This window comes from Battus philenor, unplaced genomic scaffold (assembly GCF_028537555.1).
Source record: "Battus philenor isolate CCGP_79_NKW_IND1 unplaced genomic scaffold, ilBatPhil1.0.hap1 SCAF_15, whole genome shotgun sequence".
NCBI classification, from domain to species: Eukaryota; Metazoa; Arthropoda; class Insecta; order Lepidoptera; family Papilionidae; genus Battus; species Battus philenor.
In genome coordinates, this window is record NW_027181677.1 from 11,360,918 (window position 1) to 11,505,096 (window position 144,179).

At 32.8% G+C, this 144,179-nt stretch overlaps 4 protein-coding genes across 4 annotated transcripts; 2 read left to right on the top strand and 2 right to left on the bottom strand.

Annotated features, from left to right (window-relative positions):
- The first annotated feature begins 48,770 nt into the window (after nucleotides 1-48,770).
- On the top strand, nucleotides 48,771-52,292 carry Tfb5 (transcription factor B5). Its single transcript, XM_068761670.1, has 2 exons — nucleotides 48,771-48,934; nucleotides 52,106-52,292. The coding sequence occupies exons 1-2, from the start codon at nucleotides 48,900-48,902 to the stop codon at nucleotides 52,290-52,292; spliced, it is 222 nt and encodes a 73-aa protein (XP_068617771.1). The 5' UTR covers nucleotides 48,771-48,899.
- On the bottom strand, nucleotides 49,516-52,176 carry LOC137918770 (meiotic nuclear division protein 1 homolog). Its single transcript, XM_068761667.1, has 5 exons — nucleotides 51,998-52,176; nucleotides 51,302-51,438; nucleotides 51,122-51,227; nucleotides 50,401-50,547; nucleotides 49,516-49,653 (listed from the first exon to the last, which is right to left on the bottom strand). Exons 1-5 carry the CDS (start codon nucleotides 52,085-52,087, stop codon nucleotides 49,516-49,518), a joined length of 618 nt encoding a protein of 205 aa, XP_068617768.1. The 5' UTR covers nucleotides 52,088-52,176.
- A 9-nt stretch (nucleotides 52,293-52,301) lies between the features above and the next one.
- LOC137918771 (zinc finger HIT domain-containing protein 1) lies at nucleotides 52,302-53,415 on the top strand. The gene is made up of 2 exons (XM_068761669.1): nucleotides 52,302-52,627; nucleotides 53,236-53,415. The coding sequence occupies exons 1-2, from the start codon at nucleotides 52,302-52,304 to the stop codon at nucleotides 53,369-53,371; spliced, it is 462 nt and encodes a 153-aa protein (XP_068617770.1). The 3' UTR covers nucleotides 53,372-53,415.
- A 9,029-nt stretch (nucleotides 53,416-62,444) lies between these two features.
- net lies at nucleotides 62,445-90,044 on the bottom strand. The gene is made up of 2 exons (XM_068761698.1): nucleotides 89,781-90,044; nucleotides 62,445-64,693 (listed from the first exon to the last, which is right to left on the bottom strand). Exons 1-2 carry the CDS (start codon nucleotides 89,830-89,832, stop codon nucleotides 63,978-63,980), a joined length of 768 nt encoding a protein of 255 aa, XP_068617799.1. The 5' UTR covers nucleotides 89,833-90,044; the 3' UTR covers nucleotides 62,445-63,977.
- Nucleotides 90,045-144,179: the final 54,135 nt, after the last annotated feature.

The following is a 144,179-nucleotide window of genomic DNA, read 5'->3' on the forward strand; positions in this document are numbered from 1 at the left end:
AATAAAAAAGCACGTAAACGATTTTAACAAAATAAATAGAAATATATGACAAGTTATGTATAGAATTGTTATGTATTAATAATGAAAAAATAAAATGTTAGAACAAAATAAATAAATAAAAAAATAAAATGTACCTAGCCACCTTAGAATAAGAAGATGATGGAAGAAAGGCGAGGAAAGAAGGAAGGTATAAAAAAGCAAAACGAAAGATATTGTAAAGGACGAAAGTAAAGAATGGAATATATTGTGACTTAGGTAGTTGCGACTATTGACGGTTGACTGATGGAAGGGAGCGGCCGATACTTCTCCTTCCACTCCCGTCTTTTGTGCGTAACTTTACAAATTTGACAGCTGCGAACTATCGCCGTTTGGCAATTCATACGCTGCACCAATAGGGGAGCTAAACTGTTATTGTATAGTACCGTTTAACTACTGCATATGCCAGTATTCGCCGATCACTAAATTAAATTATTTTATATTTATTATTTAATATTTTGTCAATAAAGTTTCTCGTTGCCGGTTTCGCGCCGGCGCGAGACGCGTGGTGTACCATAGGGGCCGGTCTCGCGCCGGCGCGAGATACTGGCCAATCAACTTTTATGAGCCAGTACGATGTTGGCATCGCGCAAAGTAACATGCTAAGATGCTGGCAGTAAAGTGGTCAGTCGTCGGAAGGCCCCTTCCGTCTCGTCCTATAGGAAGCCTATACTAGTGACCTATATCCAGCAGTAGACGGCCTAAAGCTTAAATGATATTTATGAAAAATCAATAAATAAAGTGATCACTCTGAAATATGTTATTAACAGCTACAGGCCAATAACTTCTAGAAATAAAATTTCTGTCTAGATTATTAAAAGAAATTGTATCCATAGCACAGTCCATAATGGAAACAATAAACCAATACTAATCTTTTTGTTCGATCTTTAAAAATAAACGTTTATTTAAATAAACAATTTAAAGCCGTTTTACAATGGGTAACTTTTTCTTTCATTTCCTTCCAATCAATTTTAATACAAATATTTGATCGTTTCGTTATTCAGGCTCGAATTGATTACTGAACTTTCAAGAGATTTATTTCGAATTATTAATTTCCCGATTACTTAATATAGTACACCGTCTTGTTATTATTCGGATAGATTTAAATGAAAGAATGATTTAACGAAGCAGATCAAAAGTTTATAAGTATTGTTATTTCATCCCCATATCTTTTTATTGGTTGGTTACTTTTTTTGGATGATTTTTTTATCTATGACTTATAGATTAAAAGATTAAACCACATAGCGTGTAGAATAGTTGGCTGCTTGGGCCATAATATTCTGAAGTGAAGACAACGTAATAGAAAGTCATACCTTTCTAGTACGTTGTCTTGTTGTCTATTCATAAGTAGGAGAGAGACAACCTGTCAAAGACGTCAGGAAAAGCTTGATATTTCCGACCGCTAATTATGAAAATTTCAGTTGGGCCAAATCCCACGTACTATGGCTGAAATTATGTTGATGATTTACAGGTTTAATTTAAGATTAATCTATGACATAACTTTCAATAATTAAGTAATTTTAAAACGAATATTTAATAATGTTTGTACACGTACTAAACTTTCAGACTTCATAGACTTTACACAGAGATAGACCAGTTTATATGAGGCCCGCAAAGATTTTCCAACTCAAATTTTTCTGTTAGATGAAAAGTATGAAAAACTACATCCGCAGAATAAAGTGTAACAAATCCTTTTAGAAAGAAACTTTTGCAATCCGTATAAAGATTAAAGTTTTCGTTTCCCTAAGCAGAGAGTTTATTTGAGTGAGTGTATTTAAGTGCGAAGTACTTATGAAAGAGCACTTTGAAAGAAACAGTCGAGTTTCATCAACTTTTCTTTGGATCAATATATTTTCTTATATTATTTAATATATGTGTGTAATATGTTTTTTTTATTTACGACTAGATGCCCCAACAAAGTTAGTATGGTTGTAGTACAATAAATATCATTTCAACCCATATACGCCCACTGCAAAGCTTAGATCTCTCACATAGATAAGCAAGATCCTAAGGCAAGTAAATTAAGTAAATTCTTTCCTATAATGTTTACTATATTGAAAGGAAGAAAAATAAAAATGGTAAATAAATCACTTGTAGCCCAGTGGTTGAGGACTGTGACGTGCGATCTACGATCGCGAGTTTTATTCCCAGGAAACGATATCATATAATTCTCACTTTATGCATTAATTATATTGGATTTCCACTTCTTACAATTAAGTTTCCATTGGATTGTTTGCTGCGTTCTCTGCATATCATACCACACTGCGATCGCCAACCCGCCTGCCAAGCGTAGCGATTATGGTGTATCATCCATAGATATCTTTGGAGAGGCCTACACCTTGCAGAGAACATCTATGGACTAAACCGACTATTAAACATTTAAGTAAGAAAAGGACCAATATTTAGCCACTTCCGCACATGCAGTGGTAGTCATGCAATAAAATGCTCCGCCCTCTAGCCCGCTGATAAATGCGTATGCGGCAAACAATGCGAATCACACAACTGCCACTACCAAATCACTCAACACATGTTCCATTAAATAAAATATTAAACATTTATTTGCTTGTCACAGTCCTCCTAGGTTACATACGTAATATCTGAGTAATAAAGATTCCTTATAAATATAAGTTTTCTATTTTATAGACTACACGAATTTGCAATGAAATTATTCTAAAAACTATTAGTGTATATACTAATATTTCTCTTTTATTGATGCCAAACGTTTGCCATTATACTAATATATATACATATACCAGCGTAAATTGAGACACCATTTACATTTAAAAGAAGATGTTTTTTTTTCACTATTTTTCTTAGATTCCTTGTGGGAAAAAATGGATTCATCGGAGAATCATATTTTTCTTTCATACTTCGAGTTGACTTCGAGTTTTGCTCTAAGCATCACATTTTCCATTTATGTTAACTTACGAGTATACAGGTGATTGTGACAACTTGTATAAAGTGATCACTGAAATATGTTACATGAATATATTTTTAAATAAGAATTCGTTAAATCTTTAGAGACATTCACCTTTCTGAAGCTTTTTCAACTCATATAGACTATCACACATTTCGCTTCTATAGAATCATTGATTATAGGTGTAAAGGCTTTAAATGGATGAATATACACCTCATTTCTCAGCTAAAGGCTTTTAAGTTTTAACACCAGTAGTCTTGAATAAAATGATTACTTTGATATATATCTAATAGATTCAGGCGTTACTTTGCGGAAGTCCATCCTAAGTAATAAAGGGACTAATATAGCTACTTCCGCTATGCCGCGTAGCGGAAGTAGCTATATATTAGTCCCTTTCTTACTTTGAAATATGTTTGGACAATTTATTTTTTTCCTTTGAATTGCGACATGCCAATAATTTCTGGCGATACAAATTCTACAGGTACAGTCAGTAAAAATTAATTAATTTCAATATGGAGTGATTCAAATTTTGATTATCATTACTTTACTTATTGTTTCTAAAACCTTTAATATTTGGGAAGGATGTACGAAACATTAATTGAAAATAATTGTACATTGATCCATTAAGAAATCTTTAACATCTATAATCAATTACACTGAATAGAAACTTTATTTAAATAACCTTTAAAAGATTTTATTACGATCAAATAAGTTAAATCTAGTTTTATTATTATCACTTAAAATTAGCGATCTTTTAATAAGCATCTTTTGTTTAAATAGAAAAATTTTAAATATCTTAATCAAGAATTGTTTTGCCCGAGGACAACATGTTGACACGATCCAATTCTTCGGATTGTTTTAAATAGAAAAGAAAGTTTATGATTATCAAAGACCTTTTTCTTTATACAGTTACACGAATCTGTTATGGATAGAAGCAATAATTCTTTGTCCATCATGAATAACACGATTTGTTAAATATAAAGTATAATATCAAAGAAAAATATTTTTTGATAAAAAAAACATGAAATGTTTTTAAGTAATAATTAATATTAAGCTTGAAGCGTTTTTCGTAATTAATATATATTTTTGGTGAAAGCAGAATTCTGTAATTTCAAGACTTGACCTTAAGTTTCTCCTTGATACTACAAACTAAATAAAACGTTTTCATATAAAATTATAAAGGAACAATCTAGAAATTTATAAATTGATAATCAACCGGTAAGCGCAGCGCTAGACGGGGAAGACCGATCTAAGGAACTGCTCTTATTTGAAATCTATGGAAGAACCCCTTGTCCAGCGAAAAACATGCTATAGCTGATATAATAATGACGATGACGTAACTCCACCTTCCGTTAAAAACGCGGTACCAATCGTTTTGAAATTTAAGACAGTACCGCGTTCTGAAAAAAAGAGTCGAGGTTCCGACGTAGCCCAGTAGTGGAAATCGGAACAAAACAGAGGTTGGATAAAAAAAAAACAAAATACAGGCGAAAACAACTGTGATAGGTATATTAAGGAAAGATTTTAACTGTTGCTGGCTTTCTATTAAAAAAGTTTTTAAACAATGTAAAATTTAATGAATAAAAATATAAAAACTAAAAATTAAAACTGTAAATGTACAATATATAGTTGCGGAAAGTATGGCGAAGGATGAAATATGAAGCGTTAATATAAATGAAATGTGAAGATATGCCGTGAAAGTGAAAGATAGTATGAAGAACGAAAGACGATAAAATGAAAGAAATTGTGAAGGGTGAAGGAGAAAAGGCTAAAAAATTTAAAAAAAAATGGAAAATATTCCTATCCCAAAAATGAGATAGGAGAGCTAAAGGTCCCATAACGTGGCCCAGCGGATTGGCAGGTTAAAGTGGCAGTATGCAGGGCACGTAGCGCAGAACAGATGGCCGCTGGGACCTTAAGGTTCTGAAATGGACACCACAAAATGGCACGCGCAGCGACGCACAAGGTCGACAGATAACCAAATTGAAGTCATCGTAATACGCCGGATGCCAGCCACTTCCATCCGGTCTAATTAGACATTCATAAGATACACTATAAACGTATATACCTTGTCTTTCCACTTGTTAAATTGACAACAAAAGTTCTCGACTAACTATGCGAGATTTCCAAATCGAACTGTCCTTCACCTAGCCTCAATGTCAATATTCAAAGGCTGTTAAAGCATTCCAAGTTGCCTGCGCCTTCGACCTTTACGGGACCTCGTCTTGTTAGTCTTAAACTCAATTTAGTTTCGACCGAAACAAACATAGACGTCCGTGTCACCTGAAGTTGTAGTGGATTCTCCAAACACACGTAGACTCAAACTTGATGTAAGATGAAACTTTTTTACGTTACTGTAAGGGAGGGAGACTGGAAAGTAACGTCGCTTTCTTAAGTTATATTCACAAGACTACATTTTTAACAAGTTTTTATTTCTAATCTACAATATATTCACCTTCGTTATAAACAACCTTTTGCCATCTAGTTTACAAATATTCAATGCCGGAGCAGTAAAAATCAATCGGTTTTTCTGTAAAATATGTCGACTGAAACAACATTACTTACTGGTTCTCCTAATATTATAACTTGCAAGCATAAAAATATTAATAGTAGATTTATCTTCTTCCTTTATTTAGTCACTTTAAGGTGATATATACCAAAGATAGGCAAGAATATGTGGTACAGCATCATGTAGACGATGATAACTCAACGTCCAGGAAATTACGACTCAAATAACGATGCATAGAGGTATCTTTATAGTACCGTACACCAGTTACGACAGACAAAACTAACGTTTCACAGCAAACACTCTTGTTTCCTCCGATGTGCCAAATCAGATGCCCGGTAAGCTATATCATTTTCATTCTCTCTATTTAACTTATCAGAAAAATCATGTGAAAATGAGACTCACATTTTCGTCAGATATTCATATGACGTACACGTAAAATGCAAAGAAGCTCATGCATATATTTACATGTTACACAGCTTATCAGATCGTAATATTAGGCGGCAAAACACGTGAACTAATTCCATAAGACACGATCGATTAACACAAATTGTTTTCGGTATCTTTGCGCAAACATTCCAAGTTTGAACCGATTCTTTTTTTGAATAAATTAATATTTACTTCGACAGGGGTTCCGGCGTTAATGGCAACTGTAAATTATGTATGACCTTCGAGTAATTAACATTGTCTACTGTTGGTTATTTAGTTTAAGAAAAAAAAAGTAATTTGTATTACTTTTTGCTGCTGTATTTAAAAAAAAAAACTGGTAAATAAACCCTCAAATATTGTGTCGATATTTCTCATCATTGTTATTTCAGACGTAGAAATGTTAGACGTCTGCCTCCCCCATAGATTTGCAATAGTACTGATGAAAGTTCGTGGATGTTTTTGCCTTAAAAAAACATTTAAAAAAATTTAAGAGTTTCTATTTATTAAAAATTTAGTTATGAATATTATATAATATTCTTACACCTTTTCTTACACAGAATTCAATAAAGATTTATAAAGAACAAAAATTTGTATAAAGCAAATAAACAATTTCCTCGATAGTGTGAGCCATTTTTAATAAAATTTGAAAATTTTCGGGAGTCGCTAATAAATACGTATTTAAAAATTACACATAAATATTGTTATCAAAAATTATAATATAAAAAACATAAATAAAGGAAACAAAATTTGTGTTTTGAATTCATAAAAGAGCACATTTGTTTTAATGATATTAACGTTCCTTTCAAATTTGGTGAATAATTATCTCTTGTCAATAATTTATTACACAAGAGATAATTATTCACCAAATTTTATAGATATATAGACAATATGCAACATACGATAATATTTTTAACTTTTTAAAACCAAAATTCTTAAGAACCTCATACATCATATGTATACAAGTATGTGTAAATAATGTATATACAATATTATACCCTTCTATTTGGGTATCTAATAGTAATGTAATATAATATAATATAATATAATATAATATAATATAATATAATATAATATAATATAATATAATGTAATATAATATAATATAATATAATATAATATAATATAATATAATATAATATAATATAATATAATATAATATAATATAATATAATATAATGTAATATAATATAATATAATATAATATAATATAATATAATATAATATAATATAATATAATATAATATAATATAATATAATATAATATAATATAATATAATATAATATAATATAATATAATATAATATAATATAATATAATATAATATAATATAATATAATATAATATAATATAATACAATATAATATAATGTGTAATAATACTTGTATTGTTCTATTACTAACCGTATAATACGTGTTATAAGAACAAGTTCTAGAAAAAAAAGGTTAAAGGTAAAGAGCGTGACAAAGACAAGGGTTAGACGCGTTATCAAAAAAATCGATCCTTTATTGCTTTTGTGATGTTACTCCAATAGTATAAATATACTGTTTTAGTACGGTTGGTTTGAAAAGTTTGCTACGTAGTTTTTATTAAAGTAAAAAATAATGTACTTGATCGTTACGGTTAAATATTTTAATATGAATTTGTTTTATTATTAGTACGAAACTAATTACTATAAAGTAAACGACATAGTGCCACGGATGGCCAAGTGGCAGCTGGCAGTATGTGTCTTAGGGCGCAGCGCCAAGGCCTTAAGGTTCTGGAATGGATACCACGATCCGGCAAGTACAGCGTGAAAATACGAACTTGTTAAGGTCAATGAATTACGTCAGATGGTATAAAAGCTTTAAAGAAGCAAATGTATACCTCATTTGCTGTCTCAATTAATGTATGGTAAACCCTATCCAATAATATTTTCAGAAATAATAAATAATCTTATGATACTATAGTAAGCAAAATCTTTTTTAAAATTCACATTAATCCTTGCAGACTTCTTACTGTCAGAAGTGATTTATCTGTCTCATTTCAATAAAAATAATTTAACTTATTTCAGAGAGCCCGCTTTATACGGTATGATCAGAAACAGATATAAAAGCTTAATAACCTTTTGAGAACAAAATGAGCTATACATTCACCCCTTTCAAGATTTTACAACTTTCAACAATCTTCTGTATAATAGAAGAGGAAAGATTTTTTTCTTGTCACAATAATTATAGCTAAAATAAGTAAATAATTTACATATAACATTAAGTTTCTTATATTGAGATGGATAAACAGTGTAATGTATTAGACCCATGTTTAACCACACGGGACCCGTGCGAATGGCATTAAATCGTTCAAGTAATTAATTTATTGAGAGGTTGGCAATAAAGACGAGTGGCGTCGGTCATGGAAACGTGCCAGGAACATACCTGTACCGGTTTAGTAAGGCAAGAGCTCTAAGTGATAGGTTTTAAACATATTCTATGTTTAAATACAGGAGGATATAAGAGAAACAAATCATCTATGTTTTATTACTTTCGGAGTGTTCTGAGACACGACAAGACTACGTAAAGAAAAGAAAGTCGCGAATACTTAAATAACAATTCATTTAACGGCTTTTAAGACATTACAAATTTAAAACTGCTATTTTCAACTAATTCAACTTACAAAAAGCTTTTTGTTATCTAATCTTCTATCAATGATAAATAACCTAAATAACTGATATAGACCAGAAGGTTGCTAGGTTGAAGTAACCGTAGGCAGGTTACATATCGCGCAAAAATAGATCAAACACAAATCAAAGACCGAGAAACAATCTCATCGGTCTTTGGGGGAGGCCTATGGTTTGTAGTGAACGTCTATCAGCAAGATGATGATGAAGACCGGAACATAACCCACTTGTGTCCACGGTGTCTACGGTGTATATGGTTTGTTTTTTCTTTTGTCCCATTTTTGGGGCCTCTCGTGCCTTCTCTGTCACGGGTGGATCAGAAACATTATTTTCTTAATCATTTATTCACATAATCATTTTCATTTTCTCGCTCTTCTTTTGTCCGTCTCAATATTTTTCACTAGTTCTACTATTCTAAGTAAGAAAAGGACCAATATATAGCGACTTCCGCCATGCAGCAGCAGTCGTGCAATAAAGTGCACCGCCCGCCAGCCCGCTGATAAATTCACATGCGGCAAACAATGCAGTTTTCATAAGCCTTATTTAAAATCTGGAGTTCTTTGCTCAACCTTGGATGTTCTACGGCAAAAATAATGATGATAATAGTTAACTATACCTTAATTTTTAACCTATTAAATACGTACTACTTTTATAATAAAACAAAAACTAATCTCGCTATTCTTTAGTATTACTAAGTAATCTGCAGCAAGATATTAATAACAAGTAATCGATCCGGAATCAAACGTAACCAAAAATATTCAAATTATTATTATCGATATCAACCGTGGTTCGTTAAATAAATTATCAATAATTATATTTTTGCAATCACTACAAAAGAAATTGTAGTTCGCAGTCATTAAAGTTACTGGACAGATATTGACATCTGTTTTACTGAAAATAATAATGTTTCTGCCCAAATATAATCTAATAAACCTCTGTAAGTATTGAAGAGATAATAAGGGAAATATCTGCCAACCACACTGATTACTTCTCGCTCATGACATGGGTATCTATTTTTGGTACAAACTACAAGCGGCAACGTTTTTAAATTTGGCCTGTATAAAAATATAATTGTACTGTATTTCGTTCGGCAATTAATCGCCTCGTTATAAAATTTAGACTATTATATTTTTAGATAACAAGTAAATAAAATCAAAAATAGATAATGATATTTTTTAAAAAGATTGGCTCATTTTTCAAATGAGACGTTGTTTCCATCTGAGAATCCAATAATGTTTCAAGAATTAAGAGCAAACCAATAATTTGAGCGATTTCTTGACTTATGACATATTAAATTCATAGCCAAACACATGAAAAAACAATTCGTTCCTCGATCAATCGTCTACTTAGATGTCAACCCCATAGTATCAACTTTACTCACTTTATATATTTATAGCTTGGTGTTTGACGGAGTTAAAGTATTCATTTATTGAGTCTTTAGTGCAGTTTTATTGACTTCACCTGCCTTCCTCCACTTTGCCTTGCACCACCAGACGTTCCATTGAGTCCTCATTACGATTGAAATGTCCAACCAAGTTACATAACTGTTAATGCTTATTACTAACTTAAAAATATTTAAGTTCTTGCGTATTTAAATAATAGGTACATTCAACGTACAACGTTGTTCAGAGTTTAAGTTTTTTTTAATATCACTGTATTGAAATTTATACCATTAATTATATTATTTAAAAATTAATAAATTAGTTTTAATTACACATATTTATATATTTAAAGAAAAAAACTTTCAGTATTTTAGGAAATTAATTACATAACCCATATAATTTCAATCATCATCAACACAGCCTACAGACGTCCACTGTAAGGCCTTCCCCAAATATTGCCACGATGACCGGGCACGAAAAAATTATATTTCAAAAACAAAAGAAGTGATCAAAGCCTTTATGACAGCCTGCGTAATGATTTATCAAAATGCGTTTTCCTTACATATAATACAAAAATACATATATATATATATAATTACAAAAAAGAAAAAGGCTTTGTAAATATTTCGTTTAAAAAATTTTCAGAGAAAAAATCATAAATTTTTCATTCGTAAACAATACGATGATAAAATATTAATTTAATATAGTAGACTGTTTGAACTAGAGTGGAGAAATTGAAACAATATTTAATTAAAGGTTTAGTGTTGATAATTGAAAAAGTTTTTATTGACCCAACTCTCACTGCTGCCGAAATGGTATTTGTAGATTTTAATTTTTATTTGATACTACTCGATCGCCCCTATTTAGGGAGGTACAGGGTCTTTTCATGGTGTTAAATAATTTTTTTTCGGATTCCCACTTTGATCTTCTTTCTCTCCTCACATTCTTTACAATTTCTTTTATTCGTCATTTATTTTTCGTCACAATATCTTACACTCTTCTGCCTTACTTGTCTCTTTATACACTCCACCTTCCTTCCTCCTCTTCTTCCGCTCCTAAAATACTACAGTAAATTACTTTTATTTTTTTCCTTCTTTTTATCTATCTTAACTGTTCTAATTATGTACTATTCATTTTTTTTTGTTTTTCATTATTTAGTATTTACAGATTACTCGGGTTCGAGGTGGCAGGCTGCATAAGAAGCCTATCCTAAGACCTCTTTAAAATAAGCGAAGCCCGAGGGTTACCGGGGGAGCCTCGGCTGGTGCCGCTACAAACTACTATTTTACCTGATTGGGGCTGAAAAAGTCTTACTTAAAAAAAAGATTATAATTTATCGCAGCTAGAAGATTGTGATATTACGTAATAAGCGTTTAACTTATGTTAGAAGAAGTAATCAAAAGAAGCTTTACATAGATATTATGGAATCCTTGTAAAAACTTCTGACAAATGTTAATAAAAAAAATTATCTCAAAGCTTCGACTTAACTTACGTTACGTGATATATCACATAAATACTGTATTAATAATAACTTATAGTATCGAAATTTATTAAACCGTCAACCACGAGTTGTATAAAAAAATCTAGACGTAAGTTTTCCGAAGATAATAAAATGTAATAAATAAGGTGTTTTAGATTATAGGTTCTCAAGGGTCGACTATGAGATGATAGAGGCAGCGTGGGTGGACCATGTGGACTGACGATATAGTCAAGGTGGCGGAAAATCACCTGGACACGAGCAGCTTGACACCGGTCATCGTGACGACCTTTGGACAAGTCCTTGCAGTAGACGTGTATGGGGTGAAAATATGTTTCAGTACCTTCAGGTATATAAGAGCGTAATATGATATCCTGTGGGTTAAATTTGTATATTATTGGCTTATAATGAAATCTTCACTAGCAATTACAGGATTCCAGTCAGTTTTAAAGAAACACATATATCTATATTTTAATTTGTAATGCTTTTCCCTATGTAACAGCAGTTAAAAACAGCCACTTCTTTCATTGTAAAATTGTAGCAGCGATTTTATCAAAAAAGGCTAAAAAATGTAATTGAATTCGAGTAACGAATTCAATAAAGTTTCAATTATATAGGATTTGAAGTTATAAAAAAACATTTCATCAAAATGATACTGACGAAGATCCTTTTTACTATAACACACGATAGTTTAATAATGACGGTAAAAAATATTTAAATGAAATTTGAATTTAGAACAAATGTATTTAAATTATCTAATTTATTTAAATTATCAATTTTTCATAAATCTCCGGCTATCCATATTCCATATTTTTACGCAAAACTTTCTGGTTTGCCTTTTAAATTATTTTACTTTCAGTTACGCGTCACAAACGAGTAAGTCGGAAACAAAACAAGTGAAAGAGTTTTGTGTCCGTAAAGAACATTTTGTCATTTGGACGGCGCCACGTCTTTGACTGTTATTTTCCCCTTTTCGACTTCGAAAACGTCATGCATATTTATGGCCGAAGCTTGAAGAGAAAATAATATAACCTCATTTCTCAAGACCTAGTTAATTCTTTTTTATGCCTCTGTTTAGTTCCTACTTATTTCAATTTCATATATAACAATATAGTGGCACATTCGTCGTTTAATAACTATCAGTTTTTATCGTAAACACAAGATATGAAGGTCATTTATTTATTAAGGATTATGACTTGCCCATAACAAAGCAATGTAATACATAATATTGTCTATATAAATTAAAATGAATCGCCCAATGGGTCACTAAGCGCAAACCCAAAAACGGCTTAACCTATACCGCTATTTTTCTTTATATCGTTAAGACACAAGGAGGTTTGATGAAAATAGAGTTAAAACAACCTTTTTTTCTTTTCCCTTACAAATCACAGGGAAATTTAAAACACAAACCTATAGTTATTTAACCAAAATCACAATTAAAATAGATATTTTATGGAATCAGGCGTTACCTTGCAGAAGTCCATCCTAAGTAATAAACCACACGAAACCAAAATGCGACAAAGTTAACGGTGGCAGTTGTGTTATGTGTTGTGTGTTTGCCGCATACGCATTTATCAGCGGGCTGGCGGGCGGTGCACTTTGTTGCACGACTACCACTGCATGTGCAGAAGTGTCTATATATATATATATATATATATATATATATATTGGTCCTTTTCTTAATTAAAATAGATGTTTTAGAATGTATTAAAAATTTTACATACCAAAAAGCATTAAATTAAAAATTCAATCACATTATTAGTAACTTCTTGCAGAATACGAAATACACAACTAATTTACTTTTTATGCTATCGTTGTTTATAATTTAGAGCTTAAATAAACTTTTGTTATTGGATAGACAAAAATTTTTCACACTACGAATTCTGGCCGGATAGTTAATATTGTAAAAAAAAGCAACGGATATCCACACCGGCACAATATCTTGGTATTTGGGGTATGCCAGTTTAACTAAGTATATGTAAGCTACAAGTCATGTAAAACAAAGGTCAGTATTGTTTACACACTATTCTAATAAAAGATGACCTAGATGTAAACTATTAGAAGATATTCATCACCAGCTTTTTTTTTACGGGTATGATGTTTGGTGCTGACCCGCGTATCAGGTTCAGGGACGCCTCCTTGCAATGCATCAGTGTTCATCTTCACCGACCAGATCCCTTCCGTACCTAACCAAATTTCAATTAGTTCTACCAATGCTGCTATGTAAGCCCGTTCCAGAGAACTGATGTTCGCATATAAATTAACAATAAATTTATTTCTAGTTACTTCGTAGACTAGTTCATGGTTCTTATTGATAATGAGCAGTGGTAACCCAGTTGTGGGTATGGGACTTACGATCGTAGGTCGTAGTTCGAAACCCGTGATATATATAGCATTGCTACTGCTCACAAAAAAATTTCCAGATGAACAACAGAGTTCACTGCGTACCATAATAACACACTGTGATCGCTAACCTTCCTGCCAAGCTTGGCGATCAGCGCAATACCTTGCAGTGGGCGTTTATGAGCTGAAACGACAACGAAACTAATAATACTAAGCGTATTATTCATCAACGTTCATAAAAAGTGGAATAAATCCGGTTGAAAAAACGTTGCCTTCAACCCTATATATACACATAAGTGTAAGAAACATTTCCACCGTTTAATTTCTCGACAAAAAAATTGAGCACATATTCATTTTCTTTTATTATTACACAATTCCATTATATAATAAAATATTCATTACGACTATTCATTCTTTGCAGTTAACAAATGACAATAAAATCTTTATATGAGAAACAAAATTTTTATCCGGAAAAATTTAATTATGACAGTTCCGTATTTCCAATGTGTCCCCGTACAAAAAATCACGTCGATCAAATGAAGCGTTAATCAAGTCTCGTAAGGTTTTATTCAAATATTCTGATAAATATCCAATTTCTGTATAATTTTCTTTTCACTGCTGGTGTAATATTTAATACTCTTGAAGATATCGACTTGTACGAATACTTGGGGCAAACTGACAAACTACTTAAGTCCAACTTCGAGAAAGAGTTTAGCTTAGGACATAGGCCATCCTTATAGATTAGTACACAATCAGAAAGCGGCATTCAGCAAGTACCGATGACATCTGGCCAAGGACGTCTGTCCACCGGTCCACAGTCTATCGTCTTCTGGAAAATGAAGCCGTAAAACCTACGAAACCATATGTTCTACACGCTATGTGGCCCAATACCACTTCAACTTGCTAACTTACTGACCTTTATTGGATACTTTCATTCGCCTATGGCTCTCCTGCGAGCATAGTCCTCTCCATGGATCAACTGTGAGACCAATAAGACTTGAAATGCGGGACCACATTTTAATACCATAAGTCTTAACGCAAAATAATAGACCATCAAGCACTGAAGAATATTGGAGAAGATATTTCGCAGTTTCCCACATGCACGCGAGCCGAGTAAGTTCGAAAAATTAAACGAATAAATGATTTAAGTAGTAAGCAATAAAAAAATCCGTTATTAAGGTTTATACATTAATCACAATAACTTAACAAAAAAAAATAATTAAAGAATTTTATTATACTTAAGTGACGAAATAATTACTGAACAAATTATTAGTAACTTAAAATCTTAATAATAAGTAATTTATAATAATTGCTTACAACGCTAAGTACACGTAAGTGTTCTTTGAAAGTTATTGCAAAAAATATATATATTACTTCTATTTAACTTTGACAAACCCGTCTAGAACCTTTTATACCTCACTTAACATAAAATTGAAATTGAAATCTTAAATGAAACGAGATTTTTAATTAATTCAGGGTCAAGGTCAACGATATTATTTCACTTGACACCAAAAGTACTTTGGTACAGATTCAGCCACTATGCATTAGTAACGTCCACTTTAATTTGCATATAAAACAAATTTTATTACAGAACGCTTGAAGTTAAATCTAATTCAAATCGACGCTCGACTAAAATTGTTCACTAGAGATGTAAGTGAAAAGGTTACTTGTAATTGACGACATGTACAACTTTTGAACCAAAACTTCTTCTTCTTCTTCTTGAAGTGCCTCTCCAACTAGTGGAGGTTGGCTATCAGCTTCCTGCTCTCTTCCTTATTTTTGGTTCTGCGTAATAGCTCAGCAGCGCTGGCGATTCCGGTCCACTCTCTAATGTTACGAAGCCACGACTTCTTTCTCCTACCAACCTTCCTTTTATAAAAACTATTAGCATCAAATTATTACAATTTTTAGTATTTAATTAATAAAGTTTGACAATCATAACAACGTATAAGGTTGATTTTTATAACAATTTTCAATCACTAACTTAAGAAATCAGCACGTCTATTAGTTTTGTATTACTATAAACGAAGTTTTTTAGGCATATTGTTCGCTGTCGTCTTTTTTTATATTTTGTACGATTTGTTTTTAAACATTGCTCTGATATGTGAAATCTATCGCATACGATACATATTTATGGATTGAAGAAAATCCAGAAAAGGTTCAGCGGTAAAAGCGATCGCGTGTCGGATCCGTAAGTCATCACCGGCAACACAGGCTGAACAAAGAACTTTGCAAGTAATGCGGTATTTTGGTGAAGATGTTTCGGAGCTTCCCAAACTATTCGCAATCTAAACAACGGTGATCGATGATTTCGTAATGTAAGACAGAACTATCTATGACTTTACGTGGAATATTTAAGTGAAATAATTGAAATGAAAAATTTAAAATTTAAACTTATAATGTTTTATGATTTGTGATTTTAGCTAGGCTATAGCGATAGGTCAAATCGAGGTTCAGGGCTCTCGGGCGCTAATGAATCGGAATACTAAGTGCTGATTGACAGTGCCTAGCTGAATTCCTCTCTCGCGTGTGACCTGGCTAGCTCTGGAACGTTCACCTAAGTTATCTTAGAGCTTGCCGTTCTCTATGTCCGGCACTTGATATGACGCCCCGAGTCGAGGTGAAAGTTACGTAAACGAGGTTTAGGCTAAGCGCCTTTTGCGCTTTGCCCCCTCCAGCTCACAGAATATGTGAATGCCCATAACGCAACTGTAGTGCAAGAAAATAATTAAGAAAGAACAAGTAATACTTGTGACTGTCATTTGCACGGCAATTGTTTTATTAGTTCTCATGTTTCACTTTTTCATGGCTCCATTTTTTGAAGCCTCTCTCCTATCGTAAGTGGACAAGGACTTTTTTACTACAATAATTTTTTCACGTGGCTTTTCATTTTCACACTCTTCCGTCGTTCTTCTATGTCTTCTACTAATTCCTCTATTATCCGTCAAGTTTTCTTGCATTCCTTTCCAAACTTTGTTTTCCTTTCATACATCGCTTCGTTTCTATTATCGTCCATTTCAGAATACTACGTGTTACAATTTTTAACATTTTGTATCTTTAATTCCTAATTTACTCCATAATAACTACTACAAAATTTTTTCAATAACCATCACAGCTTTTCAATTTTACTTTTCCTCCTTTTAAGTAGTGTTTCCTATGTTAACGTCAATGACCCGAGATAACGTAGCTTACACACGGCATCTCGCTGTTAAAATAACATATAGGAATATACGCCGGTGAAACAACCAAGACCTTGTTATAAAATGCTATACAATTGTATTCTACTATTTATATAATTGTATATTGAAAAATGAGATATAACTTTATTTTACAATGTAACTGTTATTGAAAAATACTATATAATCGTATTCTGCTATAAAACTGTTATTGAAAAATGCTATATCATTATATTCTGCTATAAAACTGTTATTGAAAAATGCTATATAACTGTATACTGCTTGACGTAAATATGCGTCTTAACCATGTTAGAGCAGAGCCGACCACGAAACAAAACTTTAACTCGATTTAACGCACGTGCGGATTTCCTAATGAAGATTTCCTTGATACACGAACGCTTTGAACAAATAGTTAGTAGCGGTAAAACTTTACAAACAAAACATTCGCCTGGCGGCTAATAGCGGAAAGTGTTCAAAATTCATTTCCTTTTTTAACACAAGGGTGAGTAAACCGTGACGAAATCATATGTTGCTCTTGAACAACACGTTGCCTTTTTTAACAAAAAAGAAGTTCCTCATAGAGATTAGTTTAAAAAAAAATATTAAGAGAAGATAAAAAAGATAAACAGGTTTTCCTATAAATAAACGTCAAACCGAAATCCTTCGCTTTTCAGATTTTACTAGCCGATCTATTGCTACGTGTCAATTTTTTTTAAATACTTAAGTTCTTTATTTAAAACGGCTGAATAAAAAAAGTTATTTCAATAGCATAATTTTCATGTTCTTCCGTCTGAAACTTTCAAATGGCTGCCGTTTATCAGTAAATTAATTTTGCGTTTATTCGCTTTTAAAACACGTTCATCGATACATAATCGTTATATAAACATAAAGGTACACTTTTTGGAATTATTAAGGTAACGTAATTTATTCTAAATTATATTCATGTAAGGTCATTAGTTCTTTGAGTATCACTTAAAGAAAATCTAATAATCGTCAATAGACTCTCAATAGAGAGAGGTGAGAATTTCTAAGAACGCAATTACGAGTCAAGAGCACCACATATGTCCGTATGGATAAATTCCCACCTTAGATGCCACATGAATGGAACTAGGTTAATGTCTTATATATATTTATGTTATAGCATTATTTCCTCATCAGATATTATTAATAAGCCAAGATATATCGTAAATACTACTAATACGTAATCTTTACTGCTCAGTAGAGCTCAGCGGTAGAGAAACAAGTCTTACGGTACTATATCGCGGGTTCTTTTCCGGGATACTGAGTTATAAGTCTCATAATTTGTGCATTAGTTATACAGGATTGCTCACAAACAAGTTTTGAGAAGATAAACAGCAGAATCCCCTGCGTAATACAATCTATTCTTTACTAGAATGCTCCTTCGATATAAGGATGATCAAGTTCGTTGTGCACTCAAAACAGACTCGATAGCTGTTGCCTAACAAGCTGACGGAATCATCAAAATAATTGGATTTTTTTTTACATTTATTAAATTGTGTATGTAGACCAATGTATATATCAATGATATATGTTACATATTCATAACAACACATATATAACACAATTCCTTCATTTATGTCAGCGGAATATGCCGACTGCAGGTCATTGGTCTCCTCCAAAGATCGCCACAACGACCGGTGTTGTGCTACTCGTTTTCAGGATCTTATCGACAGCTTAATTATGTTGTTGGTCTACTTGGTGAAAGCCTACCCTCGCCGCCTTTTGGTTGCTATTCAAGAACTTTTCGGCTATATCGGTAACCATGGTTCTTTTGCGGATCTCCTCCTTTCTGATATCTCACAGCGGAGCTTTCGGCATAACCCATTGCTTTCTGGAAGGCCTTAAGCCTTCTTATAAGACCCATCGTAATATATAAATATATTTATTATTCTATGTATAAACATTATTATTGAACGTATTCCTAATAGAAATAGGTTTTTTTTTCTTAGCATTTTTATGTGACTGTACTTTTACTACTTTAATTAATTCATCTCTGCACCACCTAAATGGTTGACTGTAAAATGTCTTCAGCATTAATTTCACCCGTATATAAATCGTGAAACATAATTGATTACTTAAAAGCGTAAAATAAATTGTTTTAAATAATACAGTAATACATTAAAGTAATGATAGGTTCATGCTGTCCATTAAAATGTCCACACACATCATTAATGTCACCTCGTATTAATAAAATAGGTTGTGACATGCTGCATTTGAGCCGCTGGCCGAGTTCCAAATATTGGAAACGATTAATATTCGAAGAATGAACTCGATTGTGTGACGTAATCATTACACTTAAAACAGTTATTGCGACGGAAATTATTTGGCTCAAACTTTTATAAACTAAATAAAACAATGTGTTAATTAACTTATTTATTCTTTATTATATATCAATATTACTGAATATTAAAAAACAAACATATCAAATAAACAAAAGAAAGAGTGCAAAAGGCGGTCATTGGATAGACTTGGTTAATATTTTTTTTGGTACACGCTTCTCTGTCGATCGTAAACGCCAAACGAGATTAGTACTCAGGAAGTAAAAATGAATTCTTCGATTAACATATACTGTACCTCTAAACAAATAATAATTAAGAAAAGGACCAATATATAGATAGCTACCTCCGCAAATGCAGTCGTAGTATTGCACGACTACGACTGCATGTGCGGAGGTAGCTATATATTGGTCCTTTTCTTACTTAGGATGGACTTCCGCAAAACAACGCTTGATTCCATTAAATAATAATTAACACATTTCGTTTCGTTTCAGCCTAAAGATCCTCACTACAAGACATAGGCCTCCTTATAGATATCTATGAGGGAATATAACATAATCGCCACGCTTAGCAGCCGAATTGAAGACCGTAATGTGGTGTTACGATACACGGAGGAAACTGTCCATCTAAAAACTTGTTTGCGAGCATTGGCAATCCTATATAGTTGATGCACAAAATGTAAATCAATATAGATTGAATCCCAGAAATCGAACCCGCGACCTACAATCGCCAGAGTCGGCCTTCTACCATGGCTACCAAATTAAGTGATTAATAAAACATTTATTGATACTAGTTCAAATATTATTAAAATCTATACATCAAAGAAATTAATTAGTTGAATGTATTTATTTATAAATAATTAATTGTAGATATGATTTATATTATATTACAAATGATGCAGCAAAGAGATAATTCCAATCAACATAGATAATTTATTTTATGTACGAGTAGAATATATAGTAAACGACTTTGAACTACTTCGTGTCATGTTAAGAATTTATAACTCCAGAATCTCAGTCGATCTTAGTGCTCGAGAATGTATGCTATGTAATAAGTGAAAAGCGCTCTTTACAAAAAATATGTCGATAGAAATAAGTACTGTAAAGCAGTCAAAGGATTCAAGTAATACGACAAAGTATAGGAAGCCACTCGTGTTTAACCGAAGTTCTGGGTGATCATGCTTCATCACCATCATCATTACAGCCGCAGGATCTGGTAAGACGGATTACGTTAACAAATCGTCAATGCACTTTGTAGGTGGATATCCTACGCTGCATTTGCCGATCAGTTCTTCATGCTATGTGGTCTGCACTGACAGTAACTTTTGCCTAGCTTAGTCTTAACTGCAAGTTAAGTTCAAATCTAAAGTTAAGTTCAAATCTAAATTATTCTAGATTTTACAGTTAATCTTAACTATTTTGATATAGATAAGTTCAGATTTCCACATGAATAGAAATCGATAATTTATATCGATTTTTCATACTATCTTGTAGAGAAATAACGCGCTCAGTTCAATGAGCCTGCTAATGAAATATGAAATTTCAACCAAACCACAAACACAAAACAAACCACATTTCACTGCCAAAAGTTAACATGGTCATATTTACGTAGTCAAAATATAAAAGTTTGCAAGTCACTTAAGGTTTTCAAAACGAGGTTTCCGGCAATCTAGCCTTATATAACTAAAGCCTTCAATTATTCAAGTCCTTTCTCCGCACAAGCGTTAATAATTAAAATATTGGCAATTATAGGATAGTCTCGTCTACAAAGTCTTGCTTATATGAAATAGATTTGAAACCTTCAAAAGACAAATAACATATTTAAAATCTATTCAGATATTAGATGGTTACATCTAATATAAAGAACAGTCATTTTATAAATATTATACAGGGTGATTGGTTATAAATGTAAAAGCTTTAATAATAAATGTATAGCTGATAAGTCAGCATAAAATTATAAAATTGTAATGTAATTGTGTTGTAATGTTGTTTCTGTCGACATATTTTACTGAAAAACCGATTGATTTTTACCGCTCCGGCATTGAAAATTTGTAAACTAGATGGCAAAAGATTGTTGATAACTAAAGTGAATATATTGTTGACTAGAAATAAAAACTTAATAAAATTGTAGCCTTGTGAATTTATCTTAAGAAAGCGACTTTCCGGTCCCCCTGATAATTACACCTACTCCCCATCATCTTGTATAAAGATATCTCCCGGAAACCGGCAATAACTTCTGGCAGTATAAACAAAAAGATCATAAACAATAATTAATTTTAATATGTAATAATCCGTATTTTGAGAACACTTTTTCTTGTTACATTATCATCATATTATTAAATCGTTATATTTCATATTTTTAAATTATTGTATATATTCCATAGAATAATTGGAAGCAAATGAGATATACATTCGTCCCTTTAAAGGTTAAATATCTATAATCAATAACCCCTTTTTAATGAACAAAACATCACTTTTCGTTTGAAACATTCTAATATAAAATTACTACAATTTGTTTCTAACGTAGGCAAAGATTAAGCCAATAGCGGCTAATATAAGTTTCCTTATGTTATTTTTTCTTTGAAAGTATATATGCATGATACGTTTGTAGTCAACATGAGAGAAACTTGAGCTTGACATGGGATAGTTCTTTTGAATTCCGCTTTTCAGGGAAAACATATAAAAAGGTTTTAAAACTTGTTGATCCCTCAAGAATGTTATATCAGTACATTTCTCTAAAACAACTCGTGACTTTTTAATGTGTTATTTTTTTTTAAATCTACTTCACTTTTTACTAAACAGGATTCTTATTTAAAAAAAAAACTTTTTCAATACGAAATAATAAAACACTACGATACAATTAAACATAGTTCAAACGTTCACTGTTCTCCATATTAGTTAAGAAGATATTACAATTGTAAAGGTAATATTGATACAAGGTAATTGGGTAGATATTGGTGAATATATGTCATCATTTATTGTAATATATAGTATACCCTATTCAAAAAAATCATTGATTTTAGATATGACAAAGCAATAAAAAATATAGTAAGAAAAAGCGGTTAAAAAAATAATTTTAACATATTAAAATTAATTGTTGTTTACTATATGTCGCCGCATTTCAATAGTAATATATTAATGTAACATATTTTAAAATTATAGTATACATTTTATTTATTATTTATATCAATGATAGTTATTCTATTTACATCTGTATCTTTCAAAAAATATTAAATACAAACACTTAAAGTCGAATGAATAAACTTATAGGAAATATAAAAACAATCCTTAATATAAATAAATCCATATATTTTATTAAAAGTGATTAACATTAAAGAGCTTACTTGTTAGCAGACTCGGCACGTTTTCCGATCGAAGTTATCGACCCCTTTAATGCCCTTGTTTCACCCTTAAACAATAATGTACCCTCGTACTAAAGCCGTCGTCAGATTGGCGCCCCAAGGTGGAATACCTGCGTAAGCTGTCAGCTTAAAATAATCAACTGAAATTAATTAACAAATGAAAACGAATGTATAATCTATATTTATTATTTCCTTGAATTTTATTATTTCCTCTATTTAAATGATATAACCGAGAGTTATCATAGATATATACAAACATATACAGTGACTATTTGCTATATATATTTACGAACCTAACGCGACTAAATAGGCATTTGTATTTGATTTCACGCAAGAATGATTTAACACAAAAGCATTGTGGTTGTAGTTGCCTGCAATACAAAGCATACTTTTGTATATACACTACATACAACAATTTTGTATATAGTAGACAAGATTGTGTATTCATGCTTCATTCGTAACAGCCGATAAACGTCTCTGGATTCGACGAAGTTGTAACAGCCTTGCACAAATTCGACATTCGGAATAAAGAGATGATCACGGCTCATCTCCCGACCCGTGGTTATCGCTTTAGAACCTTTCGGCCCAATGACTGTCGAGCTATTTTACTTATTATTATGCTACTTATACTATTTTACTCATTGCCATATTTTAACTCAGTCTTTAATTATCTCATCATACTTATATATATATTGATATATGTAAGTATTTTTGAATGTATGTATAGTAATATATGTATATATATATATACATATATATATATATATATATATATATATATATATATATATATGAATATATATATATATATATTATATAAATAATCGTATTAAATACATATGAGGCCTCCCCCGTACAGTTCAAATATGGCCAGTAGGAAACAATTACACCCAGCGTTCTTCGGTCTGTGGTCTACACTGAATAAAATTAAAGTGCTAGCGTCCTTTTATTCCGCGGTATGTGGCCTACTCTTGTGTAGTGGTAGCCCTGCGGCATAGGTCTGAAACTTGCAATCGTAGGTCGCGAGTTTGATTCTCGGGATCCAATTTTATGTCATTCACACTTTGTGCATTAATTATATAACATTGCCTCTGCTTACAAACAAGTTTCCAATGGATGGGCAACAACGTTTTCTGTGTACTATGATATAATCAGGTGTAAGCAAAATATGTTTCCCCTACAATAACCATTCCTCATTTAATTATACAACGTATATTGAAATTTTCGTTTCTTACTTAAAATGTTAAAAATTGTTTTGAGGTTTATCTTGAAATAGAAAGGTAAAATGAATTTAATGTAAAAGTTAGTTGGTAATTAGATTTACTAAAAGCCACCTCGTCAAGTTAATATTGGCCCGCAAAGTCGTCTAACTTAGGTATCGTGCTTAGTCTGTTGTTTACGTCGACTCGTGTAGACGCCGTGACAAGAATTGATTAATTTATTAAGTCCTTAAATCCAACTTATGGGATCATACTATGTGCAGTATATATATATATATATATATATATATATATATAAATATATGTATATATATATATATAAAATTCTCGTGTCACGGTGTTCGAACTTGAACTCCTCTGAAACGGCTTGTCTGATTTTTACCAAATTTAATATGCGTATTCAGTAGGTCTGAGAATCGGCTACTATCTATTTTCTATACCCCTAAGTGATAAAGGTTGTTCACACTTAATATTTTTTATTTGTAAATTAAAATATCATTTTTTTTTGCAAAACAACGTTTGCGGGATCAGCTAGTGTATATATATGTATTTTCAGATGTTCGCCAAAGGGTAGAGGCACATATTGACAATTCTATGAAATAAGGAAATTGATTGGTTATAGGTGTAAAAACTTTTACGCTTTTACTTATATTTTGAATCACCTGTGTAAAGTGATAACTTCGAAATATTTAACAGGACAAATAATAAACAACAATTTATTTTAACATATATTAACCATATACTATATTAATAAAACCATTTCAAAAGCTACAAGAGTCTCCACTGTCTTCTTTGTCTTATTCTCCTCTTTATAGATATAGTAAAGAGATAAGATAAAAATTAGAAACGTCTTCCTCTGGTCAATTTAACGCTGGTAAAATATTAAATGAGTCACAGTTTTGACTTAAACATTAGGTATTTAAATTTAATAATGCGAGTCAACTATATTTATCGATATTACACAAGATATTTTTTCTTATAAAATTCAGTCGTTAAGTAAGATTGTGTATGTACCGAGTAGTAGACGAGTAAAAGAGAATAAGGTCTGAAAACATTCGTAGACGAACTAAAGTAATCGATATGACCCAGCGGTTTTTTTTGTTAATGGCTCCTGATATGGGAACTTCTCGTACCCCTGTCTGTTGTGGACAGGGACTTTGTTTTTATTTAATAATTTTTTTCATGTAATATTTTTATTTTCGCGTTCTTCTATTTTCTTCCTTTCTACAATTCTTCTTTCTTTCCCTTTCATATCCATTTTTCCTTTTATTCGATACCATTCATTCTTCTCCTCACACCTTAACTATTACAGTATCTTTGTTTTTATTTTATATGACATTTCTGATGTGTTCTCAGTATTCATTTTTATTTGTATTATTTTATTTACTTATTTATTCAATTGCCTATTTTTACACTTTTATTAACAATTTTTAATTTTTGCTCAACTCTTGTTTCTTTTTATCATGCTTTCCGCAATCGTTCTGCACATTTTTAAGAACGTTGGTCTTGCTTCCTGGTCGTTGATTAGCGAGACCATAGAGTCCTCGTTAACCTTAATGCCTAACCGACATTTGGAGTCGACCCCGAGTCCTCCGAATGCAAGACAATGGGCTACTAGTTGGACCACGGTCTGGTCCACGCCCGGTTCACAGAAGCACGAGGGGTCCTCCTTGAGCTTAAACCGGAGAAGGTACTTAGAAAACAACCATGCCCCTTGCGACCCAGTGGTTTGGCAAATTGAAGCGGCCACTGGCAGGCCATATATTGGACAGAAGACCGCTGGCACTTTAAGGTTTTGGAGTGAATAACAAGGTAAGCGCAACCACTTACAAAGTGGACATACCACCTCGCTAAAGTTGTCGAAAAGCCGCTTTCTGTAGGAAATCTAAGGCACAAGTATACCTCTTACTACTGAAATATTAATGATGAAGAAGGGGTGATATAAAATGTATTACAATCCATTAAATGATAACAAGTAAATAATATAATCGAGTAAGAAGTGACAGAAAGTAAAACATCCCGTACCTGTTAAAGAAATCGTTTCCAATAGTGTTCAGATTATAATTTAAATGAAAACATGATAAGCACGTAGAATGCCTGCAGCAGCGCTTCGAATAACTCGTGATTTCATACAGAACTCTATTGAGTGATAATCACTGTGAAATTGTTAAATTCGCAATTCCATTCCATTATATCTATGATGTGAATGCTGAAGCTTCTAAATCCATAAACATTAATGATTTATCAAATTTGATTCGAATGTACATCTTGGTTAGTGTTATATAATATTTCTATTCTAACACAGGTGACAAACGTTCGAGTTTATAAAGATCGAGATATTAAAATTTACGACGTAACCTACATATGGCTAGACTTGTGTTTACTAAGTTAAGTTACTCTAGTATCTTTTTAATCTATTTCCTAACTTAAATCTTAAACTTTTTTAAACTAAATTATCGAAACTTTTTTTATTAATTTATTTGAGTTTTCAAATTTGTTGCTCAATTTTTTTTGTATTTTTGTGGTGTCTTGTTTGTTTATTTTCTTTTTCACAACATCCTAGAAATGACCCTCTTTGAGGTGGATCTAGGACAGAGTTAAGGTTGTGGGAAGTAGCCAAGACGTGGCAATTTTTGAAAAGACCTATGCCTTATAGTGAGGATCTATGGACTGAAAAAACCAAGTCAAAGTTTACAGAACGAGGTACTATTAAATTTACAATTAGAGAAGTAGGGAAAAGTTGACTCTAAACACTGTACAATAAGATATATAAATTAAGTAAAATGAAACAAATACTAAACGCCTCACACATGTACCCACTTCTAATCGTTTAACTATATGACGGCTCATGGGACACCATACTGCCAAACATGCGAGCCGTGACGGGCTGCAAGCAAAATTTTAAATCGATTGTAACGAAAGATGAACTTGCATGGCGATTTTAAAGTACGTGTACTTACTCGAAGGTGTGTCAAACCTAAAAAAAACCTTGCCACTGACGGTTTAGCGCAGATTTATACAAGAAATCTAGACACGGAGAACGCCATATTATAAAGTATTTCGTCCAATAGAAAAGGAATTCAAACTTAATATAAGAAATTATAAAAAAGTTATTCCAATCACAGAGCAATATTCAATTAGGAATTTCTTATAATTAAATTTTAGCCTCTGAAAGTAGTTTTATCTGCCAGAATAATAAAATAACTCGCCTTATGAACTTGCCAAATTTATAATGAAATTAATGAATTTGTAAGTCTCTTTGTAATAAAATTTTTCTACTTTATTAAATTGGAAAGTTCGACTAAGAATTTCTTTAGATTTTTTTTTATTTTATTTGTGTTATTACCCTTAAATTAGCGTCGGGAATAGAGGATCCTTTAAAAAAATTACAACTGAAGAATACTATTTAAATAATAAATATATTATGCTTTGTCCGCGTTCAAGTATTGGTGGTCAGGAGAGGTGTATATCTACCCGACCCGAGTAGTTCTCACACTCTCTCTCACTCTCTACATAACTCTCTATTCACTACACTATACACCTACAAGGATATAGTGCTTCTTCGTGCGAACGTCATCAATTTAACTCGTATACGATCGTCCAGAGGAAATTTTTAGCTGATCTGAATTAGGATGAAGCTGCAAAAAGCCTGAATCTGCTAACAGCGTAACGTCAATCACATCAAATGCAATAGACTATGCCATGGTAACCGTCATTTAGATTGGCATATGGAACAGAAAGAAAGTCTACGACGAAGGTCGATTAGATTCGGTTGAGTAAAGCGTTGAAGTACAAAATGGTCGAATATTTTAACTATCTAGCCTCTTTTATCAGCAACACACGATGCTGTGAAAACGAAGTAAGCAGGCGCATACATGGTCAGAAAAACAATAACACCGATACTCTACATATAAAAAGACTCTACATATAAAAAGACTCTACATATAAAAAGTTAGGATCTAGTATAATAGTTTAAGAGAATAGAGTAACCTAGCTTAGAACACTGTAACATGCAGAAACGCGAGTAAAATAAATACGGAAATATTAAATGTAATTGTAAAAACAAAGGCACGGACTCTATTGTCTGTGGAATATATATTCAGAGGACAGGCATAATAGATGGCCACTGGGGCCTAAAGGTGTGAGTGGAAGCAATGAATCAGACAGCGCAGCATAAGACATCTAACCACAAGCTAGCCAGGTGTCCGTGTTTAGGTCGTCGGAAGACTAGACGCAGACATCTTCCAAACAGTCCTATTGGAAATCTAGGTTCAACAGGGAATTTCCTACTTCCTTCTACTTCCTAAAAGATCCAGGTTGTTTTAATAGTTCTTTGAATTATTCTACCGAATATATCGTTCTGAATACACTACTATTTACATTAATTTAACCAGCGAAATCATCCATTTTAAAGTTACTATTTTAATAATCTTTTAACTGAGTGATCTATCATTAAATTGTGATGAATTAATTATATTAAAATAAACGGCTGAATTTTTTATTTTCCTTTGAAGACCGCTTTAATTAAGGCCCTTTTACAAACGGAACAAAAATCTGTTTGTCGCCTTACAATCGTTGAATTCTAATTTGAACGTCTCAAAGGATTCTAAATTTTGAAGATAGCGGATATAAAAATAAATTACTTCAATGTAATACTTTCACTTTTGTAACCTATATATTATTATTTAATATTGCAGAACTAAGGTAACTAATTAAAGTCACATAGATTACTAATTAAAGTATTTATTTAGCGTTAGTGTGTTCAAACAATGACAATTTGAGACTAGTTGAACAGTATATGTAATTAATATTTCTACTAATTACTAAACTAAAGAAATATCTTGTAACTATAGAAATAGTCTTCTTTTAATTGCCTAGAATGACATTACTGATAATATTTAAAACTTTTGTATTTTTCAGTACTTTTAAAATAGAAAACCTAAAGAATTTGGTTAAAAATGTAAGAAAAAAATCCCCATGTATTTTTCATAGTTGATTTTAACGAAGAAAACCATACAATACAACAGAGTACAGTACTGTGCTTGGTTTCGGTTAAAGTTTATGCTGTTATCTCGAGGGTTTTTACAGCTTCATCGGAACTGAGTTCACGGAGCGGAAGGGTTTGTGAACTTAAAAAAGAAACAGAAGCTGGACAGACGCTTTCCAGTTGTACAATGACGTTCGCACGTAGCAAACTGTTGTTTATGTTGTGTGTATGCGGCTTGCGGCGCAGCGTAGACCACAGGGGAGCCAGGATGGATCCGGATCCAATCTCGGTTCGCCCACGCTGTTCACAGTTAGAGAGCGGGCGTCCCCTAAGAACGGGTGTTGTGGTGTGGTGAGTAGTGTTTTGTTCAATTACAAATGACACGATGACCTGTGGAGAGTGTCGCAGGTGAAATGGTTGACAGTACTGTGAATTCTAGTCGTTTCTATAAGTGACGTTCGCTGGTTTTCTTCCTGTTGAAATCAACGCTGATACCCTTGCAAGCAGTTACAGCTTACTTCGCGAACTAAAACATGGAAAAGGTCCTTACGCCAGTTCACCATAACCGTTGGTACCGAGGTAGGCTAGTAGTATGCGAAGCAAGGACTACTTGGCTGTTGGCGGGGGTGTGGATCCCAACCTAATCACCCCCCATGTACGCGGGGGAGGTGGACGCGGCCGCTGGTGACGCATGTACGTGAGTTGTCAGTGTGATGGTACATCGCACCAGGGACAAGATTTGGGTTGTATATCGTAACGGGATAGTTCGCTGTACGCGAGTCGAGCCTGACTGAGGATCTGCCAAACCAAGTGCGGTAAGATTCTTCGTTACCCCACGATCCTTAGAGGAACCGTTACTCACAATACTGTTTTTCGTACACCTGCACCGCATTCTTAATTTTAGACTTGTGTAGTTTTTGAGAAAATAAAACCAAAAGAGACTAAAAATATTAAAAATTTTAATGTGAAAAAAAAAATGGACCCCAAATCACTTTTTGGAACATAACTTCATCACCGGTTTGATGTTATTTTATTTATTAACTTATATTTAAGCATAGTCACAGTGTACACAACAACGAAAAAAGTACTTCAATGATTTAAAACATTTATCTATTTAAAACTCTTTTGTACACGCTAGAAAAAATATATTTATACAATATAATTGTTTAATAGTAAAGATAAAAGTACAATGGGCGATCTTATCACACATCCATTTCTTTTATTTATCACACATCACATATACATATATACTTATAATAAATACAGTATAGGACATAATTATATATGCAATAATAATAATTAAAACATCAAACTAACTTGGATCGCAATTATTTGTATATTTAAAATAATAAATCACTTTAAGTAATATTTTATACACCGTACATATTCTTACATAACTTTCAACCGTTCTTGGAGTTTCACGGGGGATTTGAGCTTGGCTACGGCCCAGAGATTACAAGAGAACTATTATATAAAGCTGAAGAGAATTAATTTTAACTGGAAAACTATTTTCAATATTTTATAATAAGGTTAACCAAAATTACTTTAAAAAAATTAAGAGATATTTAACTAGCTCCATATTAGAAAAAGATTACGTTTTGTAATATCTAATTTTAACAAACATTATAGCATTATTTTTATTTTCTTATAATGTATATATCTCGTTAAAAAACTGGCATAGTAATTGCGTAATGAATATACCAGAAAATAAACATCTCTTTAATTACATACAATGTAGTAGGGATGTGTTTACACAGTGCCAAAATATCAGTAAACATATATTCTTTGTATAATGTCGACGCGTTTTATTGTACTTATGTTGATTTTTACCGTTTGCCCTATGACTTTGTGGAAATAAACTTTATTTGGCGTGTTCTTGCATTAGTTCTTAATTAATGTTTGTGATTCTGTGTTTCTTGAACAAAGATTTCTGTGTGGTCTTCTTATTTATAATTTTGGTACCTAAAATCGAAGGGTTGGCTTATTATTGAAGTCACTTTTGTAACAAGAAATTCTAGAATCGAACTTTTGTAAAATACAAATGCGCGCTAGACTTGCTTGATTGTCAGTATAGTCCTATTTATTCTATAAATACCAATTGGCATTTCCTATACTTTTTTATTTCAAAAATAGGCTAGGTAGTCTAATAAAGCAAGGCTATATATTTGATGATTGTATGCTATAAATAATTGTAAATGTCGTTTCTTAAATAAATAATTGTAATACAGGCTTGCGTATCGGTCCGTTCCGAAACAACGGTTAATATAAAATAGTTCAGAACAGAGGAAACATTCAAATAATTTCGCACTTACAGCTATTGAATATTGTAGTCTGGTTAACTAAAATTCATATTCTTTCCTAGTGACCTCTTTACCACCAGACTCTAAAACGAACCCTTTTTTAAACGTAGCCACATTGAAGTGAATCATATGCCCTTTATAATTGAAATAATAAGAATACTTAAAAAAAAGTCCGCTTTTTTCTTCAAATATGATTCCTTGAATTTAAATAGTAAAAAACTACCTTGAGGGACCAACAGTTGATTTTTAGGAATAAAATTTTACCAGACTACAGATTACGAGTTTCCGTACACATTTTTATACATCTTTTTACAATATAACTAGATAGCTATGCTACGCGACTGTTTCTAAACGTAATGTCTTCGGTACGCGGGTCACGGTTGGATTGACGATTGACCAAGTGCAGTATGACTATTACTTTCTGTGCCACCATAAGAGAAACCATATTCGAACATCTTCCTACATACTTAATAAATTTGCATGCTCTGGCAGAGCATTGATAGTTTACATTTTATCGATTTTTGTGTTGTTTTTTACAAAATGTTTAAGGCAGGCTAGAAATATTATTTAGAAACTTAAGTTACACGTGATAAGTTTAATTTTTTTAAACTTTACAAAGACAAACAAGGACATTGTTAGAACAGTTCGTTTGAAAAATTAGAAATGAATTTTATCAGGGAAACATTATGGATATTAAAAAAAAATTATTCAAGCTTCGTGTCGTTAGAAAAGGTCAATTTTATTAAGCAAAAACAAGCCAGAATGTAATTATTTTTTGTCTATATAATGGCTATTTAATTCAATATAAAATACCACGTTCTTGTATTTGACGGATTTCGTGTATATCCATTGTAAAACGTTAGAAAAGAAATATAAATAACATAAATTATTACAAAAATATCAATAAAAATAATTTTACATTCAAATCAATATGGCTGTAAAATATTTTTGTTATGTACATTTTACAGCTTTATTCGTTATGTACTTTTTTTAACGGTCTTTTTTTCTTTATTGCGAACAAAATTATTGTATATTTAGTATTTAATTTAATTTATTATAATTTTTGTATGTATAGAAAATATTGGAGCAATCGAGAAATAATGATTTGGTTCTACTATATTTATTTCATGTAAAGGTCGGTACCGACAATCCTACTAAGTAAGATAAAGAATATCTCTAGTTTTAGGTTGTGTCCAACATCTAAATTGGCTGGCTCGCATTACGTACGTCAAAAGATTCCGAAGAAATGTTCCGTGAAATGATGGATATTATCGCGGTACCTATCTAAACGAAGTTCAAAGATGGTTAATAAAATCCTTTTTCTTGTCAATTCTGTGGAGCTTTGTTGTCTATGTGACCCAATTAAATAAACTTCGTGCAAAAGAAAAAAAATAACAAAGCACCTATTACCCCGGTATTCGGTTTTGAAATTAATTACCTATATATCATTAATATTCTTATTCAAATTCTCAAATAGAATATGCAAGTAAGTGCAATAATATTTCGGTTAAATTACGCCCTATTATCGGTAATTAATGTCCCTTTTATTTACCGCGGTAATGGGATCTCTGACCATACTAAAAATGATACCCCGTCTGTTGTGAATGTTTTGTCGATTGGGTAATACTAGGTGGGAGATGGTGTTAAAATGATATTGAACTTTCAAAAGTAAATGTACAAAAATCCGCTCTCTCTAAAACAACACGATCCACATAATTTAGTTACACTAAAGAATGAAAACAATTTGAATGCATTTATTTAAAAGGCGGTTTTATTGACACTGTTCATATAATATATAGCCTAAAGAAACTTCGTGATAATCCGAATTTACTTCACCCGCGTGGTGGGATACGGTCCGTAGAACTCTCTTTGTAATGTAAACATTACAAAACTAATAAAATAATAAAAACCTAATGAAGCGGTCGTTTGATATTTGCTATAAAATTTGAAAATATCAAGTGACGCAATCAACCGTTCAAAGAATAAATAACCCACAGAGAGTCTGTAGGGATTCTTTACGTATTTCTCGGTTTGGTACAAGTGATAAGCGAATAATTTAAAAGTGTAAAACACAAGCATGAATCTTTTTGTATCAAGTTAGCAAAACGAAGTCTTGTTTTTGCCACAAAAGAAGGCTATTGTATGTTATTACGTTATACGAAGCACTATCGTGGCCTTTGAGATTCGTTACTACAAAGAAGTTTAGCCTAAACGCCTTCAACACTATACCAAGTCAAACTCAGTATAGATATATGCCTACAAACACCTTTGAGGTGTAACATTTTGAGCGGCATTCTAATTCGGTAAAATAAATACATTTAAAAAACTTTTAAGTTATACGGTTTTTTGATATCCATATTATGTTGGTTGTGGAAAAATATGTACCTAGTCCGCCATATTGGAACTGGAATTTTAAATTTTGACATAATCGTCGTGTTTTACTAGTGTAGCCCTTTCATTTGATACCCATATTGAGGGGGTTAAGGAAAAATATGCAATCCGCCATTTTGTATCGGCGGCCATCTTAGATTTATAATGTTATTGATTTTATTATATTGTATTGTCATCTAAATTAAATGTGTGTACCAAATTTCAGATCAATCTGACAACGGGAAGGTGCTTAAATTTCAATTTCTAATTTTGTCCCAAATAAACAAATTCCGTAAGGGCCAAACTAAATAAAACCGTTTAATAAATAACGTGACGAGTCGTAAGGTTTAAGGTTAGTTACTATAAAGAAGTTTAGCCTAAACCTTTAACAGTTTACCACCTCAAACCCAGTATATCTACATAAGCCTATAGACAAACAGCTTTGCACATACTTTTGTAGTGACTTAAAAATTATTAAATAACATTTCGTATTTTTTAACAGCAATCGTTCAAGAGTATCTATAACAATGAACCTTTTTCTTTGCTTATTCTATTTGATATCACCTTACCAATGGATATTTTTTCCTCCTTTTATTTTTTAATAATTTAATCAGTAGAGGGATTCAATATCATCGGATCATTTACCGCGTAACAAAAATCTATTACATTTTAACTCACCAGACATACTTACACAGAAGTGATTTTAATTTAGAGTCGAATACATTCTTATCTACGAGAGATCTAGATCTACGGGACGTTCGTGTTCAACTTCATAGACAATAGAATAAAATTAAAAAAAGAGCCATTGCAGGTGTGCTCTGATATATCACGAATATGGAAATACTGTACCGCCATGTCATTTCCAAAGTTAGAAAAGATATCAGGCTAACAACTAAAAGAACAATGAAAGCTAAAAACTCATCGAAACGCACTAGCTCATCAATTAAAATAGAAGACAATCTTAACAGACTAAACACAGAACCTTGGTCTAGTCATAATTTTAAAAGCTATAATAGAGTAAACGTATAGTTTATCGGCTATCAATCAATACACGAGAAGGCCTATTCCAAAATAGCTTCAAAAATAATATATTGCATAATACTAGCATATTAATATTTTGTTTAAATCCTCACTACATATTAAAATTAATAATTGTTTACTGTGTAATACTATTTTGTGAAGTTATTGGCGTGTCGCATTCTAATAAAAAAACAGATTATGAAAATTCAGAAAGATCACTTTATAGAAGGTGATTTGAAATAGGTGAAAAGCCTCAAAGTTATTTGCTGACAATTGACCTGTAAATTCACTACTTTAAATGTTGTACACCTATAACCAATCATCGTGTATAATTTGTAAGCAGATGCTTCGGTATAGTGCATGTCGTCACGAAGCAATGAACTTATCTGCTTATATTCCTGAGACTGAAAGCAGATTCAAACGGAATTTAAAAAAAAAGCTTTAATTGTGTTTCTAAAATTTTAAAAAATAACTTTTTATTGCTTACGTTTTTACAGCATAATTGAAGTCATACATTTATCTACTTCTTTTATATTGCCTCTCCAGTAAAAGCTGGCTATAAGTTTAACTAGGCTTAATTTATGAGCAGACTCCGCAATTCCGGTCCACCCATGAAACTTTTCTACGACTAACATTCCTTTTACTAGTTGCTTCATGTCACGATTTCAAAATGTCTAGACTCAATAAATGTATGTGTTTTAAATGAAGTTTGCTAAATAAAATCAAACAAAATAACTAGGCAAAACTTTCAACTTTGGATTTCATTGTAATAAGTGTGATAAATAAATATTAAAAAAAAAACAATTACCTTAACGCTCTTAGGAAAGCGCGACGAAGTGGGGGCCGGGAGAAAAGAAAATCAGCACTGCCACGAGCAAAGACGACAGACTGACGAAACGGAGTGGCCGACACTTCCCGTCTCGCCGCACGGATACCTAAGGCGCGGTATGCCGGTTTCGGTCGCATTGTAGAAACTATTTTCCGTCGTTGAAAATATCTAGACTCAATGATCTTGGGATTTTCACAACAAGTATGTTTTAAATGTCAAAATAATACTTAAATATACACGAAAATTTTCACATTTATGAAAAATAGGACTTAACTCTGTACATAAGTCTGACACTACTTCCTACTAGATGTGGATTCTGTCAACTTAAAATCTCCTCAAAATTTTAACAAAATGGCGAATTGTTTTTCATTAGTCATGTCACGGATTTGAGTTTTAAATCTGCAATTAATTTAGTTGACTCTTAATAAACTACATTTAACTAACCAGGCAAAAATAATCCAGTGATATTAAATCGTGGAAAATATAAATAATATATTTATATATATATTATTTTCCGTTTGACTTTATTGCCTGCGTCTTTTTATTAAATCCACATCGACATGACAATATTATTTACGTATATATTTGAAATAAAATTCTTGTAGAGTATCTCGTTATTTGTTTAATTCTAATAACATATTTAGGTATTTGGTTAGAGATATAAAAGCTTTAAATGGGTAAATGTATGTGGTAAGTTTATTTGTCAGCAAAAGTTTATAAACTTTTTCACCTTTTTCCACTTACACTTTATAAAATATTACATATATCCACAATGATTACTTTGTACATGCAACAGTACAATAACTTCTGACGATACATTGTCTACAAGGGCAGACGATATATAATAATTAATGTAGTATGAAGTAATTTTAATGTTGAAAAACTTTTTTTTTTACTATGTTATCATTACGTCATTTATTATTTCTAAAGCCATTTATTTTTAGATAGGATATATCTTACATTAATTATCGGCAAATAAGCTATACGTTCACCTGTTTAAAGATTTTGCACCTACAATCAATCATTCTGTATAGAAAAAATAATATTCTAGTCACACAGACCTTCATCATATTGAATATTCAAATTAAGTGTACATATGCAAAGGTTGGTCTTTGACTCTCGTCAACGATGATTTGAATTTCGAATGCATTTTTCGTAAACATTAGTGATACCGTGAGTGAACGAGACAACTTATACTAATTGAAAACGTACGAATGTTTTAACGAATTTTTCAGGCTTAATATTATTTATAACAACTCAAAAATAAATGTTTCCACAAACTATAATGAATATGACTAGCGTGCAACGTAGCATACCAGATTGTACAAAGAACATTATAATTAACAGAAACCTAGAAAGCAATCTAAAAATATTAACACATTAATTGAAACCTTATTTCTTACCTGCTCTACAGAATGAGCCGGCCGTGTGTTTGTAAACGTCGCTTTAGTAAATGAGTTTTAAAACACGTTTTATTGCGTTTTAATTACTTCTTAACTAATTTCAGTTACATTAGAAAGAAAGTAAAAGCGAAAAGTTCCTCTTACGGTAACTGCAAGGTATAAGCCTTCCCCAAAGATGGCTTCAGTGATAGCCTGCTATCTTAACTATATCCTCGATACTCTTAGTAGGGTCTATTAATTTATAATAAATAAAAACTGTCTATGGTTTCTACATTATATAAGAATTTAGGGGAATGTGCAATTTTTGTCCTTAAGGCCACAATTAATTTAAATGTACATTTTTATCAATTATCGATATTCATTCTAGTATTAAAACCTGGATACACTCGTTTTTTAACACAATAAATAATGAATTAATTATTATCAATTAATCAATTAATTATTTTAATTACTGTTTGATGTATTTTGCATATTATAGCACCTGTAACTTGCTCGTAATATGTATGTATCAAATAAATGATTTGGTTTGATATAGTCCAACAGCTACTTTAAGGAAAAAAAAATTTAAAAAAAAAACATTACGAATAATCCGCACAGGACCGGCGTTGCAGATACAGCTCATGCCCAATGGGACTGTTTTTTCGAGATCTTCCAACAGAGACATTTAATAATTAAGACACCTATTTTCGTAAGACTATTTAGTACCAATATTTTTAAAAATATATATTTTTATAGACACCATGGCTATATACCCCTATGTATACATATACCCCTATGTTCCTAGCTCGTACTTGACGACGTATGTATACACTTTACAACAGTTTGTCCCAACTATGCGGGTTAGGGAAGCCTTAACAGTGCATAGACAATTTTACTAACATTTCGAAAATTAAAAAAATATTAATGATATTTAAAAGCATAATAAGATCGTGACCGTGTTGTAAAATCGCTTCGTTGTTGAAAATTAATTACTGCAAAGTAAACATATATTTTGTATTCACCTATCTTAAAAATTAATTATTGAGGATAAACGAATATTTGTAAGTCTTGTTGAGGGTTTATACAACAACGTGCCGACGATACAGACACGTTCCATGAAAACCCACCGACCTCAGCAACGAGGTCGGATCGTAAATCATAGGAACACTTACCTCTAATCTTACTTAAAAGAAATATTCCTAAAGATTCTTCCACTACTTCTTCTTTCAACGTTAACACTTTTTAAAGTGGTAGTAATGTTAACCAGGCAATAGCAACCGACCAAGTCAAGATTCAGCCTTCTCGGGTGCATTTGCACGTGGAATGTTAAATAGGCATCAAGTTACCAGCCGAGGCATCCCCTTGGGGGCCCTTGCGTCACGTCATAGAGCAACTACTGCAGCAACCTAAGAACTCGGCGTTACTAAAATTCGGAAAAATAGTAAATATAGCGACTTAAGCCGGAACTCCCGAAAAATCTTTGAGTTTTGTTGCCTTAGAAAGAGCTTCAGGCTCAGCACCATTTCCGCTTCACTCCCTCAAACCCGCGAAATCTGCTAAAACCTTTGCAGCATATGTCAGATTTAAAAAACAAAGAGAGAGTCATAATTGTCGCTTAAACTGGACATCACGGACATCAACCCTTTTTTAATCGTTTCACATCGCTACATATCTTCTTTCTTCTTATTCGTTTCCTCATGACTGGAGTCAAGGCCAATTATGTCAGTCTTCTCTTCTAATTTTTCCAAGCTTTCCGTTTTCAGAAAGTTGTATGTAGTCATCTACGGTGTTGTTGCATGTTTAATGTTATCAGGCGTTATTTTGCGGAAGTCCATCCTAAGTAAGAAAAGGACCAATATTTAGCCACTTCCTCGCATGCAGTGGTAGTCGTGCAACAAAGTGCACCGCCCGCCAGCCCGCTGATAAATGCGTATGCGGCAAATAATGTGAATTACACAACTACCACCGTTAAATCACTCAACTCGTGTTTCACCCCTCCACGGGGCATCTTCAGGAGTTATGTTACACCGATTAGTGCCAAACACAGAGTCAACACGCTTTTATAACTGCGTCAATCTAGCGAGTGGGTGACCGTCCTCTTTTGCCTCTTTACCTTCCATATTGCCAACAACTATAATCTTCCATAGATTTTCTGTTCTCTGAGTATTCTGGCTGAAGTATTGGAAATTCTACCCAGGTTACTCCTTGTGTTGAGCTCTTTAAGATCAGAATTAATGCGGCGTGCTGATTTTAAACCTTCGACACCAACATCATATCACTTGGCCCTTTGCTTTGTACGTGACTTAAGTGTTCAGGTTTCGCATGCATTCATAAATATTGAGAAGTTAAGAGCACGCTTTAGTGCTGCTGTGGATCCAACTGTTCATCCTTACTTTCTCCAAACTTTTAGCCACAGCTTTAGTCAATTTGCGCCCTCCATATTACTTCAGCATTACATAAACACAATGGCTGACTGATACGAGGTCTTGCAATTCGTATGTCCTGATCAACGTTCCAGTTCGGTCCAAGTCTTGATCTCCGTTACAAAATCTACATAACATATTAAAATATGAATATTCTGCAAAATAGCGAAAAAGCTTATCTAATATTGCAAGCAAAATACGTATACAGTTCATTGAGCCGCGTCTTGTTCCGGGGTATCCTTTCAAGAAACTGTTATATTTTATATTAGAATATTGACACTCTAACCAAATTTATTTTCCGGTGCCAATAGATAAGTGAAACGACGACTGAAGTGTTTTCTTTCACTATAACATGTCAGAACGAACAGGGTATTGATCTTCAGTGATACGGTAACGTTCAATGAACACAAATTTTTAGAAAATTTGTGAAAACTTATAGAATAAACGAAAATACTCATATATAAATTTATACACCAAATTTATATAAGTTTGACGTAGCAGTTTTTTACTTCTGTTGATTTAAAATGATTACTTCAACTGGTGAATGTGAACACGGCTTTCTTATTTACTAATATCGAACTTTCAAGGGGCGTAGCTAAACTGAATGACAACGATTTGGATCTACGTCCTTAATAAGGTCGTCTTTGCACTTTATGGGAGGACGTCTTAAGCGCTTGCCGGTGTCGTCCCATCTTTGATGTCTATTCATAACAGTTAACAAATACAAACAAAATTCCCAATTTACATATGGGAGTAACGCAATTTTTAACATAAGTATTTTTTTGTTTACTTTCAATTATTTCATTGTTAATTAACAAATAGATCACCACCAAGTATTTATTAAGTAATATCAACTTTACTATGCCAAATTTGGTTTTAAAATATCAAGTCTCTTAGGTCTCTTCCCTTTTCCACAGCTATTAAAGTAGGAGCATAAACCAACACAATCTGAATATTTTACACATATAAATATACAAAAATAAATAAAATTGTAGTGTCTGTTTGTAATATTAAAATATTGCCTTTTTCATGCATTAGTTACCAATATTTGCATGTATAATTACTATTTTAGATTTAGTAAATAAATCAAAAACATATTTTTTTAATTTTTGTCTGTTTGTTTTCTTCTGGCTAATCTCTGAAATGCTTATGCTGGCTTCTTATGGACTTATACTGGCAGGTAGAAGAAAAGGAGTAGCTTAGGCCACTTTCATTTCGAAAAATTCTTATTATAAGTGATGATTAAAAGTTACCAAAACATTATCATATTAAACATTATCATATTAATCATTATTATACCAACAATTTTTTTGTTAAATTCCACGCGGAGGAAGTCGCGTGGGCAGGCAGTATTTAATAAATTTCTATTGTATATTATCGATATACCTAATAATATACATATAGAACAGTTGATATACTAACATATGAATAAATCAACTGTTCTATTAAAAAATTGGAGACCATTTTTAAATTAATTTTCATATTTATTAGTTAAAAACAAATATCACATAACGCGATAAATGAAAATCAAATATTACCGAAGGAAAAACAAATAATTGAATTTCAAAGTACACTGACATGAAATGTAATTTCAATATTTGAGATCGGGCCTCCATTAAGCATTAGATTCTATCCGTTTAGTACTTGGAAATGAAAACTGTAGAATTATAATGTCAATTTTTATTTATACATACAAGAATAGGCAACGCCTCTCATTTATCTTTTACTTAACGTCAAATATAATGGTGGGATTTATACAACTGTTAAATTGTCAGATATGAATTTTGAACCTTATCTGGAATATCTCTGTAATATTTAAATAAAAACTAACTCAGCTCCGAGTTAATTTTTTTATGTTTTTTTTTTAATATCATTATAATTTCAGACGTAATACACGTCCAGAGATGTATTATGAAGACCGAAAAGTAATGTAGTTTCTGTTGACATATTTTACAGAAAACCCGATTGATTTTTACCGCCCCGACATTAAAATTTTTTATGCTAGATGGAAAAAGATTGTTGACAACGAAGGTAAATATATATTGTTGATTAAAAATTAAAACCTGTTAAAAATGTAGTCGCGTGAATTTAACTTAAGTAAGCGACATTACTTACCGGTCCCCCTAATATGTAGGCTTCACCAATAGATATCCAATAAAACTGTTGGAAGCAACCTTTTACATTGTCATCACTTCTGAATTACTTACTTACGTCGCCTTCCTATTGCGACTTCAAATTTATTGCAAATTTATTGACCTAACTCGGTGAATTTCGCTCTTTTACAAATCTAAACAACTCTTATTCGATTTCGAATATAAATCACGAGCATAACGCTCTCAATGGTTCGTTGAGCAACTGTGAGCTAATATCTACTAGTAACACACAGTATACATTAATCAGAAGGGACTGATGTTAGACGAAAGAAAAGAATAAAAAGAAAAGATATTCCAAATATTTTCAAATTATCTTTTTGCAACAATAGCTAAAACTGTGACAACAGTTTACATATAATTTGTCATTTATTTAAAAATGTCTGAACAAATTCGAAATATAAATATTATAAAGAGAATGATTACTTTCAGCATTAGGCCTATATATTTAAAAAAAAATCTTTTTGTCCCCGATTCGAAGCCTTTAATCCAATCAGTATAAAGATCTTCATCGTAGGGATAAAATGTAAAAAGGTAAAATATGCTTATATCTAAAGCCAACCGTCCTTTTCAGAATAAAATCTAACTCAGATTTCTACATATTATTACACTTTAATAAATCCAATATATTTAAAAAAAAAAACCAACTATATTATAAATTTGTCATTTCAGCTCATAGACGCCCATTGCAAATTAAAGACTTCAGGTTGGCGATCGCAGTGTGGTGGTATGGTTCGCAGAGGACACTGTTGCCCATTCTCTAGAAATTTGTTTGTAAACAGTTGCAACTCTATGTAAATAATGCACAAAGTTAAAATTATATACAAGAATGTGTCCCAGAAATCGAACCCGCGACCTAGGATTGTAAGGCTCAGTCCTCTACCGCTGAGCTACCACTGCTAAGAAACTTAATGTCTCTAAACCCAATAATTTTAATGGTACCCAAGGATTACATTTTACATCTATAACTAGCTTTAACGTAAATAATTAAAACACTAATGATTCGATCCTTTATACAAACACATTCTTAAATAATATGGAGGGATTTGTTCTGAGTGTACAAGCTTTAGATGGGTACCCGCCAAATAAAAGAAAATAATAGTTATCTAGTATCTCAAAGGTGAAGTTCTTCTTCTCTTTTTTCTTTCGAGTACGCTTCAACGATCGGTTATGCCCCAACAGCTCTTTCTATGTGTCGCCATATAACTCGGTGTTTGGCGGAGTGAAAACGTTCCTTCATTGAGTTTTTAGTGGCAGTTTTAATGAGATTTATCCATCTTGTTAGAAAACGTCCACGAGATATACTATTAAATTTGACTACTAATCATTTATTGGGTTTTGTTCAGCGTAACTTCCTGTGAAATAGCCGCATAGTTTAAAAAAAAATTGTGTCGTTAATCCGAAGTCACCTAACACTAATTTGGTAATTACTGGTGTACTTCTAATAAGATAAAGTTTCGGAGAATCTTTAAATTTAGAAACGAAACAAATCTTCTCTTGTGCCGTCAATGTATTGCTATTTATACCTGGATTATATTTGGAATTCACAAAATATTTATCCTATAATAACACCGATTTACATGGCGACGTATAATGAGAGCAGCAGCACCAGAAGAGTCCAGGGCATGTCCACAACCACCCTGATAAGATTGCATAACTAGAAGAAGAAGATAATAGTATTTAAACAAATTTGTTTCTATCTGTAAAACTGGCTCATATTATATTAGCAAATATTTTGTATAGCAAAGATTACGGAAATTCCAAACAGTCACGAAATTGCTACGTCAATTTAAAGAGGCTTCTACAGAAATTCCGAGCTCCTAATGCCACTTTGCAAATGTTTATTTAATATGATCCCACATAAGTCTTATGTTATAAAAGCCCAGAAGTGAATTGCGCCCACATACATTCCTGACAGCTAAAACCATTATTTATAATGAAAGATTCGTTTTAAATGAGACAATTTAAGACCTTCAAAAATATAACTAATTATAATTTGTAATTCGAAAATAGTACATAGATAAATTGAGGTTGACAAAATATGATGTACACCTTTTGGACAAACTTATTAAAACAAAAATAACAATATTCTTCGTCATCATTGTTATGTCATCTGATAGCTGCTCTCTGTAAGGCGAAAGCTTTTCTCAAAGATCACCGATCTAGCGCTGAACGTATCCAGCGACTTCCGACGACCTGGACTATGTCTTCGGTCCACCTAGTGGGAGACATACCCACACCCTGTTAACTAGCGTGTGTTTAATGGAATCAGGCGTAATTTTGCGGAAGTCCATCCTAAGTAAGAAAAGGACCAATATTAAGCCACTTCCGCACATGCAGTGGTAGTCGGGCAACAAAGTGCACTGCCCGCCAGCACATTGATAAATGCGCATGCGGCAAACAATTCGAATTACACAAATACCACCGTTTAATCACTCAACACGTGTTTCACCCCTCCACGGGGCATCTTTAGGAGTTATGTTACACCGATTAGTGCCAAACACAGAGTCAACTAGCGTGTGGTTTCCACTCGGGAACATTTCGACCTTCACGGCTGTCACTCGCACGAGAGATGTGCTCAGCGCACTGCCACTTGACGTGCAATTCTTCCAGCTATGTAGACTTTGTTTCTAAGTAGAGAACTTACTTAGTAGAGTAACTTACAATATCATTTAAAATTTTATACAGTTAGTAAAATGATTTTCTTTAATATTAAGATATTTCTTCATGATATACTACAGAACGGGAAAATTACGAATTAAAAAAACTGAATTACTATCGATGTAAGTATAACTTTACCGTCTTAGCCGTCTTAACTTCAGGTAGATATCAGTCACTATTCATAACACAGGCTTTTCATGAGAAAATATGAAATTCAATTTTGTGATACGAATTTACGCCTTTGATTTGTTATTTCAAATCACAAATCGAATTTTGCTCAGGTCTGACTTAAATCGATGTTTTGAGTTGTATTGATTACAAATATATGCTGACCCGACCCTTGTAGTCAATTATTTGCTTACACCATGCAATAGAAATGTTTAATACAGTATACGAAGGCTTTACCTAATGAGTACCTGTAACCATAGAAAAAGCATTCATTTCAAAAAAAAGGCACAATGATTACCACTTAAATAAATACACATCGGATGAAGTGTAAAAAATATCATTATAATTAACCTCGAAATTATTTTTGAAATAGTTTTAGATATAGGTCGGTTTGAATTTAGAAATATGGTTCAAAAATGATAAATATGGGAAATACTCGCTTTTAATTCCACATTTACTGATTTAAATATTCCTGTAAATACGTCTTTATAAATTATTTTTGTCAATATTCGCTTAAACAATCAATGTATTTGGCGCTATCTGTCTCACTATTTGCTACCACGTTTCAGTGGGTAATTAATGTCCGTAAAGTTTTTCAGACTTCATATTTCTGGCCGCGTCAAAATCATGAAGATTGAACGAAATCCAGTTTAATTTTTAACTTTATTTCTTAAGAAAAAATGACAGTTTCAAATTCTAAGTTTCTATAACTTCTTGTACTTCGGAGGGTAAATCATACAGTTCTAAAGGAAGTCAAGATAAAAGTTTTTACCTTTAGAAAGATTACGAAACTTTCTACGATATATTTAATTTATTTATTTCCCAGTTATATATTTTTCCTTAGTTAAAGCTATCTTAATTTGTACATTTTATAGCGTTATTTATTATTTTATTTGCATAGTAAACATATGGTTATATTGGTGAAAAGATCTATAAGTGAACGGAACTTATTTACATAGCAAAGTAGATCGACAAGATGAATTTGCAATGGACATACCACATAACACGCACAACAATTGACCGTTGGCCGTTGGCGGTTGGGTTCTTAAGATTCTGAAGTGGAGACCACAGTGTATTTACAAGGCGGATAGACGAACACGTTAAGATCATCGGAAGATGCTGGATACAGGCTTTTCCAACTGCTTAGAAACCTTTAGAGGAAGTTCATGTCCAGCACACGTTCTACGGCTGAAATATTGTTGATGCAGCTGAATAAGTTTCTATTGTAAATCGTAATATATATATTTATACTGCTTTGTTTCCAGAAAGTTACTTCAATACATTCTTTTTGTTTTATACAGTTTAACAATCGTTTTAATTTTTTACATTCTTATTAATAATTATTCTAATCATGCATAATATATAATTCTAATTGCTTAACTATATAATACATCATTGCATTATAAAAAACCACGATTTCAAAACTCAAAAATTATGTGTCTTAAGTACAATTTAAATTGTTCTCTTTTAAAGAAATCCTTGGCATGACAAAAATCAAGTAGAATTATCGATATTTTAAACACGTGTCGTATTATATATAACATGACAATAGTCTGGGAGCAACCTAAAACTTAATAACTCCGAAACTATACGAAACTCTACCAGTCTCAAAATAAAGCTGAACACACACTCTGTTGACTTGGTAACAAAACTAATTGAAGAGGCTGTTCAAATTAGTTTGTTAATCTCGAATCCCAGCAGTTACTTGTTGATTGAGTTCCTCTGCTTTTTAGTTTCAATTCAATGGCTACAGAATTATTAAATTCGAATCCAATAAAGTCAATAGAAGACCCGATGTAAACGCGTAACGCTCGATATGAACATTCAAACAACTTTAACTAACACTTCGAATTGTTTAAATGCTCATATACTAAAATAATAAATGTTTAAATATGTAATAATGTACTTTATTATATTTTATCTAAGGTTATATTTGAAAATGACAACTGCTTGAAACTGTCTGCTAGATTTTTTTGTAGTTTTAAAACTTATAATCAGTTTAAATTTAAAATTCATTCATAGCAGTCAAAAGGCCCTCATTCCATATGTTATGACCACGATGACCAGTGTTGCCATATCTGCATCCAGCGTGTTCTTCATTATCTGTCGTCGGAACACCTAGTGAGCGATCACTAACTTTCAAATAAAAATGACCTTGCTTAACAACAATCAAAAGAATTAAATTATTGAAAAACTTTAAGTTAATGAACTAGAAAACTGAACGAAATTCATAAAAATAAAAATGTGTGCGTAGAAGACAACAATGTCATCTGTCATGACGTCTGATTAGTCGGCAAAATATAAAAACAGCTGCCTAAATTTTTCGCTATGTCCGATGACTTTCTTTGGTGTTTATAGTACCTGGTAATATAGATTGTTTATAAAACAGTGCGATTTATGCGATTATTTCTTCTTCTTTTAAGTTAATAGACGCCCACTACATGGGATAGATCTGCTCCTAAGATCACTTTCAATTCTCATATTAGACTACATATTAGAATTAATTATTGTTTATTTTCTGCCCATTTAGAATTTGTACTGCCAAAAACTGCAAAAATTAATTATTGTTTATTTTCTGCCCATTTAGAATTTGTACTGCCAAATTCTTATCATGTCGCATTCAAATCCAAGAGCAAAAAAGAAATTATTGTAACCAATTTCACAATGGCCACAGGGTGATTTGAAATAGGTGTAAAAACTTTAAAGCTTTTTGCTGACAAATGAACCTACACCTTACTTACTTACCTTTCTATACGTTTAAAAAAATATTTATATCAAACTTAACATTTAAATAATGTTTACAATAAGATAAGTTTGTAAACCTATGACGTAAAGATATTTTTTTAAGTAAACTAAGTACCGCACTGTAATAAAAACAAATACAGACTAACTTTTAAATAAAGATTAAAACTTTTTGTTACTGTTGTAAAATATTTACCACCATTCATCTTCGTGGTAATATTATTTTAAAAGACATAATTGATTATAGAATTTCCACAAAGAGTCAGCGTGTCGTTTACTCAAATTATAGATAAATTTTACTATTCCATGAGTCTTATTTAAAGTTTCCTACAGGTTTTATTTAAAAAAAAAAACCAAACAAACAAACAGCCCAATATTACCCGGCGAATGTGGTGTAAGAAGTACCCATGATGATTTCTTTCTTCAAGAAAGAAAAATAGCGAACAATTAAAAATCAACATGGGCTGTCAAATACCATCAGGTAAAAACATGGCTTCCATTTTATTGCATAAAAATTGCTTAGCTGAATAAATCAGGGTACTTAAAAGTTTAACCTGACAAATATACCAACCGTGTCGAGTTTTATTGACCCAAAAAAAAAATCAAGCAATACGTAATGTAAAGGACTGAAAATGAAACCGTCTTGTATCAATTTCCTGTTTTATAAAAGGTTCAAACAGAAATTCGTTGACCGTTCTTATTTAATTACAAGAGGTTTTTATTAAATCAAACGCTGGAAGATACAACTCTTTCGGTTCAGCAAATGTTCTTCGAAGCAAAATTGGACAACAATAATTTACACTAAGGCTAGTTATTTATAGCCTATCCGACAAGGTTATGGCGGATTAGTTATACCTAAATTTCTTATTTTATATTCTGTGCCCAGCATTGAATTGATCTATAACAGCTTCAATTTCCCACATGTATTTTAATAGTACGCAATTCTAACATAATATTTAAATGCGACTCAAAATGTTAATTTTAATTTCGCTGCTGAGCCATAATTAAATACCACGAAGACAACATATATAGACGCATTAACTGAAAGTTTTGTTCCGTGTTCTTAATGTAAAAAAAATCTAGAAACTACTAGAGAATCAGACAATAAAAAATTTCAGTTAAATAAAAACAAAAGTTTCCTCCGCATTTTTTTCAGAAGTCATGTGTCTTTTTATAAATATTGTTTCCATTACAATAATCCTTCCCTTTCACTTGTCCCTTTTATAAAAGTGCGTGCTTAAAAATGATGCATATGTTAATAAACTGAACAAATTAATATAGCAATAATTGTGCTTAAAATATTGTTTTCGTTATAAATTTTATTCTTGAATTAAACAAACTTAAAAATGCTTAGATGTACTAATCAAGGTAGACATTCAAAGCGTAGGCGACTCGAGCGGCAATATCAAAGGACGTAATTACAGAGGTTAATAGAGGCCTACATCTAGAAATCTAGTTCAATTGCCGCAGGCGTCAACTTGTATACGGTGCAAATTATTAAACAAGATAAATTGTACATGTATGCTCTACTACAGTAGTAAAATATGAACATATAAATGAAGCTGTAATGTCTAAAGAAATTAATGAGATGTATATGCTAGTTTTTTTTTAATACATTCTTCATATGTACAGAATAACATTATTTGCAAATGAAACTAAATATAAAAACCGCCGTTTTAGTTATATTTCGTTTTAAAAACTCGCGTCAATTAAAACATTATGTATCAAAGTAAGAATTTTACTTAATAACTAACATTAGTGTCCAATTGTCCGTCGGAATATTTAAACGCAGTTAAAACAATTACTAAACAAAAATTTAATCGTCATATATATTGAGATTAACATAATATTAATTATTAACTGAAAAGCGATAATCAAAAAGTCTTAACGAACTCCGCGCCATAAACAACGCCATTTGACGTATTGCATTTAGTAATCTGTTGATGATCGAATACAAACAAGGGAAAGATTAATTTTTACAGTTGATTGTCTTATTTTTTTGGCATATTAGTTATTTATTTTATTAACTGTAATCTTTATAACATTATTTCCAAAGGAAAATAATTATGAACCATGGTGAATGTAATGAAAGGAGTTCTTGTTGAGTGGTAAGTGTTGATTTGAGGTTATAAAGTTCATTCTCAAAAACAATTTCTTACATTGAAATATACGCATCCACACGACCGATATCTTTTTAGGTGCAAAACTATGTAACTCTAACATCACTTTTGCCATCAACATTAGATAACTGCTTATAACTTTAGTAACTTGAATTTTACACAATGCTTCTGTACCCCAAATAAAAGAAATTAACTAAATATAACGAGTGACTTCAAAAAACTTTTTCTAAGAAAGATTACCAACAACTTTGTTAAAGCATTTTTCTATAGAATCATTTTTAATGTTTTTAGACAAAATATCGATGAATTAAACAATATTCGTTTATCATTATTAAAATATATGTTCCATATATTTCAGTATGGTAAAAAATTACCACGTAATAAGTGCACCGATGTCATAGTCAAAGTGCAATGCAAGACAGTCTCCCATGGTCATCTTTGGGGAAGGCATATACCTCGCAGAAGATGTCTATCGGTTAAATGCATATGCAATAAAACAGCATTTGTAACGAATACATTTTAATAGAACCTTACATTTTTAATAAATTGAATTTAAGTTTGAAAAAAAATTAGTCAATGTAATCTAAATCTTGAGGAATGTTGAACTTTTGTTCAATTTCGTCATTGGTTATTTGAAATGTATTATGGATGTAGGACTTCAGTGTAAATATATTTTCTGTCCATCTGTTAATAGCTGATTTAAGATCCTGAAAATAATTTATTTAACAATTTATATTTTCTTTATAGAAAGTTTAAATAGAAAAATTATTTGTGCATATTACATTTGTATCTATATGTTTGGTAAAATCAAATCAATTGTTCCATTTTAATAACAAAACTTAAACTTGGACAGCCTGCATAGCATAGGACAATCTTTGGCAAAGTGGACAGATGACCTTGTTAAAATCATCAGAAGAGGCTGAAGTTGGACCACTTCCCATTGATGCTATTTACAAACTGGAGGGGGCCTAATTCCAGCAATGGACATCCTACGGCTGGAATGATGATGATGAAACATTGTGTGGTTGGTTTATAAGTAAAAAATCAAACCGCACATCTTTATATTACACACTACAACCTAATTATGAATAAGGCATTTAAGACAAGAAACGGCCAATATTAAACTGCCACGGAATTATGTGAAATGTCTCATTACCCAAGTAATTACAAGTAATGGCCTTATAAATCTGGCATATAGTAATGTTTATTCAGATTATCTAAAGATGCCAGAATTAAACAATATCAATGTTTCATCTTTAGCATCTGACCCCTCTGTATTTAACAAAAGTAATTGAGACATAAGATCCAAGCCTCAGAAGTGTAGAATAGGTTTTGGTAAATGTAACACATCTTTCATGTTTTTGTATCAAATACCAATTTCAATATAACATTTACTTTTACCAGTTATTGCAATTATGATTAAAAGATTTAAAAATAAGCAGAATTTAGAATACCTGTGTTTCAGTTTTTAACTGAGCTATGTATTCTGGATCTGAATCTCTATACTTTTGTAATTCCTTCTGCAGATTCTCTTCTGTTCTTGTCAATTTTTCTAAAGCTGCCAGTGCTCCTTCTCTTTCTTCATTTGGCTCTCTGCCGATCTTTATAAAAAGTTAATAGACTTGTGTAAAAAACCGTAATGAAGCAAGCTCAGCCTCTTAACGAGCCATAGTTAAGAGTGCTTAGGATTTCTTTGAGATCTAATCAAGAATGAAGGGATTCATAGATGACTGTAACCAATATAGCCCTGCATATAGGCAAGTTTTACACATAGTATGCATAACAGGTGGCGACTGGGGTTTTAAGATTCTGAAATGGAGACCATGTTTCTGCAATAGCAGCATAGGAAATTCACCTACAAGCTGGACAGATGACTAATGTTCTCAGAAGACTGGATTCAACCAGCTTCCAATCTGGTCTGTTGGAAGTCTTGGAGAGGCCTATATCTAGCAGTGCCATATAGTTGAAATGTTAATGATTGTGAATTCATTTATTTAATATAAAGTATACAAATTTTAGTCTAATTACTTTTAAGACCAAGTTCTTTGTTCTACTAATAACTTGTTTTAAAAATTACATTTTAGAAATGTATGAGTCCACATCTTTGTGGACCCATACATATTTTTTTTAATTAAAAACATAAAAAAAAAACTTTTTTTTTTTAAATTTACTTACTGATTCAGTTGCTATAGATTCCTCCACTTTTATTAATTTTTTCGTACATTCTTCCAGCTCTCTTTGAAGGTCATTTAATTTTCTTTTCTTGGCATTTTTTACTTTACTGCAATTACAATTTGGATAAAGTATCTTAATCCAAATCTATCTTCTAACCAATACTATGTAGAAAAACTTTACCTCGGAAATGACCAAAAATAAATGGATGTGCCAATTTTCTCCGAGTCTACAAGGTGATCATCAACCAAACTTTGCAAGATTCCTTTCACCGATTGCATTGTAATGCCTTTTTCTTTTGGGGCAATTTTTTCTAACTCCTAAAAAAACAACACAACTTTAAATTTTAATTTACAAGATTTTTTCTTGTATTTATTATGTTTTAAGAGGAATAAAGTTTTATTCAATATTAATTAATTGACATTAAATTATAATAATAATGTTTACATTTTGTCAAAAAGTAGTCGTCAAGCATTCTTCACCGACTGCAAGGCATAGGCATTTAGAATTTATTATATATAGGTTTTGATTTGATTGCCTGTATCCAGTGACTTCACCTTAATTATAACGTTGATCCACCTAGTGGCTTACCCAAGCCTAGCGGTCAAGTTCTTGTGGTTGCCACTTGAGACTTTCGACTCCAATGGCCATTGATTGATGTGCCCCGTGCACTGACACTTCAATGTTTCAATTTAAATAGTACACTTAGGATAACAAGGTTAGACAGTACATATTGTCTAATAGTGAGATGCATGGCAATAATGCATTAGCCCTCACCATTACAAAAAATTTCTTCCTACTCTCTTTAGCATTATAGCATTTAGAGTTATTAAACATGTATATGGGTTCTAAGCTTTCATTGATAAAATGTTTATTTACCTTAAGTTGAAAGAAATCTTTGCTATTGTGAAAAATCTCTAGCAATCTCGTCTTCTTTTCATCGGCGCTTAATCCTCGTTTCTTTGACATATTTACTTCTTGTTTCAGCGACCCGGCTATGAAACAATTCCTGCTTCACTTGGATGAAACACTTGCACTCGGCCGAAAGTTTATTCTGCAAGACCTTGATGAAACACACCTATTCATTTCATCAGACATTGTAGAGACACTTCAGGCACGCGTGGATGATTTAATGGATCAACTAAGTATACCGGTTCATGATAAGGGTCTATAGAACTTTAAAATGGCATCAAGAGAATCTGGTAGAGTTAAGGAAGCTGATAAAAGAAGAGTACTTGACGATGCTGCTAGAAAGCGTAGGGCTAGAAAGGCCGTTGAGGCTCTTGAACAGGACAATTTCCATGAAGACCCACATGCAGACTTGGTTATGTCCAAAAAAGTACCAAAATTCGCCGATTCAAATGAAAAACCGACAAGAAAGAAGAAAACGAAAAGTGCTGAATACTATAAGATGAGGTTCCGGAAAACTTTTGCTCAACTTGTTGAAGAAGATGCAAGTTTTAGATCAGAACCACCCAATTATTTGTCAGCACAAGCACCTCCGTCTAAGTAAGACAATATTTATGTCCTTACTCAAATATGAGGATTAATTTTACATTTAAAACAAAGTCATTACATAAAACTATACTCACAAACACTCATTTTTTTTAACTACATGGTCTCATAAATATTTTATGTAAATATAATCATTACTCATTTCATATATGGTTTAATAACTCCTGTATAAATCTAGACCACATAACCCAATGAGCTGACAGCTCCCTAACGGGTTTTGGTTTTATAGAATCTGAAGACAAGTGGGTGGTGAAATAAATCTTTATTCATGAAAAGTTTTTAAGTAGACATTGGAAATCGTTTTATCTTTGTGTATTTAAGTATTAAAAGTAAAATTGTGTTATTAGTAAGGAGAGATTTATAAGAAGTTGGCAACCTATGATTTAAACAATGCTCCGTTTTACCCTTTGAATATTTAAAAAAATTAACCTGTAATATGCTTATTACATAAATTTTTCTAAGATTATGGTTGTTTTATAATTGACGCATCAAATAGGTATTGTATATATATATATATATTATATAAATTGTATATATATTAATTTTATTGTTATATCTATTGACAATCTAATTTGTATACTAATGGTTGAATTTTTTTTAAGGTTTCCCGATCGACATTTTTGTGCTGTGTGTGGATTCCCTTCAAATTACACCTGTATACCTTGTGGAGCGAGATACTGTAGCGTTAAATGTCTCGGCACACACCTCGACACAAGATGCCTCAAATGGACTGCATAAATATATTAATTTTGTATCATAATAAATAATTCATTATAATTGTATTGATTTATTAATTGTGTTTTTTGTCTTCCTAATTATATTAATATGCATATAATAACACAAAAATAGGAAAAAAAACATACCAATTTGCGAGCCCAATTTCAGTTAAATTTAATAAATTAATCAAACAAATATCAAGTTATATATGACATAGATGCAATGGGATTGTTAGTAAAGTTTTTAGCAAAAGTAAATTATTAAATATGAAATTCAAACATTTGCAAATTGAAAAAATATTACCAAAACAAAGATAATATTTACCGGGTATAAACAGCTACAATTCTTGAGCGTTTATGACAATGAAAAATTCCCGCCAAAATCTTTTTATTACAGAACTTAGATTGCGATCGCATTCAAAGTAAAGTGGCGATGAAGCCATCTAAGAATTTTAAAATTATTCAACCAGGAACTTTATTATTTCGTTAAATTTGCTTTTTTAGTAACAACAAAAAAGCCTAATTTTTGTATCAAAAATTAACATTATTTATAAGAAATGTATTTTTATGGGTGCCATCTAGTGTCTAAAAGCTAAATCTTTAGCTTAACATAAATAGTATTCAGTGGGAAGAGCTAGAACAAAAATATACAAAAGGTGGCGCTGTTACGAATAATTTGTTTACGAAAGGTTATCCAGAGTATAACATTCACATAGAAATCAATAGAGGGTGTTATTGAGAAAAATATAAGCATTGTTAAAAAGCAACGATAAAGAATTCGTAAAAAAAATATTTATATTTTTCCATCCTAAAATCTTCAAATCAATTAGGTAAAACATTAAAGACATAAGGTGACTATTTATACAACTTACCAATAAAAGATTTGGTTACTAAAAGTAAAGTATTGTAATTAATCCAAAATTGCCCATAGCAGCCATGATTAGATATAAAGATTTCACTTTGAAGATTATATAATTAACCAGTAAAAGCAACAGAGGAAAATAAACTCTTTTTACCGCATTTAATGAGAATATTTTTTTAATAATTGAAAACTGAACAATTATCGAGATAAAACGTGTAATTGTAAGTTTCTGTGTTAATTTAGTTAAGACGGATATAAGTACATTAACAGCTTACTCCAAAATACAGAGATAATTTGACAAAACACGTATTAATATGTACTATAATTAAATACACAAATTTTTATTCTTTTTATACACATGACAGTAAGGTCGTGATGAGCAGGCAATGTATTGACTAATTTTAATAATATAATTACAGTGCTTGTATTGATACACCAGCAATATGGACCTTGCCAGAATGATCATGAATTGTCCACACAGGATTGTTATGGCCCTGTTCATCATAATTGATAGCTGTGTCATCATTTCCTATAATTGTTTTCAGATGAGCTATACCTTCAATCATTTTTATGACGTTATTTGACAGATAATGACAATCATGTTTGACACCAAATCCTTTGTTTTAGTAAACAAACGAATTTGACTTGTTTCGCTTCTTTATCTTTATTCAACCATTGTGTGATTATCAAAAGCATTTATACGTGGTTATCCGTTGCGAAAATTAATCATGTTTTAATTTTTATAGCTACACGAATTTTTCTAGATTTTAAATTGTTTAATAAAGGCTACTATTGCAACTTGGATCGAAATTCTTAATAAATGAATTTTATCCATCATGGTGCATTGACCCATTTGGGCGTATTTCCCAGTAGTGAGAATATTACAGCTAATATAGTAAAAAAACACGTGTCACCTTTGTAGAGTTCTGTTTTACAATTTCGTGTATTAAGAATCTTTAATAAAATCTTATGGTTATCTATACTATGTTTCATTTAAATTAAGTTTAATCTTTCATCATCATAGTGATCACTTTTGTGCATCGTGAAAAAAATAATAGAAGAGTCCAACTTGGCACAGATTTGACTCCCTATAATGGCATCCTTAAACTTAAAACTCACACATAAAGTCCTGCGTTTTTTTTTTATTTTTCATGATCATTACTTAATATCTGACGAGACAAAGGTCAAAGGGTGCTATGCCTATAAATTAAAAAAAAAAACAATCCAGAAGTTAGAGCAATTTATTCTCAAGCTTTATTTTTACTAAAATATCTCTCAGGAGTTTTAATTCAATCAACTTTTTAAATTTAATGCTGAATTTTTTGACACTATAGCAGAGTTTATTGTAAAACGGTACACAGTCTACAAAAGAGATACTAATTTCATGGAGCCTAATATTATGTAGGTGAATTTTAAATGAAAGAATGACAGAACTGAGTATCAATAGAAGTTGCTATGAAATGTTTATGTTTATTGTGCGGTAATACTTAGGCATTACAAGAACCATAGAGTAGTGGTAGCTCAGCAGTAGAGGATTGAAACTTGCGATCGTAGGTCGCGGATTCGATTCCCGGTGCCTTATTTGATTTACACTTTGTGCATTAATTATATAGGATTACCGCTGCTCATAAACAAGTTTCCAGAGGATGGGCAGCAGTGTCCTTTGCGTACCATAATACCACACTACGACTGCCAACCCACCTGCAAAGCGTGGCGATAATAGTACATCCTCCCATAGATATTGGGAAAGGCATATGCCTTGCATTGGGCATCTATAGGCTGAAACGACAATTACAAGAAAGTTTATTATTTTTTACAATAAATTTTCGTATGCGTACATAATTGCCAACAAAGGCGATAATAATTTTATGAAGATTATAACAAGCTTCAATTTTTTTTAGTGGACTGAAAAATTTTAACGAGTGTGTTGACTGCATAAAGGATTAAATAAACTAAAATTATGATGATAATTTCAATAAAATTTCACAAAACTAGGTAACAGTAATATCAATCAATGAGATATATACCTTTGTGTACTTGACAAAGCTGTCAAGTATACATTGGTTATTTAGGTTTTTAATAGTTTCTTGATTAAACTATATATATAATATGTTGATACATATGTATATAATACATACATATAATTCATATGTTATATGTATGGACGTGATTTTTTTGTAAACTCATTATGTTAGGAATGAAAATATTACATAAAACATTTTGAATTCAGAGTGATGTTGTCTATAAATATCAAGATTCCATCATACTTATTGCACTAATTCATTTTATTTCATTACGAATATCTTGAATCAATTTTATTGGAAACATTGAAACGCAAAATAACAAACAAACTATTAAACGTTACTCAAAATTATCGCTATTTTTTAACAAATTATTCCCTACGTGTTACCACATTTATTAAACAAATGATATTTCTTCTGATTAAACACAAAAGAGAGTGAAATCCACGCAACGTCGTTTTTTAATACAAAAGGAGAAGGGAAGAATGTCCGTAATGAAATATCGGTGATATTAAATCTGACAGCTAGGACAGCTATTAATTAAGGATATAATATTGCTGTCGTGTAATTGGGTTAATTGTTACGTGACTATAAAACCTTTATTATTTCACACAATCATATATATTTCATCTTCGTGTACCGAATGATGAGTTACATGTGTAAAAGCTGAGGGGTGAATGTTTACCTGGTTTGTAAGCGAAATCTTTAAAACTTTATCACCTATTTCTAATCACCGACATAAAGTTATCACTCAATCTATATCTTTTTTTTTCTATTGGTTTGCAACAAGCTAATTGCCACAAGCAAAAGCTGACTTCTGTAATACTGCAGGGACAAAAATTAACAATAATTAATTTTGATATATAGTAATCCGAATTTTTAAAACTGTTTTTCATTGTATATTATCATGACGTAATTTACCATTTCTAAAACTATTGACATGAGAGCGTGTGGTCATCGCTTCAGTCTTTAAACACCCACCGCCAGACATTGGCCTCCCCCAAAGGTATGTAAATGGGGGATATAACATAATTATCAGAGAGATGGGTTGGCGATTACAGTGTGGTATTATAGTACGCGTGGGAAACTGCTGAACATCCTCTGGAAACTTCTAAAAGCATTGGTAATTTTATATAACTAATACACTGAGTGTGAAATAAAACTGTACTTTGGGAATCGAACCCAGGGCCTATGATCGTAAGTTTCAGTCCTGTATCGCTAGACTACCGCGGCTCAACGAGTTAAAGCTTTCACCTATATATAAGTATAACCAATTATGCCGTATAACATCATCGTATATAAAATGTTGCGGAATAGTGCTATCTAAGTATTTACTTGCAATGTTTTATTTTAAGACAGAGGATCAAAGTGTATATATTATTAACAGTTTTATATATTCTATTGTAAATTATGATAATATATTAAACGATTCACAAAGATTATTCATACGTTTATTACACTATGCTGACCAGCGGCTGTAAACCAAACAAATATAATAAACATTTTAAATTGGCTAGAAATAAGGAATGTGCTCCTAACACAAATGTTGCTATACTTGAAAAGGGACATCAAAATATATTAACTTTATATATTTATTAAGATAGCTAAATAATTATTTTTTATGTTCAGGTTGATTCGATATGTACAAAAGGTTCAAATGGTTAAATGTGCAGATTATTTGTCAGCAAAAAGCTTTGATACTTTAATTTTTAACACCAATTTCCGGTCATCCTATATTTAGCGATCACTCTGAAAAATGTTATTTTTTTATTAGAATCCCACAGGCCAATAACTTCTAGCAATACAAAGTAAACGATAATTAATTTTATATGTAGCAATTCGAATTTAAAAAAAAAAACTATTTTATACAGCTATTTATTATTTCAAAAACTATTTATTTTGTGATAGAGAGTATCATACATTAATTGATAACCTCCTATAGTCAATAATCCAGTATATTATTTTCAGCTTTACTTTTTCTTAGCGTATATTACGATGACATATTAATGCTTTTTTTAAATATGTTATATCAGATAATAAAACATATCATAATTCGAACACTAGATAGGGACGGTGTGTAAATATAACTTTCGCGCTTATTGCGACGTTGTTGGCGGAATGTGGCTACCCTCCTTTATGGCGAGGGTTGATTGAGCCTGTTCACGGCGTTTATTGAACATTTGCGAGGACAGCTGTCAGGACATATCGGAGCCGCTAATAAAGGGTAACTGTTCACTGACAACTACCGAGCAAATGGGAACAAGATGGCTACACACGCGAAATGTTCGTTTCTACAATTATTTTTTTTTTATCTTTGCCTAATTCCACTTATTCGCGTTTATAGCTTCATTTAATTTGGCCTTAGGCCTTATCCTCTTATTAGAGTGCTGTATATTAATGTTTATAATCCAATAATAACGGTATATATGGCAGTAATATTCTCTAACTTCAAATTGTTACTGAGCACAATATTAGGTCCACTATTGAGCTTCCTTGAACTTGATTAAAATAATGATTCATAGAATGGAACCCGAATATTGGACCTAAGTTTGAGTTGTCAGTATCATATATTTACTAACCAATTAAAAAAATGACAATTTTCTCTTCATGTTCATGATGAACACTGATGCTCAAATAGCATTCGCAATATCCATCGGTTCAGGGGAGTAGGGCGCAGACGGCGCTTGTCCTAATACTCTCATAAGTAGTCAAGCACGACGACTCCCTCGGAAGCCTCAACTCGAGCCTCTATTCAGGTGATTATAAGTATAAAAGCTTTAAAGAGATGTAAGGCTCATTTGTGAGCAAAAAGTAAGACACCCTGTATAAAGTCGTTCCATAGGCTCTCCCCGAACATTCTTCGGGACGATGTATCATAATTGCCATGCTTGGTAGGTGGATTGACGATTGTAGTAAGCAGTAAACGCTGCCTATACTCTCGAAACTTCTTAGTAAGCAATAGAAATTCCATATAATTAATACGCAAAGTGTGAATTATAAAAGATACTCCGAGAATCGAACCCGCGACTTACGATCGCAAGTCTCAGTACTCTACCACTGGGGTAATCTACTCCACTCTTACATGTTTTTCATTAAGCTATTTTTCCTGTTGGAATGCGATAGGTCAATAATTTCTCGCAGTAGAACATCTGCAAGCACAGATAGTAAACGATAATTATCTTTAATATGTAAAAACTCGAATTTTAAAAAACGCCTTTTCTTACTATACTATCATTACCTTTTTAATTACCTCTGACACTATTGATGTTTATATAGGGTGTTTCATACATTAACTTATAGCAAATTAGCTATACATTAAACCCTTTAAAGCGTTTACATCTAAACCAGTCACTCTGTATATTATATTATTGGATTGAGATGTCATCGAGCTCGTCTCCCGTGTAGCACCGCTCTGTCCTATAACATGCCGTTTCAGTTACTATCAGATAAGCGCCCCATTCAAATCCTATCTTTGTATGTTTAATAATACAACATAAGTGAAGCCATAAATAAATGATAAAAATACCACAAGTTTAACCAATTAAATACGTGATAAATTTTAATGACACTGACAAATTTTGTGTTACTCTCCCTTTTTTTAAAAACGTCACTGATAAAACACGTCAAACATTGATAAGGGGGCACGTGGGTTATTATCAGACGGTTGCAGCTGCCCCCGTGAAAACCCCACTGTTGGTAGCAGATGCGACCCCCTATTTCCTACTTAATGCTTGCGGATTTTAAACGTGTTTTTATTATCCGGTATCTTAAGGCTTCATTGATATCTTGATTGTGTCGGCGTAACTACAGAATGAATATAAAACCACCCTGTGCTAATTAAAAACTTATGTCTCTAATCATCGAATCTCGAAGGTAATTTTCCCAACGTATTCATTATGGATATATGGATATATGGAATATACATTCAGTATGGTTATACAGTGAGAGATAATGTAAGAGAAAAAGGAAGAGTGAGTGAAAGATATTAAGATAGATATAAAAAGAATAAGCACATAAAAAAGAACGTGAAAAAATTATTAAGCCAAAATTGCCCTTGTGTATCTAAGACGGGGGAATTCACGAGAATTCACCTAGAGATTAAAAAAAAGTATGGTTATTATATAGAATAATAAATATATAGTTATTATATAGAAACTAAAGTGACACTATCAGACTTAGTGTAGCCTTCCAGTTCCTGTATTACTTATGGTTAGGACTTGGAATCAGTTTACTTAATAATGCATCAAATCCTCCTTGTGTCGTATTCCTTACTAACTATTACTGAATATCGCAACCCTTTCTGGAAATTTTGTGACTCACTATGTTAGCCAGCTGTTCCGGTCTTCGACGGTAAGTATTGTTTCGGCTACTGTGGTATCTAAGGTGGTTTTGACCTTGATCGGACCAGCGACAGGGTATGATTTAACTAATAAAGATGTAAATTAACATTGGATTCCCACACTATTATGGGTGGCCTTCAACTTAAAGCTTCGAAGGTTTTAAACAAGTTCTGATGTGAGAAGAGCCGACTACAAACTCTTTTTTTTCCACTTTCATATTCCAGTTCCAGGGTGCCCGCAAAATACGACCCTGACTTGCTCATTGATCAGAAATGCTACACAACTACGATAGCACAAAAGCCTTAGAGGTTATTATGGCATCCATTGCCCCAGTTACTGTTACCCAGGTTCTTCTATAACATACAGTTTGGAGAAGAATGTGTGAACATATGATAATGTGTCCAGCATAATTGATTCACATACAAAGTTGTAAAATAAAAAATTAGTTTGTGTTTTAATGAAAGTCTACTTAATTTAAGATGGTTAAAGAACGGTCACCTATTCGCTGTACTAACGCAGTAAGAAAAGCATGCAAATCCGCGGTTTACTACTATATATATTTTTTTTTGGAGAACTAAAAAGCCTGGAGAAATATGATATCGACTGCCATGATAGGCCGCGAACCCTTAGTCGTGATTAAACAACTAAGAAGAGGATTTAATTTCAAAAGTAAAGTTGAGTGATTGTTTTAGTAAAAGAATAAAAAGTAATAAGGAAATTTGTACAAATAATTACTGCTAATCTCTTTGCATATTTGATTATTATTAATATTATAATTCTTACTTTAATCCTGTGTTTCCTATATGTAATTTAATTTGATTGTGTATTTCGGCCGCTTACAAACGGTCCTTTTGAAATAGGGGATGTCCGGCACGGGACGTCTTGCGGATTGAATGATGATGTGTTATTTAAGAGTCGTCATGATGTTTGGACTTGCACTCCCCGCATTTACCGGCTAGTGGTCGTCACTGGAGAACCTTTCGGCAATCCCGTTTGCAACTGTCGTCGGTTTTACTTTTTTACACAATCAATTTTTCAAGCTATGCTGGTTTTCATGCTTTAGTTTTTAATAAAACTTAGTGCACAAATGATAGATGGTGTAACTGCCTTTAATAGCAAGGACAATAATGTCTGTTCAATAGTTATAACTACTAATAGCAGATCTAGTTATACAAAAAATGTTTTAAAAAAATTATAGCACGCCATGATGTTATTAATACCAGCCATCTTGATTGTCATTGCAAAAAAGTAATCCTCAAAATGGCGGCTAATTATTTGCAACTAAAAAACGTTCAAAATGGCGTCTCTATTTTATTAAAGGTTTTTAAAATCACAACATATTACCTACCACCAATTTTATGAATAACTTTAGTCATCATCATAATTATTTTAAATGAAGAAAGTCCACAGCTGGACACAGGCCTCCCTTGTTCCCGTTCCAATAGTATCGTTAGGAAACGGCTAGCAATTAGCATCTTTCGACGACGTTAACAGGGTCATTTGTCAACCTTGGACATTCTAGGCTGTGTTTCCAGGTCTGTGGTTTCCACTCCAGAACTTTAAAACCCTAGCTGTTAACTGTTCTGCCTGCTGCTATTTCAACTTGCTAACGCTTAAGTATATATATTTAGGTAAATAAATTTTAATATTTCTTTAGCATACCCGTTAATAAACCAAATTTCTTCTCCTATTTTATCTATATTCATCAAACTAAGTGAGAATTTTAAATATGAAAACTCGTAACTAATTTAAAACTACAAACGTGGTGTCTAATGCATAAAAAACTTATTTTTAATGTTGAAATTTCTCGTGGATTATAGTTATAAGTGATGGTGACAATAATAACAAGTAAATATTTATGTACTTCTTTTATTTATTACTCTCATTTCTTTTTATTTGCATAAATAGTTTTAATACAACTATACAACGATTATATTGCTTCATCTCCATTATAAACATAACCTCAAACATAGCGGCCATAACCACCCGTTAAGATCATCGCTGTGTTATCTTATTTATAACTAATTCTATGTTTGATTGCTTTAGAAACGAGACAAAGCAAAATAAAACGTTTCCCCTTCACGTAACAATAGTCGTATCTTTCATACAATTCTTTAACAATTCAACAACAATGGCGATGTCGTAATATTAATTCTTAATAATAATCATTTATTTACAGTAAATTATATCACAATCCACGCTCGAGGCATCTCTGGACGACTTACGACAGTGTACACGCAGTAATATAATAACATTACACGGTTTTAATAAGTTTTCTAGTTATTTTAATCCTATATTATTGACCGCGGCTTATTTTTATATGTTCATATGGCATATGACAACCCTGGATAAGGCCACGTAGCATTTCAAAGTCCACATGCATTACTTGAGCGAATTTAAATGCAGAAGATACTGCTTCAACATTTTAATAAAAGTGAATCATTAAAAAAATATTTTCATTAATTGTAATTCCATTTTTTATCCCAAAAAATGCCAGAACAGAAAAATATATCAAAATTTTCAAATCATATTTATTGTCTTTAAATAATGCCTGTCTTATGTGCCGCCTCGATTTATTACAGGATTTAATTTCATATACTATGACTTATATATGTACACTAATTATTTACAAAAATATTAAAATCTAGATAAAATATACAGTTCTCACTTAAAATTACTGACTCGTTTCAATAAATATAAAATATTAAAGCCAAATACATCATTTTTTTTCAAATGAGACTTTTACAATTTTTGAAGTCCAACTTTAATACTGGGCTAGGGGAATGGTTAACATGGTATGGTTGCTTTTTTCAGTCGGATCACAGACAAAAAATATAATCATGTGAAATTTTCGTTCTAAATTTAAATTTTACTTTCATAAATCAATAATGTCAAATATTTTTTTGTAATTAAATTCAAATTCATTTGTTTTTCTTTCTTTAAATTCCGAATACTATGTTATCTTTAAAGAAACGTTGTAGATTAAAAATGGTCTGAGATCCAATGAAATCGTGAAGGAACATTTATCATCTATCGATAGGCAATGTCATTTAGAGATTCCGTATCTAAAGCATGTGCATGCATCTACATGCGTACAATAAAGTTTCTAAAACTCGCAAAAGCGACTGCGTAATACGAATAAATAGTTAACTTTTAACATAGAATATTATTGTCATCTTTGTACTACCAGTCGCTAGAATGAAACTGTATCCGTCTTCCCGTAATATATCAGGGCTACCCAACTTTCACATTTCAATACGTCCGTCGCTTTTTATTCCCGAAAGTCCCTGATAGTTCCAGCTCTTATATTCGGTTCAGACTTCTCCGTAAATATCAGTTTCTTATCATCGTTTAAGTGAAGGCTTAAAGGACGGCATAGTGTCATACTATCTCTCGTCGTTGCGTTCAAGGATCGTCTTTCTTCTTCCTGAGCTTACCCTCGGTGTGTATTGTCTGCGTGACAGTTTCCACTGCCGCTGGGAGGTCTGCGTCAGGTTCTATCGCCGCTGACAACGCCGCGATGTACGCGCAAGCTATCCGGAGTACAGACAACTTAGAAAGTTTCTGGTTATGACTGTACGCCGGCACTGCTCTTCGTAGAGTGTCGAAGGCGGCGCTTATTGTATGAACCCTCGTTCTCTCGCGCGCGTTTGCTTCTATTCGTCTCTCTCTAGTCATGTTCTTGTAATTCCTCTGTTCTCTAGGTTTTGCCTTCTCTGTGTATTCCACAACGCCTGGGTGTGAAGGTACTCGGGGTGGCCCGGGTCTTTCTGGTGGTGGTATAGGAGACGGCGGAGGCTCTAGTGGCCTCCTCCTTTGCCTTAGTAGACTAGTGTCGCTGGTCTTCTTCACTAAAGACAAGGGTTCTCTCTGGGGTTCCTCGGCGAATGACCAAGGTCTGAAGGGATTCGAGTCACTTTCAGGACTGGCCAAATCCTCCCTGGAGCTAAGTCGTATGCGTTTCTTTGGAGGTTGTAGTCGAGAGGGTGTCCTTTCCCTCTTGAGCCTGGAGTCGGTGTCGGCTAATCTGACGCCAGAATCGTCGGAATGTGCCGGCCCCGAGCAGGAATCGTCGTCATCACCACCAGACACAAAGCCTGCGTCGCGTTCTAATATTCTTTCTGAAACAAAAGGTAACTTTATCAGACTTTATCAATCGATCTAAATAGTAACTTAATTAACTAAATAAGTTTTATTGTGTATTCGATAACCGTATTTTATTCAAGACGTATTCGGTCATAGGTTTTATACCTTTTTTTACTTTAAAAAGGAAAATGTATACTTCATTTGTCGTCACATTATGGTATACTCTATGCAAAAAATACATGGTTTCAGAAATAATAAATAAAGTCATTGTAATATATTAAAAAGAAACGTTTTTAAAATTGGGATAATTACAAAAAATATTAACTATCTCTGCAAACTTTGCTATGCCAGAATTTATAGGATGTCGCATACGAATAGAAGAAAAATTAACACATTTCAGAGTGATCAATTTATAAAGGGCAATTGTAAATATGTGTAAAAGCTTTAAAACTTTATGCTAACAAATACCCCCAAAAAATAAATCATCCTGTCCTGTATAAAGGAATTAAACTTAAAAAACTAATTAAGTTTTACTATGTATTCTAAACCAAACCTTTTGTTTCTATAATTAAAGTTCAAAATTTTTAACACAAGTCAGGCGTTTTATAACGTGTCGACATTGAAATAAAATTTATTATCTATAAGTGGGAGCGACGGAAGCTGCGGACGACAAAAAGACAACGGACAGACATACAAACGCCGCCGGCTCGTTATAGAGTTCGGTACACGATCCGTGTACAAAATGCCCTCCGCTGCAGGCCACGAAACCAGCGGACTAAGTATAAAATGGTATTGTAGCATTTTCGTGTGAACGCTTTGTATTACTTGCCACTACGACCACATTACTTAGTAGACTTAATATTCTTGTGCGTTCGAATCTAAGTTCGTAGCTCGATAAATCGTCAGCATGAAGTGGCAATAGGCGGAACGGGAAAGTTATCGGTCATCGGTCATCGTCGTGATCTTTGGGAGACGCCTACGCCATGCAGGGAGTATCTATCGGGTGATGATAATTTCCAAATTTAAATTTGAGAACCTATTTAAATTTGGACATAGATAACAAAATGTTTGCCACCAGCAAAACGATCGAAATGGTGCTATTGAGGCACCAACTATCTCACTGATGGCGACAAGGATCGATATTACAGACAGTATAAGAATGTAAAAAGACTTCTTGAATATTTAATATACACCACCTTGATCACCTTGATCATAACGCGTACAGTAAACAATAAACATTAACTTATTTTGAGCTTCAAAATACTTTTAAATAAACTGACCGACAGATTATAAAAATCCGATTAATATTTTAAATAAAAAAATGTAAAGATATAATCAATGATAAAATATCTCCAACGTTTAAAATATATCGTATATTGACCACTACGTCTAGATCAGTTCAATTTCAACAGATTGTGGGAGAGGTAAACGCTAAAAACCAAGATTTATTTAATAATATACTTATAATTTCATATTTAAAATTACCAAAAAAAAGGTCTATGATATCTTGTGGAACTTTTTTATATATGCTTACATTCAGACACACAGTAACTACTTAGCTTAATGAAGAATTTGTTAACATTTTTAAAAAGATATTTAGGCGATGCAAGTTTACATTTATTTCTTGTATTTATCATCTGTCTGTCACTATCTTTAATGTAAGTATTTAAATTTTGACCCTTAAATAATATGCTGTTCAATATGTATTGAAAAGCAACCTCCAGAATATCAATAACATTAAATACATCTCTCAAGAAATCCGTATGTTTAAGTTATAAAATAGCAAAGTTAATAAATAGGTTTTATTATGTCCGACGTCATTTCTCGTGGCTCCATATTTCCTTTCACACACGTCTGTAGACAATAGACGCGTTTGTTCACATAACTAGTGATTCCGGATCCCTGCCAATAAAACAAGTATGGATTGTGCTGACCAATCTGCATTTTCTAAATACGTAGCAAGATTATTTTATTTTTGAATATTTGGACGTAATCGTTAAGATTTTCAGAACTATTTTGAAAACTATATTTACGGGTAAAACATCATGTTAATATCAATTTCTAAAAATGTGAAAATGATAAATACATATGTATTTTTAATATCGAGTCACGCGACGAACTCCTTTCCGCCTAGAAGTCATTTAATGAACAGATTTCGGATTTTCAAACTTCTAATTTTTGTGTTCAACTTTAAAATAAATATCAATGAACATAAAAATATCTAAAATAGGTCCAGCTGTTTTTATTTATGAATGATGTGTTATAAAAACTCTGTTAAATATATATTTACACACAATTACACATACCAAACAATTACAAAAAGGTTAATCTAACCTATAAAGACTGGTAGATTATATTCCGGACGAAGACATAACCAAAAACACAAAAATCATAAAAATTAGTTTAATCGTTCTTGAGTTATAAATGACATAGCTAAGTTAGCTAGCTATGTCATCTACTATCTACAGACTTTGTAATATATCTGTAAATATATACTGAAACGTAAAGAGTTTTTACTATTTAAAATAAAGGAGTGTTTATTTCAATATCGAAAACAAAGTTTGACGAATTCTAAGAAGAATAAAAAACGTCGAAAATCCAGTCGTCTTTATACGGGCCTTTCATAAATGGCATATATAAATCGTATAATTAGCAACGTACAAGGATGTGAGCGGGACGAGTTTTTTTTTTTCTAACGCCATGGGAAAATGGTACTTGTCGTTTGGCGCCGGCGCCCGCCTGTGTTGTCAGAACGAAATATAATTTTATCATCGAATTGCCATGCAAATATCGCTTCGACTTTTTTTGCTAAAATTTTATTTAATTTACATTTTTGAAACAAGATTTAATATGATAATGGTATGATTCAACTGACTTTGCGCGTTTTGCGTCATTGGCTTCATTTAATTTGAAAGTATTTTGAGTAATAATTAAATAAAGCTTGTATGGTTTTAAACGAATAGAAACTAAGACATTAAAGTTACAAACTATGGTCAGATAAAAAATCGCAAGAGCTGTAATTATTCATTACAAAAAAAAAACGGGAATTGCCAAGATTTTCAGTCAAGCGAACGATCAGAGACAAATACATATAAAACTTTATTAAATTTCATTTACAATAAGTAAATGTTGAGTTTCTGGTCAGCTATTATCAATAGATCATCAAAGACATTTCGAATTTGACCCTTGAAAAGTAAATTACCGAACATGTGACCGTTGCTGTCAAACACCCACAACGCAAAAATCTTTGTTCATTTTATTTTTTCATTTATTTTTACTTACAAAACATTATAGTAATGTAAATAAACGGCCTCCTTTTTAAAGTATTTTTTCTCTATAAAAGTACTTTCCTAACTATCCAAATTAATGGATTGCATATGGTAACACAGTAAATTTAATAATACATGAGTCATGATTTACAGTGATTATAAGTAAGGAGCGATCTCGCGATAAACTCTCAGCGAGCGGGCAACACCTGCATCCATACCTACCATAAACTAAACTGGTTTGCGCCCATATGGTCAGACGCGTCCCTGATTGTTATTTATTTAATTTTACCTCTTTTAGAAATTACTGCCCGCATACCAATCTACATTCGTTTTTGTTTTCTTTTGATTCTTTTTTAAACTTTGATTTAACAAAAATAGTGATGTACAAATAAATAAAAGCCTTCCTCAAAGCTTTTAATAAAATTAGTAACTATTTTATGGGTAACTTTTAACAGTATTGCAATGCACTTCTACTAAAAATCTTTTAATAAATTTAAAGACTTAATTAAACAAAAAGTTCCTATTCTCATCACATCTTTCATCATATCTTTGTGTCAATATTACTATACTTAATAAATACATGTCTTTTAGATATATATTAGTTTAAAACAACATATCAATGTATAACGTTATTAGCTATTTTTAAAGTTCTAGTTAAGTTTTGTATTAACTTATTCGAAATTTAAAATTAATGAACATTTTTTTTGAAAGTGCTAGCTTAAATGCAAAAGGCCAGTGCATTCGACCAATTAATATTGATAATCGTACGCCGGTAATAGTTGTGCTACCGGAATTGGTTTATGGCTCATAATCGGGCGGCTTCGGCGCCGTGAAGGCGTTCCAACGATAATACCGCTATATATATCTTTCTAATGCAATTTACACCTTGTTGCATTAACATTAGAGTAGATATTTTTTGAGTCAAATATTTACAAGTAAGCGAAGGCGTTGAAGAGGTCACTTCTCACACTAAAGGTTGTTTTTTTTTCTTAAAACGATGGTAAAGATCTTAGGACTCCGCCTACGCGACGATAAGGTTTAATTATATCAACCCATTTCCTTTATTTTGTACATTCTTAGTTTAAAAATAATAAATCACTGAAAACTGACTGTGATAATGAATGGTTCTCTTTATATAATTTTTTGTTGTGAAAAAATTGATCTTCAAAAGTTTCGATGCAATGTGATAAGTGATCGGTGTAAAAAAAAACCTCGCAAGCGCTCATTACGCTCTTTCACATTGACGTGTTAAAACAAAGAGAAGTCAAAGGTGCCGGCGCTATGGACCTCTCCGTCGAATGGGTGTCGATCTCGACACAAGATAAAACCGGACCTCGCCGAGACCCAGACCCATAGATACTAATCTGGCGCCAAATTTCACAGAAACGGCCTGTTCTTGTTTAAAATTTACCTTTTTTTTAAGAAAAACGTTTTTATTATTACTTTATGCTAGTATAATTTACATGTTCAGCTAAATTATCATAATTATTAAGGCTTTTTTCTGCTATAATTTATGTTGCTTGCAATGTAATTTTCTTTGCTTTTATTAAGCGGAGACAGCTGGGAAAGGTATTGCCACTATTTGATTCGGATCTTACTTCTCGGGACTCACGCGACAGCCTATTCTTATATACAATATTTTCTTATGACTAGAACAGAGAAGTACTTGCGTATTCATAAATGAAAACAATTTTTTAAACTTTAAGTTTATGCTATGACTAATCATAAATTATATATAATACAAATTTCTACAGACAGTTGAATGCTTTTAAGTTTAAAACAATGCGCCAGGTGTGCTCATCGAAAGATTATGCAGTAGATAATTTCTTGATCTTCTCTTTTTAATTTGTTTGGCCGTGTATGATCGCCATAAAATATTTAAAAAAAAATATAAATGTCAAAGTGACGTATACAATAATGACGCGCGATATAACGGTGTGATGGAAATTCGTTTCACGTGACGCTACCGGAATAAATGAGAAAATGATGAGCGGTCAGTTGTTGTTAAAAAAAATCAGACTAATATAGGCGCGGAGGTGCATTCGCACGGTCTCTTAAGCCTAATGTATGAGAAGTCGTGATGTTGTTACGACTTTCACCGAGCAAATATTACCGATGGCGCTGTCGTGTGGTTTTAGACATGGAACTATCGTTCATAATATAAAAAATCTGGAATATTCTGCAACACTTATACATTTCATATTAATAGGGAGAACATCACGATGTTCTATAAAGATTCTGATAAATGTATTACGTTTTATGTACAGATAAAAAATATTTTTAAACAGAAATGTCTTTAAGCTTTTTACTCTGTGCATGTTTACAAAGTTATAAAATATTATTTAATTTAATCCAACAATAAGTTCGTTCATTAACAAACTTTGTTACTGATCGTTTCATTATTTCTTTCGTTTTACGTGTTCTAAAATTTTTGAATATTCTAGAAATCCTTTCAGTGTCAATGCAAACAATAGTCAACTTTTTTTTCTATATCACTGTATTGAACGTATAAAATCTTGCCTATAATTAATTTAACATAGATTGTCTGTATTCTATTTTATTATATATTTTTATTATATAACGTTTAGATATATGCTAGCATAACTATGGCCAGGGCTGTGTACGCCTACAATATGCAAATATATACCACAACATAATATAATATTATGTTGTGGACTATGTTATATGTAATGAACGCAAGCTTTTATTATGTTTTACTTTTGTCCGTTAATAAACCATAGACTAGACATATTTATATAGTCTCCATTATTTCGATAAATATCGATTTTTTATCGATATGTAATAATGTATTTAAAAATACATTCGTAAACTTTAAGCAAAGTTAAGAAATACTATGTTATTATTGTATTTTGGTAAGTTAAAAGACATAATATAAAATTTTTTGGGCCGAAATCCCGGGAGCTGACCCGCGATTTATCGAAACCCGGTCCCGCGGCCAGGATCGACCGTTAGTCACGTATGCGGCGCGCGCCTATGCCGCGACACATTGGCGCCATGCGGTCGCCATTGCTATAACTAACACTACTAAATAACAATTTCTTATGTCGAATTGCTTTTTATCGTTCTATTGCTACATATGTCAACACTCTCCGGATATTATTCTCTTATAATAAAATAAACAATTCACATCTCATAAGTTTTTAAATAGCGATTAGTCGCTCTTAGTTTTAATCTCGCCTTCCCACATATATGTATATATATCGCAATTAGATATATATGTAAAAGCTTTAATGAGATAAAAAGCTCATTTGTCAACAAAAAGCTTTAAAACTTTTACGCCTATTTCCAATCAGTCTGTACAAAGTGATTACTCTGAAATATATTCCATTATTTTTTTCTATAAAAATGCGACAAGCCTACAACTTGCAGCACAAAATCTGCAGAGACAGATAATAAACAACAATTAATTTTTTTACGTAATAAAGCAAATTTCGAACGCGCTCATACTGTATTATCATTACGTTATTTATTATTTCTGATACCATTTTTGTATTCGGTGTACCGTTTGACAGCAAAGTTGTACATAGACACCTTTAGATCTTTTACATCAATAAACAAGCATCCTTTATATAGCATATACTCATCGTAATTTACACCTATAGACATTCATCCTGTATAACTATATTAACTTAGATCTTAACAGATATAAAAGATTATAATATATAACTAACAGATTAAATGTACTGTAAAAGATAGGAGAAATATTTCAAGAAACATAAAAGAAAAACCATATTGGCGGCACTCGAAAGCAGATGACGACGATAATATGGGTCTCCATTGTTAGCAACTGTTCAAACATTGATGCACGTCTATAGACGCTGTCGGTGCGAGTCAAAATAATCTATTGTTTCAGTTCTCTTAGTCTCAACATCCATGTCTGGCTAAGGCACCTGGAAACCACGTGCTTCGAACGTGGAATCTAAACTTAACCATAGATATTTATGTCGTCTATTGTGTTTATACTCATTATGTGCCGTGGATCTTTGTTTTTATTTTTATTTAAAATAAGAAGCAAACGATTGTGGCTTGGGACCGTGCATTTATAGAAGTGTTTTTTATGTTGAACGCTACTGTAAAATAATGACGTGTTTCTGATCTTACGTGAAATAAAACCGGTTTAAAAAATTGTTCAAAACCACCATTTCGTCATATCATTTAAAATAAATTTCATATTACTCACGAGATTTATTGTATTTACACAAAAATAAATGTCTTTAATATCGTAAGTCTCCTCGGGGAGCCTTTACTACCTTAAAAGAGATTTTAGACCAAGCGCCATCTGCGCTCTGCCTTTTAAACCCCGCAGAATTTTAAAATGACACAAGTAGCAGTGTAAATCAGGTCAAAAATATCCAGTTGTTTGAAATACTTTTTTTTTACAAAACCGAACTCCGCATATGATCCATGACTCCGGAATAACATCTTTAATATTTACGTTTGAAAACAACGGCACACTTAAAACTGAAAATTCTTATAATCATATTTTTTGCTACTCCGTGGCTGAAATAGGTTCTGACGAATACCCACTTACACATTAAACCATATTTATCAATACTTGTTAATAATACTGAAGATAGCTCGTCTATTATTGTCGATCACCAATATTAGTGATGATATTGGAAGTTGTTACTAGCTAAAATGATCACAAGTGTTATGATTACTGCAATTGAGCAATGGTAGCACAGCGGTAGAGAATCCAAGGTTCGAATCCCGAGATTCAATTTTATAAATGCCACTTTGTGCATTAATTATACAAGATTACGGCTGCTTATAAACAACTTTCCAGACGATAGACAGTAGCGTCCTCTGCGTAACCTGATACAAAAGCAATCGCCAACCCGGCTGCCAAGAGTGGCGATTGTGTTATATCCCTCTTTAGATATTTTTGGGGAGACCTATGCCTTCCTTACAGTAGGCAGGCGTCTATGGGTAGAAACGGTGACGACGATGAAATTTATCACAAACAAATCGGCATATTAATTGGCTAATGATAACAAATTATATATTTTATTTATTTAGTATGCTTTAGTTTTATAATCCCGAAACAAAACAACTTTGTAAAAGCAATGGTAGTAAATAACTCGCAGCAACCGTCTCAATTCGGCCCTCTCATAAAAGAACCTCTTTGGGATTAGGTACACATAATTAAGAATGCAAAAATTTCAGCCAGTATGATCATTTTTAAATTGCGAACCGAGAAGACTGTTGACATGTGTGCCAAAAAAAAATTCCAATTTCAAAATGTCTGCCAACTTTTTTGCACTCATCTCTAATACGATGTTTAATGGATAAAACCACCTGGCTGAGTGTGAAATATTGCATTTGGGTGACATTTTGTCAGCGGCAATTTGTTACGGATCGGTCACCGCTGGATTTCTGAATAAAACCTAGACTCGTGCATAGATTACTTTTTTACTGAAAAATTATACGAGAGGGGCTTAACATGGTACGCTCGTGTCGTTAACTTTTTACATTATTTTAGCGAATATACCATCTGTTTTCATCGCTGAAATATATATTTCAAGAACTAATAAACCAGGCATATTATTCAAAAGAATGATTTAAGTACCTTATTATTTTAAGGAAAGAAATTACAATAAATTATCCGAAACACTTTTGTCTGCGATTGTACCGGCGGTGTTTTTTCATTCCGGGGTAAACACATGCTAATGTCGTATATGTAAAGTTTCTTTAAAGGAGACCATTAATTTACCGCGATTTGGGTATCTGACAGCTCAGTGTAACAGCCGAGCAACTGCTACGTTTGGAAACGAATTCAATTACGCTAGGTGTTAGGACATCTGTGTTGTATTGATTTTTCTAAACGTTATTTATACTTTAAATCTCTTTATTAAAAGACGGTTCTTTATATCTGGTTATTTTACTGAGGCAATGACACTTTACATCTAAGTGCGAAGGTGCGAAAGATTCTATGCCTTCGACTACACAGTTTTTACGATTATTCAGGTAGCATGTTTATGGCATCGCTTACGTTAGGGATAGTCAACAAAATAATGTCACAAAAGCGGACTATGGAGAGAAAAAACATCAATGTTTCTTATCCTCAGCGGAAGACCTGGAACGCGGATGAAGTTCTACCAAGAATGAAGACATTCCGCGTTCTTCCAAAGTTACATCCGTTCATAAAAGGTCCTTCGAGAGCTTTCTATGATTTCTAGGCGTTTTAATATTTTATTATTTACTGTTTCAATTATTAGCAAGCCGAAGTTAGTAGGACTAAGCAAAGGGTCTGATTTCCTTTTCTTGTCATTGAACTTTGTTGTTGCGATATAATGGTATATTTTTGTTGTATATTATACTATTCGTTTCTTTTAGCAATGATAATATAATATTAACAACTTACCTTAGTCTATAGACTATGTTTGCTATTAAATAAAAATAATACAAATATATGTATATTAACATTTAGTAAAATGGAATCTCAGAGAAGCATACTGTCAGGTAAAATAAAAATGCAATGTGTCATTTATAAAATACCTAATTGTCGGGAAAAACCTTTTAGGTAGAATACCTTCGCTAAACATAATATTCAATATAAATTAAACAACCCAAAATATCGAATCTGAATATCGATATTTTGAATATTTTATGATTGTTGTACAATATTTATGAAAATGTTACTTTATTCTTTTAGATTCATTACATATGCAAATAGAAAAGTAATACAAAAATCGATATTCAACGAACATTTCTGTACACAAAAAAAAAACAAGTCAGTAAACTTTTAACAGCGTTAATCGTTTATGACCACATCTGGGGAAAAGCCAATAGTATTTTTTTAATGGCAACAATTACAGCTCTGCCTTCGAGCTCAAACTTATTAGGGTGACGAGATTTAAAGAAATCTTTTGCGGACAAAAATTAATCACTAAGTATTAGTGAACATCGGATAATCGGATGTTTATTTAGTAGTTAATAATAGTTATATATACTATTTAGAACTAAGAAAATATGGAGGTGGCTTTAATGAATTGATAATATACATTTTTTTACAACCATCAAAATTCGATTTCCATTCCTCTTTAACCATCTACAATCGTTGTCAATCATCTGTTTATCTTAAATTACAATTTTGTGTACTAATATAAAACAAAACTTTAAATAATTAAAATCATACCTCCTATTTATAATACAAATAACTTAATCTTTATAATAGTAAATATTTATTATTGTAATTTGTATTGCTCGCACATTCGCATCTTGGAATGCTTACCGTGACAATCCAACACTTATATTGATTGGTAATTTTTACACAAAGCACAAATCAACTATTGAGGTTGTTCAAAATCATTCACTTCTGTTTAATGTAAAAATGATGACAATCAATTACAAGTTCTAGAACATTACCGAAGTAGTTGCGTGTGGTCTTAAGTAATATAAAACGCAAAAGCGCTTACTAAGAACGTCCGCATCTTATTCATAACCATCGTCTCTATTTAAATACCTTCAAAAATTAGCATACCAAATACTTAGATAAAACATGTACGACCAAACTAGAAATATAAGGATTTATAAATGAATTATTTACTAAACAAAACATTTGTTGCGTACAAAATGTTTAAATTACTTACGTAAAGTAAATAGATCATTTTTATCCCTCGTAAATATTTTTACGCGATTAAAAAAAGTTTTTAAAAAAAATTAAAGAAAATTCCGTAAAGCGCGGGAAGTTTCTTCAACCTACTTGGGCGCCAACGGCCGTCTCTGTTGACCTTGTACAGGCGCCCGAGTGCCGATAAAATAAATCACATATAAAAAGTTGATTTCGCATGCCGCCGAGTTGAAATCGTACGGCCAGATGTTACCCCGCATCTGGTATGGCTCGTGTAATTACAACAATGGGCACAATTGTCAGTGACAGTGACAGTTGAAGCGGAAAGATTAAAAAAAAAACAATTCCGTCTATGACTCCTTCCAATAAGCTAATCGATCAGATTAATAAAAATGCAACTAAATTATAATGTACGACTACTTACGAAAGAAATTAGTTTTGGCTTTTAACGTGCTATGAATTTTTTTTTTTTTTTGGTTGTGACAAAGACAGTAATTTAAAGAATAACTTTATCAGTAACACTTTGAATTAACCTTTAAGTATTTACTATAATTACAAATGTGAATTAGTTCGGAATTGGAGTAATTATGAAAGAGAACTTAAGACAGGTTACTTGACAGATAAAATCCGCCATCTTGTTCTAGAGCAATATTAACATTTCGATTAAACAATAAAAATATATCATAAATGATAAATAGTGCCAATAAAAATACAAAACGATCTATTTGGTATTTTATTGAAGCGTCGTTTCCCGGATGTTGGTTAGAAATAAATGCCGAACTAGTTGCCGCTAGGCGCCATTTTAAATTAGGCAGCTTGTTAGCAATAGAATTTTATTTGAAATTCTTTTGATACCAGTTTGCGAATTAATGCAAATGCCGGTTGCGGCGCACGAGGAATGCGGTGACGTGACCTACGAGTAAACATCTATAAACAAAACATTCGATCGCTTTCCTAAAGTCACGTGGCTGCAATAGTTCACGACATTGTCTTATGTTTATAATTTTTTTGTTGACAGACAACATAACAGTAATTTCTGTTGTACTAATTATTTATTAGTTATAAGCCTACTTTTATCTTGAGATATATCAATTTTTATTCGGTACCAATATATTATTTTTGTATTTATAATAAGTTTAAGAGAAAATCCGTAGAGTAACGAAGACAATCGACATAGCCCAGTACATTGGCAAGTTTAAATGACAGTGGGCATATAGCGCGCAGTGCATCTATAATTTATTAAATCCCGCTTTAAAGTCCTTGAGTGGAGACCACGGACCAGCAGGCCAGAGTATGACGTCAAGATGGTCAGACGAACTTATCAAAGTTATCAGAAGACGCTAGACGTATGCCGGTTCCCACCGGTCCAATTGGAAAGTTGTGGGGGAGGAGGTGGGATATTTACTGCTGAATTATGTTCATCTTACTGCTGAAATGGTGATGATGATGTATAAGTTTACGTGTTTTTTAAAATTACGAATCTATTTAAAAGATGCTACGAATAATACGATTTTAGATATAAGCTATCATTTCAAAAAAGTAAATATGTTGCAGAAATGTTTTTATTAGCATTGCAATGTGATTCGCAAAAGAATTTTTGTGTTTTGTCTGGCTATAACTACGACCAGGAATTACAATTTACTGGTGCGCTGAAACACGGAAACACTTCGAATATTGGAAAATTGTTTAACGGTCAAATATCTCAATGCGTTACGTAATAATAGTCACAAAATGTAGTCAGAGATATTTAAATGTAAAAGCTTCCGCGCTGATTTTTGCCAATTTAAAATCGGAACTTGCTCTTATTTATATAACATATAGATATAAAAGAAAGTAAACTTCGCAACTGGTCCACAGATAATATATAACACGAAACATTTTAATAAATTAATACAGTTTTAAATTATTTTAAATCATTTTGTTTATAATTAAAATTAACAAGTGCTAAAACAGACTTTTAAAATATTTAAATTTTTATTTTACTGCGTAATTATAAAAAAAGAAGCTTTAAGGTACTGGTACTAGACTTGAAGGAATTTGAAAGATGTTAACGCCTTTAGTATTGCAGATTTTACAGTTTTTTCAGTATTCCAGTACTGAAGTCTACTTCATCATCATTATTTCAGCCACTACTGGACATAGGCCCCCGATAGATTTCGAATAGGACCGGTCGGAAGAAGCGCAGCCGACTTTCAAATATAGTCATCGGATATATCCGGATATCGGATATACTCAGATTTATAAGAAACTATAATCAAATTCAGCTCACCTAGATATAATGGTTGGTAATTGCTTAACTTATAATAGATTGCTACGAAAGTTTAAACTGCAAATGTAAACTTTATTTTTTTAACCTTCACCCTTTTATACTTAATCCAATTATGGTACCAGACGATGCTGCTGCCCATCCTCGGAAAGTTGGTTGTGGGCTGTGAGAATTCTCCACAATTAATTCATAAAATTTTAATTTTATTTCTGTTTCCTGGGAATTCAACTATCAACTTATGATCGCAAGTCTAAGTCCTCTACCGCTGGACTACCACCGCTCCTTAGTCTAGTAGCTAGAGCAACTCATTCCAGAGCTAATTATAAATTAAAAATGCTTTACTATTCCCGATCAGTGATAAAATGTCTGATGTCAAATCAATATATTTTATTAATTTATTACAACTGTCCCCATATAAAGCTTAGATTAATGCAACAAGTTTTCTTTATATAAATTAAATTACTAAATAAAATTCGATAATGATAAAAACCTCGTTAATCTTTAAGTGTTGTGTACTCTAGCATACGTTGGTTTGACATCGACGATTAAAGAATATTATAGTGTGCACGATAAAGCCAGTCATGCATGATAAAATAAATAAATAAAATCAGACGACCTAACAAGGCCGCACCGTGTCATTCACGCCTCCACGGACCGGAGCACGCGATGTTTTCAACGTATGCCCACCGACTGGGAACTTATCATTGTTTAACAGTAATAAACATAATACAACGTTGAATGAACTTTTTCGTGTCACTGGCAGCTTTGTAATATAAATTTAAAATTCGAACGCGGTATTCGTTCTCTTTTTTATTTTAAATGATGTTGACGTATTGAAATTTACAGAAAAAAAATAATCTATCATTTTTAACCTATGCATCAATTGCACTTAATCTTCTGAAAAAAATTGTAATGTGACGTAATTTGATTTTAAAATAAAAACAGATTTACGTAACAAAAAAATCAACGTAGTTGAAAGTTGTACTTCAATACTATATAATTTTTTTATCGCTATCATATCCATTGCAAAGTCTTTAAACATACGTAATATATGTCATATTATAAAACTTTGTAAATTGTATAGTTTCGTAAACAAATTAATGGACAAAATATGGGAAAGTTCCAAGCTACGATTATAAACGTTGATAACTTTAGCGTTTTTAAAATTCTTTTTGCACTTTTTTGTTATATGCCTCTTATAAAAAAATTTGCGGATATGAATTTTTTTTTCAAAAACGGTTTAAGTAACAAAAATCTTAACGCTTACAAATTAGCGTTAATAATCGCTTAAAAATAACGAACCTACCCGAAGGCACTGCTAAGACTTCGATACGAAATAATGTTTTTTATCATTAGTTAGTTTTTCTGTATCCGCGACGAAGGGAAGCGTTGTGAATCTTTTTGTCTCGGGCCACCCGATAGCTTCCTCCCTTTGTCCTTTTCGACGAATTTCGGGCTTCCATCCATCACCCCTTTAATATTAATGTAGGTATGCAGAATTTATTCTAATAAGAATGAATCCATTTAACGTAATTTATTGCGAAAATGAGTTTTAAATACAAATTTTTATTTATTCAACTACCTGTCCTTCGCCCGCTTCGCATGGCCCGTACTGCTTTTTATAGCCGTAATTTAAAATCCATTCATACTATTTAAAAAGATTATAAAAATATTCTACCCAAGCTTTATACATATATATAGCAGTGCTAGCCAAGCGATAGAGGACTAACATTTGCGGAAGTGTCGGTGGTTCGATTTCTGAGTTGCAATCTTGTAAAATTTACATTTTGTGCATTAATTAATTGAAATTGCCAGTGTTTACTGGTTTCCAGAAGATGGGAAACAGCGTCCTCTGCGTACCATAATACCTCACTGCGATCGGTACCCCCCTTGTCAAGCATGGCGATTATGGTATATCTTCCCATAGATAACTTTGGGTGAGGCTTATTCTCTGTTGTAGGGGTCTATGAGCTGACGAAGAAGAATTATAAGAGCGTTCGAAATTTTTTTTTATTTAACACACATTTTTATTGAACGTCTGTTGACCCCATCTAGGGATATAATTTCTTAAAATCCACTCTAAGCTTAAGTCTACTTAAAAAAATATTTATGCTTTATGATAATAGAGATACCGTGGTAGGCCATAAAAGTGAATATCAAACAGAGCATTTCTTTTAAAAATTTTAATGTTTAATTTTTTTTAACAAACATTAACAAAAGTGATCATTACAGTTTTTTATTTCAGTTTTATAATCTGTTAGCAGTGTTAAGTTCTCAAGCTTATAACTTACATCTGTTTTGTCTGACCTTCACGTGTTCCATTGTGAATTGTCAGTCTGAGAACTTGATCCATCTGTCAGCCTCATGTCATGCGTACAATTGTTTTATGGTGCTTATTACAAGCGATTTTGACATCTGTTACATTTCGATATTGTTAACTGGCAACATCGATTGTACCTACGTAACAATGTTGCTACTTTGTTTATTATTAATGTAGGTCATTTCGTAATTCATAAAAATCCTACTTAACAGCTTACCGGTGTTATTGTTTGTATTATGAATAAATATTTTTTTTTATTCTCAAACCTTTAACGAGAAGCAGAGGAAGTCCTTTATATAGTTAAATAAATGCAACGAGGTTCGGCTCTTTTAGAAGTCCTGCAATTGAAATGCTAAAGTCGAGAAAAGGCTCAAACCAACGTCCACTCTTGCGAGTCTTTGTCACTAATAATTCCATGAAATGTTTCTATAATTGTGCTACCAAAACCGCTGTACCGCACCTTAGGTATACGCGGCGAGGCGGGGGACTATCCGCCGTAGATCTTATGCTCTTTTTACTCGACGCGGTTTCACACACGCGGAAGAGCAGTAACAATAGCACTATAATTGACCGACCAAGCACTAGAAGTGAGTGAGAGCTTTGCGACCTCTCAAAGTATTGTAGATTCCTCCTGTAGCAGTTCGAAATTAACTAGTGTTAAGAGTCCCAGGCTTTAGCATACTGCCTGAGCTCACCCCGTGGTGTTGTTAATAAGAGGCAGAGGAACGAGCAGAGGCAATATTTCCTACTGTTGATCTCTAGGCTACGTACCTTTAGTGCTATGAAACCTCAATCCCACTAAAGCTGTATATTCCGATAAATAAAGTCCATTAGCCAATGCCAAACGTTTATACTATGTTTATATCAGTTGTACACAAGTAGTGCGTACGCATTAATCTTCCGGTTTAAGACGGCTTTAGTGAAATGAGATGTACCAACTCATGTCTCAAAGTGATGACGACAGATATGGCGTTACATAAGATATTGTATTACGATACTCTGTATAACGCAGCTGTTATAAGCTGTATCATTTACCTCGAGATGAGCGCTCTATTCGTTTACTTAGATATCTACTAGTTCATTGTGAAAGCTTTAAAGTAGTGAATGTATAGATTACTTGTCAGCAAAAAGGTTTAATATTTTTACACTAATTTCCAATCACACTGGCTGAAAAATGACTCTGAAGTATGTAACATTAATTTATTTTTTATATTGGTATGCGACTTGACAATTACTTCGGATTGTACAAAGTCTATGAAAACATAAAGTAAACAATAATTAATTAACAAATGAATTGTACATTCAATGTTTTAAAGTTTTAACACGTATATTAAATCATCCTGTATTAGTTTGAGCGAATATCGCTGCGGAGCCGCGTGTAGTTCTTTTGCGATTGTAATCTGTTTTTGTTGACTACAACGTTGAGTTTTTACGGCATCTGTATTTTGAAACAGAAGTTTCACGTGCGTCAGAACACGTGCAACACCGCACCGGACGTTGCTCATTGCCGTGTTGATAAGGTAACCTTTGTACACGTTTTCTTTACCATGAACTAACATAGTTTGAAATAAAGGCGGGAAACGAATGGTAAATGTCAATTTCAACTGACAGCCCACAGATAATTTATGCTATATTTAGCTTGGGACAAAATTTAAATAAATTGATATTTAATAATGGAGAAACATTAGATGTAAAGACACACACGTTCTTATATAATTTATACGAAGTGATTTTTTATAGGTGTAAAAGTTTTAAATTGGTGAAAATATAGTTCATATACATTCAATTAAAATCAATGACTTCAAAAATAATAAAAAATATCATGACAATTTAGTAATAAAAAACGTTTCCAAAATTCGGTTATTCTATTTCAAAAATAATTATTGTTTATTATCTATCGCTGTAGACTGTACTGCAAGAAGATTTTGGACTATCTATTCCAGTATAAAAATGATATTTTGTGATATATATTGGAGCAATAACTTAATACAGGATAATTAGAAAAATGTGATAAGGCTTTAAAGTTTCTTGTTGAGCTATACTTTGACCCTTTTTTTAGCTTTTGCGCCTATTATCAATCAACCTGTATAACATCACTAAAGTATATTTTAAAATTGAAAAAAAATAGCACAGTTTTTTAAATTTCAATGTGAAATGTAATCATTATTAACACTTGTGTTCAAGAATTAAATGCGGAATGTTATCGTGTTTAAATAAAATCTACATACAGTATGCTATAAAAATGCGTTCACAAACAAATGACTGGCGCCCATGCGACGCCATTTGCAAATCAGGGACAGCTTAGCATTAACTATTTGATACATAATCACTTGATTAAAATATATTACATATATGTTAATGTTTAAGAATCTCCAGGGACTCTAGATGTTTCCTTTATTCATTGTACATACACATCTGTGTTTATTTTAACAAGTTTTATTATACAGGTTGATTGGCTACAGGTGTAAAAGTTTTATTTGGCTGCATAGCTTATATGACTATGACATATGTATAGCTTATTTGTTCTCAATTAATTTATGTTATACCATGTACTAAAATATATGATTATTTATCGAAAATTAGAAATAGAAAAAAAAATTAATGAAATATATTTCAGAGTAATTACTTTGCACAAGATGATTGAAAAATCTGTAAAAGCTTTAAATATTTTTGCCGATAGATTAGCTATATATTGACCCCGTTATTCTGTAGATTGTAACAAGAAAAAGCCATAATATTTACAATTATTACCAATTTATCATGGACCTTTGACACACAATGCAAATTAAAAAAAAACTTGCCGCCAAATTGTGCAGTGTCTTTATTTGGCGAAATTCTCGTCCGTCTCAATGTTTAATATTACGAAGGCGGGGAAATCCCACAATTACAAATACAAACAGGATCCACATATTTTTTTCTCGCTGCCGCTAGAAACGACAAAGATGGTGTAGACTCAATTTTAATTTTTAATGATGGAATTTTTTTAAATTCTGTATACACTCAAACATGTTTTTGTACAGTATTTATTGGTGAAATTTTTTGCGCAATATTTGAAATAATCAAATAAATTGGAACATAATTGTTGAAGTAATCGATAAAAAATCAATAGACAATAGCCGTCACAAAAACTGTTAATGGACTAAATGATAACTGAACAAAAATCGACCCTATACGAGTGCCAGGTAATATCTGAAAGCGATCTAAGCGACTTTGAATCAATTTACCACAAGAAAGTTCGTGTACCATCTGACTACGAAGGATAATGAATATGGACGAGTGACAGTCCAAGCAGAGGTCGCCTCGTGGGGACCCTAGAGCCTAGTTAGTCACTTGATGGTACGTCATCTCAAGCGATCTAAGAGCCCGAAGGCTTTCCAATCCGGTAGAGTAGTAGTATATATCGGCACGAACCGAGTTTCTTCCAGGCGCCCTCGATCTTCGTTAGACTAGGTGCCTTCTGCGTTTTGCTACCTCGAATCCTCGGAATCCGTATGTCAGTTAATGAATACCAGTCCAAAATAAAGACGACAGTGATTACATGTTTTAGTAATTGCCAGTTATTTCGTAAGGTTGAGTTGTTTTCTACATAAAACTTAAAAAAAAACTTTTTAATTATGTTGCAAAGGCTATTTTTGTTATTTTTCATGCAGTCCAGTAAATACACGCTTAAGTGCACATTAATTAATAGCGATGGGAGTAATTAAATTTCCCTCTTTTTTATATATATATACTTACGTTTTGCGAAGTCTGTAAATATTTATCGAGTCGTGATAGTTACACTGCTTAAGTTTAAAATGAAACGATAACATAAATATAATAAAAATATTCTACATCAAAAAAAACTCTGTAAATATGCCAAAATATGTATTGTCAGTTCTATAAAAACCAGAATCGAAAGGAGAAAATACTTTATCAAACATAATCTCCGAAATAACAAGATCTTTATCTCGATCTATATTCGCAGCACCAATAAATACATCGTCACTCGTGCGGTCTATATATATATTATTTACGTAATATTTTTTTTTCAGAAAATTAAATACATCGTCACTTGTGTCGTATATATATATATATATATATTAGTTACGTAATATTTTTTTTTCAGAAAATTAATTTCTTTCTTATCACCTACACTTATTACTTATGTTATAAGTTTTAGAATGCTTTGAAGCTATTAGTTGCTACGTAGCAACGATTAGATCTTTATCAAATATAATCACTTTTTAAAGACGATCCTTAACTACTTAATAATCAAAATGATTATACAACATAATAATCTATATGTTCTAATAATATACAATATAAAATATATGCAAAAATTTTTCTTCCAAAATACAGCAATGTCTGAAGACTTTCACTGGTGTGTTTTGCCGGTGATGACATATAAATCTGTGACGACGGGCCATAAAAGATCAAGATCAACCAGAGAACAATGAAGAGTGCACTGCTAGATGGAATAAGGAGAGCCGCAAAAGAATCTAATTCACAGAAGTACATCAAGTGGGCACATCATTCGTGCAAACGTTTAGGACCGATAGGTTCTCCAGTGGTAAACATAAGCCAGAAGACGCGGCGTTAGTAAGCCACTGAGTGGAGTAACGACATAGCCATAATCCTTTGGCCTATGTTGACGCGATGATGGGGGTACAGTATTAATTCTTCACTGTTGTATGATCATAATTACATGTTTAAAAAAAAATCTACATGCATACATTGTAGAAAATGTGTTGTCTTTTTTTTGGTATAAAGAACAATTCATAAGGCCGGCAATAAAATATTGGACCGTTGTCGCCACATGTCAAACTGGTGACGTCAGGTTGCGCTTGGGCGCCAGATGTGGTAGCCATATAGGCTGAGCAAACATCCTTTTTTCGTGAGACCTTCTGTTATTCGTTTCCATCTTTTATAATAAGCGAAAATGATACTTTCATTAAAAAACTACCGGAGTACTATCGATTTAAATAAAAAATTGTACTCGTTTATTGGGTAATATTTGATGTTAATTAATGTATGTGCAATGTGGTGATTATATATTATAAATTTAATATTTTCCAAAATAGTTAATAATGTTATCTAAATATAGTTAAAAGCGATTTCAAAATTATAATTACTACATGCTAAAATGAATTATTGTTTGCTTTATGTTTCTGTAGAATTTGTACTGCCAGAAGTTTTACTGTCGCTCCAATAAAAAATAATGTAGCAAAAATATTTAAGACGAATCGTTTTATATAAGTTGATTGGAAATAACTTTAAAGCTATTACATCAATAACAAATCAACTTGTAAAAATCGAAATAAATTATATTTCTTAATTCAACTTAAAATTCTTGTAATAAAAAATCTAAACTTTTTTTATCGTCAATGGACATATTAGTGTCCTTAAAAATTTTAGACAAAGGTCACCCTAACTGCGTACCAGATGCGGTGCACATAATAGCCGTAATAACGCGAGCTGTGACGGCTGTATGACATCTGTATCTTTGTCGACAATAATAAAAAAGCAAAGGGTGACTCCTGTGTAGAGTTGAAAAAAGCAGTTCGAATATGTTAACAAATTAACAGGACCAATTTCGTATGGAATAAGTCCGTCAAGAATTTTTCTTGACAATTTTTTTTAAATATACGTATCTATTGAACAAATGTAAATATCCCGTAACACGTTTTAAGTAAGTATCTATTGTAATCATCCATCTTCTTAATACGGACTTCTATTATTCTTTTAAATGACAGACGTTAAAACTCTCTAATACATGTTACGTCATATAATATAATATATTTCCTATATACAATTAAATTCTTTCACACCTCCGTGCATCTTATTTTTTTAAAACTTTTCGCTTATTCTTTTAATTATAACTATTCCTATTATATATTTTTATGGCATGAAGTATTTTTAAGTGGTCAAAGTTTATCTTGGGAGTAACGTGCTCAAGTTAAAGATAATATAATGACCACAAAAATGAGTTTGTGGTAGGCTCTTCTCATACCAGGGCGCGTTAGGAACTCACGAAGCTAAAAATTGAAGGGCGTTCAATCTGATTCTAATTACTATCAAGTTGGGCTCTTTTCATTCTTTATATAACGTACAAAAGTGATCACCAGATATTTTTTTAAATATTATGACACTTTTGCGTAAACACTTTTTAGATATTCATATGTACAATACAAACTTCTTATATATTTTTTTTAAATAACAGGCAATAAATTTTTGTGATGAGTTACGTCCTATATAATAGCAAATTGTTTTGTGTATATTATACGCATTTGTGTTTATTTTAATAAATTCACCGCTTTAAATTTCTACCCCGTTAGATTCATATTTATTCACGATTGATATAATATCGATAAAAATCTATGTGCCGTTTTATATTAGCTATATAACCAAATTAAAGTAAAATCTATATAAATATATATCTTATGTACAATCTAAGCAACTCTAAGGCCGAATTAAGCTCCAAGTATATTTATGGCTGTATTCGCCAAAATTAATTGTCAATTTATGATCTGTATAGAAACTAAATAACATTTTTTTATCTGTGATCGTTAAAATTTTCGCGCTAATTATTGACGCGTTTTGAATAAGCGAATAATTGTCGATCATTATTTTCATTCATTAGTAACTACTTAGATTTTGTATGGTTTGCCATTGTTTTTATGGCAACACTATAAAATAATTTGAGTCTCACGCGACCCCCGCGTCGCGACATGTGAACAAACAAATCACTTGTCCAATGGACGGTGGAATTATTAGAATCTTAATTACGTACGCAGTAAAGTCGATAATAGAATGTTCTAGTAGGAAAATAAAAATTTGTAACGATGAACACTTGTGCTCTCTGTGGGGTTGACACCCTTCTAACATGTGCAGTCGCAAGTAGGTCTTTTCGAACCCTTTGTTTTGGGGTCCGCGAGCCTATAACTAATTAGAACCGATTGATTTTCTTGCAGCATATGTTTTTTATAATTTGTAACTTATTATTTATAAAATTTAGTAAAAGAGTTTTTATATGTCTAACAAACTTTCAATGCTCTTTTTCAGTTTTTTGATATTATGATTGTATTAAACATTTTTAAATGTCGATGTTTAAGTTTTAAAAATATTGCGAATTACTGTTTGTTACATTTAAAAGAAATGTTCATTTATATACGTTTTTACCATTTCTAAAATAATTAAATCTTTTTTTGTTCGAGATTGTTCGCCTCTGATTTATCATGTAATAAATTAAAAAAGTTTATTCAAATTATATAATAAAGTTCGGAAATGAATTGCTCTATTACTGTATTAAGGAAATTGTAAAAATGACAACAAACAAAACCCATCTGAGTTTGTTGCGGGCTCTTTTCAGATCAGGTCTTTTTTAATTTGAATTGGGGAGATTGCGTTTCAGATCAGGTCGCGTTTGGAATCCACGTAACTTTAATGTAAAAGATGCTTTTATAGGGAAGTTCAATTTGATTCTAGTTTCTATTAGATTAGGCTACATCGGTACATCATTTACTCATCTTTTATATGTATATATATAATAGTTTTATATGAGCAAAATCAGTTGCATTAGATGCCTCCTGGCAACTTTGAACCGGTACTTATGTTTGAAAAGATGATGAAGAGATATATTTTATAACCTAAAAATAACATTAACATTTAAAGTAAAGGAGAAGTAATTGAAATTAAAAATTATAACATCAAACAAATTACTAAATTAAGGCAGGCCGCACCGGTGTGGTCAGGTCAACAAAAACGTATTCAAAAAGAAGTTAAAAGCATCATTTCATTTACAACTGGCGACTAAATAAGGAATCTAAAATCGGAATTCGAGTCAGGAGAGGTTAAAACTGAAACTTCCGGCTTTCGAACGCTCGGATATTAAGCTGTAATATAACCAAACGTTTGATAAATTAAACACACGATCTGTTTATTATTTACAAGAACACGGATTAACGAGTGTTAATAGTTGATTTAATTAATTTAACCAGTGTAGGGATAGTTGTCATTTCTGAGTGTATTTAATGCAATCGATTGGAACCTTTTTTCAAACATTCACCAATTATATATATAATAATATCATAATAGGTAAAACCTTTTTAAAATTGTATATAAAAACATTTAATATTTTATACAGTTCAGAAATATTTTAATTAAATTTTTATATTCGTGTTGAAACTTGACCCAAATGAATTAAATTTTAAATACTATTTACATCGGATCGTGATCCTACTAAAGAATTTTATAGTCACTTTACATTTATAGCTTTACGACTCGGTTTTAGACCGCAAATCATTAAAGAGCCTTAATTTAGCTTATTTCACGAGATTAGGAAGGTGAATTGGCAAGTTTCTAGTAGCTATGGACAGGCCGAGAACTCCGAACTTTCGCTGGAACCTTCCGGAGTGAAGACCAAGGATTGTCAAATGGAGCGTAAAAGTTCTGTTCTTTCTTTGTGTTATATCTAGTCGTCATGATTTCAGTCATAGGACATTCTCTGCTGATTATAGGCCACCTCCAAAAATTTCCAACAGGACCAGGCCTGCATCCATTGTCACCTGACGACCTTAACAGTTCATCCGTCAACCTTGTGAATGGACGTCTTACGCTGCAGTTACCGGTGCATGGTCTTCACTCCAGAACCTTACAGTCACAGCGGCTGTATTTTGAGCGCTCTATACCCTGCCCACTGTTACTTCAACTTGTTAATCCGTTGAGTAATGTCGATTACTTTTGTTCGATAACATATGCCCTCATTTCTGATTCGGTTTCCCTTCTCTTCTCCGTGCTATGTTGCCTGCCCACAACAACTTCTACTTGTCATAGTGTCTAATGTTTACAATTATGACTATAACGAATTAAAAAAAATTGGTTTAATTAAGATCTATTAAGAATGACTATCGTCAAGTTTTATTTTTAAATATTTGAAAAAAGAATTTTAACATGCCAGTTATTCAAATAGTGACGCGGTCCGCCTATTTGCTGCATATAATTTTGTAATACAAAATCTTGTGTGACGTAACATCTGCATCCATCTTGACAGTTGAAATGGTCTTAATTGCGCTATCAGTTTTTCGAATCATACTCATATATATGTATGTATTATTATTACTGTGTACTTATGACTACTGTATGCAGTCAGAATCCTAAGACGTGCAGAACGAATAATTTTAAAAACAATTTTATAATAAGTTTTTTATGAATTCTAAAATTCGATAAAACTCTTAAAATCTCAGTACCTATGAATTAAAGATAATCATCAATTAACCGTATTGGCACATTAAATATGAATTTAAATTAAATTTGCAGTTGATTATTATTTCCTAGATCATATGAGTGTATGAATTTGCTTTATTTATTTATAAGATATCTAAAAATACTTTTTTATTAAGCGAGAGCTTACACTCTTAATATCATTGATATTATCAATATAACTATAAGAAATAATACTTATTATCTTAAATAAGTCAGTTAATTACTTGTAAACAAATTAGATTGTACGTAGAGCTTAAAAACGTTAAAAAGTAGAAGCAGCTTTTTCTCGCGATACTCTACCTAAAAGTAATAACATAAAGTACAGAAAATATATTCGCGTTTAAATAGTATTAAATAAATCGAATTAAATACTGTAATCATGACTTGAAAAGTGATGAATAATATTAATATCTAATTTGGTTCATAAACAAACCTTTAACATCAGCCTGCGTTGTCTCTCCTGAATCACTGGAAGTGTTTGACATCTTCAATATCTCTTTGTACCCTCAAATCCAAAGGAAAACTTCTTGTAACAATCCTCTGAACTCTTAATTACGCACTTAAACAAAACATGTGTTATTTGAACGTATTTAATGCACAGTTTCATTTGAAACTATAAACAAACACAATAATGTCATTTTTACGTATATGTATTACGTGCGTACGAAAGTGTTCCGTCGTCACCGCACACACTTCTTGTCCGACGGTCTGAACTGAACTAAAGAGAACGATGGATACGAGTTGATTCGTAGTGCCGGGGTAAAAAAGCGCGGCGCCAGTTCGGTTCGCCCTTAGAGATGCGCCGATACTGTAACATTTGTTGTCCCTAATGCATTTATTTGTTTCGATGAAAATCATTTCAGTAAAACCTTTTTCTTGAACCACATGACGTCATTGTAAATGTTCGAAATTCAATCCGTTTATTTACCCAAGTCAAATTTCTAAAGTATATTTAAGTAGTTCATATATATAATGATTAAACAGACGTACGTTTATTCTTAAATCATTACCCTTGTAATGTATTCTTTCAGCTCTGGACATAAAATTATAATTTACTGTCACGTCATAATTTTCTGTCGAATTCTTAAAACAAAAATAAATTAAAACGTATTTTACAGTAATCACATCATTAATTGATATTGTCTTATTTTACTTTTAAGACATCAAATTATATTTTTTTCATAAAATAATATTTTTTCATAAAATAATATTTTTTCATAAAAATATGTTTTCTATTTCTTACACCGCAAGACCTAAGTAGTAATGTGATTACATTTTTATCATAATGAATTAAAAACACCTGAAAGTAAAATTCCATTAATTTACTTTGTGGTTTTAATAAAAAAAAATATATTGAATTGAATATATATCGAAAAAAATCAAAAACAATACATTACTGTTTATAATATTTTTCAAGCATTTTGTACATTTTTCTTTATTAGAACCTAATGTCTCTACGCCAATATGAAATTTAAATATAATAGCATAAGATAGCTGATATCATGATAATAGTGAAATAAAAACTACTTTGAATCATCATATTGGCTGAGCCACTTTTGGTAGTTTAATTTTATTTATATATAAATCGTAGTCTTAATAATGATAAAGTACATAAGAAATGTTGTTTCTTTATGTTGTAAACGTAATGAACTTTCGTATTACCGACATCAAAGAAACTTTTTTTTTTTCGTTGTCGATACATTTGAAGTTGATAAAAATGAATCGATTTAATTAGCGTGGTAACGTTATCGATGTTTCGCATCACTGGTGCGCCAGCCGGTCGCATTCCCTGGCCGCGGGGCGGCGGCTCGAGGATCGTCCGACAGTCGCCGCATCCGAACATTTGTTCCAACTCGCAGGCTATTTCCACGTCCACATGTGCACATCCGTGACTCACGCATACACATTACACGATCATTTACGTACACATTATTCGCGCCGCGGTATAGCGATGCTTCTGCGTTCGGAGCCGATTTAGATTTGAGTTGTCGCTAATTTTTTTTTTCACTCTTTCAAAGACATTCAATTTTATTATGACTACTTATATAAAAATATTTTTATTCATTCATTATTAATACAGTTTTGACGAGGCATAACAAGTCGTGACGTTAGTACGCCTCCCATTAGATGGACCGACAACATAGTTACGTCGCGCCAAGACGTTAGACGCGGGCAGTGCAAGACTGCTTATCGTGGCAATATTTTGGGGAGACCTGTGTAGTTTACGTCTATCGGCTTACATAATGATGATGTTAGCGATAAAGGCGCTTAGCATAAACCTCTTTAGAATAAAAATTCTCGTGGGCTCCCTTACGTACCTCGACCTTTTTATATCCTGACTTTTAGTGCTGTCAAATAAGAGTTGACAAAGCGCAGATGACACTTAGCCTTAACCGAGCCTAATGTAACGAAGCTCTAGGACTCTCTGGAGCCTTGCGTTGAACGGTACTTTTACAGTATTACCGTATTGGAGACATTTATGTAAGTTTTTTGCAACACCCAGATTTCACTGACATATAACAAAAAATTATATTATTGTAAAAATGTTACTGTCGAAATTGCAATATAGTAGTACAACAGAGACTTGCGCTGGTTTTGCCCTTAAAAATCCTTATGTCGTCTACCAAAATAAAGATAATAGAAATGGTACTATTATGAAATTCTTTCACCGAATGAATGTTCTAAGAAAAGATCCAATCTTGTTTATATATCTTGGACATATACTAACTGATTGGCTATTTGAAATGACAGTGTGCAGGTCACATAGCGTGCGAATTTAGATGCCTGCTGGGACCTTAAACGGCCTTAGCCTAGGACATGATCCACAAGGTAGGCAGTCGGCTTTGTTGAGGTTACTTCTTACTGATCCTATTGAAGATCTATGGGAAAGGCTATTATCCTTAAACGATGCTTAGGTTAAACGTTTTCCGCGCTTTGCGTTTTTTAAACCGGGGAATCTGTAAACGCCAAAAAGGCAACAGTCTAGACCAATGTATCCCAATGTAGGGTCCACGCCCCACAGGGAGGCAATTTGAAAGTAGACTCGACACGAGTTCAGCCCTTTTGCTTTAATAAAAATTATACGTGTTATATAGGGGTGCGTAAAAATTTTAAAAAAGTTATGGTGGTGCATGGCTAGAAAAAGATTGGAAAATAGTGGCCTAGGCCGAACAAGAAATAGAACACGATGTGGCCAGTCGAAAATGTAATTGATTGTAATAAGAAAAAATATATACTTATGTATAGTGACAGATTGTATATAGAATACAATCTGTCACTATTTTTAGTCTGTACTTAGGTGTTTGTTTCTCGCCATTTAGAATTACAATCTGAAAATTCAAGTAAATTTGACGCACGTCATTCATATTTACATGATAAGCGCTCCAAAGCACATTCGTCAACTAGATGTGATTACGTAATGGTTCCAAATATTCAATTATAATCTGTAATCGAATATGTTTTTAAAAAAGATTAATATTATATACCCATATGTTTTTTCCGTTATCTATGTACGTGACAAATAAGATTAGCATTGTTTATATATTAAAACGACATAAGTATGAATGCACCCTAATGTCATGATAATCAGATCTAAATTCGACTGAATGTAATTAAAGAAGTCATAGTAACTGAACGGTGTCGGCGTTGTGAGAAATCTTTATTATCACCGCTTCTATCGGCGTCGGTGTAGATAAGTAAAGATAGAAATCCTACCAGTTCAAGGTCTTATATAGTTGTGGTTGAGATAGAAACAAAAATTTTTTGGTTTGCTTGCAGGGCTTCACCGAGGCCGTGTGGACGTTTCGTCGGCATTCTCTTTATCATCTCTTAACGCGTCCTGATTTGGCAACGTCGATACGAAATCCTGCTCCGTCCGCTTTTTGCTCAAACATTTCCTCAGTTTCGAGGAACGAGTCGCAAAAAAAATCCAAGTTTCGCCTCCAGCCGTTTATACAGGTTTTGTCATGAATTTTTATGGGCTCAAACCGGGGTTACATTAACTCGAGTCATGAGCGTAACTAACTGAATGTTTTCAACACTGAACATCATCTGATATACACTGTCGCATACATTCAAATACATAATATACAGGTTGATTGGTTATAAGCGCCAAAACTTTAAACGGGTGAACAAAATATAGCTTACTTATTGTATATTTAAAATGTATGGTACATCCTGTACCATACATTTTGTACATTGTACAAAAAAATCAATAATTTTAGAAGTATTAGCTTAAAACTTAAAGATAACAGAAAGGAAAAACATTTTCTTACATACATCAAACATCTACATATCAAAATTATTTATTATTTAACTTTCCTACTTCCTACTATCTTTCCTTGCAGAATTTGTATTGCCAAAGTTTGGCAATATATCTGTCGCATTACACATAAAAATAATACGTATTTTAGAGTGATCACTTATATTATGGTGGTTTGGAAAAAAGGTATAATAGCTTAAAATTTTTTTTTCCTTCAAGTGAACTATACGTTTAGCCCTTGAAAGCTATTAAACCTATGTCCAATCAACTGTATGTGTAATTTTTTTTAAAGTATCATGTCCATAACGTAATATGTGCATTTCATAAGAAAATCTCTAGATACAATCAAAACTTAACTTAATACTTCAAAAAATGATATGTCAAGATTATCTATTCCATGATAATAATACAAATATTATTACTCACAAACAGTTCCGGCAGACTGCACCGCCACGTTATTGGTTTGTCACATTTCAATGGAAGAAATACATTAATGTATTTAATCAATAAGTAGTGAATACTTTATCGATTGTAATCTGTATATACTGACCAATGCTTTGATTAAATGACAATACAATTCTGCATCGCGTGAACTGTCAAAAGCGTGTAGTTCATAGCTTACAGATAAATGCGCAGTTTTAATATTCATAATTATTATCACGCCAGCTACGATGGCCACTATGACCAGTCCTGCGCTGCCGTGTTCAGCGATTTTCTACGATCTTGACTGTGTCGTCGGTCCTCCTAGTTGGGGGCCCACCAACGTGTCTACTGGCTTATGGTCGCCACTCGAGAACCTTCCGACCCCAACGCCTTATCATCTGCCACTTCAGAAAAGCAATTTTTCTCGTAACGTCAATGATCAGTTTCAAGTTTCTATTAAGTCTTTTTTTATATAATAACCTTTTGCTAAACACAAAAATTATAAAATGAAAATTATTAAAATCGCTAAAGTCGTTCTGATACATTTCCATAAATTATATATATACGATATAATTTCTAAAATTTTTTTAGAAATTGAATAATAGCGTTGCTCGAAAAATAGACGTCAATATTTTAGTACTGACATCATCTATGAAAACTACAGTAGGTAGTATTTAAATTAAAAAAAAACTGTCACTATTCTATCTGTAAACAAAGAAATGATATTTTAAGTTTATAATTAATATTGTCAATTCAAATATACCTAATTCTCAATTACATCGACCACTACAATTTTGTTCAAAAATAATATTCTTTACTGGCCACGTCTGTCGTTATAACTATATCGAGTAAAAGATCGCTATTTACAAAGAAAGCCGTATTAAAAATAATTAAAGAAATATGGGACCCTTAATACCCGTGACATGAGGTAAGTTAGTCCTGCCAGACTTATCTAAGTTGGTTACTGATTGAGCTAAGTTAATGTTAAATAAGTTATCATAAACGAACCATGCGTAATCGGATATCAGACCCGAAAAACTTCGTTTTGTTTGAAGTATTTAAAGAAATATATACACTTTATATACATTTCAAAAATGGAACTAGGTTTGTCATTCTGTAAGAGTATTTTTTTTACTATATTTGTACATTAATTAGTGTAGCGGACTCAACGGGTGTGAAGGGATAATTCCCGTCCAAACAGAATGTGTCTGAGATAGTAAACATTCGGGCCAATATAAACCTGCACTGCGTGGGCGTCAAACGGTCAGGTAAGGCTTTTGACACCTAGCCACGTCTGTGCACGGTGTGGATATCGACGCGTTTCGATTAGCGTCCAGTTCTTTTTTTGGCTATTTGTTGAGGTTAGTGTGGAAATTCAACTTGGAACGTGAAGTGTGACATTGAATAAAATGTTTAAATTAGAAATTTCACGATGTTTTTTTTCTGCTAACAAATCTGTCTTGATATTCCTTCTAGTGTATGGTCTTTCATCTCGAGCTCTCTGTGTTTGGCACTAATCGGTGTAACATAACTCCTGGGGATGCCTGGTGGAGGAGTGCAACACGTGTTGAGCGATTTAACGGTGGCAGTTGTCGGTCGCATTTATCAGCGGGCTGGCGGGCGGTGCACTTTGTTGCACGACTACCGCTGCATGTGCGGAAGTGGCTAAATATTGGTCCTTTTCTCACCATTGTCTAGTCACAGTCGATCAACGAGACATGAAAAGAGCTATGATCGTGATTTTGCTGCGAGATTGAATCGGGAATAAGGAGGTCCGCAACAAAAGAAAGTAGCTGATTTAATCCAGCAGATTGGCAGTGGTCAGAGCCTTAGGGTTTAAAGCGCAGGGTAGAATGTAACCCACAAGATAGACAGTCGACTTTGATGAGATCGTATGATGACGCTGATCGCAGGTCGTGCCAAGCTGCCCTATTACAAATCTATGGCCTATATCCAGCAATGAACGTAAATGATAATAAATACATATATACATATTATTTATTCCTAATCTTGGCGAGCATTTCGTCAAAATTGCAATATATCAATCAATCAAACAAGAATTATCTAAAATGACAATAAAGGTATTAATTATCTGTATTATTAACAGCTATCCAATTAACGCCTTTGCAATCAACATTTTAAAAATTACATTTTAATAGACAATAATTTATCACAAAAAAAAAATATCGCAAAGAATTTTTGAAATCAGACATCGTGTCGAGTCAACGGACGATATGTAGAATTAAAAAGAAAATTAGTACGGCGCTACTCAATGAGCTGTCAATCAGTTGTGATCTGTATTTAATTGATTCGAAGATTCGATCTTTGAAAATGAACCGATACAAATGGAACGTCACTATCCAGCCACCTGGCAGTGGCGCCAAATGCATTCGCCAAGTCGCATCACTACAAACATATTTAAACTAATGTTAATAACCCAATTGTTCAGAATTGAGTAGGTCGCTACTATGACGTAACTGTCGTCAACTTTCCAATTTATATTACGAAATATACCGATACGATACATAAGGATCTTATTATGTTATACTAAAAAATTTATCGTGCTTCTTTCAAAAAAATTACTTTCTTTCACTTGATGTTCGGAATTTAAAATCGAGGAATGAATTCTATACCACAACGCAAACACATTTAAAAATTAACCTTATGCGGTAAACTATAAAGTAAATTTTTACACGTGTGCATAAATCACAGCTGATTTAAGTTATAACATTTGATTTTTAACTCTACAGTTTGATATATAGAGTTGTATTTGTAATGAGGGATTGGTCTGGGTGGACAGGATAGTAGGCGCCGCGGTTGCCGCCGTGGCGCCAGCTAGCCGCCGACACCTCGTGTATTATGAACTAGCCTCGTGACCCGGCGTCGATCAACTGGTATTTGACTCAGCAAATGAACAGACATACCAGTAACTCATTTCTAAGCAAATTGAACTTATACGGTATTGTTTAACATTCATGTTGTATATCAACGATTGTGTTATAACTGGTGTAGAATTTTGTTTTGAACACACGGGTTTTTCTACAAGCTAGTTATCGCGAAATCTTTTTAAATAATTAATACGTATTTTACGTACAAAATTGCTTTATGGTTTTTATCGTAGGTAAAGATAGATTTTTATCTGATATTAAAACGCCTCGTTCAAAGAATTATCTCGTTTAATATCCCCTATTGCCTTAAGGCGAATGTCTACGATTAATGTGTGTTACAAATGATGAGACGTAATCTCTCACTCGAGACCTCACCGGCAGGCTTTTGTTACTAGTTACAGGGTGTTTGGTATACGGAACAGGGCCAGATTACAAGACGCACATGGAATATTTGAGAACACACGGTCATGAAGTCTGTCCACCTACTCTGCTGCTGCCACACTACAAGATATTTCAGAACATATATAAGTTCATCATCATTTCAGCTTTATGACATCCCCTGCTGGGTATAGGTTTCCCCCAAAGCATTCCCAATTGTGTGGAAGCCGGCTCCGTCCAGTGTTTTGCAATGACTTTAACAAGGTTTGTCCACTTTTTGGATAACCGCTCTACGTTGCAGAGATTGATGTCTGTGATCTCCACTTTAGAACTTTAAAGCCTCAGCGAGCAGACTAATTCGCTGTCGTTTACTTTCACTCGTCTATGGATAAAATCATATCTGATTCGTTCTTGTAGAGAAATACCCAGGAAAACCTTCTTCCAAGCTCGTTGAGCGTCTGTGGGCTTGTCAAAGACGCTCGAAGTAGGAGACCACATTTCAGTGCTAAGTTAGTGGTAATACATATACTTAACATACATATTACAGTGTTATATAAGTTACTAAAACATTTATTTTCTTATTTAAAATGCATTGAATTCAATTAAATGGTTTTTAAATAAATAATACTTTCTTTTAATAAGTAAGTGTGTGTTGATAGCTTAATATAAAACATAAACATTACCAAACAAGGGAGAAATCGCGGCGGCAAAGTTTCTTGCACCCGTTACGGGCGCACATTCTTCGGATTGTGGCAAAACAAAAACGTACGATTAGAAAAGGACAGGCTTATCTCCGTCTACAACCTCAAAGCGAAATATCGATAATTTATGCGAACATCCCTAACAAACAGGAATGTAGATAACACGTCCGTCATTCGATATTCGTCTTTAACTCCACGGCATACAGCTCTTTATATATTGTTAGGATGCTTAAATAAACGCTTTGGTTGAAACAGGTGTTCGCAGTCGTGGTAGTCTACAACAAAATCAACCGAAACTGAAGCTTATTGTTCATGACATTAAGTTTAATTTATAATGTCTTAGGTGCAGGACATACAGTGTTGTGTTCCTATACAGCTTTACATTACTCCCAGATGTGCATTTCGAGTACGTGGAGGCGTATCAGTAGAGCGGGGAAGCGGTAATGGGGACGATGTTGGCAATTAACGGAGCTTTTAAAATCAACTTCTCTTAGCAATTTAGCGAACAACGATAACTTAGATCGAGTTACCTATACGGACTACGTCACACGTTTTTATCGTCATAAATAATACTAAATAGCTCTCTCTCTCTCATTAATTGAGGAGACGTTATTGGCTAATAAAAATCAATTAAAATTATCAATTTATTTATATCATTTAGGACAAAGAAATATTTACTTTCCAAACATAAAAAAGTTAAGACTTGCTGTAAGATTAAGATTAAGTAACGAAGAGATCTGTTGACGAATGAAAATAATCGATGATAGTCCAGTGGGTTGGTTGGTTGAAATGGCGGTTGGCAACGAACACCGCAAAATTCTCATCTCAAAATTCTGAAGTGGCGGCCGTGGACCGGCAAGAGTGGCGAAGGGCGTAGACTCACGAGGTAGACAGACGACGATATGTTAAGGACTCAGAAAGACGCTGAATGCACGCTTCCCTCCGGTACTATTGGAAATCTATAGAAGTGGCTCACGTCAAACCTTGGACATCCTACGACTGAATTATTATGATAACAAAAATTGGCTGTTGTTTTAGATTTTCTTCACCGTATATCAGTAATGTGTGTATATATATATATATATATATATATATATATATATATATATATATACATTTAATCACCAAATTGTTAAACGCCAAACTCGAGAACGTCTTAACAGATTTGGCTAAATTTTTTTTAATAATTTCTTTACCTCACGAGGTAGAGTCTTATAGAGAGAAAAAGATTAAAAATTCGCTTGATAAATAGTAAAAACAATACGCTTCTTTATCACAACAAACCATAGAGTGAATTAAAATACTTATCTATAGATATCAAATATTTGACGTCAATCAATACCAAAAAAAACATATATAAGACATTGATAAGAGTAAGTGATAAAAATATAATCACAATATAGTCTATTTGTGTATGAAATGATGTAAGGAATTTTTGTTCATTCATTACATTGTTAACATATTGAATGATTACTGAAATACGTAGGCTATACTATCTAATTTATTGTTCTTAGCTTTATCTCTGAGTTAAGTGAGGAACAATTGTTTACAACACACCCGTCAATTGTTAACAATTGTTGTTTTCATTTTTTAAGGATCCCGTTTTTCAGGACTTCCTATCCCGTACATGGGGGGGCGTATTGGGGCAGAATCGTTACATATTCGGGTAAATACTTCTCTTTCATTTATATTCTCGAATGACATGAAAAAAACTTTTGACAATATATATTCCATGACGGTGATTTAAAATGAAAACAACATCTTTGTAAATGTGAGAAAACATAATATGACGATAATTAAAGTTATGAGTCTAATAATTAGATTGACTTTCGCATGTTACTGTATTTGCTTTAAAACTAAGAATAGAAATTCGCGCAACGACACAAGGACAGAAATAATCTATGAGGTGGCATGTATATGTAGTGTCCTTCGTTGGAGCTATAAATACAGAATGCAACACTACCAACTCTTCTTCGATACCTAATAACGTAATAAATTTTATCTAATAAATTAACCTAAATTTTCGTGACTATTGATTTTTTTTTATTTACGTCTAATAGCTGCACTGTTTACGTGTTGCTGTTATGCATATAATTAAAAATTTCGAAAAAAAGGAAAGTGTTCATACCTCAAATATAAACTGAGATGAAAAACTATTTTTCAAAAACCTTCCCAATAATTTATCTAACTTTTGAATCTATCGAGTACAGACAGACATTCACAAATCTTTTCTTTGAGTGGAAGTGAAGACTAAATAAGCTTTTACGTGTGGTTTTTATTTTCAATCTTTATCTAAATATTAATGATATATATATGAAAAGAAAACAATACACGCAGCAGAAAATAATTAGAGAAAAGAATATGGTGGCAATGAAACAAAAGGAACTAAAGTACTAATTATAAAGCGTGATTGATTATAAATGTAAGGCATTTAAAGGCGTGATTGTATTGCTCATTTGTCAGCAAAACAAAGCTTATTGAAGTCAGTGAAGAAGATCAGGGATCGAAACGAGGCTTTAGGCGTCCTCACAAGCCTGGTGGTGGGCATCTAACCTCTGATATGATGAACAGGATAAATAAAACTATGTTCGACACTGTATAGGCAAGTGTGTGTATGTGCAATCGGCATATTTTGCATGGAAACGAATATTCAGTACCGCATATTTGTCAAATGTCTATACACACGACCATTTTCCCTTTACTTATTTATACAATTAAATATTGTAGCACATGTCTACGGGTCCTGGAATTTTTATCAATATTTGTGGTGTGAAGATTTTTAATACAAGAATTATATTATAAATAATAATTAAATTATATTCGCCTTAGTAAAACAATGGTTCATCATTGTCACATAAATTAGTCACGTCCTTTGACCAATTAAATAAAAGTAAATTATAAAGCCGAGTCTACATTAACCAGTTGAAGTAAACACTTCAGAAAATACGGACGCGTCTTTTAATAATTTTACAAATGAATTAATCATTTATTTTAATATTGTGTCAGGATTATATATAACGTGATGTATACCTGTCTGTTAATGTCATAGAAGTAAAACAATAACTAATAAATACCTATTGTTTGAAAAGGTTAATTGGTAACATCTTTAACAATCCTGTATAAATCTAACATAACATGTCAACACATAGATGAATGTTAGCTTTGGTAAGTCTTGCGGTAATTCGAAATAGAAAGCAATAATTGTTTTTTTCCTAAACGTAAATAAGATGCAGCCATAACCTTTGTACATGATAAGATTACTTAGTTGTATACATTATCTAGTGTCAACAGAACTGTACATCAATTAAGATATTTGGTACAAGATTTTAGGTGTTAAAATTATAGGGGAGAGAATGCATGACTTATTTTTCAGCAAAAAGCTTTATATCTTTTCTCCTATCATTTTTTTATGGCCCCCGCTATTGGGGACCTCCCCTTCCACCCCCTATTTAATTGGGAACAGGGTTTTGTATTTCTTAATAAATTTTTTTTACACTAGAATTTTTATTTTCGTTCTCGTCTTCCATAGTACACAATGTCTTTTTTCCTCCTTCTATCAATCTACAATTCCATCTTCCTTTCTCAATCATTCCATTCCTTTCGTATATCCTCAAACACTTCAGTTATCCATTTCTATTACAGTATCACAGTTTTAATTAGTTTAATTATTTTCTCGTGTACATTAATTTTATCACGGATTTATTTTACAATTGTTTTTTTTTAATATCAATGAATCTATTTTAATAACTTTACAATGTGTAATCCACCTATATTTTGTTCCTGTCTATTGCGTATTGTGCAAATATCCTAAAGAATTTGAGGACGCACTCTCTTTCGTCCTTTTCCATTATAATGGAGGCAAGTGTTGCATCTTCTATCTTTTTGCCTAACCGGCATTCGGTCTCATCTCCTATCATTAATCATCTTATAAAAATGATCATTTTTAAATAAGTTACATTATTTTATTTTATTTATTCGAATGCGACAGACCAATAACTTCTGGAAGTACAAAGTCTGCAGGAACAGATAGTAAACAATAATTAATTTAAGTATGTATTATTCTAAATTTAAAAATGATTCTTATTACTACACTATCATTACGTTGTATAATATTTCTGAAACCATAATTCTTTTATAAGTTATACTGTACATTAATTGACAGCAGATAAACTATATATTGCCTTCTTTGAAGCAATTAATGTCTTTGTAGTTGTTTTTTTTAAGCGTTTAGTATTAATACAGTATAACGTATACATTTAAAGCAATGATAGATCAATTTATACCGCTATTCGATAGTAAGATATGTTATCAGGTATTAGGTACAAAAATTCTTTTCTCTTACTTGGCAGGTGCATTGGCGAAGCATGGGCCTGTAGTTTGCCCGTCATTATCATATATTTATTGCAGACGGGATCGGCAATTATCAATGTCTTTTCAAATAACTCGAATTATATTGATAGTATAATTCAATCGTAACGGAATGTATATTAAATTTCACGTTCTTATTTCTTTATAATTGCTAATTATCGCTTACGAGTTCTGTCGTGTGAATTTATACTAAAGAAATTGATTATATGTTTTGTATATGTTGAGGTCTGTTATAAAAAACGGAAAAATTTACAAAAGAAACGGTTAAAACGATTCGATGCTTTTCCCACACCATTGAGTAAATTAAAACACCCGTGTACTATACAGCTATGAAAATATATTTACAGTATTGAAGTCTAAGATCTTAAAATCGAATTATTAAGATATGCAGCATATGCCACCTTCTCCGCCGCCTCCCACAAATGCATTTCTTCACAATCATTTCTTCATTGCTTAAGTTAGAATCCGTCTTGATAGGTCTTGACGTAATCTATGAAAAGTTCTCTCCATGCTATCCTATCCTCTGCTTTTCTCAGAGCAGTAGTAATAGAGTCCAGTTAATGATTTGCTTTAATCAGACCAGGGCATAATTAATCCTCTTCGATATATTTTACCTTCTACTTTTTTATTAATCTACCTGAATTTCTCTGCCGCCATATGGTAAAGAGCTTTTATGTAGGTTAAATATTTTTTTAATTTAGCTTTTATCTTACAAATTATATCTGTATTTATTACTCTTTTATTTATGTTTGTCTGTGCGACTAATGGAGAGAGCTATGATAGGAGTTTCACTGCGAGATCGATACAGAAATGAGGAGATCTGCTGAAGAACTGATATCACTGACGTACTCGTCTAAAGTGATAGAGGCGGGGAAGAAGGCACAACACTCGCACAACCGATGGCTGTTGGAAATTTTTCAAGTGGCGACAACGAGCGGGTAGACTCGACGTGGCCAGGCCCCCACTAGGTCGACTGACGACATGATTAATGTCTCGGGAAGTCACAGGATGCGAGTAGAACAAGATCAGTCATCGCGGTGACGTCTGAGAAAGGCCTATGCCTGGTTGTTCGTCCGAGCGTTAGTGAATTAGAAAAAGATAGACAAAAATTAAAAGAACTGTTAAGAACTAAATAATATTTAAATTCTCTGCCATGCTAATGTTAAAAATCCCATGTGTATTTACCAAACTAGAACCCGTTTTTATTATTAAATAAACAATCACAGTATGTATCACGTTTAACAATTGAGTTTATGGGCGCATTTCGTTTGCCCGGCGCCCCACGGGGGGCGACAGCCACGCTCTGTAAGTCACAGTCACCTATAATTACTCCTAACCCAAATCCCATCCCTGCACCTGATCCCGGGGATGCACCTGCGGCGAATCCTTTCGTTTTTTGTGCATCCACCTGCACCAATCTCGCCCTAGCACTATTGTGCAATCATAGACTTATGCATTTTTTAGACATACCAATTTTTTATACACAGTCATTAGTTATAGATGCAAAAGTTTTAAAGGGGTGAATATTTAGCTCATTTGCTGTAAAAATTGTGAAGACAAAAGCGCTTAATAAAAAATAAAGGCTACACAATAATATGGTTCATATTGTGTAGAAGAAAAAAAAATTAAGAGATAAATGAAAAAAATAAAAAAGGTTTTTTAAGAATTTTTTATTTATATACATTTTAGTACGTATATATACATTAACATAACTCTTACAATTCTGATCGGTAACTTGTTCTTCCCATTCATGCTCTCTTTTCAGAGAAGTCATTATCATGCCCCGGTTCTGTTGCCCCTGCTAATTTCGCTAAGCATCCCAATATTTCTCGGTATCTGGCAGAGTAAAAACATTCATTTACTGACTTATTAGTGTTAGTAGTAAGTGACTTATTAGTGTAAGTAGTAGAGATCGCGTGACTTCCACTTTGCCTTTTCCCACGGCACGTTCCATTCAGTTCTCATTACGAGTGATATGTCTAAAATACTTGAGGATTCGTATTTGCACATTCAACGATAACCTCTCTTATGTCAAGTTCTTTGATTTGGTTCGGTAATGTAAGTACTAGTATCTTATTAACTCTGTGGATTACAATCTCGTAGACTGTGTGAAGGTCGAAACTTAATTTTTTTACGTAAAAGGTGTGATTCTGAACCCGATTAAGAAAGCTTTTTATCATACAAATTGCCCGCGTGGCTCGTTACCCGATACCGTGTGTTGTCACGGTCGAGATAAACCTGAATTCAATATTTAGGGTAATACTATATGCTTATGTATATACAGGGTGTTTGGTTATATATGTAAAAGCTTTAAAAGGATCAATGCATAACTTATTTGCTCTAATTTAATGTTTACACTCTATAAAAACATTAGAAAAATAAACTAGATTATGATGATATAGTAAGAAAAAGAATTGTCAACATTTGTGTTTCTGTATATATAACTTAATAATTATTTACTATATGTCCCTGCAGACCTTGTGCAGCTGAAAGTTATAGGTCTACCACGTTCCAAAAAACACAAATTTCTAAGGTCACTTTATACAGAATGATTTGAAATAGGTGTATATAACAACTTTGAAGCTTTATGTTGACAAATGAGTTATATATACGCATACATTTTATAACTATAACTAATCACCTGTATATATATGTCAACTCGTCCCAAATTCGCGTAGTTGTTTAAAATTGATTAGCCTAGAGTTGATACACAATTTGTTAACATCCGATTGTTAAAAATTAATAATTGAGGTTGGAATATTTGTAAGTCTTGTTGTTGAGTATAAATAAAAACAGACTGAACCGCCGGAGATTTCGAATCTTCGGAGAGATTGTAACGCTGTTAGTCGAATTTAAGTAAAAAGATTTTCCGAAACTTTGTTGTATTTGAATTTGATAGTAATCTCCGAAATTATTTATTTTCTGACACGTATTTTGTCTGATGTTGCAATTAATAAATACAAAAAAAATTGATATTTATTTATGTAGTATTAATAATAATTATTTTTGTTTTGAATAACATCAACTTCTATGCTACAAAGAATAAATAAATAAAATTTTAACATATCTAATTTTCGCTACCCATAATGATGCATATTCAAAAACTTCGCAGATATTCTTGCAAAAATATGTTCTTGTGTATTGTTATCCCTACAGGTAGCGACCACCATCTCAGAAGGCAGTTCTGCCGGGAAGAACCGGCGAGAAACTCAACAGTTGCTCTTTACAAAAATAGTTTTATAAAGAGTACTTCACAATAATTAGCTCCCTGAGTGGGCATTAACAACATTTAATTCCACGCATTAATTTTCTCTAATATTATTAATAAATAATTATAATAGATTCAGAGTGCAAAATTATTTTTGTGCGAAAAAATAAAAAAATGGGGAATGTATCTGTCAAACTTTCTCACGATGTCGCCATTTTCTTTTAGTGTGTTCTCATTTGAAATAAATGCAATTCAAACTCAATTATTTATTTAGATCTAAGGCTACTTTAAGATGGTAATTAATATGCACTAGCACTGGAGCTGTAAGATTCTAGAAGGAAGACCATGGAAAAGCAAGCGCAACGTTGAACCTCCGCACTCAAAATGGACAGACAATCTTGTTATGGTCGTAGGAAGACACTGACGCTGATGCAGACCGCTTCCAACTCTCCTATTGGAGAATCTAAAGGGATGGCCTATGTTTAACAGTGGACGTCCTTTCGATGGTGACGATGATGAACCGGAGGTATAAAAATATTGAGTCTTTTTATTATTGTGTTCATAAAAAAATATTGTTTTGACCTTACTATATCGGCAATCTTATGTTTATATATTTTCAGTACATGTTTTTTATGTTTTTTTACATAATATCTGTCATTTTTGAGTTATGAAAGAAATATTAATGGTGAATTACACTGTGCAGTAGATGTTGATATAAACAAAACCATCACCCAAATGCTTAATGTCCTATTAAACATCGTAAAGATAATTTCGCAAACGCTTTGTGAGGTCTCACAAGCAGTGACGGACAAAAACTGCCACTTCATATGACTAATGATCTCATCAATTTCTCGGCGAATTCCTTCCGAGTGATGGCAACACATGCGAGGGAGTCGTCGACACATGTCATCAGTGAATGGAATAACGACTCGCATTTCCGGTGCAAAATCGGGACACGTTAGGCTTAACATTGCTGAGTTCGAATTTTAAATAAATATTTTTAGGCTGTGACTTTGTTAATTATTAAATTAATCATGAACTAAAGAAGGAAAGTTTTAAGTGGCAATGAACAAGCCACCGCGCGTATAACAGACGCCACTGAGACATTAAGGTCCAGGAATGCAAATCGCGGACGGGCAAGGGTAGCGTACAATATGGACCTGTCCTATGGGGGAATGGCTATGTACACCACTGGACGTCCTATGACACGAACGATGAAACAATGATTATAATAGAAGGTAAGGATATTAATACATATTATATATGTAAAATTATTAGTTATAACAACAGGTAAATATAAGAATGATGAATGGAGTCTATCAAATGTAAGCTACCAAAATTATTGGTCCAAAAAGTTGGAGCAAAGACCGTGGAACGGCAAGCACAGCGTTAGACGTTTATACACAAGGAGAACCTTGTTAATGTCGTCAGAAGATTCTGCATGCAAGCTGTTTCCAAAAGGTATTATTGGAAATCTGTGAGGTAAGCCTATGGACACCTTGCGGTTAAAGTGATGGTAATTAATTTACTAGTGGTATTTTTTACCGATAATTTTAGTTATCATATCCATGCTATTCTTACGTATTGTTAAAGCGACGTAAGCAGTTCTTTCGATGGAGTATCCTAACTAAACTGTATCGTATCTGTTTACACCGCATGCCGGTCGACGATAAAAAAAAAACAAAAAACAAAGTATTTAAATACGCCGATTTGACAACCAATGAGCCGGATGCCGCATTTAATTGGTTCAAAATTGGTCACACGTTCGACTTGGCTCAAGACGGCGTGAATACGTAAAACCGAAGGGAGACTGACTTTCACCGCTGTGCACAAAAACCGAATTAGTTACGAGGAATTTTAAACCGTTCCTTTATTGATTTAAATTGACTACCAAATTACTGGTGCAAACGACGGGCTGAATATTTTAGTTGCCTTTTTATATCCATAAGCGAAGTGATCACTTGTTTTTGTATCATGACTATCACTGCATTTATATTGTATGTTGGTTTGGCATTTACATCTTCATTTGTTTTGAATAGACAGAGCCTCTAGCCTTTTGGCCATTATTTTTAACGATAGACGTGGCGATCGTAGACTCTCCACTAGCTAGACCACACGTTGAATGTTGCCAGAAGTCGCTAAATGTAGACAGTTCATCAGCTGACATGAAGGTGATAATGAAACAGACCCCTGAAGTTGCTTTGTCTATATTTATTCGAAATAAATAGGCTAAAAGATTCTTTCAAGGACTTTAATGGCGATACATTACTTGTAACGATGCATTTAGAGACCATCAAACTTCTAGAACACTAGGGAAATGTAGGGTGAACACGGCTTGTGCTATCACTTTCTTGGCACGTATTTCATCACTGTTATTCATCAACATTACTTATCGATCCCCCAGCACTCGACATAAAGAAAAACTTGTTTAAGGAGCCAATGAGATAGTAATATTAAGATCATAATATATTTCTTACAGGACCTTCTTAACAATGTACCTTGTAAGTATCAAAAGGAAATAAATCGAGTTATGTTATTTGAATAAAATGTAAAATATATATAATATTACACTTTCTAAAAGGAATTCATAAAATCTTTGTTAAATATGTTTTTTTTTGTAAGCGGTTTTTAACAGTATATTTAAAAAGCATGATGTTAGTTACATAATTTTAATCATAAAAAACTTTCAATACATCACACTTTCAAAAAGCTTATTATATATATATATATATATATATATATATATATATGGGTCCCCGCTATTGGAAACCTCACGTATCCTTATCTATTTTGGGCCAGGGACTTTATTTTCTATTAATAATTTTTTCACCTAATTTTTTTTTTTATTTACGCTCACTTCTGTCATTCGTCTTATGATCTTTCATTCTTTTCTTGCTTTCTAGATTTTATTATTTATTATTTATCATAATTATATACATAGTATATGTAGATATTTAAATATGTATATATACTCGTATATATATATATATATTATATTTAAATATACATACATATATTATTGAATATTTATAGTATACATAATAATAGTAAAGTAGTAGCTATTAAAATATACACAAGGTGTTTTTATGTGACGGTTTTCGCTCTCAATTTGATTTACCTCTTTTTGTATTTTATTACCTTGTTTCACCAACCTTCATTAATTTATGTATGAAAAGTATTTTAAAAAGATGTATAAATAATTAAATTTTCACAAACGCTTTTTTTACTAGGTTTACTAGAATTTACGTTTTTTTTTATAATCCATCGACTTATTGAAAAGAAATGTAATACATCAATTGAAAGTAAATGAGCTATGAATTCACCTCTTTAAATATTTTATACTTGTAACCTGTAAATCTGTGTAATAAGTTAGTTTGCATTAACACATGTGAAATTGGGAAAAACTGCCCAAATCGGTCGTGAGATTTTTTGCTTGTTTGCACCACACAGCTATTTGTCAAACATCCCCAGGGATTACAGGAAGTGGCGCGTGTATTTAGCGACTCTAATAACCAGACTAATGAGCATGCAACACGGCCCCTGAGACCTTGTTGATTTCCCAGCGGTAATTACGTTTAACTTGATTTAAAATTTAATATAGCACTTATTAAAATTGATCGTGACTTTATGTGTACAAACATTTTATAAGTGATTTATTTGCGCTGTTGTATATTCTACAGGGTGATGATTATACAGTAAAAGCATTAAATTAATGTCAATTAATGTACATATATTATTAACATAGCACTTATTAAAATTGATCGTGACGTTATGTGTACAAACATTTTATAAGTGTTTTTTTTTTTTGCGCTGTTTTATATTATACAGGGTGATGATTATAGCGGTAAAAGCATTAAATTAATGTCAATAAATGTATGTACGAAATATCAATGCTTTTATATAAAATAAATAACTCAATGATAATATTGTAATAAAAAGCGGTCAAATTCGGATAACTGCATTTAAAAATTAATGATTGTCTACTATCCTATCTGTTGAACACTGTAATATCAGTAGTCAGTGACGTGTCGCATTCCTATAAAGTTTCAAAGTGATCATTGTATACAGGTTGACTGGAAATAGGTGTAAAGGCTTTAAAGCTTTTTGCTGACAAATTCACTATATAAAGCTGTTGCACTTATAACCAACCATCCTGTATATAAAGAGTATTATCTGTTACCCTTAGCCACGCTGTTCTTCAGAATGACATTACCGATATCATTAAATTTTTTTATAAGACTTCTATTACTTTCTAGAAGAATCTTATGTATGATAAATATTGTAGAATATCGCTCCGAAATTTAAATGAATTATTGCTGAAACTGCACGCTTTACAGTTCGTTTTTAATTTAATATCTGTTATCCGAACAACATCTCTAATGGTCAGTATTAAAGTATCACAAAGTTAGTTTAATTAATCGACGTTTAATAAACAAATAAACTGTCAACTTTGAAATATGTTACGATTGGCTTATAATTTGCGGAAGTACGTGGTCTGTTATAAATTGTTTTTATTACATTTCATTACATATGTCTAATGAAAAACGTATGGCAATCTATTTCGTTTGTAGAAAACATAATGAGTTTTCCTGAGAAAACTCTTAACTTTGACAAACGCTAAGTTTGTTTGTATTAACGCACGTTATTTTTAACGTAAATAAATAGAGCGCGTCGCCGTCACTCGTTGTAAACGAGCGTTTGTTTCGGAAGTCGGACATCCTGAACTCTGTAACAAGGGTAGACGGTATTTATACAGGAGATATAAATAAGACGGACGATCACAACAATTTCGGTGCAATAGGCAAATTTGTTTGTAATATAATGTAATTATTTCTATCAAGAATGATCTAGTACCAGAATAAAAATGTTATTATTCTTCTTTTTAGTCGATGAACCCTCACTGCAAAGCCTAGGCCTCCTTCAAAGATAGCTACGATGACAGGTCCTGCGCTTTCCGCTTTCCATGAGTTTTGACTATGCCATCGGTCTACCTAGTTGGAGTGCTTACCCACGCCACATTTGCTGGTTCGTGATCGCAACTCGAGCAATTTTCTGTTATAATTTTTAAATATTACTATTACATTAAAATTCAACAATATTTGTTAGAAAAGTAATTCACACAAACGAGATTATATTCACCCATCGCAAGCACTATAGAATCTTAATTGAATTATTCTTTGTTGATATTCATCAGATTAAATGGCAACCTAAAAAATGTTGTATTTTATAATTATTATACTGTTCTTAACGATGGTTAAATAGAATGCCTTTTTTTTTAGGAATTTCGTGATAAAATTTATTCGTGAAAAAATAAAAAGGAAATTAAAAATGAATTACTTAAAACTAAGCAAAATAACAACGTAATGAGAATAAGAGTATATTGACCATAACATATATGGAACGATAAAACTAGGTAAAAAAGTTTTTGGAGACAGACTTGAACAAGGATGTAAGCTAAGAATGTTCAATATTAGAGTCAGTTTTTATACATAGGGTAAAAATGACAAGATACAGCCGAGTACAAGCTAATTATGTTTTTTTATAATACAATAAATAAGTGATGAATCTAAGTTGTGTCCTTGACTTTGACAGGAAAATTTGACGTCACGAAGTCTGTGGAAGCAGTTTATCTGTAATATAAACGCTTTGAATGCATCATGTATAAGATATTTATTTAAGGGCAGATCAAGGTGGACAGTACGATTGGGATATCACTGATTTGACGATCGAGTGCCGAGAGCGATCCGGTGTTGCGCACACGTTGCTTACTGCTACGCGGTCCATGCGCTTTTGGGTTATTCGGACAGTCCTCGAATATTTTTTTTTACAAGTAAGCTTGAAAATATAAAAATTTTATAATACTATCCTTTATTTCTTAGTTATGTCTTGCGATTGCCTTCCATCGCTTGACATGCTGCGATATCTGGCCTGATCAACGTTTGGAACGTCAGCCTCTTGTTCTTGGTGTCCTTTTGTGATACAAGCTATTGTTTCATATACACAGGGTAATTGATTATAAATATAAAAACTTTAAAAAGGAGAATTTATAGCTCATTTCCCGTCAATTACGTTATGGTGCAATCTATAAAAAGTCAGACGTTTTCAGAAATAGTAAATAACATATTGATAGTATAGTAAGAAAAGGCTTCAAAGATTCAGATTACTGCGTATTAAAATTGATTATTGTTTACTATCTGTCTCTGCAGACTTTATACTGTCGAAAGGTATTGTCCTTACGCATTCTAGTTGAAGAAATACTTTATCCTTACTGAATAAACATAGATGTTTAACTTTAAAGGTTTTTGGGCACAAATGAGCTAATGATTTAGCTCTTTAAGGTTTTACGCTTGTAACCAAACACACCAGTATATTAGAGTGATGCTGTTGGAACAAAACTTTATCTTATTTGTTATAAAACTAAGGTAAAAAGTCAACAGATTGCCTGTTTGTTAGAGATTCATAGACAGACGCAATCAGAAAACTCAAGAAACGTCTATAACATTAAGAACATCCTGAACGCCGTCCCGGACTACCGCGTGCTTCGCCATTATATTGCAAAAACTTAGAGCGTAAGAAAATGTCATTGTTACCATTTTTTTCATGCGCAGAAAAATTAAATGTAAATTGTAAAATAGCAGTGCCCAGTGGAAATGGCGAAAGATAAGAGGCGATGTATGAAAGATAAAAAGGTATGGAAAAGAATGATGTGAATGTTATGAAAAAAGAAGAACTAGTGAAAGATATTGAGACGGATAAAAGAAAAATGAGGAAACATAAATTAAATTAAAAATCTCTCTGTCCACCCATGAGAGGAGAGGTACGGGAGGTCCTAAAAACGAAGCCAAAAGAAAATAATCATTAAGAACATTAAATTGTTGATGTTGAATATTGAGCAGAGTATTGAAGTGAAAAGTAGTAGAAGAGATCCACTCACAACGTAAACAGACGACCTAATTAAAGTCATCGGAAGGCGAAGGATGCAGGCCGCTTTCATCCGATCCTATTGGAAATCTCCGAGGGAGGTCTATATTCATCAGTGGACATCTTGCAGCTGAAATTATGATAATGAATGAAGTTAGTACGACAGGACTTTCTGTACATTTCCAATGAACTTTGCGACCCTATCCCCCGCCTATAATTACCCGCTTGTGCATCAGGCAATGTGCTGCTCTCAGGATATCCTCGGCCATCTGGTGGAAGTGTCTATTTGGATGTTTGGGAACGGACGAGTGCTTATTTATAACTGCATAATGCCCTGTGTAAACTTGTTCGCGGCAAACGAGCGTTTCCTTTAAGGTAAAATATAATTTTATAACGGCCTGTTCGAAATTTAAAAAAAAACATAAAAGTTGCCATTTTTTCAACGGAACGAATAGTGAACAAGATAAAACAAATGTTTCGCTATTACTACTTCTAGCTCTATTAACGACCTAGCTGTTTAACAATACACTCTCGTGCAATTTCTGTAATAAGTTAATTTTGTTTACAAAAAACTGATAAACCATTCTATCACTGTGTAAAGTTTTTTATAAAGGATAATTGTCAAAGTCATTACTAAAAACTGCTTCTACGTTTGTTGCGGGTTCTTGTCAGACCTAGTCGCATTTAGAACCTTCAAATCTTTAAATTAAAATATTTAATTACTATTAAAATATTTTATTACAAGCAAGGTAAATTTGAATCGAGTTTTTATAAAACACACATGCTAAAACGTCCAGGTGACGTGAAATCTGTTACAGACGGATTAAATATCGTCAATTCGTAAAAAAATATCATGTGTTTGATTTTATTATTTTGTATTGAAACAATATTTTGAATCATTTTTAATAGCGAGTTTTATTTTCGAAAGATTTCGACTAAAGTTGAATAAAATGAAACTAAATTCAAATTATATCTAAGGGTTGAAAACATAAAAGCGAAACATTAAAAATATGAATAATTGAAATACATGCAGAAATGTAAAAAGGCAGTACTTGGCTATAAATCGTATTCCTTCGTTAAAAGATAACGAGAAGTTAATACAATAGATGGAGCCACGTGTACCGCACGCGTCCGCCACAAGTTAGTCACGTGCCGACTGTGGAAGGGGACGGTCGTATTGTTCTGCACGCGCTTAAGATTTATTAAGATAAAAAAACGCAAGGGGGTTATGAGAGACTACTGTCGAGTACTGTTTTGTATTCTCTCAAAATGAATACGAATGAATCATTATTCAAATTCACAGCTTAAATTAACTTTATTGTATATGACACGACGCACTGTAAATTTTAAAATATTGTTTCCAGTGATATACATATATCAGAATTATACAGAATGATTGTAAATAGGTGTCATTTGCTACCAAATACTGTGCGTTACACTTTATTCAAAAATTAATGATTTCAGATATAATAAATAACGAAATGATAATATAAAAAAGTTTTTGAAATTCAGGTTACTACTGATAATTTTTGTTTCCTCGAAAAGTCGTCGTTCGTCTTATTATATTTTTTAATGTAACATATTTCAGAGTAATCATTTTAAAAAGAACAGGAATATATGTAAAGTTTCTAAAGCTATTTGCTACACAAGGACCCTGTATATGTAAATAAAAAGCGTGAAAAGATAAAAAAAAGGTTGTAATATATTAATAAACATCGATAAAAATATTTCTCACTTTGAATCTTCCTTCTTTCTGATAGCATATGATTAGTCAAGTAAATTACAATCAATAAAATACGATTTTGCGAAGAGTTTAAAAAACAAAATCCTGTGCAACGATTTTATTTTAATACTGATATAAAAGTATAAATATAGTTCATATAAAAACTATTTCGATATTTAAGGTGCAGGATGCTAACGGCTGTAACACTGATTATAATCAGTACAATTGCCTACGTCATACTATAATTACTGTAATTTGAAATAAATTATAGATCCTTTTGCGTTTATCAAATTTTACGTTTATCAAACACCTGATATATTTCAAACGCTCAGTTACGAATTGAGAAATAACTTACATGATGTATAATAAGAAAGTAGAAAAAATTAAAGAACGCTTTACTAAATAACCTTTACGGTTAAAAAAGAATTTTGTCGATTCAAGATCCAGTCAATGATAATATTAATGAACACGGACTTAATTAAGGTTTGAACTTTAAATTAAATGTATGTAAGGAATATATAAATGTAAATAATGTGTCAAAAGTACATGTTCGTCATTTCCACGAGTAAATAAATAGCAATGAACGGCAACTGTTTACAATAAAAGTATTCAATTCCGTTATATATGTAAATGACAATGGAGGCGATAAATGTAGTAGAGCAGCAGTAGTAATATAGTGTGAAATTGGCGGGAATATTAGCTTATATACTTAAAGATCATGTACACATATAATATATGAAATTAGATTTTTTAATCTTCGAATCATAAGCTATAAGCTATCTGTTATATTGTCTATATATTGGCTATGGGAGTAATACCTTTAAAGGGGTAAATGTATAGTGCAAAGCAAACAAATAGTTTCAAAACTTTATACTCAATTTAAAGCAATCTGTGTAAAGTATTACTCTGGAATATGTTACATTAGTTTATATATACTATTGGAATGCTTCAGACCAATAAGTGACAAACAATCTCAGGGACAGATAAAAACAATAATTAAATTAACATGTAGTAAAACGAACTTAGAAAATGTTTTTCCTTGTAAACTATCATTTCGTTATTTTTAATTTCTGAAACTATTGGTTTTTGGATAGCATATACCATAACAATAATTGACAGATAATAAAACCAATCATGCTGTACATTTACATATTTTGAAAAAACTAGTAAATATGTTTGACTAGTTAGTTTTTTTAATAAATATATATTTTAATGTAAAATTTATCACATCAGAAGGTATCAGAAAGAGAAAGCAGATTGATTTTATCGCAAAGTTTACTCGATGTTAGTCTTAAGAGAAATAATCGATGCTGGTCGCATTTAAAAATAAAAATAAATCGACGCGTTCTTTTGGACGGACAAACAACATAAATATTTGAATTCAGAACTCACTTCATTGCGCTTCACTAACCGAAATGGTGTTATCAGTCGTAAAACTTTTATTAATTCAATTGAAGACACGTGTAAGAACGGCCCCGTTGTAGAGTCGATTTTAAAACGAAAAATTATGCCGACTATAAAATTGATTTGAAATTTGACTTTGATTGAAACGACTGGTGAGATGCCGTCGATCAGGTGAATGCACTAATAGAGTGTATTTATCATGCCAGTGCGATTGTGACACGAATTAATGTTTGACAAGGTATTTCGCAGATGCTTTACTACGTAACAGAATTTTATTATTCCGACTTAAATAAACATGCGTAACTGTCATTGCAATATCAATATCGTCTACATTTTTTTTAATCCTGTGTAATAGTAGTATGTAGTGGCCCGAGCCGATGAGTGAGCGCTCCAGCTTCGCTACCTTAAAATTTTTTAGGCTAAATCCTTTGCGCCCCGCTCCTTTGCACCCATTTTATCTGCCAATGCCACTTGGGCAGCATTATAAAACTAGTAAAAAATTTACATTTTTTTTATTTTTCATATTAAGGATTGCCGACAAAACTAACAATATTACATACAAAGCAATTAAAAAATACAGGACCAATAAAAATTTTAATGGCATACAATTACAGAATAAGCTAGGTTAACAATTTTTTCTTTGAAAATAACCGTCGGAATAAAATGGTATCTATTTATCTTAAATTAAATTTAAATTAAAAAGTTAATGAGTGATTATCGTTCTTTAATTAAATCTTTATCAATATTTTTTATTATATATCATTCTCGTAGATCATCGTCGTCATCGTTTCAGCCCCTAGATGCCCACTGCAAGGCACCGGCCTCCTCGAAAATGTCTGTGGGGATATACTCTTATCGCCGCATTTGCCAAGGTTGGCAAATGTAGTGCGATATAATGGCACACAGAGGTCACTGCTGCCCATTCCCTAGAAACTTGTTTGAAAACAGGGGCCATCCTTTATAATTAATGCACAAAGTGTGGATTATATATAAGACTATATTACGGGAATCGTACCCGAAACCTACGATTGCGAAGTCTCAGTCCTCTACCGCTGTGCTATCAGGTTTTACGGTTTGTTTGTTAAATGTATAGAAAATGTATTATTACCAGAGTGTCATTAGCAAATTCCGTGGGTTCCCGTGAAAAGGGTGCAGAAAACGCGTAGCGTTAAACTTCTGTTAAGGCAAGGACTCGGAAACTTTTAAGGAACTTTATGGATCCGTGTGGAACCTGGTATCAGGCCAGACATGCATAAAGTATGTTGCGTTCAAGTGAGAACACTAAATGTTACTGGCCACTAAGGTTGATGCTTATTTTTTTTTTGTGTACTTTGATTATTACCCAATAGAATTAAAATTCGAATGTCTATTTGAATTCGGACGCTGGCTGTCATATTCACTGCCTTAGTGTTCAAATCAAACACAATTTTAAAATCTCTGTAATATGTACTACATACATCACAACTGACTTTGTTCTTTCGCCAACGAAGTAGGAAGAAATACGTGCATAGTGGTTTTTAACTACCACTTACAGCGATCACTTTTGTATGTCATAAAAATGCCATAAGATTGCTATTTCATAGAAACTAGAATTCAATTAATTTTCTCTAAAATGGCATCCTTTAACTTAAGGTTAGAATAGTTCCAAACGCACTTGAACTTATGAAGAGTCTGCAACAAACTCAGATTTATATTTAAAACTTTATTTTGTTTGCAACAAATATTTAAATAAAAAAAATAGGAAAATCCTCTAGAATAATTATAATGTAATTCGAGATATTCAAATAAAACTCTGTAGAAGATAAAATAAATCCGAATTACGTTAGCTATTTATAACAACCACAGATTACCTCTATAAAATTTATGATCTCTAATATATATGGTAAGCTCAAAGAAAAAAAAAACACGAATTTACTTGTAAAACTTTACTTAACTGCTTAACAAGTCCTTCTCCTAATCACAACAACAACAACTGTCATCTGTCAAAAATTTCCAGGCGTCATCAGGTTTTTTTTTTAATTTTACTGCTTTAACTAAACACTCCTACATATATAAAAGATTTCCAACTATGAACTGACTCACCAGGAGCCATAAAAGTGGCAGTAATGTTAACCAGGTACTAACAATCTACCTAATTAAGGTTCAGCCATCTCGAGTTTCTTTGAGTTGGTACGCTATACGGATATTATCGACAAGTGACAACTCAAGCTGAGGTACCCTTGTGGGGACCTTTGAGCCTAAACACTATGCAGCGTCAGCCGAAGCGATCTAAGAGCTCGGCGGGGTCAAAATCTGGTGAAATTGTAGCGGCCTGAAGCTTTCCAGCTTCGCTGTCTTAAGAGATTTAGGCTAGGCGTCTTCAACGCCCTGCTTACTTGCACCTGCGGAATCAGCAAATGCTAATTTGACAGCTGTATAAGCCAGACTAAAATAAAAGCTTAAAACATAGCTATTCCCTGTCTGCTTCGTGAGGCGCGCACTATTTTTGTCGAAAGTAATTTCAAGAAATACTTTCTTGGAAATTTCAATAAACAAAAAAAAAATTTGGACAAGTTCTACGTTATACAATACAAAATTATACATATAATAACACTTTTGTAACCTTTTAGGGGTAAAATTTAGCAAAACACGTATTAGCTGATCTCTACTCGGCAAAAGGACTATTTCTGTCCAATTTCAAGACTACATATCAAGCTTTTTTTTAAAAATGGTACATATATAGGTTATTATTTGTTATGTAACGTTACGTTATTAGTTCTAGAGCTCTATCGTTTACTGTAACAGCATTCTATTTAAGAAACCAGCTTTCAAGGTATGCAAAGCGTCCGGGACTCCTTGTTCTGGCGTCGGCAACGTCCAAGACAAACATTAGATGACGCAGGGCCACCAGATGTTTCTCCACGCGTCCCGACTTACTATTTACCTGCAAGCTGTGAATACAGTTTTAAAAATAGGAACAATTGAAAGCGGTAAGTTGTAATCGCTGAAGACCAGATGTGGCGGAGAATCTTTACCTACGTTTTTTTACTAAACTGTATCTGTCTCGTGAAATAACGTTTTATGTGGTACAATTTTAATGTCCTATAACTCATACTCTTACAAACTTTTTAAATGACTTATACGTCATTTTTATAGGAAATCTGTTTAACAGGTAATTGATATGATTACGTGGATGTATTTAAGAACGTAACTACGTAAATATTTTAAAAAAATTGGTAAAATTCACTGTTTTTAGAAGAGGACATTAACTTTTTTTTCTCTTTTCTTTTTATATGTGCTAACAATAAATAAAAGATAAAACATAAAACATCAAATTTACTTGGATAAGTTAACTTGCTTGATAGAGAAAAAATAAAATGGAATAAAAATATATTTAGTGTATTAAAAAACTAAATTGAAACTCTAATAATAGTTTATTTTTTGCGTATGCATTTTTAACAAGACGAAGATTATGTGCGTATAAATAGCAAGTGCTAAAAGCTTCTATCTAATGACAGACGTCAGTGCTATCTATTGTAAATGGAAATTTGATATACATTAATTCAAATGGAATTACTGTTCACATATTATAGCGTTTTTAGCTTAGGCTATTTAATCCCACAAATAGCTTTTCCAAAATGGAGAAACATTACCTTAAAAAGAGAATGAAGGTGTTAACGTAATAAGTAATTTTGTTGAAAAATAATTAATGTGATATACGTTATAATTGATAGAAATCGCTTGCACTCAAAGTTTTCCGCGTTGAATGGTTAAAGCAAGCCGGTCCGTGGAAACCTAAGGAAGGCGAGGTCCAATGCCATCTATAATAGAAAAAATAAAACAACTTCCCCAGTCTTTTGTCAATTTCTTTGAATTGCGGTTAATAAGAAAAAAACATAAAAACTCTTTACGACAATTAGTAGAGAGTAAGTGAAAATATAATAATTAACATGGGAAATTACAATAACTTAAAGATAAAAAGGACATAATTAATCCACTATATTAGTGCGACCAAGAATGGTTGCGCATTCAAAGCAAAGGTTCATGAACATAGTTTAATATAACGTACTCTAAGAGGATAGTTTAATTTACGCAAAATAATTATCACTTACGCCACTAGATTTGGAAATGTTTCGTATGCCGCACTACCACGCCATCTATTCAAACTCCTTAATTACAGGAGCCGCCATCTATCATACAATTCCTCCGAGACATTCAATAATCGCATCGTTCTGAGGCCGATACACCCTCGACTGTTTGGACGATTCAACTACTATAAGACTAACAAAGCAATTCTCTGTCAATCAAAAACAAGCCTCTAGTGAAGACGGTTGAGACCGTATTTCCGAAAATTCTCGATTATCCTAGATAGGAGTTTTGCTGTATATTCTTAACCTGCTTTTTCTCTCAGCGCTAAAACCCTCCGAAGTGGTAGAAATGTTAAACAGCAAGAGTCAGTTAAGACTCCGAGGAAATAAGAAATAAGAAGGGAAGCCTGTAGAAACAAAATAAATTTTGAGATAAATTTACTGAATAAGGTGATTCAATTAAAAGATATATTAAAAATGTAAATGTTAATAAAATAAATGAGTCAGTAACTTTGATAATGGAAAAACTGTGATCTAGGAATGTTATGGCAAAGCATTGAAGAAGACATGTAAGTGAGGAAACGTAAATTTTGTCAGATAAAAAGATGGCTCAAAAGAAAATGTTAAGGAAGGGAGGAAAATATGAATAAAAATAATAAATATGTAAAAACATATTTACTCGAACCTATAACGTCTCTTTCGTCCCTGCCATGTTTGTGGCAGGTTCCTTAAAAGGGTTGCCATATAAAAAATGTTAAACGTGTAATTGCAACTTGAATGCTTAAGGCATATTTAATGTGCCAAAACCGAGGAACATAGAGATCCCATACACCAGTTCATTCCATGAAGCACCAACCATGTTATCACATACATATTATGAAATTGTAAAAATAAGGGTTCTAATATGCAGTCTATAAAACAGAATTCACAGTTCTTAGAATTAACTTGGCTAGCATTAAAGCTTAATACGTAATGACAATTATATCCACTCAGAACGCAACTTGTAGATAAGCACTAGTTGAAGCCTTTAAAAAAAATCTCCTATCGTTAATCCGCGCATTAAGATACAGCATTTCTCATTTCTCGCTATAATGTCACATTAAATTATTTTTAAATGACCTAAAGCAGGTGATGTAGATTAATCCAGCTGAAAGTCTATTTCACATACGAAAATAAGTCGAAACACTTGCAAAATTCTGCATTAAATTGCAGTGTCGCGGAGGTATTAATAAAGATTTCTCTATTGGAGGTGGCAAATCATTTTACTCTGTACACAGCAACCAAAGAAGTGGAGGTCCCTTCTCAGGAATCCTTGTGCCAGGACAGTATGGTACATCCTTTCAAGCGATCATAGAACTCGATCAAAAATTTCTATAACATCGCTTACCGCTTGGGAATTGAACGTTTAAACAAAGCTGTATCGCTCTATCACCTCTAATACGTGCAAACTGTATATGAAGCTCTACAAAGACAACTAGGCTTCGCCCAAGTTATCTTTATATATAACTAATGTAAAATTTATCGTCTTTCAATTCGAATTTATGGTAATAACGTGTTTTTTTTTCATATTTATGTGATTTATCCGAAACTACAATCGTAGTAGTGGGAATATTTATATTTCAACACACAGTTCAAGATATGTAAGGATTAGTAATGTAAGCTATAGTAGCGTTTGTAGATTCTGCATTTTCGTAGCTCCAGGACAATTTCGCATCAACTCCTAAATATAGCCAAACGCACCTGTATCTCAATGAAGCGATTACATGACTAAAACCTGCTTAGAGCCGCTATCAGCGGGATAAAGAGGACCGCATCAAAGTGTGACACGTACGAAAATTAAGTGCGGGCATAAAAAATATATTTTATCACGCCAATAAAGGTAACCGCGTGTTAGACGTCCGACGGTACGCAATCTTTACAACAATTTCGAGACAGTTGCGAGATATTTTCGAGATTAGTTCGTTGAAAAAAAAATATGATTACCTTGGTAGCAGAATCATGTTGAACTGGAAAAGGTTACTAGTTTTTTATATTGCTACTGCAAAAGTTTACGCTGGATTTTGTTTGCTTTAAAATGTATTCTCTTGACGAGTCCGACTCTAAAGTTACGTATCGTGTAAGGATGAATCTGGTGTTAAACGATTCGATTCACAGCAAAACGATTGTCAGGTTCTGCAAGTCACAAAGGCTGAGAATTAGACCGACCACTCAGAAACAGTGACCGAAACCAGGGGTGTTAAAACCATCTCAGAATCGACTACACAACAAAAGAAACTCTGAGGAGGATCCAGGAAGAGGTGAGTGAAATGTATTTAGGAAGGCAACAAGAGTATAGAAAAGAAGACATCTTGGCAAAGAGAATAGAGCGAAATGGAAAAGGATTATGGAGGAGATTCACAAAGGATTGTGGCGCCACATGAAGAAGAGGAAAAGTCTGACATATAAGACAATAAGGTTTAAAGGTTTTTAAAGACGTTTAGGCAAAGCAAATTCAACGCTCTGCCAGTTTGAAATTCTGCTGTTTATTCTCAGTTCGTGTTTATGCTGTTAGCCCGGGAGCTTTCACAGCTTCATCGGAACTAAGTTCACAATGCGGAAGCATCCGTAAACTTAAAAGTTCTACTGATGAAGTTATAAATGTCAACTCGCATTGACAACATTTGTCAATATCAAAACTAATACTGTTTATTTTTTTTTAAGATAAGGAACATAGCTGCCTGATTAATACTAAACTAATTGACTGATGGCATATAACAAAACTTAAACATTCGATTTTAACTTATGACGTGTTAAAATGGAACAAGGATTCATTTTATACATACGATATAATTAGTAATAAATATAAACTCTTCAAAATAGTGAATGTATAGCACTTGTAAGCTTTTACATATTTCCAATGATCCTGTATAAAATAATCATTCTGAATTTTGTAACTTAATTGACTTATGTATTGAAATGCGATATACCAATAACTTCTGGCAGTATAAAGTGCACAGCGACAGATACTTAACAATAATTAGTCATATGTTGTAATTTGAATTTCGAATACGCTTTTCCTTACTACACATTATTGGCACAGTATTGGTGAGTTATTCTAATTATCTTATTTTATTTATTTAATATTATTAATATCAATTATATATTTACTGTTCCAAAATACTGGTGTTTCGTCCTAGGAATGTAATATGGCTATTAACTAAAATCTGTTCATTTTTAACACTATTCGATCCAGTTAAAACGTTTATATTTTCATCACAAACAATTTAAGCTTGTAAATGCACATTGCATGAGATCATTTCGACGGATGTATTTGTTTTTTAAGTTAGTGTCGTTACTCGCCGACGGTTGATTGCGTGGGTTTATGCCAATACTGCTATATAAAGTCACGGTGAGAATTCGCAAAGGTTTGAACAAACATTTGTTGTACCTACTTATAACGGTTAATTCTATGGTACATGCCGCGGATAGATGGTCACTGTTGATTGATTGATATTTAAAAATTTCTCTTACGCTTTTGATGGCGAAGATCAAGGGCTATCTGAACCTTGACTCGGGATACTACTACATAATGATTACTAAAGTGGGAGAAAGCTAGGTTTGGTCGCTTGGGCGCTCTATGAATTGTTAAACTATGGGCCAACATTCCTCTGAGCGAATAAACGCGAGGCCTCATCCCACGTCTCACAAAATACCGTATCCTTACTCTCTCTAAGACACGGTAACTTGTAAGATAGTATACATAGTTTTTGTATAAATTAGTATTAATTTGTATCTGTAACTCAGAACACGTTTAGCATTTAGAGTTAAGAGCGCCTGGGAGAGTCGAAACTCGACATAATCTGTTGTTATTGCCTAGTTAACATTACTATCACTTCGGAAATAGTTACAGCTAAGAGTAGAAGTGTCGGAAGAAACTCTAGCAACTCTGCTATCTATAATATAGTTTATAAGGTTTTAAAAGGTGTGTGGTCTGCTTAGTTAAAATTGTAGTGACTTCAGCTACAAAAATTTCAATTACACATCCATTTGATTGTTTATTAGGACATTATATTCTGATATTTATATAACTTAGTATGGATTTTTTATATTTATTTATTATTTATTTCTTAACTGTTTTTGGTACACCATACACAATAAATAGAGGAGAATATCATAGACAATAAATAGATAAAAAAAATATATAATTCAGATGGTACAAGAGGCGGTCTTATAGCTCGAGGCGATCTCTACCAGACAACCTTTGGATGGAGGTAAGAAACATGAAGGAGAGGGCTATTTAGGGTTACGTACATAAAAATATTTACACTACTATATACACTTACATAGCTACATATAAAACGTCAGTAAAAACTTTCAAATAGCCTTTCCATAATTAAATTATTTCATTATTATTTAACCTTGATTTAAGTTAACCGGAAATAACATAACAATAAATAAACGTTATTTCAATACGAACCGTAGCTCCCTAAAAAAATTAACGGGCTATCGAACTAAACGGCAAACACACCTGTTATTCGATATATAACATTAATTAAACTTGCACACCCAAATACCCCTTAGTCAAATGTACCTAAAAATAAACGATCGATGCTAGGGTCATAAATTACCAAAGGCAGGTTCCCTTTAAAATTTATATGTAAATAACCAAGGAATCTTGTTTTTATAATAGAATTTATCATCAATTAATATATGGTACACCCTATTCAATAACAGTAGCTTTAAAAATAATAAACAATTTATCGAAAATATAGTAAGAAAATGATTTTTCAAAATATGGCTTGTTGCATATAAAAATTAATCATTGTTTACTATCTGTCCCTGAAGACTGAATTACCAGAAGTTAGCTTTTCCCATTTAAATACAATAAATAAATTAATGTTACATATTTCAAAGTGGTCACTTTATACGGCTTAAAGATATTTTCTGACAAATGATCTAAACATTCAATTCCTTTAAAGCTTTTACACCAATTATCAATCACCCTGTATACCAGCATAACAATGATCTCCTATTATTTAATTTTTGGAAATAAATAGCAATTAATATCATTATATACCTACAAAATAAAAAACATTATGAACAATAAAGACCAATAATTTATTGCTCACATCGCAATTTTCAAATGTATTTTAAAACGTATGTGAAAATTGTTTTTTTTAAAAGTATTATAAAACGTATATAAAAATTGTTAATTTCTTTAAATATAAAATGTTGAAAATCATTGATGAAAGCTAGAGGATCTTGATACGTAAGGAAGGAACCACATCATCATCACCATGTGGGGCCATAGAGGCCCACTTCAAATCATGGACCTCCTCCGATGATCGTCAAAATAGCCGGTCACGGTGTCGTTGATCCCACTTGTGGGGGCTTACCAACGCCGTGTATATTATACTTTGCAATAACGGCATAAATAAAATTATAAGATTCAGTCGGTATGACATACCTGAAAATCTAGGTGCTGACTAGATTTGAACTTAAAACGGATAAACATTTGTAGTATTTACGCTTTGTACCACTAGCCATAACCGCCGCAATTATTTTGTGTTAAATGATTCTAGGGCATTTGAATTGGAATTCGAACGCTGATTTAAATTTGGAAACGGTCAATGGTGTAGTCGCTGCCATTGGTTTTGAGACCAAATTGTAAATTGTAGTCTTTGTATACATGTAAATATACTAATTTGATTACATCCTGGCTCGCACTTTTCTTACCATTAAAAAGAGACAAATATGTCCTCGAGTGGTAAATTACCTTTACCCGCAAATCGCGTATACAGTTATCAGAAAAATAATATATATCGGAACCGTATTTCGGGCGTGGAATGATAATATTTGTCCCTAAAGCGCGCCCCTCTGTCAGAGGCACGCTCCTCGTTATGCGCACAACGTAATCCGCATTACATCCAAATAGCCGATCGTTTTCAGCTGCTAACGGCACAGATGTCCCGCGCAAATTAATTGGAAATGTCAAGTGCACGAGGGCCGACGCCATCTTGTTCCCTCTCATTCTTTATTTTTTTTCGCGCGCACGTGGCTGTTATTGCCAGACAGCTGGGCGAGAACGCGCCTCAATTTTTAATGCCTTCGCCTATAATAATTGTCCTGTGACATTTGACATTCGCCCGGGAAGGTGCGTCTTAGATGGGCGTTTGGATAATGCAAAAATAATGGACTGACCTATTTTAATGCGTAATTAAATATCGCCGTCTGTTTCCGGCAATTAGATCGACCGCGATCGGTTTTATTTCTTTATTCAAAATTTCATTTGGTGGCAACACCTTTCCGCCGTTCGAATTTCGAACACCTGATGAGTTCGCAGCTGATGATGACCGACTTTGTGTCGGGAATACACCTTGTCTTTTCGTTACGGAATTTCCTCGTCGTAATTACATGCCGCCTCGAAATTGGTCGGTTGCGACCGCGGGTCATGCTTTTGCGATATCGGTTTTTAGTGAATTCTGAGTCATTCGCCACGCCTGATCAAGGTGTTTGGGAATCCAGTCATTTTAAAAAAAGTTCGTATCACTGCCAGATATTTTAACTTTAAATATGGATAACTTCATAAATAATATACTACATATGTTATAAAGTAGTAAGAATATGCGTTTTTAAAATTCAGTTGTCTAAGTTTTAAATGTGATTATTACTTGCTCTCTGTCCCTGGCTTTGTGCTGACAGAAGTTAAAAGCCTTTCGCAATTCAATACAAAAAATCTATTTATGTGACATATTTCAGAGGGATCACTTTATACAGCATGATCGGAAAAGGGTGTAAAAGCTGTAAAGCTTTCTGACAAATGGGATTCACCTCTTTAAATAATCACTCTGTGTCCAATTTTATTTGGTATTGGATATTGCATATCAAAAACAGAATTCCTTAATTCTTAAATACAGTTGTTTTTAAAGCGGGTCAACGTATGTTGCCAGCTCACTTGCCTGTAGGCTCATTTGCGGATTCTCAAAAATAATGAGTTGTTAATTTTCCAAGCCAACATTGCAGCGAACAAGGCAACCGTTCAATGTTTGCGTAAGTGCCAAATGTAAGTTCTACTTTTGTATCTCACATGGGTTTAGAGTTCTTCTTTGTTGCTTTTTACATATACAAAACAATACGTTCGTTCACATTACAATAAGTGTTTTTTTTTTTTTTTTTTATCTTTTTAGTATCATAAATATGTCAAAGCGGTCAGTCCATATTGCACGAAGAACGGATGCCCGTTAGAGTCTTAAGGCGAACAAATGATCTTGTCCAGGTCGTTGGAAGATGCAGAATGTAAGCCCCTTACAACCGATCCCATTTTAAATCTGTAGGATAGACCCAGGTCCAATTGTGTGTTATGACTAAAAAGGTGATATACAATCGTTGGATTTGAACTGCATTCAATTATGGATGAACACAATACGACAAAACCATATAAATATTTAAGTTTAAATAAAGTTTCTACAATGATAACATACTAAAATAATAATGGAAAAGAAAGAAAACCTCTTTGTAAAACAGGTCAATGGTTAAATCTAATTCTGGGATAGCGTCCGAAAAACTACGAAAGATCGCTTTCAATTTCTCTCCGTGCTTTCAGACAAAGGTCTATTTGCTTATATCTATGTTCATAAAAATGAACGAATAGGTTTATAAAATGCAACGTATACTTAAATTAACGCGTCGACTATTGCAAGCCTCAAGGTTTTTTTTGGCGACTAAAAAGTACGGTATCCATTAGTGAAAAAAAACGCCTCTAGACAAATATCTACGACGAATGTGTGTTACCAATGACTTGAAACATGGTTTTAATTTAGAGCCTCATCGGTGAACTTACCGACGCTTAACGACCTTGTCAAGGTCGTCCGAAGACCCTGGTTGTAGGCGGGTTCCAACCGGTCATTATAGAAACCCGTGGAGGCCTATGTCCATCACGGTGGTGATGACGATGACATTCCATCTTAGCAATATCTAAGATCTCCCTGAATACAAACTTTTTATGTAGGGAAATTCTGCATGAAATTATCCCTTCGCTGCTGGGGCAACGAAAGGGTTATGCCGGACTTCTACTGGCTAAAACCCCACAGTTTTCTTCAACGACTTTTGTTAAAACTACAGGAACACTTTCGTATACTTCCTTGGTTTCAACAGAGGTGGTATAGTGCCTCTACTCCTAAGACTAGAGCTTCAGTCTCCCTCTCATTATAAATACGCGAGATTTAGTTCGCATGCCATTGTAGGTCCAGGATATACTTACGGCGGATCACCACGAATCCGTCGCCACGGCAATATTATGGGGGTTGGAGACAGACGCGGTATAACATTGACGTCTAGGTCTCCGACTGCGGATGATGAGTTCAGTCGTTCTTTCTCTCTCTCTCTCGTTCTCCGCAGCCTCCTTCTTCTACATCAGTTTTTCGCAGAAGGATATACCTGCGCTCCATGGCTGCCCGTTATGAACCATCGTCTAAAGGAAACCGGGTAACGATAGGTCATTCTCCACAGTGTAGGTGAATTCTCGGCGCAGCTCATCACAAGCTGTACACTCCTCAAAAGTGTGCTAGGCCGTATCTTATTCATTACTCAATACAAACACTACGCCAACCGTACACTAATAATAACATATGGATTATCAAAAACTAACTAATATTTACATAAAAAATTCAAAAAAAATATTATAAAATAAAATAACGTTGAACTAATTTTGAAAATCGCTGACCTAAATCGTATGAAAATAAAATGGAAACATTAAGCTACGTACAGTTTTGTGAGAGCAGTCACATGTCGCTACCATGCAGTCTGTCTAGAAGGAACTCAACGTTTATTTTATTGTAGGATCGCATGGCAGGTAGTAGGTTAAATCAAGTTTGAAAACAATAGTCCGACGGGATGCGCTGGCGCCTTTTCAAACGCGCAGGGCTGACAGTGACGGATTGCTTTTGCTTTATTACTTAATCACCTTTATATTTCAGTTAGTATTTTAATATATGGTTGATACATACACACACTATTTTTAAGATTTAAATCTTCACAAATCTTCATAAATTCAAAATTATTTACAATTTTTTTTAATTAAATGTTATATATGTTATTAATAGTATACAAGCTATTGTATTTATCACACAATATATGAAACATAATACAACGTTAATAAAAAAAAATATTAATTATGGACAACCCTACTTCATCAATGCATTCCGACTGTCTCATATGTTATACAGTGCCTAATAGTTCTAGATACTAGAATATTAGGTCAGAGGTCTCGTTAAATTGATATTGAAATCGCACAATGTATTTAGTAAAATACATATAATTTTCCATCCTCGTAGATGTATGTATATTTATATGTAAATCGTAAGTAAACAGCAAAGTCTCCTCATTTACATCACATATTCGTTTTCTTATTTATTCAGGTATATAAATCAATGATATGCAATATTATGATGATGATATGTATATGATTATGATGTGATAATGCATGCATAGAGTGACATAAGGAATATTTATAGTGGCTGTAGGTCTAAGTATAGTGACATTTGCAATAAAGAATTAAATTTTTTACTATTAAACAAATTAATTATTTAATAATAAAATTTTATTTACTAATTTATTTTTTAAAGACGTTGTTGTTTTCTACTACCTCGGATTTTTGATGTAGTGTTCCGAGGTAAGTTAGACCAGTAATTATATGTTGGCCAAAGATGACAATATAGAGAGAATTCAATAAGTATCCATTAGTAAGTGAATCATGAAGTTAAGTTATCGTTAAACAAGTTAGTTTAAGTAAGCCTTTACTCTATATGACCACCACCATAATGTAACCCGAATGTCTGCGCCAGGCCTGATTGTTACTTTTAAAGATTATAGTCCAGATTTTTTTTAAAGAAATACGCATTTCATACTTTGGCAAAAAAATCTGGCTAACTGTTTTTAGAAAGAAATATTTGTGCCTACTCTACTCAACTGATAACATCCGGTGGGTTTGTGATTAAGGCTGGGTCTGACTTAAACAAACTTATTTAACGAAAACTTAATGAAATTCAAACTAATGATGGTGTGATTTATGGTTTCTCCCTACTGTCACCGATACATTTAAACAAGTCGCATTGCGTAATATTATTGTATGATAATTTGTGTCAAGATATATAGCATTTCCAAGTAAATAAAAAAGAAGATACAAAAATTACTAATAAAATAAAAAAATGGCATGTATCAAGACTTGTCAAGCCGTGTATGTCGCGCAGGGCGGCGCTCGCGGCTCGCTCTGCCTGGCCACCGATTTGTGATTTCGCGCGGCTCTCGTTATTTACTTAGCAACTTGTGAAACCGAGACGGCTTTTTGCTGTGCAAAGAAACATTTTACACGCTGACTGGCAGGTAACAACGAAACAAAAATAAAAAAATAAACCCTACGAAAAATTCTTAAAAATAATAAATAAATTGATGATAAGATTTATACATCGTCTCATTAGAAAGTGTCTGTGTACTGTAAGTGTCAGTGTACTGTAATAATTATTAACCTGTCGTGTATTTCAGAGAAATTACTTTATTTTTTGATAAAATGTGAGATAATTATATTAATTCATAGCAAATTATCAAAGGCGCGAAATTGGCATATTTAATAGTCAGGAAATAGGGACTAAATTGTATATTTACATATGTATTTATATAAATAACCTAAATCACAGAGAGTTTTTTAAAAGTTTACACTACAGGAGAAGCCTTTTATCCCGTATTTTGTCACAGGAAACCAGTTCATTCCTCAAAGTATCCCGGGACTCTTCCGAAAATTGTTTAAATCACAGTTTCTTGTATAATGCTTTGTTTCAAAAGCAGTGATTTTAAAACGAAAATTTAGTTAATAAACTAAGCATAATGAGGAGCTTCTAGCGAAAAGGACCAGCAATCTACTTCAGTTGTCATAGCTTTTTTGATGGGCTTAAAGGGATGAATGTAGTGAGTTTGCTAATAAAAATCAAATGAAATGCTAATATAATAAAGTAAGAAAAAGCTTTTTGAAAATTCGTACCACTACATATTAAAATTTTTGTTTACTCTCTTTACCTGTAGACTTAGTATTACCAGAAGGTCTATCGCATTCCAATAAAAAAAAACGTAATATATTTCGTAATCGTTAGAAAGTTCATGTCATGTTATATATTTTGAACAGTTTGATTGGGAATAGGTGTGGAAGTTTTAAAACTATTTGCTGACAAATAGACAGAACAGTAAATACAACACGTTAAAGCTTTACACTATAACTAATCATCCTGTATGTAACTTAGTTCAATTATTAAAGATGTGGTAATTATTAACTTATTTAAATGTAATCTTAAAAAATTCAAGGTTCTAATAACAATCTGTTTCAGAGTATAAGCAGATTTCTTACTTACTTTAAGGCTCTCCTCAGCAGAAGATACCTCATCCTTCATCAACTGTCGCTAAGTTTTTGTATATCCTTGCGTTTCAATTATTTATTGCAGGTAATAGTTGCTAATGCGGCAGCTAAGTCGTACGGATGATATTCTAGTTGCGGTATGTATTTATACCCTGCTACTTTTAACTTCTTAACATTTCTTATGATCAATGTTTCGTGGCTCTTTGTTGGTAATAAACCATGAAGCGTTTGAAATGGTTCTTATTCATTCACATCATTTTACAGCCTTTGAATAATGTTAATCAGGCTTTGATTGAAGATTGTTTTGTCTTAATAAATGTAATATTATGAAAGTGGTTGGTCATAATGATTAATACAATGTGTAGGAATAATATATATATATATATATAAATATATATTATTAATAGTATATTTAATATTAAATATATAAGTGTTGTATGTTGATCATTATTTCATTTATTACCGTGATCAAAAAGTAAGGTGAAATATTCATTTCAAACTCCCGGGCATTATAAAGACAGGTAATATTTTGTTTTATGTTTGTATGATTGTCCACAAAATTTGCCAAGCGTCTGTTTGTCAAAAGTTGGAAAATCATTTGGGTTAGCCCAAACCATTTTGAAGAATGTTTTGTGTCTCTAACTCGTCGTCTCGATTGGTGCCAAAATCGCAAAATTTTTGGAAAAAAAGGGTCAAAAACTCGTCTCGATCGTTCCACTGCCACTGTATTCGCCTGATTTGGTTCCGTACGACTATTGACTATTCAACAAACTGGAAAAGCCAATGCGGTGACGCCGTTTTGACACGATCGAGGAGATCATAACCTAAGGTTTTGAAGGTTATAGCAGAAAAAAAATATTCAGACTGTTTTAAGATGTGGAAAAGCTTTGGCAAAAGTACCTTTTGACAGGCGAAGATTTCTTTGAAGTGAATAATTTTTTTTGGAATAATAGATAAAGAATTATACTTTTACTACAAAAAACCTCCGAATATGACGAGACTTTATATACATATAGCACGTGTAACATACATGTGGTTCAGCAAAATAAATGATTTGATTTGAAATTGACTTGACGTGATTATATATAAAACTGTGTAAATAATAAAAGCAAACAGACAATAACAATAACATACGGTAGTTACACTTACATTATTTCGTATATATTCGCATAACTGTGTAAATGAAAAATGATTTTCGTGAATATATTTTTTCCATTTCCCAACTAAATAATATAGAAATTAATAAAGTATAAATGCGTACACAAATGTGCAAATTACAAAAACACCAATATCACCGAGATTAGAATCGCAAGTTTGAATTTAGAACTTTTTACTTTAAATTCGGACATTCGAGTCATTACACAAACCGTCTCGCTGCCATAATGTACTCGACTGTAATATAGAAAAAAAAACTTAAACCATAAAAACACAATAGCACTCAAAAGATTACAAATCTGACAGCTATTAACTTTGAATCGCATCGTCGCAAAAGCCATGCAGGTAAACACGGACAGGTACATAAAAAATTCCGACAAATGCCCGTAACACAGACTCTTCACTTCAATATTATTTCTTAATTAAGTATGAAATTAGAATTTAATAACTTAAGCAGCATCAGCTTGACTTAAAAAAAATCTTTTTGGTTTATATATTTAAGCGTATACCGAACGCAGTTACATAATTTTAATTTTCTTTTTTTATCCGAAAAAACAACTTTGACACCAAAAAGTTTATTAGAAATACGAAAACCTGTGTAATACAGACTATTTTAATATTTTTATAAAGTTTTGTATGAATTAATATGTATTATTAAAAGTAGCATAAATTAATAATATAATAAAAATAATAGCTGTTACATTCACAACTCATTTGAGACCATTATCATCACATAGACCACCCCGGTAAATTTCTACTAAGACCAGTTAAAAGCGGCGTCATTAAGCGTCTTTCGACAATCTTAACAAGGTCGCCTGACCACCTTTTATGGTGAACTACGGGGGTAGTTGGGCTTGCTAGTCCATGGTCTCTACTTCAAAGCCTTAAGGCCCCAGCGGCCATCCATTCAGCTCACTATGTGGCTTTTCCAATATGTGGCTTGGCCACTATGTGGCTTATCCACTATGTGGCTTGACCACTATGTGGCCTACCCACTTACACTTTAACTTATTTATTTATATTTATATCTCCACATTCATAATTTTGTAGAGAAATCTCTACGGAGCATAGCCCTCTTCGTGGCTCGTTGAGCGACCATGTGCTTTTTTTATGTCCCGTTTTGGAGTCTCTCGTACATCCTTCGTAATGTCTACATTCGTTCTCCTTTCTTCATTTCCCATTGTCCTTCAATCTTTCATCGCCTGCTCTGCTCCAATCTCTATTCACATTAATTATTTTTAATATATTATTTCTTTCGTATAAACATATTTTTTTTAACGGGCCATAACACAAATAAAGTTTGTCTCGATTTTCACATTTTGTCAATCAAAATCCTAGTGATTATGTTCAATTATTCATACTGATTAATTAAATTGCATGAATGAATGAAAAAAAAAATTAACTTTTGATTGAAAACAATTTTAAAATATATCACTTTTGTCTCTGCTTTTACGTGAAATGGCGCCATGTGTAAAAAAAAATAAACAGAGTATAAAGGGCGATCGGTGCCGAATATTTCGTATTCAACGGCCGGCCGAGCCGAAGCGCCGTCATAAAACGTTTTTCATACATTTTGCACCTGCGAAGTGCAACAAAAAAAAAGATCTCGAGGGCCTTGAAACCCGTGAACATCGGTGTTTTGACAGCGGGACCCTTTGCGGCGCCATTATATGGTCCAAGTTAAACGAACTGAGAATTATGTCGCGAATTTGGCGGCCTCCTCTGATTTCTACGATATTTCGGGCCTGCCTTAGACCATTTTTTATAAAATCATTAACACGTTTTATAAATGAAATAACAGCTTACTGTCAGAATTTACCTGTAATTGAAATTTTTAGTGCTACAGTCATAGCGCACAAGACTAACAAATATATAACATCTCAATACCAATTCGTAGCCAATACACACGAAAATACACTTCGTTCCTTTAGCACGCTCTCCCTCTCGACGTTTGGATGATCAGGAATCGTTGCGCAATTAAGGTTCGAAAGCTGTTCCTTGATTGATGATATATATATATATACTGGATTAAATAGGATTCAACTTTCACATGGATTCGTTAGGACATTGTCCATCCCTTCTACCGTTATGCTGAGGGTCGTCATCCACTAGCCAAGAAGTTTGGTGGAACTTTTCATTAATTAGTAGTGTTGGGCACCGGATTATTTCCATGGTGAAACTTTGGAGACCTTTTCGGTTATGAAGCCCTGACCATGTATTGATGGTGTCGAGATACTTGAACGTCACTCTATGTTTTTTATGATCGATGACGTTCGAAATCCGGGTAAAATGAGTTTTCAGTTTTTTTTTTATTTTTTTTTTATTCTTCATTCGCTTTCGTTCGATATTTAGCGTTAAGGGCTTTACAACTCCGGTCTCCCCCCCCCCCCCCTTAATCCGGGCATGACACCAGCAATGAGTATCCCAATAACCTGTGTATTTCTCGGGAGTTCCAGAGAGTTCACAGAGCTGAGGTCGGACAGCCACCAGGAAATTTTAGTGAGCAGAAATCTCTACAAATCCAGTATTTTCCACAGCGGGATCTATTTTATGTAGAGAACCCCCGAACCAAAAAAAAGAGACCCCCGCCCCAAGAATAGATTTATATCTTAGCAATGAGAACATTATAATTTTGATACATTTACATTTATGCGATCCGTTATGATATAATTTAATCTAATCGTAATATACATAATGGCTTCTCATTTGGCAGTCACAGAGCCTGGGATCTTCAAACAATGCTTGCTTTACGGTATCTGTTATTACCGACACTGGCAGACTTTATCTTGATTAAGAATCGTTTACGAAAATAAATGCATATATTTACAGTGTACGCATAAAAAATTCATTATTATTTCAGCCACTGATACACATAGTACTACCTCATGTATTTCTAATAGAACTGATCGAAAGAAGCCAGCTTTTAGCGTCTTCCGAAGATTTTGACAAAGTCGTCTGAGTAGTGCTGTGCTACGTTCGCCGGTTCGTCGCTTCTCACTTTAATTAATTTTAATACGTTCAATTTCGTTCACTCATTCTTGATTCGGTCTCTGAATGAAATTCCGAGGTTTTATAAAAACCTTAAAATTATAATACATGTTAGAATATTTTATTTTAAAAATACCTCCTTTATAATACGTTGTAAATAGACTACATTATCCGACGCCGACCTTTTGAACTTGTGTGGTGGACTTCCAACGCTGTCGAGTTGCTAGCATAGCCCTCTGTGTGGCTTGTTAAGCGACTGTGAACTTCTGCCCGAAGTGAGAGCACGTTTCAATGCCGTAAGTCATCATATATATCAGACATGTGATCGGAGTAACTCGCTGAATGAGCGCGGCGCAAGACCGGACATTGCAGTGAGCGTCCATCGACTGAAAAACTGAAAAAGAACAAGTCGACACTGATACATTCATCGTATACCTTCGTCTTGGAAGCTTCGTAGTGGTTGTCGTTTCAGTCCATAAACGCCCACTACAAGGAATAAGCCTCCCCAAAAGATATATAAGGGGAGGATATATCATAATGATTACGCTTGGTAGACGGTTTGACTATCACAGTGTGGTATTATGATGACAGAGGATACTGCTGCGCATCTTCCGCAAACTTGTTTTTGAGCCATGGCAATCTTATATGATTAATGCACAAAGTGTGAATACATAAGACTGTATACTAGGAGTAGAACCCGTGACGATTCCAAGTCTCAGTTCTCTATCGCTGGGATACTACTGCTCTTGATGTGCAAAGAAAGTGGTTATAAAAATATTGTCGTTATTCTATTTTTTTAATTTTGACAGCAATCTATACCGTACAATTTTTAGTACCAATACTCAAGCAGACTTGCTATAGGAGACAAGTTAGAACTAAAGTAACACAGACATGTGCACTCTAGATACTAATTATCTTATTATTAAGTGTCGCGTTTGATATTCATCACTTAAGCAAAGATGGAATATTCGTAAGTGTATTTTCTAAAATGTATTCATTTAAAGGCAAAAACTATGGAGGCGGCTTCAAGTAATTACTGATAGATAATTTAACATGAAGTACAAAAAGTTTCGGAATGTTTACTTGATCACAAGCACTTGGACTTGTGTAGTCCTACTTATAAACGTAAGCATTAATTTTATTGTAACTGTAAGGTATATATGCCTAGAGCAATAGCAGACAATTACTAAATACGAACAATAAAATTTATTTTCATAATTTCATAAGAGAATACGTATTTTTAAATAAAATTATTTTTGTTAACTACAATAACATATTTAAACTATATTTTTTTGTAAATCTTATACCTTTTAATGACAGCATCCTGTATTTACGTTTATAATATATTATCTGTATTGCTTTAATGTCTACTTTACGTTTGATAAACAAAAATATTTGTTCAACCAATGTCCTAAACCTTTCGTAACCTTGTTTAATTTATTCTGTACGATATATGTGGAAATAATTTTTTTATTATTATCTGTACAATGTTATGTCGATCATCAAAAACAAGGTTTATCGTGCTTGGTCATCGAGAGGTAACATTGTGCGCCAGTTATTTCAGAGGAATTCTCTAAATGGTAGAGCATTTGGCGGCACGCAAAATGTTCCAAATTTGAATTCGGACGCGTTCGTTTTTTTGAATTCTAAATTGCATGGAATGCAGCTGCCGATCGGTAGCCTTCTGTTGTTGTTAATGCGCTTCATAAAACCTCTTTTTATTATTTTTCTTGCCTTATTAAACTTTGCAATCGGCTTATAGATAAAGAACTAAGTATAATTAAAGGTATTAATTACAATTAACATAATCCTCTTTAATGATATAAATTATCTATCATTCTTTTAATTGACTTAACATTAAAATATAATTAATATCGAAAATGACAAGGACATTTTTGAGTAATTACTTTAAAAGGATATAAAAAGTTGTTATTGTACCTATTTTATCAAGTTTTCACCTGATATTAATACACCTGTAACTGGTATTTGTTAATAGCGAGCATTTACGACTAAAAATTAATTAACACGATATAGTAAACGTACTTGTCATTGAAAGACGATATTAAAGATTCAATTATGATTGTACATAATACTTGAACATTGATAAATTTTGTTTGTCATTTGAAATTTAGAGTTTCATCTGGTTTACATATCCAGGTTTCAGATTTTTATTTGTTAATTAATTACTTCTGGAAATTAAATTTGCAGCTTCCGTGGTTCATGGAAGCAGTGCGAAGATGGCGCTCAGTATAAACCTCCTTATTATTAACCTCGCTCGAAAGCTCCTTAGGGAGTCGAAGCTCGCGCCATCATATTCTTTTGTAATTACCGTATTGGCAACCGCTGAACTAACTCCTAAAGTGACTTTGCGCAAGGAACTCCTAGAAAAGACTCCGGCTTAGGCTATCACACACCCGTTCCACATTCCAAAACGAGGATCCAGATGGTCCAACCATGACTTGGTTGTTACTGCATGGTTAACATTACAACTTCGTAGAGCTTTATCTCCGGGAGAAGTGACGGAAGGAACTCCAGCAACGTTTTTAATATGTTCGGAAGTTGGTGTACTCTATGATATACGAATTTTTCTTGTCTCTCACGACCGCGATTATGTATATTTAATGTATGTACATTCTTTTAATTCAATAATACCCTCAGGTAAATAAACTCCTTAATGCGGAATGTAGAAGAAATTAAAATTCTTCTCCGCTGGGAATCGAAATCGTCACGAGTATTTTATCCAACATCATCATTACCATGATTTCGTCTGAGGAATGCCAGCGCACAGCCTTAAGCTAGTTCGCACGCTCGGATTGCATTATACACATGCTATAAGGACACGATTCTGAACTAATTTACCAAAATGAATACTTATATTACATTTAAGGTAAATATAAGAAAGATAGACGCTAAATAAGTAAAATCTTTTTAATAACTTAGTAAGTACTAAAATAAACACAACCAAAGTTATCGGTACATATACAGAGTAATTTGTTATAGCTTTTTTTTAAAAAAAATGGTCCCCACTGTTGGACATCTCTCGTGCCCCTATTATTTACTTACTTTTTTATTTTTATGTTCTTCTATCATTCCGATCTATATTTCCTATTTTTTCATTCTAATATTCTACAATTTTCTTTTATTCTTTTCCAAACATATGTTATAGGTTTGAAAGGTTTACAGAGGTGAATGTCAGTTAATGTATTGTAAAGGGTCCTTTTTTTCCGTAAACGTTTCTAGGAGGGTTTCTAGTTGTGAGGCACACTACACAGAGAGGAGGAGGAAAAAACGGTATATGTCCCTTTCTAATGTTTTTAAAAATAATAAATAATGTATTGAGTTCAAAATTAAGTTTAATACATATTAAAATTAATAATTGTTTACAACCAAAAATTGTACTGTGAGAAGTTATTGGTCTGACGCATTCCGATAGAAATATTTCGGTGCGATCACTTTATACAGGGGGAATAAAAATACACGCAAAAGCTTTAAAGCTTTTTTCTGGCAAATAAGTATATACATTCTCCTTATAAAGCTTTCACCTATTTATAATCTAACTGTTTGTAGTGAAACATATGTAAAATATATACATTTGTAGTATAACTGATGCTTCTTTGATCAAAATACGTTACTAAACCTTTCATTCGTTAATTAACTTTGAATTTAGTTACTAAGGTGTAGTCCGCCATTTCGTGTTGCACAGTTCATGTGCACAGTTGTGCAGATTACAGAGGCATTGTGTTATAAGAGTTAACGATTTAATCTTTCCGTGCGCCGAGACAGTATCCCGGGGGTGCACCAGATGCACGCCGCATACCCGTGCGAACAACCTCGGGGGCCCACGCGAGCATTCCAGACGTCTGACTAACGCGGACCGATAGGTTTTTAGACTTCAACACGATAGTCTAATTAAGTACAAAAACATCCTTAATTAATAAGAAATAATACTAAAAATAATATTATTTTTTATATATTATTTTATTAAGGAAAAGAAAACAAATTGTTAATATAAACACAAAAAGTATTTACATAAATTTTTCGTATAAAATAATAAAGTAATATCTAATACGTTTATAAAAAGCAAAATTATCGTCGGCAGAACAATAGAAGCATTATAAATATTTATTCAGCCAATAGACGCGAACTGCGAAGAATAGGCCTACCCTCTAACTTGCTATAAGAGCAGAATTGAGGGTTCTTGAGGGAGATCACAGATCAGCAAGCCCAGCGTAAGACATCCACCCACAACGAGGAGACAGGACCGAGAAGAAGATAAAATGATTAGGACGATGAAGCACTCAGGACGTTTAGGCAGACGCTCGATGAAATCCACACATCGAGCTCCCATCGGGGACGATACACCGAACACACATCACACAAACACCCACGGAACTGTCGGCCGCGTTCGCCGAGCCCGCGTCAAGCTAGGGCGGTCAAGAGAGGCCCGTGTCATTCCCGACCACCGAGTATTCCTCGCTTCGTCAGACTATAATTACAACACTATACACCCACACTAGTATAGTCCCTTTTGGTACGTACATCTTTTATGTAACTGGGATGCGACAGCGTAAAGTTTATAGCCCGTGGACCTCCTGTTTCCGTGGAGTCAATATCAATTATGTGCACATAGCCTAAACTAGCTAGCAGCATAATATCCATCTAATCCGTGAAATGTCCAAGAGGATTAAATCTTCGTTTGTTCGGCTGCCGTCAAGCTTATTAGTATTACTTTATTGTAGTTTTATAATCTTTGAAGCTAGAATACAAGCCTCCTGTTTACAACGTGGACGGTTAATATGAAGAAAATTTTGAAAAGTCATATATAATATAAATACGTATTTAAATGTGTACATCGTATCAATGACAATTCGAAGGAATAAATATGTTTCATTGTTGCGTTGAACATTATCTTGCGCTGGCGCACTCGACTCCCTGCGTTTTTAAGTGTCTTCGGTCCACCTATGGGGGAGTGTAACCACGTCGCGTCGTGGTCGCAACTCGAAGACCCAATCCCCAACGGCCGCTGGTTAAACAAGCAATTTGCCCCGCAAACTGTCACTTCAGATGGGCAAGTATTTTAGCTACTTCGATGACCTTGATTCTTCTACGGATCTTCTTATTTCAAATTCGATTTAGATCAGAGTTCCCCAAAACTTTTTTGTGTCGTAGATCCCTTGCCATGTTTTTCCGTGTTGGGTAGACTACTTACCTGATATTGACTTCCTGTAAATTTCTAACTGTAGTGAAGTTTAGTGTAAAATTTAAAGTAAAAACACATGTTATTTTGATAATCCTACAACTTACACAATTTTATAAACATATACAATAATTTTTTTACTTCATAGGTACTTTTATAAATGATGTAAATGTTTTGATATTATAAGATAGTATGATGTAAGTAAATAAGTACTATCAGTGTATATGTTGAGATCCACTATCGTGGACTCCCATTTTCATTTCATGGACCCCCACTTTTTTTTTTGCTGATGTGGAACCCTTGCTGGTTGTCATAGACCCCTAGGGGTCGATATAGACCACTTTGGGAATCACTGATTTAGATCATGAGAAAGAGACCTTGACTACTCAGCTTCGAGCACACTGTTACCAAATAGCCGGGAGCAGATAAAAAAATATTTAAATCAACGCGTAGCAAATGATCGGTCAAAACCGGTAGCGGAAACGTAAATCACTAGGTATACATACTATCGAAGCAGTATCGATCGCTCTGCAATTAGAACTGAAACCGTGTGGCGGTCGACCGAACGCTCCCGCATTGAGAACACGGTTTCGGCATCCGAATTTAATGATCCTAACAATTTCTATGTCTATAATTTACGTATATTTCGTTTTAAAACTACACAGAAAATTACAAATAATATATGTTACGGTTAATTTTAAAACAATAGTCTATAATAATTATTAAAAAGACGCGGTCACATTGACCAGTTGAAGTATGAACCTTCATAAGATACGGACATATCGGATCACGTCCACACCGCAAATTCTTAAGTCATCACCGACAAGACAAACTAAAAGTCGGTCTTTACCGTTATGCACCCTCAAACCCTAAAGGCGCCAAAGAGCAATAAGCATTTACTGTAAAAAAAATATCTTTTCACATATTTTTCTTTTGTATTTACAAAAATTCTGTTGAATGGATTTAAATTTTTTGCTGTCATTTTTAAAATTGTATACTGTGGCCTTTAATAATTGGAGAAGACGTCATAATGTAAATTGTAAATTTGCTTCATCATGGTATGTATCACTATCTTCCTCTACAGACTACGCACTATCAAAAAGCCTTTCTCCGAGAAGAAGCAACTCGCTGATTGTGGGTGCCGCCAACTACAAGACGCTCCTTGAATCCAGTCACTCCGTGGAGCGTCGTCTGAAGCGATCTAAGAGCTCTCTGTCTCTCTTTCGGCGGCCCCAATCCGGTGAGGATTGAGAGGCCGCCAAAAATTGGAGTATGTAGCCCGTGAGCTTAGCTTCCCTAGAGAGGTTATGCGCCCTCCAGTGTACTGCCCCCTAGAACCTTAATGGGTTCTAGGGGGCAGTACACTGCAAATACTACTTGGGGAACAGGGCAAGCCAGGCCAAAAAATTAATAAAAAAGCTTTTGTTCGTACAGTTGAAGCTTCTCAAGTCTAATATGGTCTCTTATTTGATTTTATAATTTACTTTAATATACTTATAATTTCGTACTGTCAATAGTTATAGGCCTTTCTAATTTCAATAGACAAAAAATATAATAAAACTCATTTTAATTTCATATTTTTTATAGATTTAATTCTTAATAATAACAAACAAATACAAAATTTGTTCCTCTGTTTTGTACATTGCAACATTTAATCCTAACACTATTTTTTTGCTACGATTTACGCCAAATGTTTGATAACTAGGGATTAGTATTTTAAATTTTTCTAGGATTTTTATGAGGAAAAAGTGATGTTCAACAATTTTCTGTGCCAATCTTTTTTATGCCAGTGGAAAAAATAAAAATTACAGCCAAATTAGCTGAGACGTTTCGTGTTGTGCATTATTAACACATTTAGCGATTCATTTAATATATTCTTTGTTGCAAGTAGTTAAATAAATACAAATAACAAGCGAAATGTATGTTCTTCAATAATGATTCGAAAAAAAATGCCTCAGGGCAAATGTATGTAACGCACGCTCTCTAAATTACTGAAAATAAAAACACCTCTCATGCGCGGACCTTATGACCTCTTACACGCATTGAATACGTGCATCGTACGAAATTAACAAAAAAACACAATAACTGTTCACGATCGTAATTTTAAACAGTTTACATACGTCTTATTACATCGTAATACGGTTCATAATTTATTTTTAAATTGTAAGGTATATTGGACGTGACTGTACATTGTTCCATATACCTTCAATGTCCCCAACGGGCATTTCTCACGATCTGTTCTCCGGCCATCTTAACTATCGGTAATCATACATATAATTTTTCATAAGCGCAATACATTGCGGCTTTATAGACCAATCTAAACCGAATATCCTTATAGAAGAGTAATGGAGATAAATACTGTTTATACATCGCTTAAACAGCTACGGCGGGTACAGTTGAAACGAACTGATTACAGGTTAGCTGGGCAATATTTTAGGTGTTATGATATTGATTTCTCTAGCGGATTTACGGTTTGACTGTATCTCGAGGCGGGACATTGAGGGCGTTAGAGAGGCGCAATTAGTGTCGAACGTGTGAACATGTCGACGTACAATCGAAAGGAAAAATTAGTTGCGACATGTTGGACAGAAGAATTGACACTTCCCAGAGAAATCTCCTATCAAGCTAACTTTAATTCTTGAATATGAAAGTATCTTTGAAAGAAAGTAAGCGGAAGTCAGGAAAAAAAAGGGAAGACGATTTGTCATCTTAAATTGTATGTGTGAAAATCATACGTCATGTTAAAACCATAACACTAAAGCCTACACGCTATCTTTTACTAAAGTTATCACTTTATATATGATCACTATGACATATATATTACATTCATTTTTTTTTCTACTGGAGTACAAACCAATAACCTCTATCACTACAGAGTATATTGAGATAGATATTGAATATTTCTTTGGAACTTAGTTCAATATTAATTCCAAATTTAAAAACGATTTTCTGCATTACTTTATTTATTATCCTCGATCATCCTGTGTTATTGTAAATTGTTGCAACTGCTGAAAGGCTTATTTTGTTTAATTATCATTATATTAATAACGGCTTAATTTTTTTACGTAAAAACAAATGTGGCACATCTAATTATTATACTATAGTTAGCTTAAAAAAATTTGCACAAATTTGGACGTATTTATGAAAGCTTCTATTATTTATCGACATTAACAATACAAGACCAACAATGAATGTGTCTCAGTGGCGAAGTGAATATATCAATCTGGTCTGCCAACTGCAGAGCACTAATAGTTATCGTCTATCGCACAAAGGAAGCAGGCGATGTATATCTCAGCAATTAGCGGATGAAGTTCGGTATCAAGAAAAGAAAGTTTGCGTTTGAACTGAGAGCGGTCAACGCCGCGGGGATCGCGCGTGGTCCAATTCATAAGAGTCAATAATTCAATTTATTTTATATTTATTGTTTATTTATGTTATATATGGAAAACTTTCAAATATTTAAAGCTTAATAAATGTGTTAGTTGAGTGATAAATAGAAAATGTTCAATAATAATAATGTTATAACTACAGATAAGCAAATAGGTACTTGAACGGAAGCATAAAGACGTATATATCATATGTAGATATTTATGCTCAGGTAGCACAATGTTCTTAAACCTAAATAATAATGAAAAATTATTTCAAAATAAAACAGTACAACTTTTGCAAAGGTTGTTATTTTTTTTTCAATACGATGGTGTTGTTGTTTTAAAAATTATATTTCAACGTCGTTCAGATTTAGCAAATGATAAAAAAATTGTATGTACTTT

What these genes read in the sequence shown, in the direction of transcription:
- Tfb5 (XM_068761670.1), top strand. Translation starts at nt 48,900, where the DNA reads ATGGTGAATGTAATGAAAGGAGTTCTTGTTGAGTG. An exon ending in AAAGGAGTTCTTGTTGAGTG is followed by an intron (nt 48,935 to 52,105) that starts GTAAGTGTTGAT and finishes TTCTTGTTTCAG; the next exon opens with CGACCCGGCTATGAAACAAT.
- LOC137918770 (XM_068761667.1), bottom strand. Translation starts at nt 52,087, where the DNA reads ATGTCAAAGAAACGAGGATTAAGCGCCGATGAAAAGAAGACGAGATTG. An exon ending in TATTTTTGGTCATTTCCGAG is followed by an intron (nt 51,228 to 51,301) that starts GTAAAGTTTTTC and finishes TTGTAATTGCAG; the next exon opens with TAAAGTAAAAAATGCCAAGA. An exon ending in AATCTATAGCAACTGAATCA is followed by an intron (nt 50,548 to 51,121) that starts GTAAGTAAATTT and finishes CTTTTTATAAAG; the next exon opens with ATCGGCAGAGAGCCAAATGA.
- LOC137918771 (XM_068761669.1), top strand. Translation starts at nt 52,302, where the DNA reads ATGGCATCAAGAGAATCTGGTAGAGTTAAGGAAGCTGATAAAAGAAGA. An exon ending in GCACAAGCACCTCCGTCTAA is followed by an intron (nt 52,628 to 53,235) that starts GTAAGACAATAT and finishes ATTTTTTTTAAG; the next exon opens with GTTTCCCGATCGACATTTTT.
- net (XM_068761698.1), bottom strand. Translation starts at nt 89,832, where the DNA reads ATGTCAAACACTTCCAGTGATTCAGGAGAGACAACGCAGGCTGATGTT. An exon ending in AACGCAGGCTGATGTTAAAG is followed by an intron (nt 64,694 to 89,780) that starts GTTTGTTTATGA and finishes CTTTTGTTTCAG; the next exon opens with AAAGAATATTAGAACGCGAC.